Source organism: Ursus americanus, chromosome 18 (genome assembly GCF_024610735.1).
Source record: "Ursus americanus isolate L20-20 chromosome 18, mUrsAme1.1.p, whole genome shotgun sequence".
NCBI classification, from domain to species: domain Eukaryota; kingdom Metazoa; phylum Chordata; class Mammalia; order Carnivora; family Ursidae; genus Ursus; species Ursus americanus.
The window spans coordinates 6,337,835-6,444,395 of NC_142144.1; the positions used below are offsets into that span (position 1 = coordinate 6,337,835).

Sequence of the window (106,561 nt, forward strand, 5' to 3'; positions counted from 1 at the left end):
AAGCCGGACGCCGGAAATGCCCACGGGAAAGCAGCATCCGGGGGCGGCGTGCAAAAGCGTGTGCTGGGCTGCATGCACGGGCAGTTCTCGGCGCTCCCCGACCCCCGAGCCTCTGCCTGGAGCCACACTCGGAGGACTGCAGCTTCTCGGGAAATGTCTTGGCAGGCATTTGTGCTGAGACAAACATTTCTCCGCTCCCTCGTCCCCCATGCGCCTCTCCTGTCAGCTGCGTGCTGTCCCCAAATAGCATCCAGGAAATGCTCCTGCCGACCGCAGCCCCGTGCATCAGGAACGGGATCCGAGGCTCCGGGTCAGGCTGCAGCAGCTGGGCTCCGTCAAGGGCCGCGCTGGGCCAGAGCGTGGAAGAGCCATACGTGTGTTTCTCTCTGCTGAGACAGGGGAAGAGGATGGCCCAGGAATTCACCGCATTTCGGGCACACAGTCAGGTGGCCCATCTTCCAACAAATATTTACTAAGCGCGGCTCTATGCAGACACCCCACCGGGAGCTGTACACACAGCCGTGAGGAAGCCGGCGGCCCGGGTTTTCTTTACTCTTTTTCTTTTCCACGAAAAAGACCGCATTTCTAAGTGTCCAGGTTCAATGGCACTACGTCCATGTACATCGTTGTGCAACCATCAGTCTCATCTCTAGAACTTTCTCGTCTGGTCTTCCCGAAAGAAAGCCCCAGCCCCATGCGCCTGACATCGTCACTCGAATTCCCCCTCCGCTTACAGCCTGGCAACCACTGACCCCCTTCCTGCCTCTATGGATTTGCCCATTCTGGACATTTCTTACAAACAGAATCATAGGCTATGTGGCCTTTTGGGTCTGGCTTCTTAGCATGATGTCTCCCGAGTCATCCGTGATGTAGCGTGTGTTGGTACATCAGTCCTTCTGATGGCCGAACGAGGTTCTACTGGCTGGCTCCAGGCTTTCCTCACCGCTGGGCTTTAGAGCTGAGCAGCCTCGGTACTCCTCACTCCCCGGAGGAGCTCCCGGGGAGTTTTCTGCCTCGGGGAGGCGTACTGCGAGCAGAAGAACCTTACGTTACCCACTAAAGATTGCTGCCTCTTTTTTTTTTTTTTAAGATTTTATTTATGTGACAGAGAGACAGCCAGCGAGAGAGGGAACACAGCAGGGGGAGTGGGAGAGGAAGAAGCAGGCTCCCAGCGGAGGAGTCCGATGTGGGACTCGATCCCGGAACGCCAGGATCACGCCCTGAGCCGAAGGCAGACTGCTTTAACGACTGCGCCACCCAGGCGCCCCAAGATTGCTGCCTCTTAAGAGCTTGCTACATACAGCCCCGCAGCCAGAACCCACCAGCTGTGGGACCCGGGGCGAGTACAACCATCCACCCGGGCCTCAGGCCTCTTATCTCTAAAATGGGTCTAAGAGTCTTACCTCCTTCTGGAGGATTAACTACGGTGACATCTGTGATCAGGCCTGCGTTGGGTGTGAGAACATTGCCCAGCGATCCTGTGGCCAAATCACCCCGTCCGACTGCTGTCCTTAAGTGGGATGACACCATCCCTGAAGGCCATCTTGGCCGTCGCAGGAATGGGCTTTGGGGCCAGGCCGGGCTCGAGAGCCCCGGGAAGCGGCCTGGCACATAGCCCCAAATCAGCCCAGTTCTCTGATGGGCAGCTTCTAGTGTTCACCATGTATCCTTGTCAGTAACCGTGAGCGGCTGTGTTTCTGCACTGCGGGATGGGTGTTTTTGTGCTGTCAGTGCGTAACCTAACTAAATTTAAAATCGCATCGTCTTTGCAGTCCTAACCGACTAGGCACCGGAGGCGGGTTCTGTTGTTCTGGTCCCAGCCTGCCCGGCAGCCAGTCCCACTCAGAGACACACAGGCCTCTTCCCAGGCGGGCTCTGTGCCTGTCAGGAGAGGCAGCCAGGCTCCCCCCGGGATTCTAGGAGGTAGGCAGGCAGGAGTCAGGACCCAGAACTGAACTCAGGAGCTTTTTACTTATCTTGGTCTAGATTCTTTGGGTTATAATGAAAGGAATCCTAAGCAAAGGAGCTTAATTCAATTCAATAAATTACAGTTAGGTCTCTATGTCAGGCATGGGACCAGGACTTGTGCTTTATTGGCAAACAAAACCGAGACCCCTGCCCTAAGAAGCCAGGTGTTAAGACAGTAAGGATAATAAATAAATTATATGGTGTGTCATTGAGTGAAATGAGCTGTGGAAAGAAAAGAGAAAGCAGAGGCAAGGAAGTGACATCAGAAGGGCCATGGGTGGGGATAGGCTGTGGAACCACAGGAAGGTGGTTGAGGGGGCTGGAGGGGCTGACATCTGAGCAAGGACTGGAAGGTGAGTGTCACGCAGCAAATGCGGGGGGTGGGGGGTGGGAATTCCAGGCAGAGGCCCCAGCCAGAGCGAAGGCCCAGAGAAAGGATAGTGTGGCTAGGCTGACCGAGTGAGTAGAGAAGGAATCCAGAGAGAACCAGATGGAGACCAGATGGGATGAGGCCACGGGCCATTGGCCAAACTTCGGCTTTCACTCTGAGCGAGATGGGAGCCACTGCAATTTGGAGCCAAGGACAAGCGTGATTTGACTGATGTTTTGTTTAAGCAAAGAAGGAAACTCCTAAACTCCCAGGCCCTGGGTGAGTCAACGGGTCGGGACCTTGGTGCTTCCAGAACAACCCCCCCCCACACACACACACACACGAAGCAGGGAGCAGTTGCGCGCAGCTTCAGGCCATTACAGTCGCAGGGCTCCGTCCTACAGCCAAGAGTGGTCTTTCCAGTGGGGTCACAATATAAACTCCTGGGGAAGGTCTCTGATTGGCTCTGCTTGGACCAATCACAGTGGCCTGATGCCAGGGACATTGTGATTGGCTTCCCTGGATCACATGGCCACCCCATCCCAAGAAGAGGTGTTTTCGGATTGGCCGAGCCACCGGCATTACAGGCAATAGGGGTCCAGCTCCTAAAGGGAAAGTTGCGATTTCCCAGAAGAAGGTAGGAGGGAGAGGGGAGCTGGCCGCCGCCGACAAAAACAACAGCCCTTCCTCGAGTTGCTCATCCTGGATTCCTCAGGGGGTCCGGCCTGTGGGACACCCACCCCCCCACCGCCTGCCGCAGCAGGGGCTGCGGAGCCACCGGAAACGCGCACTAATCTGTGTTTGCACCGCACCCCTTCCGCAGAGCACACGCCACATTTCACAAACACCGCTTCTCCAGAATGAGGAGAAGCGGTTGATGCCGCTCTGATGACTGAAGCACGGATCTGACTTCAAAGGTCACTCGAGCCGCAGTAACTTTCTTTTATCGCTGCATTTCCCCATCCCTGGCTGGAGAAAGCCCCAGCAGTGCTCACCGAGGTCAGGACCCAGCGGCCGAGGTGGGGCCGCTTCCTCCTCGCTCTGAAGGTCCTCTGAAGTCACAGACAATGAACCAGCCCCCAGAGCCGGGGCTCTGATCCTCAGGAAATGCCGAGGAGCCTGAGCTGGAAGAAGCCACTTGGCGGCTCACACGAAGCGGCTCCTCTTTGCTCGGAGTTGTACACAGTGACCAGAGACCTCTTATGGGGTTTGTTTTCGTTGTTTTGTTTTTTGTTCTTTTAACACAGTAAAGTCACAACTTCTGAAGATCCATTGCAGCAAATTCTTACGTCTATATTCACCTGCGTGGCCACCACCCAGGGGTGATATGAACACATTTCTGATTCCTGGGAGGCCTCCTCCTGGGCGGCCCCGGGGCTTCTCGTGCCTTCGCTGTTGTATTTCCCGTGAACCTCGGGGCCAGGCCCAGGTGAGCACCCCCATCCCCACCCAGTGCTTTGCACACACGGTCTCCCATCGGCCCACCCCCTGCAAGGCAGGAGCCCTGCTCTTACGGGCAACGAACGTCACGGTCACCGGAGCTCAGAGAGAAGCATCATCACCACCACCAAAAACAACAGCGGCCGCTTCCACGGGCTGCGGGAGGCTTTAGGGAAATTCTTGGCCAGAGATCAGAGAAGGGCTTGAACTCCCTGCCAGGTCCTGGCTTAGCTGGTTCGTTTCAGCAGACGATGAGGAAAAGATTCCTACCATGAAGTCATGCAGGTCAGTCAGCAGCGCTTCCCCACGAAGTCCCTCTTATTTTTGGCTCCAGGTAAGGGTGGATAAGAATCCACTCTTTGCCCACGCTGGTTTTCCTAGCCTCTGCCAGTGAGTTTTCTGTCGTGTTTCGGAAGACCAAGCAGGGCAGAGCCTGCTGCCTAGTCCAGGGAAGGGCGGACGCCCAGGGTCGCCTCTTAGGCTGTGTCTGGTCCACGATTCTAGGGCTGGTGCAGCCACCAGACCCCAACCCCCACGACTGAACTTGTCGTCAGGGCGGGCAGCCGCTCCAGCGGTTTCCCCAATCCAGGGGCAGGACCGACAGGCACCCTCTGTTCTCAGAAACATCAGCAAGGAGCAAGCTTGCACGATTCCTTCAAACATACAGGCAGAGATAAAACCTAATTCAGGACATCCCATACTTTCTATGTCCCATCCCTGATCATGACCTCTCATTTATCTTGTGGGGCTGGGACAACCCGGGCTGGCGGCCCCATGTTCCAGAAACATGGGTGTAGGTTTACAAGCACATCTTTTGTCCAGATAATGGAAGGCTTGGCGCAGAGCAAATGGACAAGCAATCCTCCCCCCACCCCACTCCCCCCAACCCCAGCAGCAAGGACAGGGGTTTCCAAGAGCCTCCGTCTTGGCAACCCAAGCATTATCCCATTTTGAGGAGGTGGAAACTGAGGCTCAGAGGCTCATACAGATGAGGGCTGACTGTGTGCCAGGTGCTTAATAATTAGACACGACTCCCTTCGGTTCTCTCACCTGCTGTGCCGAGCGACAACAGCTGTGCATCACAGCTGATGAAAAGTGTTCAGAGAAGGAACCTGCTTGCCCAAGGCCATGAAGCTGCCGTCACCAAGGGCTGGCTCTGGATTCAACATCAGCTGAGTCTGCTCCCGCGCACGTGGCCAGTGTCTCTGCCCCCTGGCCAGTCCTTCCCTTGGCCTCCGCTGCTTTGAGACAGGCCCAGACTGATACTGCTGTCCCTCTGGCCAGACCCAAGGGTGAAGAAGACACGGAAAACTGATTGTTTCCTCCTGCGCACCGCCCCAGGGCACCTCCTGGCAAAGCAAGCAGTGCTGGCAAAACAAGCAAGGGACAAGATTTCCTGCCTTTGCGGAGGTCCTGCCCCCAACCTGGGAAAGGGGGTGAAGGAGGGGGAGCACATTAAGGTGAGGGTCTTGAAGCAAGAGATTCAAAGAATGTGACGGCGCAAAATGTTGATGTTTTTGTTGAAGAGCTGATGGGTCTTTCGGGAAGTTCCTGTAAATAATAAAACCATTTGCCTGGGAGTCTCCCAGAAAAGCGCAGGCATTCTTCATTTCATTGTGCTTTGCTTTATTGCACTTCACAGATACTGTGGGTTTGGGCTTGTTTCTTGTTTTTTTTCTGAACAAATTGAAGGTTTGTGGCAACCCTTTGTTGAGCAAGTCCGTCGGCCCCACTTTTCCAACAGTGTTTGCTCACTTTGCCTCTCTGTATCACATTTTCGTAATCCTCACAATCTTTCAAAGCTTTTCATTATTACCGTATTTGTTAGAGCGATCTGTGATCAGGGAGGATGACTCAGGGAAAGCTAGGATGATGGTTCCCATTTTGTAGCAATAAAGTATTTTGGGGGCGCCTGGGTGGCTCAGTCAGTTATGTGTCTGCCTTCAGCTCAGGTCATGATCCCGGTGTCCTGGGATTGAGCCCCATGTCAGGCTCCCTGGGAGCCTGCTTCTCCCTGTCCCTGCAGCTCCCCCTGCTTGTGTGCTCGCTCTGTCAAATAAATAAAATCCTTTAAATAATAATAATAAAGTATTTTTTGCTGAAGGTACGTACCCTCTTTTTTAGACATAATGCTCTTGCACACTTACCAGACTACAGTGTAGTGTAAGCATACCTTTGACGTGCACGGGGAAACCAATAAAATTCCTTTTGAGCTGCTTTATGGCGGGACTCGCTTTATTGCAGTGGTTGGAAACCGAACCCGCAACATCTCCAAGGTACGCCTGCCCAGAGATGCTACAGAACATAACAGAAGGGTGTTCTCTAGTTTCCTATGGTGGCTATAACCAATCAGCCCAGATTTCATGGCTGAAAACAACACCAATTTACTAGCTTAGCGTTCTGGAGGCTAGCAGTCCAAAGCCAATGTCAGTGGGCGAAAAGTCAAGCTCTCCCAAGGCTGGTTCCTTCGAAAGCTTTAGGGGAGAGTTTGTTTCCTGGGCTTTTCCGGCTTCTAGAGGTCACCTGCATCATTTGGGTGACAGCCCACCTCCCTTTCATCTTCGAAGCCAGCAGCATAGCGTCTCCTCTCCTCTCTGACCTCTGTTCCTGTCTTGATGTCTTTCCTCCCTACTGCCTCTCTCCCAGGAGAACACTTGTGATCGAATTGGATTCACCCAGATAATCTAGGATGATCTCCCCGGCTCAAGATTCTAACTTGAATCCCATCTGCAAAGTTCCCTTTTGTCAGGTATGGCGCCATAACCCCAGGTCCTGGGGATTGGGGAGCGGACATCTTTGGGGGGCCCGTATTCAACCTACTACAAAAAAGCAAAGTCACCTCACGTAGGTATGGCTGTGGTTCAAATGTCCAGGCTGAGAGTGGGGACAGATAGCTCAGTCCTCGTGCCTACCACCTGCCCTGACCCTCTGGGAAATAGGCATAAATCAGCAATGTCTGCCACCCGAGGAGCTCCTGCCAGGCGTCCGGCTTTGACATACCCCCAGAAGGCAGGCACTGCCATATACCCCCATTTTACAAATGAGGAAGCAGATTAGAACGGGTTTGAGGATTTGCCGGGGAGGGGCGTCTGGGGCCGGAGGCTGGATCAGGGACACCTCTCAGCCCTCAGCTTCTCCCAGCATCTGGGGGCAGAAGCTGCCTCTGCGCTGGAGTGGGCGGGTGCTGAGTGCAGACAGGCCTCCTGGCGGCTCTCCCCGCCTCCTCCAGCTCCCGGAGACACGGCCGCACGCCTGCTCCGCCGTCTTCCCGGAGCTCCCGCCTGCCCACCAACATGCCTCCCCCTGTCCTGGCGTTGGTGAGCGGCCAGGCGCTCTCGGCTTTCCTGCTTTGTGGCACACTGCTGGTCATCAAGATGTACGTGGTGGCTGTCATCACGGGCCAAGTGCGGCTTCGGAAGAAGGTAGGCTGCCCAGGACCCCGAGCCCCACATCCCCTCGTGCGCTCTCTTGCTGCCCTGCCGGGAAGCTGTCAGGCTGGGAGGCTTGGCCAAGGTGTTTTCAAGGGCCCGAGTGTGAGGGACCGGGGACCTAGGTGCCTCTCCCAGTCCTGTGGGATGGCAGGGCCTGCACCTTCTTGTCCTCTGTTTTAAGAGCTTTTACTCACTTTCTGGGCCACCAGGTGGGTTCTGGCTGAGTGCTACTGTGGCTGCGGGTGTCTCGGAGAAGCGGGTCCCGGAGGCTGGAGTGAGACAGGCTAAAGCCTCCATTGGACCTGGTGGCTTCCCAGCATGGGAGATCTGATATTTGGGTATTTGGGTGGAGCGGGAACTAGCGACCCAGGAGTCCGAGAAACCCTTCAGTGGAAATTCCCAACTCACTGGCAAGGGCGCTTACAAAGCCACGGCAGCCTCCAGAGGCCAGGTCCCAGACAGGCTCCACTGGAATTTTCTTTCTTTTTTTGAAGGTTTCATCTATTTATCTGAGAGAGAGAGAGAGAGGGAGGGAGGGAGGGTGAGTGGGGGGAGGGGCAGAGGGAGTGGGAGAAGCAGACTCCCCACTGAGCAGGGAGCACCAGAGGGCTCCATTCCCAGGACCCTGAGATCACAACCTGAGCCAAAGTCAGATGCTCAACCGACTGAGCCATCCAGGCGCCCCTCCACTGGAATTTTCAAGGAGGAATTTCCCCCACTAATCCAAGCCCCAGAGCCAAAACAGCAATAAAGAGGCTGAGATTTGAGCCCGGGTGAGCTGGTGGGTGGGCCGACCCATTCAGAACAACTCCGCTCTCGCTTTGGACAGCCAGATCCCGAGAAGTTTCTCGGGCCAAGCTGGCCGGCTGTCCTGTTATTCAGTAGAGGAATCATTTCCAGAAACTGTGCCCCTTTGTCCAGTTCCAAAGCCAGGCAAGGCTCGCTCTGGCCTCGAGTGGGGCAGGGTGGACACCGGGGCGCCGGGATCTTGCTGGGGGTCAGACTCAGCCCCTGACACAGGTGCAGGCAGGGTTGAAGGCGGAGCCGCTCCCTGCGCAGATAACGCCCAGAGGCACAGGCACGTGGGTGGCCCCTGCCTTCCCCCCGCGTTGGTCCATCCTGGATATGGGATACAGGCACCCAGCGGGGACCCAGCAGCAGGCACCCAGCGGGGACAGCTGCGTTCACCCATCAAGTCCCTCCTTGAAGCTGAGTGTTTACTCCCCACCGTGACTCGGGGGGGGGGGGGAGGCGGGAACTACCTTCACCTTGTTTTCCAGGTGAGGACCCTGGGCTGAGAGGAGACATTACCTGTGAAGACCACCTAGCGGGGGTTTGCCCCAGGAATGCGGAGGGGGCTGTCTGGCTCCACAAGCTGCCCGGGGGGCGGGGGAGGGAGTTCTCGACAGAGTTTCCCTTTTAACGCGACTTCAGGGATAGAAAGAGATAAGCCTGAGAGTGCCTTTCTCCCTGGTCGGTGGGGAAGAAAGCAAGCTTCCCTCGGGCTGTCCCCAGAAGCTCCTTAGCATCTGGGATCTTCCCTCTGGTTTCTGTTTCGGTGTTCCGTCAACCAGGAAAGAGCCCAGGAGCCACACCTTGGGAAGGGGATGGACGTGGGCCTCAGGCTCCTCCACCCACCAGCTGTGGACTAAGGGCAAGTCCGGGAGCTCAGTTTCCTCATCTGTAAACAGGGGATGGTCAGGGCAGTGCCGGGAGGGTTCAGTACCTCGCACAGAACTGAAGTTTCCCCTTGCTGGTTCTCATTACTTATTAACAGTCGAGGGCAGCAGCAGAAGCTTGTTTGTGGGGGCGCACCCAGAGGCCTGCCCCCTGTCCCAGCTGGAGGTGACACTCCCGCTTCTGACCCCAGGGGCTCTGACTCCAGTTCTCTTTAGGGGTGAGCGACCCCATGGACCTGACCTCCATGAACAGCTCCTGAACAGCCCTAGGACTCCCTCCAAAGGGCCCACGGACTCTGGGCCAGAGCCATCCGAATTGGTGATGCCACGACTGAAGGGCCAGTGGAGAGGAATTCTGGGTGTGGGGGCTCTGATCCTGACAGCGACTGGCCTCGGGCCTGGGCCGCATTCACTTCTGGGGTGGGGCAGGGGCAGCCCCACCAGGCAGGACAAACCAGCGCTCGGGGGCAGAGGTCAGCAGGGCTCGTGAGTCAGAGGAGGCAGGAGTTGCCGTCAGAGGAGCACGTTAGAAAGCCGCTGCTGACATCCAGGTTTGCCGTGGGGTTGGCGCGGCTGGCTTCCAGAGGCACGTGAGTGCAGGGCGTGGGCGGCCGAGGACCCAAGCGCGACCTTCAGTCTCTGCTGTCCACAGACCATTCATCGCGTGCCCTCGTGGTGCCAGGCATTGTGCGAAGGCCTCTCCAGATCTCCCCTTCTCTCTTCACGTAGGAAATGAGCTCCATTTGATCCAGAGCTCACAGATGAGGGAGCTGAGGCTCAGGGAAGTTAAGAAATGTGCAGCTGGGGGCACCTGGGTGGCTCAGCTCGTTGAGCATCTGACTCCTGATTTGGGCTCAGGTTAGGATCTTGGGGTCGTGAGATCGAGCCCCACCTTGGGCTCCATGCTCAGTGGGGAATCTGCTTGGGATTCTCTCTCTCCCCCCCCCCCGCCCTCCCCCCCAACCCCCATGCACACTTGCACAAGTGCTCTCTCTCTCAAATAAATAAATAAATCTTCAAATGAAATGTGCAGCTAGTCAGTGCAGAACTGGGGTTCTCTGCCCTCAACCATCAAACCCTCTCATTGCTCGTAGCTCAAAGTCCAAATTCTTAGAGTGCCTCCAGAACCCTTCATCTTGGGCCTCTGTCCCTTGTTCTCTGTACTCCAGCCACACTGGTTTTCTGTTCTTCAAACATGCCCATCTTCTGACCCCAGGGCTTTTGCACATGCTGTTCTGTGTATCTTCAATGCTGTTTCTCCAACCCTTCTTCATCTGGTTAATATTGTTGCATCCTTCAAACCTCAGCTTTACTGGCCCTGCCTCAGAGAAGCCTTCTCTGACCCCCAGACTTGGTCAGGTCTCCTGTGACCAGTCTCAAGGCCAACCTTGTCTTCTGTTTTTTAACACTCCCCACCTGGTCTTCCCTGGTTCATAGGCAATTCCCCAATCAGACTGTGAACTTCCCAAGAGCAGGGGCAGGAGGGCCTTAGCCTTAGTCTATTCTGGCTGCTGTAACAACATATCATACTGGGGGGCTTACAAACAACAGATTGATTTCTCACAGTCCTGGAGTCTGGGAAGTCCCAAGACCAAGGTGCCAGCAGATTCGGATTTGCTTTCAGGGTCACATTTGGCTGTCTTCTCACTGTGTCCTCCGGTGGCAGAAGGGGCAAGGGAGCTTTCGGGGAGGGGGGGTAGTGGGCACTAATCCCATTCGCGAGGGCTCCACCCCTATGACCTAATCACCCCTGAAGGCCCCACCTCCTAATGCCATCACCTTGGAGTTTGTCTTTCAACATATGAATCTGCAGGGCACACAAACGTTCAGTCCATAGCAGCCTTGTTTGTGGCGAGTGCCAGCACTTGGCACATAGTAGGAGCTCGAACAGTCATTCTCGGCTGATCTATTCCAGGCTTTTGCCAACCCCGAGGACGCCTTGAGACACGGAGGCCTCCAGTACTGTCGGAGTGACCAGGACGTGGATCGCTGCCTCAGGCAAGTACTATGGGGCCTTGACCTGGCCACGGCCTGCCCTTCCACCTGGCCACGGCCTGCCCTTCCACCTGGCCACGGCCTGCCCCTCCAGGCCCAGCTCTGAGCAGCGGGACCTGGGGGATACCCAGAGGACCGAGGTCTTCTGCCTTCCTGGTCCCCTCGGACCGTTCTCATTTATTCATCAATCCAATTTCTAATTAATTGTGGAAAAGTAATACCAGCTCATGACTCAGGATTCCAGAGTTGGAGAAGGCCACTCAGTGAGAACTCCCGTCTCCCCCCGGCCTCTGACCTCCAGGCCCTACCCAGCTCCGCTCTCGGGGGGCAAAACACGGTGTCTCTGCATCTTCCCAGGGACGCGTCCTGCACTGACAGACGCGTGCTTTTTCCTTTTTGCCCCCAAAGGGTCACCCTTCACCCGCTGATCCATTCACAGGGTTTGTAACCCATCAGCTCACGGCGGGGTGTCACCCGCTGGCTCAGCTCTGCAGGCTTTAGGCCGCTACCCTGCCGAACGGATCGCCCTTAGCTGTCTGACCCGTTCCCCTCCAGTGGGCATTAAGGCTGTTCTCAGTCTTTCCTGGGTATGAACAGAGTGCATCCAAACCTCGCATTGCCTTCGCGGGTATGTGTGAGCAAAACTGCGGGGTGCATTCGAGCGGGGTGAAGAGTATTGCTGAATAGTCACAAATCTACTTTCACCACGGGTGTGGGAGAGGTCTCCCCTGCCCCCTCCGAGCTTCCCCTCTGGAGGGCTACACTGCCAAGGCGATGGGCGAAAATTTACGTCATGTTTTGATTTTCCTTTGCATCTCCCGTATTCGGAGCGAAGTGGAACCTCATTTTGTATGCCTAGCACCCCCCAGTCCATCCAAAACAATTTTCCTCATTATAAAAGTCAGAACGGCTGGCCGTTGCAGACAACTTGGGTCCTGTTGCAAACCCCCAGCGGCAAAAGGGAGACCAGTCCCCATTCTAATCCCCGCTGACATCGAACACTGTTTCCATCCAGCTCCTCTGTGTCAATGTTTTCCATAAAATCAGGTACACATCGTATACCCAGTTTGGGGTTGTGATTTTTTTTTTTTTCAGTTAACATTATTTGGCGAGCATTTTCCATGTCAGCAAACGTTACTCAAAAAAATGGTATTTTAGAGACAGGTGTGTAAAATCCCATCGGAGACTCAGTGTTAATTTCACGTCACCAATCTGAATGGCCCAGTTTTGGGCAGTTTGCTCTAGTTCAGACCAACGGGCTGGAGAGTGGAAGGCAGCATTTCGGGGGGGGGGGGAACCGTCTGCGGAGTTGGGGGGAGAAGTGGGAGGATGGGTAGCTGCACAGGAGGGAGACGGGAGACACACACACGGTTCTCAGTGCATTTCTGTGCATCCCGGGCAGAAATGGGTGGGACGCCGTCGTATGAATAATAGAGATTCTTTTATTGAAAGAGAGTGATTTTTTTTTTCCCTTTTAATTGTCTTGGCTGTTGAACATAATGACATACTTGTGGTTTTTAAAAATTACAGAAATGTGTAAAGTAAATGTAGAAAGTAAAATTCTTTGCTGTCCCACCCTTTTTTTTTAAAGATTTTTTTTCTTATTTGAGAGAGAGAGAGAGAGAGAGAGAGAGAGAGGAGGAGCAGAGGGAGGGGCAGAGGGAGAGGGAGAAGCAGGCTCCCCACCAAGCAGGGAGCCTGACGAGGGGCTCGGTCCTGGGAACGGGATCATGACCTGAGCCGAAGGCAGACGCCCAACCGACTGAGCCACCCAGGCGCCCCTGATGCACCCTTTCTAATCTAACTACAGTGTGTAGTACTTCATCCATGCGACATGTAATGAGCACCTGCTGTGTGCAAGGCGCTGTACATCAGTGGACAAAGCCTTACCCATACACTAGTCCATACTAGTGACCCGTATCCCACCCTCCCCCTGGGGGCTTGACTCTCCAGGGCAGCAGAGAAGGACCTGAGCAGTTGAGACTGTGGGTAGCCGGAGCCGGCTCCCGCAGCCACCGAGGGGGTGTGCCTAGCCTCTCACGGGGTTCGGGGGTTCTGTGTAGCAAAGCTTACTTGTGACATTGGAGTGGTTACATGAGCTGTCGGACACTTGGTTTCTTTTCGGTGGCCGTAACCAAGCCAGGGAGCGACAACAGACCCACGTGGTACAAGGTGTTTCCGCCTACCCAACACAATGTTTCCTTCTGATCAGAGTGACCCACTATCTGTAGTAGTGATGCTCAAATGGCTGGAATTCGGTTCAGCACTTTTCCAGCACCTCTTATCAGACCATGTTTTACATCCTCGGCAAGTGTTTATTCGTGGGGGGACCCTGGCACATAACAGTGTTCACTGGGGACTTACCATGCCAGACCTGGGGGCTCCTGGCCCCCTGGGGCTCCTCCTCCCCTTCCTCCTGACCTCACATAACATCGTGGCACCTTGAAGGTGCAGAGCTCAGAGCAGCACACATCCGTCATCTACTGCCAGAGAACGGGCTGCAACCTGAGGCGGACAGGCTCTGGAAGCAAAAGTTAGTTAAATATTAGACCAGAGTTTATGGTGCAGCCAGGGTCACCCTTCCGCACAAACAGGAAAGCCCTTAGGTCTTGGTTCTTGGAGGATGAATCTGCTTGCAAGTTAGCAACACCCCAGAGCCGAAACATGAGCCCCGCTCCGGGAGGAGTCGGGAACCAGGTTTCGAGGGAAACGATGAAACCCAGCCACGGTCTTCCGTGAAGCCTATCCGAGTCTCCTGTGCATTTGGGCCAAAGCCTGAGTCTACACGTATGAAACTGCAGAGAGGAAGTATCTGAGTGACCCCCAAAGAAAAAAGACACACACGTGACCCACGCTTTGCAGTGTTTCTGTTTGGAGTGTGTGGGCCTAATCCCACTGAACCAGTTTGTCAGGAGATTGGTCCCCAAATCGCAGCCCTAGAAGTCCCTTAGACGTCATCCAGCGCGTTCATTTTGCCTTTTGTGGGGGGTGCCCCGAGGCCCAGGGGCGGGTTAGCAGCACGCAGAACCCCAGGCTCCTGCCCGGGGGTGTCGGGGAGGCTGGCAAAGCCGAGAGGGTGAGATGAGCCTTAACCGTCGTGTCCAGGTCGAGGCTGGTGATGGCAGTGAGGGCGACGAGGAAGATGGCAGGTGAATCAGAGACGCAGCCCCTCGGGGACGGCAGCATTCCAAGCATTTTGTAGATGCCAACGCCCCGGGGCCCCCAGCAGCCCCCCCAGGAGGGTGTTGTGAGGTCCGAAGGCAGAGCCGGCTTGCCCAGGCCCTCTGAGCCCGGGCTCTGCACGAACGCGATTTTACTCCACCTTATACCTGCCTTTGACATTGAGCAACTGTCATTCATCGATGCGGCCCGTGCGGGCGACGGGGAGGTCCAGGAAGCAGGACAGACCGCAGCTGTCCCTGCCAGCTCCCTCAGGGTACCCCCCCCAGGTCTCCCTCTCCCCACCCGTCACCTGCCCTCCAGCAGCCCGTGGCGCAACGTCTGGAGGGGGGAGGGGCGGCCCGGTGCCGCCGGAGGTCCCAGCAAGTCCAGTCTAGCAGCGGGGATTGGCTTTGGGTGACTTTTATGTGAAAAAGTGGTTATTATGGGAATGACACGTTTTGCCCAAGCGTCTCTCCTATACGTGACTCCCTCCATGTCTGTCAGTGCATATCCGGGCCCGAGGGAGGGGAAGGAGTTTTCTTGCCTCACCTTTGATTTCCCCACAGCTCCCTGCCCTTGGCACCACTTGTGGTTTCGTGGGGGCCCCCCCGCTGTGGTTTGAGACCTACCCAAGGGAGGAGGGATGACGGCTGGGCCAGGCCGGGGACTGAGAGTCAGAGCCCAGGGCATTCTTGGCCCCAGCCACCTCTCCCCCCTCACTGGTGACCCTCAGGCCCTCCGTCCCTTCCCCCAGAGCTGGAGCTGGGAGGTGGGCTCAGCCCCTCTGCTCGGGTTTCTGGGGGGACTGCTCAGAGTGGGGGGCCCCACCGGCTGTGCACCTTGCCCATCCTACCCTCCTCTCCACCCTGCTCCCCCTCATCTTTGGGGTTTGGCCGGTGACTCTCTTAACAGCTTTCTAAAATCTGACTCACTCCTCAGTGAATACATGCTTTAAGAAGTGTCTGAATGAATGGGATTCGTCTGTTAGTGAGACTATTCTGGAAACTTCAGAATAAAAGTGTGACAGAAATGCTCGTCCAGGTGGGTCATCTGTGGTTGGCAACCACATTCTGGGACACATGCATTCGTCTCCTCCAAAGTAGGTTTTCCAGGGGTGTCCCTCTAACAGTGTTAGGGGGATTGTGGGGATACCAAGCCCCATTTCCATAGGGTAGAGTGGTTTTAGAGGGACCCCTGCGGTCCCCTCCCTCATTTGTACCTCACGAGTAAGCTGAGGGGCTTGCTTGATCGGGGAGCGGCCCCCCGCCTAGTCTCCCCCTTCTAGTCCTTTCCCTGGCCTCCCGCTCTTGGGCACTGGGGAGCAGCAGCCTTCCCCCCAGCCCAGTGCGACCTGCCCTGCCGCGGACTTGCTTTCCCTGAGGCTGGCAGCTGTGGTGGAAATTCAGCAGGAAAGGAGGGCTCGTGTTGGCTCCAGGATGTGGGGATGGACGCCAGCTGCTGTGTCCTGAGTGTGGCCTAAGGAAGATCCAGGCCCCCTGGGTGAACGGGAGCTTGTATCCACTCTGACTGAATTCCAGGCTCCATACCCCACCTCACAAGACCCCTCTCCTGCTCCCATCCTGCCTCGCTCCCTCTCATGCCACCACACTCCAGACACCTGGGTCACTTTCCTGTGCCTCGAACACCCGATGTTCATCCCCACCTTTGCATTTGCCAATCTCACTCCCTGGAAAGTTCTTCCCCTGTAGGGACGACCTGTGGATGACCCCTTATCAGTCAGGCTTTGGTGCAAGCGTCTCCTCCCTGGTCCCCACCCCCGTCGAGAGGCAGAGACCCCTGCAGCACTGGGCTGCCAATGAAGGCCTCCTCCCGGCCCTGAGCAGCCCACCCGATTCCCTAAGCCCCAGGTCAGCCCTGGCCTCGGGCTCTCCTGGCAAGCGGCAGGGAAGAGGAGGGCTCTGCGGCAGGGCGCACACAGGAGCTGCTGGACTGGGCCTGGCCTCCTGGCACAGCATCGGTGAGACGCCTTCCAGCTGGAAGGGCCTGGAGAAGGAGCTTGGGTTCCATGCCTCAACACATGCGGCCCGGCCTTGGGGGAGGTCACAGCCCCGGTGCTGGGATCTTGTTTATTCTTTGAACATGCCATCAGTCACTGGCTCAGTCTCTAATTTACGGGACTTGACCTTCCCACCTCTCCCCAAGGAAGCTGCCCGGTAGCGGGAGGCATGGAAAATGTGAACCAACTCTTAGCAGAAGTGGGTGAGTTTTCTTTCTTGGTCATTTAGTTATGGCGGGGGTTGTGCACAGCCCTTCCACGCCCCCCCTCCACCGGCACCGCCACACATACTCACACACTTGATCATTTTAAACAAAACACAACAAAGAGGAAGCAGGATAGCACGGATGAAATGAAGAGTTTCCCCGGCGCCCAGCGATGGGTCGGCTCGGAGTGCGTGCAGCTCTGTTACCATGATCCCTGGAAGGGGAAGGAGGGTTGCTGGGTTATGGGGCAGAATAAGACAGGCGAGGGTTTTGGATGCAGGCTCTTGGGCTCTAGCCTGTGTCACTCAGGAAGGCCCAGGCACCTACATTCAGAAGGAGGGTGGCCTCAGAGAAGCCTGCCCTAGTGGTAAAGGGCACAGGTTCGAGGCTGACCTAGGCCCCACCCTGGCTCTCAGACCCTCAGAGCCCCACTTTTCCCACCTGGTGTCCAAGGCCGGATGGGGAGAGGGTGGGGCGTGTGGCCGGACCCCAGTCCTGGAAAGACCTAGGGCTTGGCAAGAGAACCCCAGCCTGCTGTCTGTGGTGGCTACTAGCCCATAAGTGGGGCCGTCTCTCCTGTCTCTGTGGTGTCCGTTTGTCCTGGCGGTGAATGGACTTGAGTCTGGCACCCGGTGACGCGGGGCATTTCCGGGCAGGGGGCCCCAGCCTCCACGATACGCTCACTGCTCACCCCGGCTGACCGCCTGCCCTTGCCTTCCCAGAGCCCACCGGAATGACATGGAGACCATCTACCCCTTCCTGTTCCTGGGCTTCATTTACTCCGTCCTGGGGCCTGACCCCTTCGTCGCCCGGATGCACTTCCTCGTCTTCTTCCTGGGCCGCATGGTGCACACCGTGGCCTACCTGGGCAAGCTGCGGGCGCCCACTCGCTCCCTGGCCTACACCGTGGCCCAGCTCCCCTGCGCCTCCATGGCCTTGCAAATCATCTGGGAAGCAGCCCGCCACCTGTGACCCGCCGTGGACGCCTCCTCAGCCACCAGACCACGGGCCACGAGCCACGGTGACTGTACCTGGGGGACTGGGCATCCCTTCAAGATTGTGATAGGCCCCGGGGACCTGGCTTCTTGGCAACCCGCTGAACATGGGATCCTGGGCGTCGCGGGCCTGTGTGTGTTTGCATAAGCGTGTGCACACACGAGTGCGTGTGTGCCCCTTGGATTTCTGGGGGAAGTGGCTGTTGGACCACGTAGAGAAGTCAAGATTGATAGAAAACCTTCCACTCAAATACCAGAACATTAAAAAGCACATTCCTTCTTCGTCGCGAAGAGCGATGGGAGACTCAGTCCAGGTTCCTAAACCAAATGACCTTCCAGATCCAGGGCTCTAATAAAGGCAAATTTCTTAGACCCACCCCAGAGAGTCCAGTTCAGCTAATTTGGGGGCGGGGGGCCTGGGCATCTGCATTTTTAAAAAGCTCCCCTGTGTCCCATTGATGGCCAGGCCTGGGAGTCCCTGCCAGTTCCCTCTAGAAGCAGGGCCCAGGGTAGGGTAGGGTGTGCTTTTGCAATTTCTTTTATGGTGAGAGTTTGGTGAGGTGTGGGTGGGATTATGTTCCTTTGTGTCCGGTCAACACTCCCTGGGCTCAGTCCCCATTCCTTTACTGGATCGTCGTCTCCGAGGTGCTGGTGCCGGTAGGAGGGGCCCCCAGGACAGTTCACTGCTCTTCCCCAGGAGTTAGTCTCTCCTAAGGGCTGTCAAGCAAGGACAATGGGGCTTGAAGGACCAACCACTGAAGGAACTTTCTGGCCCCCTGCAGTATCTACAAGGTCTGAAAACCACAAATGCGAGTCCCCATGGGGAGTCAGTGTGTGTGTCTCCCAGACTCTTGTTCTGAGATATATGTGGCTTTCGTCATTAAATGGAGAGTCTGTCCCGCTTGGCCCACCACCTTGTGACATCTTGCCTGCCAATTCCTGGGGTGCACCCCCCCAAGTTGATCATTTTCGCTGGACAGTTTGTTGGTGGGGGGGCTGCCAAACTGACAGGACAGGGTCCTGGCAAACACACAAACACACCCTGATCGGGGTATTAAGCCATGCAGCAAACAAGCTGTTCGGACCCCCAGCCACCGCCTCCCTCGGGTGAGTAAGAGGGTCTATCAAGTCCGTGTTCACAGATGAGGACACTGAGGCTCCAGGAGGGGAGCACCGGAAGCGCGGGGCCAGCTCTGCAACTGGCCTTCAGCTTCTGAAACCCTGCTCTAACCACTGTCCCTACTGCCTCAATTCCCCTAACTGCCGCCCCTTCTCCCCAGGATCTGGGGAAGCCCCTGGGCACGTCTCCCTCCCAACAGCCTGCAGCCCCTGAACTTCTGCCCTCGGGGGCTGATGGACCTGCTGGGTGGGGGCCTCAGGGAGGCTCAGGCCACCCCTGGCCTCACTAGAAATCCCGGACTAGCCCCTGCCCCCCCCCCCCCCCCGCGCTCTGTGCGCTGCGCTGGGAGGGGGCAACACTGCCCCCTAGTGGACCGATGGGCGTCAAGTTTCAGGCGGCCGCTGCGCGTCTGGAACCGAAAGGGCACCTGGGCTGGAGAGCCTGCTGTTTGCTAAGCCTTGATTGGGCGCCGTAGTGACCATCTTTTTTCACTTATCCTTAAACCGATCCCAGGGGGGAGGCATTTCTGCTTTTTGAGGAGGGAAGTAAGGCTCAGAGGGGAGGAGTCACTTGCCCAACGTCCCTGAGCTGGGGTATGGTTAAGGCCAGAGGGACAGACCCAGTGTTTTTATATTGTAATATTTTCCTTCCTGGGGCAAAGAGGGGCTGAGGGGGCGCCGTGCCCAGTGCAGAGCTGGGCGACGAGGGCATCTGACACCGACGGGAACCTTGTGAACTCAGGGCCTGCGTGAAGGGGGTGGCCCCATGGAGCCCCTGTGCCTTGTCCCCCATTCATCCACCTCTGTGGAATCCCCTTAGGTGTGGTGCCAAGCAGGGGAGGGGGGCAGCAGGATGACAGATGGTGACAACCCCAAGTGCCAGCACCCTAATGGGGGAGATGGGGCAGTGGGAGCACAGGGGGAACCTTAGAACCCTGCTGGGGAGGAGCTTCCAGGGGGAGGCAGCAACTCACCCGAGAATGGAGGTAAGACAGATTTGTTTTAGGGGGAATATCCAAGCTGAGGAAATTGAGGGGCAATGCTGAGCAGAGCTCAGTCTCCTGGGGTCTTGTGGCTGGGAAGTCGAAGGTGGAGGGTTGTGGGAATGGAGGGAAGATGGGGGGATGGAGGAATGGGGGGAGTTGGAGGGGAAGGGGCTGAGGGAAGGTGGGGTGTGTGGAGGGGAGGGTGGGGTGGAGGAGAGGGTGGGGGTGGAGGGAAGATCTGGGGATGGAGGGGAGATGGGAGGGGGAGGGGTGGTAGGAGGCATAAGGAAGGTGGGAGGCAGAGGGGAGGAGGGGAGAAAGGAGGTGAGGGGTGGGAGGGAGAAGAGCGAGGGGAGGTGGGTGGTGGAGGGAAGATAAAGGAGTTGGGGACATGCAGGGAATGAAGCTAAGCAGGTCAGCAGCAGTGGGGCTCATCTGAGGCTTTGGGGCCATGTTGGGGACATTGGAGGGGATCAGTGTAGCTGGGTCTGTGTCCTAGGAGGCGCTCTGAGAAAGCCAGCAAAGTGGAGCTGACGGCCAGGCAGGGGTCCTTGCTCACTGAGCGCCATGGACAGTACCCCCCTGCCCGCCCGGGATCGGGAGGGCCAGGGGAAAGGCAGGTGTGAGCGGAGAGCAGGGAGGGGCCCATCCAGGGTGCTGTCAAGGGGCAGTTGGCAGGAGCTGCAGGGTTTTGCAGGGGAAGAGGACGCCCAGGGCCCTGTTCTGCTCCTGCCCCCTGGGCGGACACAGTCCAGGAGAGGGGAGGGCTGGGAGCAGCCTCCTGGCAGCAGCTGCCCTGAGGCTGCACACCCAGGCCCCGGGAAGCCAGCGCCTGTTTCATAGCAGGCGAGATGAGCCAGGCAGGGCCCCTGAGACCAGACCACACTGCTGAGCTGGTGCACTCGACCACCCCCAAGGCCGCCTAGGGCGCCAGGTACTGAGTGCGAGCTGTCCTGCCCTGGTCCCCGTGCCTGCCACCACCCGACCTGACTTGGGCCTGCTCTCTGGAGCTACTCCACCCTCCTGACCCAAGCTTGGGATGGGGGGGTGAAGGGTGGGCTGTGGGCGAGGGCTTTGCAGGAAGCCCAGGACAGGTGATGGCTGGTGGTCTCTGTCCCATGAGGTCCCCTGCCAGGAACTCCTGGGGCTCCCTGGTCCAGTGGATTCCTGGTGTGAGAGAGACCTAGAGTCACAGGCAAGTGTTGAGAGGGCAAGGAAGCCTGATTTCACCATCCTGGAGGCAGGGACAGGATCTGGCGACCCCTGCAGAAGCAGAGCCCAATTCCCACGGGACCCACAGAAGCCTCTGTGTGTGTGTGTGTGTCCCTAGGAGGCCACTGCCCTCGGGAATGGGCTTCCAGGCTGGCCAGGGCACATAGACCAACCCCTTCTAGTTCTAAGTGGGCTGGGCCTCGGGCAGTCACAGAAGGGGGGGTGTCTGTCCGGCAGGTGGAATCCAGCCAGGCTTCCCAGGAGAGGTATCCTTTGAATTGGAACCTGAAAAGGGGATGGGTTTTTTGTTTTTTGGGTTTTTTTTTTTAGCTGTTAATTATATGTATGAGGAAGGGTCAATGTCGTAGGTTCAGAAACTCCAGAAAAGCTCAAAGAAGAAAATAAACACCTTCCATACCCCTCATACCCTCAGCATGCAGGGGCCGTCCTGGGTCACGCTCCGAGCGCTCCGGGACACTCACTTATGCCCGAGGCCATGGGGGCCTGGGTCATAGCCGGATCCCGGAGCCTACCCTGGGCCCCCACGGTGCACTCCCCACCCAGAGCCAGAGGCTTCTCCTGCGTGGCTTCCAGCCCCCTCGGAGGGACGCTGTGTTCTCAAGAGGCTGGCCTCTTCCTGATCTTCTTCACTGTTGGTCTCTTCCCCTAGACCGTGCGCCCCTGGGAGTCAGGGGTTTGGGTCCCTGCTGTTTCCTGCTGTGCCCATGTCCCCAGGTCTTGGAAGAGCACCTGGCTCCTAGGATGTCTCTATGAAGTGAATGAATGGCGTGTAAAATGACTATCTCTGTGTGCGTGTGTGTACATATAACACAGAGATCGGGACTCACGAGTGCTTTTCTCCGGGGTGGGATCCTCGACAGAAAGTGCTTGTGAAGGGTTTCTCGGCACTGGGGAGACGGTGTGTCACAGTTGTGGGTGGCATCAGCGGCTCACAGTGACACCTGTGGCTCCCCGGCTTGCAGCCAACGGGTCAGACTGGCTCTTTTGTCATCACTCGAGATTTTCCTTAACGGATCTCTGCGCTTCCTCCCGGGGCTCTCTATGGTCAATAACACGAATTTTAACAGCTCCCTGGTATTCCATCATCCTGGGTAACCTTGTCATTTATTTGATCTGCCCTTACTGTTGGAGAAATTAATTCTCCAGGCTGCGTCAGCATTAGCAGTGCCGTCATGGGCATCTGCGAACAGAAATCTCTGTGCGTGTCCGTTTCTTGAAGGTACGTATCCAGAAATAGAATTACTGAGTGGAAGGCACGTGTTTAAGGTTTGTGGCATATGTTGTCCTCCAAAAACATGGTTCCAATTTGGATGGGATTTTTAAAAGAGTTTTGTCACGTTTTAGTATCCAAGTCGGGAAATTTACAAGTGTATATACAAAGACCAGAGACCACCCACAATCCCACGTCCCTGAGAAAATCACTGTTCACATTATGGTTTATTACTTTCCAGATTTTTTTTACAATGCTTATTACGTATATGCATATTATATGTAATAGGCATAATATATTTATGTATCTATGTATATTAAATACATATAATATGCATCTAAATACATATAATATTTGTATGTATTTAACATGTATAGACACAGATACACCATGTATCAGTGTGTGTGTGTGTGTGTGTGTGTGTGTGTGTGTATAATATCTCCAAAAGAGACTGTGAGGTAGGTCATGTTTCTGTACCTCTGGTCCTTGGAGGGCCTGCCGTGTGGCCACTCACAGGACAAAGGTTGCTCCCCTCGGTATCTGTGTCTGCCAAGAAGACTTGGAGTAGCTTCACTTTTTAAAGTGTGAATTATGAAAATAATAGGGTTTTTCCTCTCATTTCCAAATAAAAAATTATAACATTAAATTATTCTTTTTCAAACTACACAGAACTCCCCCAGACACACGGAGCTATCTTCTGACTGTCTAGAATTTGACTTTGCACAACATTGTAACCCTTGTTGGAATGTATGTTCAAGGCCACAGGGGAACAGCCTGAGGAAGGAGTGTGGCAGGGAAAAGGGACTGTCTGGAGGGATTATCTGGAGAGTCTGGGGCAGGGGGCAAGGTGGGGCGGGGGGGGAGTTGAGGCTGGACAGGGAGAGCAGGGCCAGATGGTCGAGCCCCAAACACCCGGCCTGGGTGATGGAATGTTGCCGAGAGAGACCTCGGGAGCCACAGGAGGCTTTAGACAGGGGAGGGATGAGATCAAGACTGGGTTTTAAGGCAAGAAATCTGCCAGCTTGTGCAGAATGGCCTGGAAGGAGGTAAGACGGGAGGATCTCCCTGTGGCTTGGCAAATAATTTGAGCAAAGGCTTCGTTTCTCCTGCGTAGTGGGTCTGGGGTTGTTGGGTGTGTTATGGGCACAGGAAGGCCAAGCTCAAGGTGGACGGCCAAGCTCCATCTCCACCTGTATTTGTTTTCTATGCCGTGTAACAAGTTGCCACAAATATAACAGCTTAAAGCAACACCCACTGATGATCTTACAGTTTCTATAGGGCAGGACATGATCATAAAGTTTCTATAGGGCAGGAGTCGGGGCACAGCCTGACTGGTCCTCTGCTCAGGGTCTCACCAGGCTGCAAAGAGGCTTTGGGCTGAGGCCCCACCTGGAGCTCAGTGTCCAGTCAAGCTCATTCAGATTTGGGCAGAGCCAAGTTCCATGAAGTTGGTTGTAAGACTGAGGCCCTCCACGGCTGGGGCCCGCCCCTCCACAGGCAGTTCACAACAGGGCTATTGGGCTATAAGGCCGGCAGGCAGGAGAGCATCTCTGTGCTCTGAATCCCTTCTTTCGGGAAGACCTAACTCTCCTTTAGAGGGCTCACCTGCTTAGGTCAGGCCCACCCAGGATAATCAGTCTCCCTTTCGATCAGGTCAAGTCAACTGATTAGGGACCTTAATTAAATCGGCTAACTTCTTTCGTTGTTTTGGTGAGAAGCAAGTCAGAGTTTCCACCCACACTCGCACGAGGAGAGGGGGCTACCCCGGGGTGAGAATCATAGGCCATTTTAGAATGCTGCCTAGCACCCCACCTCTTCTCTGAGAACACCTTCTGATCTCCAAGTGGCCATCCTGACCCCCATCTCTGAAGCTCAGTGCTTCTGCGGTGTGAACTAAGGGTTAAGAAGCTCTCTAACACACTCTTTCCAATACAGAAAAGAGTTACTGATGACCACAGATCTTCAGGACCTGGGGGACTGAGGGTGCAGTCACAGCTCAGGAAGGGGGCCGCTCCCTCACAGGGGACACGGCGGGGAGCAGGCACATTTTCTGTCTTTGAAGAGCTCTTTATGCAGTTGAGACACTGCACTGGCCTGCTCGCTCTGTTTCTCTATAAGGTTATTAGCCACAGGACAGAAAATACGCAGACGAGCGGATTGCAAGCCGCGATAAGCATTTAAATTATAATATTTACATTTGGGTTTGTGTGCTTCCCAGAGTTTTCACATTACATAGATGAATGTCTGCTAAACAGCTCAGCACATACTGGTGTTCCCCCCCAATGTTGGATTCCTTCTCGAAGTGGGGCTTTGAGATGGAATTACTGGTGACAGCATGTGAACGTTTTCACGACCCTTGGGACATTTTCCGGAAGGCTTGTGCCCATGTTGACGCTGTGACCCCTACTGGTGATTTGGGATTTGCTCGTTTCTTTGTCTTTCGAGAGAAGGCTGGGTCAGGCGCGGCAGCGAGCCCGGATGGTCGCCCAGCTCTGCGCCCAGCTGTAATCCCACAGCGCCCTCCAGGGGTGGGTGACAGAAGTGCAGGGGCTGGGCCTGCCATTTTGCTGGGGTGCTCGCAGAGTGTGGGCACCAAAGGGCCCCTGAACTGTGTGTGCTGGGTTCTCGGGGCAGGAGCCGTGCTCTTGCACCCCAGGACGGGAAGTATTCTGACTTCCTCCAGCTCCACTCTGTGCCTCTCCACCGTAAACACCAAGCGCTCGTTTATAGAAGGTGACTCTGTGCCCACAGTCCCGGGAAGTGGCTTCGGTTCTTATTACCCGTTGTTAGCCCCATTTTACAGAGGAGGACACTGAGGCTCACAGAGTGCCTTGCCCCAGGTAAAACTGGTCTCTATCTCTCAGGTTTGGGGTTTTGCGAGAGCCCAGGCTGCCTTTTTTCTCTTTCTTCCAATCAAGTTCTTTTATTTTGCACAAACAAAAAACCAAACAAACAGAAGCAAAGGCAAGCAATGTCCTCTCCCAAGTGGGCGTGGCCAAATGGGCAGAGAGAGTCGGAAGGAGAAAGATTCCAAGTTCTCCCAGCCTGGGACGGGACCTTGGATACCTTATCCTCATAGAAAATTCTATCCCAGGACGGGGTGCCCAGGGGCCTGCCCATGGAGCTCTGCAATCAGGGGGACACTAGCGACAGCCTGTTACAGGGAGGGCTGCTGTGCCCCGGAGCAGCACGTGTAAACGATTAAGCCGGTTTGTTTTCTCTAGCATGCTTGGGAGGAAGTGACGTTGACATCCTTGTGGCCCAATGGCACGGCCAGTGCCTCCGTGGGAAACAGGTCGCCAGCTTTGTCTGAAGCTGGTGTTCTTGGGACCCGCATTCTAGGCCCCAACCAGAGCCTTCTGCCCAGTGTGACCCCGTCTCTGCTGTGGGCCACCCCAACCTGGAGATGCTTCGTGGCACCCTCCTTTTGGATGAGAAATAGAAAGACCGCCATGCCTCCATCTGAGCACTGGAGCTCTGGCCGGTGCCTGGGCTGGCCTGTCGCCTGCTTTCAGCTCAGTGCTTCTAGGGAGGAAAGAGGCCTGCCTGCCTGGCTGCCAGGAGGGCACTGCTCTGGTCCCCCATGGGCCACCGGCCTTCTGCTGGTGCGGATTCCTGGGTTGGGGGGAAATGGTAAGCTCCTCACGAGGGAGGAGGCTGCTCAGGCCAGGACGGCCCCCAGCTCTCGTCTTCATGGAAGAGCAGGCCAGCATCTTCCCGACACCCCTACCAGGCAGTTCCTGGTTCCAGGGTCTTCTTCGTCCCGGGCACTTCCATGTGCCTAAGCCAAATCCTGGCCACCACCTGGCCCCCCTCGTCTCCCTCAGCCCATCATCCGGTCCTTAACCCCTGCCCCTGCTGTGTTTGGGACACTTCCCAGACCTGCCCACTCCATCCCCATCTGGCCCAGGTGCTGCCGCTCCTCCCTGGACATCTGTCCTGGCCTCTGCAGGGGCCTCCCTGCCTCCACTCTTAGCCCTATGGCCACTCCTCCACACAGAACCCCGGGGGGCGGGGGTGTCCCTCCACCGAGCCAATCCCCTCCATGGCTCCCCACCACCAGGATAACATCCAAACTTCTAGATCTGGCCACACCGGCCCCACCTGAGCCAGCTTCTGCTTCTCTCCACCTTCATCCTGCACGGGGAGATCCAGCCCTGGAATTGTCCCCGCTGGCCCAAAGACACAGCTTTTGGCTTGACCCAGGGCCTTTACACAGAAACACTTCTGTGTAACATTCTTCACGGTTCCCTTAGCCAGAAACACTCTTCTCTCCCACTCTCTTTGTCTGGCCAACTCTTCATCCTTCCAGGACACCTCTTCCAGGAAGACTGCCCAGATGCCTTAGACTAGCTTTGGGGCTCCCTGTGTTTGGTGTGGCCTCTGCAGCAAGGGACCCCATATCAGTTCTCTGCTCTCTCATCAGGGCCCTGGAACACAGCAAGTGTGTCCTATTCATTCAGTGAATCAAAGGTAAATGGAGGCCCAGAAATCACTTAGCCAAGGCAGAGGCCAAACTGAGCAAGCCAAACCCCCCCACACACACACACCGTCCAGGGCACAGTTATCTCCCCTGCTCAGGCTCTCGTAGTTAGAGAATGCCCCCTCTCCACGCCTTCAGCCAGAGCCCCTGCCTCCCCCACCGTCACCGGCGCCCCACACTCTCCAATTGGCCAGCCACGAGGAAGTCACACGGTGAGCGTCTGGGGCTCGTGTGCACATGGGAAAAGGGCAAAGCTCAGTGCCCAAGAACCCGGTATTCACGGTGAAATCCCAGACGAAGTATGGGGAAGAAGATCTCGGGGTGAATGGGGGAGAATGGGGAGGGGTCCTCACCTCACCGAGAGGTGTAAGTACTGTACCTTCTAAAACAAAAATGGGGGTTGTCTCTCACGCAAGGGTTGTCACGAGGCTGTGACCTGTTTGAGGTGATCTAGGAGACGAAGCCACGGGGGGAGGGCTGACACTTTGGGGCGCTTTGCTGCAGCATGGGCAGGCAGACTGTGGGAGAAGAGGGCCCCCCGATTGGCTCCATTGGGGTGTGATCGCTGTGTCACAATGAGGGCCATCACCAGGAGGGGCTGGTCATCTTTGTGCCCTCTAGGGGTCGGAGAGTGCTGTCCTACTTGCTGGGGGCTGGTTGAGGTCACTATCCACAGAAATGCCTCTGAACTTCCCAGGAGAGTGTGTCCCACAGAAGGGGCCGTAGGGGGCCAGGCGGAAGGGGCTGGCTTCAGACCACTCCCTTCACCCCGGTTTCCTGCAAACTCCCTATGAGTGATGTCATTAGCTGTCGGTACATGTGTCCTCTGTCACTCCCAGTTATCATTTTCAAAAGGTGGATGGACTTGGATAAGGTCTTCTGGTGCCCTTGCCTGTTAGGACCACTCTTCTGTCTTTCGAAGCCGCGTGTGACCTCCACTCTGCACCCCCACTTCCTGGGCCACTTGCCTAGTAGGCCCCTCTACGATCAAATGCCCAGGAAGGTCCCATACCTTCTGCATGCCCAGAGATAAGGCGTTTAATTCCAGCATCTGCCCCCCCCCCAGTCTGGCCAGCCCAGGAATCCATGGTCACCCACCCTGCCCCTCACTGTAGGGCAGAGGGGACACTCCCTGCCCAGACAGGGAAGGGATCCTGCCCAGGGTCACACAGCAGGGTTTCTCCTAAACACCTAGGTGCTATGGGGTCCAGGACAAGCCTCTGTCCTCCTCCCCGACTCCCCACCCGTGGGGCTCTGCTGGATGATGGACGGCTTCATTCATAAAAAGGCTCAGACATGACGGCATCTGGCCCCGCCACGCCTGCTGGTCTGAGCTGGGCCCAGGGCGGTCCCTGAGCCTGCTGCAGGCCAGAGAGGCCCCCAGAAGGCCATCCACTCAATTGCTTTGCTGCCCTTATCCGCCCTCCCTCGAACTTTTTGGGGCTTAAAATTTTTTTATTTCTTAAAGACGAAAGCTTTTCGGTTTTAAAACACAAAATAAATGCAGTCTTTCATGGCCTCCTGCTCCGCCTCTGGCCCAACCCCCCCCGAAGGTCATGGGCCAAAGTCTCCCACGTTGTAGACAAGGAGCTGCCGGCATCTCAGTTGCCTCTTGGGCCCAGGAGTCCGGACTGGAGAGAGGGGCCAGGAGAGCCCAACCCACCTGTCCTGGAGAGAGCGGACAGGAGAAGGTCACTTTCATGTCTGCCCTCTTTGCCGTTGCTCGACCAGGGAGGCAGTGGGGTCCTGGGGGGCCGGCCGTCAGTTCACCGTGGGCACCTGGCTGTGGTGCAGGCTGAACTCCTTGGCCTTGAGACGGAGGCTGGCAATACTGTTGGCCATGTTGACTCCCGGGGTCGCAGGGCCTGAGCCTCCAGGGCTGTAGGGCGGCACCGTGCTGGGGGCGACAGAAGGCACGAGGACATGTAGCTATGGCTGGCATGCTGCCCCAAGCTGACCACTTCTGGCTGCCAGCCCTGGACCCCAGCCTCCCCTCCTCACCTGACTCGCCTGGGAAGCCCTCCCCCCAGGGGCCGGGCATGACTGGGGCTGCAGGATTCGGGGAGGAGTCAGAAACACCCACAGCCGGCACCAGGACACAGAGCAGCCTCTGTGCGCTTGTGGGCATCCCTCCCTGGATCAGGGGCTCCTGAGAGCAGAGCCTGGGTCCTGCCCACCCCCAGTGCCTGTGCTGGGCCTGGCACACAGCGGGATGCAGGTGGCGGGAACACACACCTGTACAGAAGGGTGCCTGTTCGTTCTCCTGCTCCAGGTAAGGACAGGGGGGAGAGCTGGCCACCACAGGCATCAGGAGGACTCTGACCCCACAAGCCGGCCTGCTGGGTCTCGCCTCCCCCAAGACCGGGGCTCCAGCAGAGCGCCTCACACAGACTAAGGGGCAGGTGGCGCCCCCTGGAGTTGTGGGTACAGAAACATATCTCCCTGGCACATCTTCCCTCTTCCCTCCTGCCCTGCCTCCTTTTTCCAGCTTTGACCAGGGCAACACTGCCCAGAACTTGGCACTGGACCCCGGCCAGGACCCCTGGGCTAGGGAGGCCATTCCCTCAGCCCTCCCAGCTAGGGAGGTCGACCCAGGGCCCTGGGGCTCTCCTGCCAGCCCAGAAATCTTCCTCCTGGTTTCCAGCGTCCTCAGGGTGACAAGGGTTCTTCCTGCCCCCTCCGGACGGGCTTCATCTTCTTGCCTCTACACATTCATGCACACAGGCGTGCACGCACAACCGTGCACACGCGTATCCCTACACACCCACACCCACGCAGGCACACTCATGAGCATGTGCACCTACTGATGTGGAAACACTCGTGTGCACACGTGCTCACACTCATGCAACACTCACACGCACACGCACACTGACTCACACACTGAGGCCAACCCGGGCTTCAGGGTGCCTGCGCACCGTTCGCAGCTCCCCGCAGATCCTCAGAGGCATCTGGGCCCCAAGAGGCCCCGCCCCCTCCCGACCGGAAGGGGCTCCTGCTCTCACCTGTAGGGGGACGAGGCTGTCCAGGAAAGATAATCCGGACTCAGCGCGGTGGGCCGGGGAGCCACGGGCTGCTCGATGGCGGCCTCCTGGCTGTAGGACTTGAGCAGCGAGGCGGAGCGGTTGGCCAGCATGGCCCTCTCGTTTCGGCGGAACTTGGCCCGGCGGTTCTGAAACCAGACCTGGGGGCGGGGGAGGCGTGCTGAACCGGGTGCAGCAGGCGGCAAAGGGGACCCGCATCCTTTGGGAGGCAGTGCGTGCCCGCTCTGCCACCAACTCTGGGCTGGCAGCTTCCCCTCTCCGGGTCTCGCTTTCCTTGTCTGTAAAATGGGGATTTTCTGCTTCGGGGGGCGGGGGGGCGGTAGTGTGCGTCGGAGAAAGGGCGAGGGAACGCGTGCAGGAAGGCGAACACGAGCTCCTCTTCGCTGTTACAAGGTGGTAACCAGAGAGGGGCGAGCTGAGCACTGGGCTCCGAGCCGGCACCGAGCAGCCCTTAGCCCTTGCACACGACTGTTCCGTATCACAGCCTTTCACACCAGGCACTGCTCTCCGTAAGCCCTTGACAAATATGTTACCTCCTTTAATTCTCCTAAGAGCCCTATAAAAGAGACCCACGTGGTCCTCACTTTCCAGGGAGGCACCTTCAACACAGAGAGGTTAAGTAACCTGCTCAAGGCCACACCGCTAAGTGGCAGGGCTTGGATTTGAACCTCAGTCCTGGCCTCAGATGCTCGGGCTCTTCCATGAGTCCCCCCGCAGCTCCGTAGCCCCGAGTGAGAGGTGGCCACGCGCTCTTCATCCCCACCCCCACCCCGCCCCAGGTGCGCCGAGCTCACCTGCACGCGCGCCTCGCTGAGGTTGACGCGCCGGGCCAGCTCCTCCCGCACGAAGGCGTCGGGGTAGTGCGTGCGCTCGAACACGCGCTCCAGCGCCTGCAGCTGGCTGCTGTTGAACGTGGTGCGGTTCCGCCGCTGCTTCTTCTTCCTCTTGGCGCCGCCGCCACGCCCCGGGCTGGGGCACTCACCTGCGGAGGGGCCGAGGGTCAGCAGGTGGGCGGCCGGCCGGCAGGGGCCCGCCCTGCGCCTGGAGGTGACGGTGCCCAGAGGCTCGGGACACAGGCAGTAGCTCGGCAGTTGGCACGAGTGCTTCCTGGTGTGTCCCCCTCGCGGATGGATGGATGGATGGCCCAGCCCCGGGAGCAGCAGCAGATCCCTTGAATCCACACCTCCCTTCATCCCTTCCACTCGTATTAACCGAGCACCTACGATGTGGCAGGTGCAGTGCCCACGGGAAATAGAATAGTGAACAAAAGCAGCCGGACCCCTATCCTGGAGCCAGGGCACAGGCTCCCGCTGCCATAAGGGACAACGGACCTGTCCAGGGAGGCCCAGGAGACCCCTGAGTGTCCTCGGCACCAGGCCCAGGCCCTGGGGCACGGTAAACCCTCCGCGGATATTGGTTGCGGACTTCGAACCCATAACCAAGAGCAGTAAGAGTCACAGTTCCGCGGGCCCACCGCTCACAGGCTCTTTAGCACCTGCGATCTTTGCCGGCAGCAATCCTATAGAGACAATGGCTGCCATCCTCATCACCCCCCAACTTACACGGGACGAGGGAGGGGGGTTCAGGGAGGCCAAGGTCTCTGGCACGAGTTCAAGCACCCAGTCAGTGGTAGAGGAGGGATTTGGACCATCAAGCTGGCACCAGAGTCCTGGTCCTATTCACCAAACCCACCTGGCCGGCTGCTGAGAGCAGCCTTCTAGAAGGCCCCCAGTGCAGAAGGGCATCTTTCTGCACCCTGAGCACCTGCTGTGTGCCAGGGGCTGTGCCGGGTACTGGGGAGAGATGGAGCAGACGGAGGGAGACAGGCCCCAAATAAGACGCCCAGTGCTGGGGGACAAAGGTTACACCAGGATGCAGGAGGGTACTCAGCTCTGGCGGGTGATGGGGAGATGATCAAGGAAGGCTCCTCAGAGGAGGTGATGCTTGAAGTGGGTTTTGAAGGACGTACAAGAATTTTCCAATCAGATCAGAGGGAGGAAGGGAAGGCATCTGAGGCAAGGCACAAGAGGTGGGAATGACGGGGGGGGGGGGGGACAGCCACTATTGCCACATTTCCATTTTATCGGGGGCAGAACTGGACTTGACTGTTTGTCCCTGAGGGCCCAGTTCATTGCCCACTCCTCCAGGGAGCCCTCCTGACCACCTGAGTCCACGTGGGATCCCCTGCAGCACTCATCCCGCACACACGCAACACCGCCAAGCTCAGCACTTCCTTATGTATCTGATTTTATTAAAAATGGATATTTTAATAACCAAGTAATGTCACTGCTTGTCACAGGAATAGATTCAAATACCAGAGAAGGCTGAGACGTAAAACAAAATACTCCCCTCTCCCCAGCTCCACTCCCCACGCTTTACAAGATTACAAATGTACATTTTTAAAAAATTTACAAGCATGAGATCATGCTGAACACCCTGGTGCTTCAACCTGCCTGTTTTGACCTGGTAATAGTCAGATGCCATTCCATCTCGGCACAACAAACATAACCCTCTTTATGGGGATTGTTCCCCACACTCTATTTTCTCTCGCGTTCCCTCCCTCCACCCGGAGGAACATATTTTTTATTTTATTTTTTCAAAAGATTTTATTTATCTGAGAGAAAGAGATATCACGAGCAGGCAGGAGGGGCAGAGGGGGAAGCAGGCTCCCCAGTGAGCAGGGAGCCCGGACGCAGGGCTCGATCCCAGGACCCTGGGATCATGCCTTGAGCCAAAGGCAGACGCTTAACCCACTGAGCCACCCAGGCGCCCGGAACTTATTTTTTAAGGCAGTTTTTGCCTTATCCTTCCGGCATTGCTTTTTGCAAATATAATAAAATGCGTATAATATTTTCTCCCTCTCTTCTAGCAAAAAGCATAGCGAGTACTGCTCCACACCTCACTTTTTCCCACTTAGCAGTAGAACCCGGGGATCCCTCCATCCAGTGCGTGGAAATCATTCACACTCCTTTCCACAGCTCCCAAGCACTTGGCTGGGGGACTCCCCTGTGGTTTATTCTCCTGGAATCCTATCGATTGGCCCCTGGCGCGTTTCCAATCTTTTGCCACTAAAAGAATGCCACGATGAAGAACCACACGCAAACATGATTTTCTATTTTTGCCAGTGCATATTTGGGACAGATTCCTAGAAGCGGGATCACTGGGCCAGTGAGAAAAATGCCAGAAGTGGCCAGACTCCCCCCGCCCCCAAGGCTTCCCACCAGTGGTGTTTGGGAAGGTCTGTTTTGCCCAGTATGGACAACAGACCATACAGTCAACCTTTGGGCGTTGAGTCCATACTTTGTATTTTTGCCTCCCCAGTTACACATTCCCTTAACACATCCAATATTCTTCCAACAATGCTGGGTATGTGCTCTGCTGAGCATCTAGAATATTCCAGACCCAACAACAAATACCACTCAGTCCCTGTTTTCAAACAAGCTCCCACGTTAGCCGGGTTTATTGACTCTTGAGCGACAAGCTGATTCGACTGGAGGCCGAAGCGTTCCATGAGACTGGTAAATAATGATCGTGGGAGCAGATGGGGGTCTTGTCAGGCAGGATGCAGGGCGGGGCCTGGGGAAAGATGACCTTACAGCTGAGTTTGGACGGTAGCTCTCAACGGAGGGCAATTTTGCCTCCAGGGGACACCTGACAGTGCCGGGAGACATTTTTGATGGTCAGGACTGGGGGTGGGAGGTGCCACGGGGGTTGAACGGGTAGAGGCCGGGGCTCCTTCAAGACAAGGACAGGCCCCCACACCAAAGAATCGTCTCATTCACAGTGCTTACAGCGCTGGTCTAGCGGGACGTTCAGGGCTGTTGCAAACATAGGAGTCACATGTGGGGGCAGGGGGGTGGGAGCGGTGGCAGGGAACCCGAGTGGCCCCAAGGGAGCCGCCTCGTCCCCTGGCCGGGCTCCAGCCTTCTCTCCTCACCCCTCTCCTCCAAGAAAAGGCGAAGATGGATGAGAATGTCTGGTGCCTGAGAATGTCTCTCTGCCCCGCATCCCTGCCCCCCTGGAGCGGGAAGAAATCTAAACCAAAACAACAAACTGAAAACCGGGTGGTGATCAATAGCCCGAAAGCAGGATGGAAGCTTCTAGAACACCAGCCATCCCAGAGACGATTTCCGTCCCCCTCCAGGCAACACTGTTTGGGCACACGCCCAATGCAGAAAGCATTTCAGCCAAAAAAGGAGACTTTTTCGAGAAGTTTCTGAGCAATTCAAAACGGAGGGTGTTTAAATGAAAACCATTTTGCAGCTTTCGCCCCGCCAAGCGGGCGCCGGAAGAAACAACTCGGCTCTTTCACCAGTTAAACTGTGTGGTGACTTGGAGCCTAAACCCTCACGCAGAGGCATTCAGCGCCGGGCCCCCCACAACCCCAGACCTCCCACACCAACACCAGCTGCTCTCCTCGCGGGTCTGGGGTCTGCTCTCTCCGGGGTCACACCAAGGGCGCTCCGATGGGGCACACTCAGCAAAAGCTGGTTTGGCCCACGAGTGGTGACAAGCGTCGCCCATGCTTCCACCCACTGAGTCTCTGGGCCCGCAGGCATTACCCCACTTCCTGCACAGGGAGACTGAGGCCGAGGTGGTACCTCTAGGTTGGAATTCCTGTTTGTCAGAAGGCTCCGCCGGCCCAGGCTGTGGGGGTCTCCTCCCTCACCCACCTTGCTCCTAGGGAAGGTGACACAGGGGTCTGTCACAATCTCAGTCCTGGCTCTAGGAGGCCTACAGCCTCACGTCACCTCCCTGGTGTGGAAATGCCCCTGGATCTCCATCCCGGCCTGGGGCGGGGGGGGGGATAACAGAAGTAGGTCCCTCGTCCCTCTGCACCTCTTTGTTCCAAAGCAAGACCTCACCTCTGGGAGCTGTGAGGGACAATGGCTTGCCCAAAGTCACACAAAGTTCCCATGAGGAGCAGAGTTTAACTGGGTGCCAAGAGCAGAGGAATTGCTCGATACATGGTCACTGCCCTTAGCCTTGTTGCTTCTGTGCAAACGGCTTTGTGCCCAAGGTCAAGGGTCTTTCTCCCCGGCCCTTTGGTCCCCTCGCCCTAGTCCGTGGTCCCCGCTGCGCGCAGAGGCTGAGAGGCCGCCAAGGACACCTCAAGCAGCGTCCTGAAGGTGACCCAGGACTCGAACCCACGGGCTGGCCTCTGCTTCCCAGCGAATGTGCTGGACATTGGTGACCCGACGTTCCTGAGCCACCTCCGGAGAAGCGGATTGTGGTGGGCGTGTGTGGCCCTCGGGGGTGGGGGAGGCCCGAGTGAGGCCTTTCCAGCATTTGGAAAAGAAATACTCACTAAGCCTCCGGCCAGCGATTCCTGGGGCCCTGCTCTTTCCAAGTCGGGCTGTGCCCCAAATCTCCTTTTGTTCAGTAAAAGTCCTGCTTTTTTCCGGGGTTCAAAATTGAAGCCCGAACCCGCCCGCGGTTACAAGGGCTGCTTAGGTGCCATCGCAAGGGGCCGGATCGGGCGGGAGAGAAATGTATTCGGATGGGGGGAGGCCTGCCGCACTCTCTCTCCCTTAAAACCAAATTACTTCGTCCCCGATTACATTAGGATACAAAAAAATGACCTGTGCACAGTTTTCTGCCATTAAATTATTTCACACATACCATTTATTTGGCTGACTGCGGGCCAAAGACTTTTAAAAACTCTGCTTTCAGCCAAATGATCGAGTGTTCCTGGCTCCTCTCCCCTGCACCCATGGTTTTTCTTATTCCGTGTAATTTAAGGGTCTAAATAGTCTGGAGGGAATTAACTGCAAATTCTTCCTAAGACAAATAAACCCAGGCTCTTCGTTTCTGCCTTTCTCAAGCTGTTGAGAGACACTCTCTGTTTGTTTTTGCTTCAAATAGTCAGTTTGCGCCTGACCCCGGGGCCGCAGCGAGCTCCAACCCAAATAAATAACTTTTATTAATTAGCATTTATTCTGACCAAATAAGCAGCCCCTCTCCCCCCTCCGATGTGATCTCTGCCAACACGTTCACAAAAATAAACAGCGGGTCCCCAGGACCTTGATGTGGATTTAACAAATTAACACCGGGCCTTGGTCAAAGGAGCTCCAAGCTGCAGAAATATTTACAGCCAGGAAAGTCGGAGGAAGGAAGTGGAGGTGGAGGGCCCGGAGGGCCTGCAAAGGCTTCAGCCCCCACTCCCAGGTCTCCTGGAAGAGATGAGGGTTCCTTTGAAGGACCCCTGGTTCTGCCTGGCCGGGCTCAGACGGGAATTCTGGAAACTGCCCTGAGCTGTCACTGAGTGCCACTAGAGGGCGCTGAGGGTAACCGCTCACCTCCTTTGGGGGAGAAGGGAGAGGCCGGACTGCCCAGTGGTTGAGGCTGAGGCCCGGCTCAGCTCCCCAGCCGAGTGGCTGACGGCAAACCTTTGAACAGCTCCCAGCCTCGGGAATCTCACTGAAAAATGGGAATAACAGGAACTACCTCTCTGGGTTTTACAGATAAGGAAACTGAGGCTCCCAGGCTTAAGCAACATGCCAAAGCCATCTGACTAGGAAAGGCTGGAGCTGGGATTTGAACCTACAGGTGGGCACAGAGCCCAGGCTCTTGGCCCCTTTGGCATGGGGCAGCCGGCCCTAAGAGAGCCTGCACCGCCATCCCCCCCCTCCCCGTTCCTCCTGCAGGGGGGTTCTGACGGTCTCTCCACGGGCTTAGGGTGAATGGTACAGCCAGGAGGAGGGAGACTGAAGGCCGCAGAGGTGTTTCTGGAGCTGGGTGGGGTGTGTGCGGAGCTCCCGGGCACACAAGCTGGGGCCTGGAGTAGCACGCCGGAGGGAAAGGCATGCAGGCTGCCCAGCCGGTAAGACCTAACAGGGCAGGGCCAGGGTCAGGCATGGCACTGAGTCAGGCCGGCAACATTGGAAGGAAGAAAGGAAGGAGTGACAGGAGGAAGGAGGAAGGAGAAGAAGCATGGTCCCTGGAGCCCTTCCCGAGGCGGCCAGCCCCACTCCAGCCAGGATCCCAAGCAAGGAACGTAAGAGCTGGTTTCATGTCCAGCCAAGCTGGCCTTGGTCCCGAACACTGAGAGACCAGGCCTAAGACACAAAGGAGGGGCTCAGGTCCTCTGGGGAGATCACACAGGCAGACTTCCTAGCATCACCTCCCTGGGGGCCCCCAACAGCCTCCAGAGGGGCAGGCAGGGCTGTCTCTGTCTTAGAGAGAAGACAGAGGGAAGCCCAGAGAGGGGCCAGGACCTACCCAGGGTCACACAGCAAAGAAAGCCCATTCCCCTGGCCCTTTCTTTTCTGGATACATCCCTGGTAGCCCGTTTCCAGGGAAAATGGAGAGAGGAGGTAGGTCCAGCCTCCAGCCCAGCCCTGGGCATGGTGAACACAACAGACTGATGGAGCCTTTCTCTAGAAGGCCTTTCTGGCTCTATCCACTGGATGGGCCCGGTGCTCAGGAGGGCTCAGGGCTGCTGTCCTGGGTTTGTGGCCTCCTTGAAGTTGGCACTCACATTGGACATACACAACCCTCACTTGCAGACCCTGTGTATACCGTTCCTGGGCTCACAACCCTTCCTCTCTCCCTCCCTGACTCACCTTCATGTCTCAGCAGAATGCCACCTCCTCCGGGAAGGCCTCCCAGAGCCCCTGTCGTAGCTGTGTCACACTGTAGAGTAAATGTGGGGTCATTTGTCCAACAGGGCCTGGAACTTACTATTTTATGTCCCTCTGGAACCCAACACAGGGCCTGGCTTAAGGTAAACATTTCACAAATATTTTTTGAGTGTTGAGTAAATGAATGAATGAACAACCTGGGACTCTGACACCCAGACTCCCCTCCCCGCCCCCAGGCCAGTGACCCGGGTGGTTACCAGGGGACCTAAGCAGGCGTGGGCTGACCCTGGAGTCTGGAGGAGACTGGGGGAGGCTCCCACAGATCCCCTAGAAACCATGTGTTTGGGTCTCTCTGGGGTCTGGAGCCTGTCCCTTCCATCCACAAAGGCCACGATGTGCTGCATACACTTCCACAGGATGACCGGACCCCCTCAGAAGACCCAGTGGAGGGGCCAGAGCACCAATGGGATCTGCCTTACCAGACGGCATGGGCTCCTACCCACCGCAGGGCCTTTGCCCAAGCTCTTCCCTCTGCCTGGGGCACTGCACCAGTTCTGCCTGGCTCAGGCTTACCCAGTCTTTAGTCTGAGCCTAAATTCCCTGCCCTGAGAGGCTTTCCCAGCCCGCAGGGCAGGCCAGATCTCCTCGCTACAGGCTTCTGGGCCCTCTCCCTCTCCCACACATTTTGTAACAAAGTCGGTTTTCTGTTTTGGTTTATCTACCTCGTGCTTGTCTCTTCATTTAACTCAGCTCCAGGAAGGCAGGGACTGGGTTTGCCTTGTCACCTCTAGATCCCCAGGACCGGGCAAGAAGTTTGGTTTCAAACAATATTTCTGAATGCGTGATTCTTTAAATGAAGGAATGCCTCATTCCAGAAAACAACGGGAAATCCCAACATCCAAAGCCCGTTTGCCTTCCCCTCCGAAAGGCCGGACAACGGCTACTTAGATGTGACGCCCAAAGCACATGCAATTAAAGAAGGAAAGATGAATTGGACTTCATCCAAATTCAAACTTCAGTCAACACCAGCAAGAAACTGAAAAGACAACCCACAGAATGGGGAGAAGGTTCCCAAATCATATGGTTGGTGAGGGGCTTGTATTCAGATGATGTTAAGAACTCTAAGACTCAACAATAAAAAGACAAGTCACCCAATTAAAAATGAGCAAAGGATCGGGGCACCTGGGTGGCTCAGTCTCTTGATTTCGGCTCAGGTCATGGTCTCAGGGTCGTGGGATCGAGCCCCTTATTGGGCTCTGCTCAAGGTTCTCTCCCTCTCCCTCTGCCCCTCCCCTAGCTCGTGCGCGCTCTCGCTCTCTCTCAAATAAGTAAAATAAATCTTCCAAAAAAGCGAGCAAAGGATCTGAATAGACATTTTTTCCAAAAAAGATAAATAAATGGCCAACGAGCATGTGGAAAGACGCTCAGCGTTAGTCACCAGGGAAATGCAAATCGAAACCACAATGAGACATCCCTTCACACCCAGTGGGTGGCTAGCATCGAAAGACAGATAATAACAAGTGTGGGCAAGAATTCGGAGAAATTGGAACCCTCGAGCACCGCTGGTGGGAACATAAGATGGTGAGGCCACTTTGGAAAAGAGTCGCGCAGGTCTTCAAAACGGTAAATAGAGAGTTAGCATCTGACCCAGAAATCCGGCTCGTGGGTATATACCCAAGAGAAGCGAGACACATATCCCCACGAAAACTTGAGTACGAATGAATGTCCCTCATAATAGCCCAAACCTGGAAATGACCCAAATGTCCATCAGCTGATGAATGGGTAAACAAACCATAGTCTGTCCACACAAGGGAATGTTTCTCGACTGTGAAAAGGACTTAAGTGCTGATTCATGCTATGACATGGATGAACCCTTAAAAACATGACTTATGTTTAAAAATATGATACCAGGTGAAAGAAGTCAGTGCCGTGCATGAAAGACTGCATCATGTATGATCCCAATCTTAAGAAATGTCCAGGGGCGCCTGCGTGGCTCAGTGGGGGAAGCGTCTGCCTTTGGCTCAGGTCATGATCCCAGGGTCCTGGGATCGAGCCCCGCTTCGGGCTCTCTGGCTCAGCAGGGAGCCTGCTTCTGCTTCTCCCTCTGCCTGCTGCTCTCCCTGCTTGTGCTCTCTCTCTCTCTCTCTCTCTGTCAAATAAATAGATAAAATCTCAAAAAAAGAAAAGAAAAGAAATGTCCAGAAAAACTAAATCTGTGGAGACAGAAAGTAGGTCAGTGGCTGCTAAGGCCTGGGGGCGGGGAGGGTTGGGGTGGGGAGGGAAGGAGGATGACTAAGGGGTGCAGGGGTTTTTTAGGGGCTGATGGAATCGCTCTAGTGATGGTTGCACAATTGAATATATTAAAATTCCCTGAAGGGCCCACTTTAAATGGTATGTGAATTATATCTCAATAAATTTTCTTTAAAAAGAAGTACACAGGAAAAGGCGGAGGGGCAGAGAGAGCCACTGGGATTAGCAGAGAGTGGCAAGGAAAGGAGCCCATCCCTGGACGTGTGAGGGGGCTCTGGGAGGGGCGTGAGAGTGGGGGACGGGGCTGGGTAAGGCCCAGACGATGGCTCCCCCATCTTTGCGGAAACCCTCAGTGGAAAGCTGCACAAAGCAGATTCCTGGGACAAAGCGTCTCCACAGGGGGGCTGCCACGAGCCAGGGGGCAGGTACAGGTGAGGCCAAAGCTTCTTTGGCCCAGGAGCCTTTGAAAAATGGGCTCATTGAGCCCAACAGGGGGAGCAGAGACAAAGGTACAGGATAAAGAGTACCCGTGTCCCATTCTCAGGCACAGAAGAGGGCCAGGAGGTCAAGGCCAGCTACAGCTGACCATCTCAAAGGCTCTGGGTTTCCCGAGCCTCCCCTCGTGCCCCCCAGGCATCTGGGTTCCACCTCTGGCTTCAGCAGCCCAAGAGCCCAAGAATCCAAACTTCCAGGCTCCTCTGGCCACATCTGTGGTCGGCCCAGGCTTCTTCACTCCCCAGACCCCAAAACCACCTCCAGAAAGTGGGGGCACCTGGCTGAAGTGGGGCCCCAGGGGGGTTGGGAGTCAGGAGGGAGAGGAGCAGCCCTCGGCTCAAAATTAGGTCTGAGAAGGAGGTTAGCGTCTGTCCGTCTGGTTTTAATCTAAGGTTGGTGGCCAAATGCCAAATTTATTGTAAGACCTACATTTTAATAAGGGGTTGGTATTTGGAGGAAAGCTGCCCCCGTTAACCATTTCCAGACCAGGGTGAAGTTGTTGTTCAGGGGCCAGCGTGGGGCTTTTGCCTCCCAGTTATGAGCCCGGTTCAGACGGCCTCTCGAGACCTGGGACCAGCACGTGCTGGGAGTCAGGGTGAGCGCTGGTGGCCGGGAAGCGAGATGTGCTGACTTCCCATAGCTTGGTTCTAAAACCCGCCAACAGCTCTTGGTGCTCAAGCCTGTGACTCTTGTCTTCTCAAGGACCCAGACCTGAAGGGACCTCACAGATCATGTGCCAAAACCCCTTATTTTTGCAGATGGGGAAACAGAGGCAAGGAGGAGGGGGCACTCCCAGCAAGGCAGTGGGATCCCAAGTTCTGCCCACTGCAGTCCCACAACTGAGGATACACATTTGTCTCCTTCCTGCTCCCTCTGTCCTGGGTTGGGGTGGCTGTGGGGGTTGGGGGGGACTTAGGAGCTGACCCTTGACCCAGCAATCGGGCATGCTTGGGGGCAGTGGGGGACAGGCAACCAGCAGCCCACCCAGAGAGCAAATGACTGCCTCCCCCTGCCCCCGCATCTCGGAATGAGGAAACCCCCCTCCCTTTGGGGCCTCAGTTTTGCCACCTGTGCAGTGGGGTGACAACAGTGACTACTCCTCCCAGTCAGGGCGGCACAGACAGGACGGAACAGTCTAGGGCTTTCCTGAGAACGTGCTAGACGTGGTGGGGCTTTACACAGACAACCGTTCTCCCACTAGGATTCTTCCCAAACGAAACCCAGGTCCTGGCTCGCTGGTTCTTCCCCTCTTTCACTGCTGAACCCCTTGAGGAATCTGAGGAATTCTATGGGCCCGTCCCCCAGAAAAACACAGGTGCACACACCATTTCGCATGGAACGTTCGGTGATTCATAGACTCTGAATCCTGTCGGCAGACCCTGCCCTGTAAAGTCAGGTTTCTTTGGCCCCAGAAGAACCTGTCCCTCTGTCCCTGTTCCATCTGGGGGTCCCCAGCAGCTCCCCCCCAGCAAGCAGCCAAGACTGAGGCCAGGGCCATGGGCCCCTCCTCGGGGCTGGCGGGAGCTGGCGGAACCCTGGCTCTGGGACCACGCTGTGCTCCCCGAGAGGTTGACCTTTAAAGCATAGGTGGAGGGTTTTTATGACCCGTTTGTGAGTTCCAGGCGCACTGGAAAATGTGTTTGAGGCTCGGCTCCGAGGAGCTCCAAGGGCCGTCTGGACCGTTCCTGCCTCTCTCCTCACCACAGCCGGGCCTGCGGGTGAGACAGAGGACTCCTTCCCCACCCTTTTTTTTTTTTTTTCTGGCTTGGCCTCCATTTACTTGACTTTATTACGTGCCTGGCACTGGGTTAGAAAGTCCTGCCTTCTGAAATGGGGAAGGCACCGTCATTAAGCCTCGTTCTCAGCTCAGCGGGGGACAGTGAGGTTCAGAGAGGTGAGGCAAATGACCCCAGGGTCACAGTCATGCAGCCAGGCGGTCAGCAGCTCTCTGGGGGAACGCAGCTCTGGTTAACCATTTCGAGACCAGGGTGAAGGGCGACGCAGGGCCCAGTGTGGTTCTTCTCTGCCGTGGTAGAGCCCGAGGGCCTGGCAAGGCCTGGAGCCAGCACCTGCTGGGGGTCAAGGTGAGCTCCACTGGCCAGGCGCGAGGCTCTGAGGTGCTCCAGATTCCTGAAGCTCCGTGGGCCTCTCTGCTACGGGAACAAATCTGATCCCTCTGCCCACACCCGCTCACCTCAGGGGCCCTGGTGCCCGCAAGGCTGCCGATGCCCTGCCGTGTGTCAGCGGGGTGCTGCCGGTCTGCACCCCAGCATCCGCAGGCCTCACCAGCAGCAGGCACACTCAGCACCTGGGTGCAGAGCCACCTGCGACACCCCTAGCGTGTTCCTGGTCCCACCCCCGGACAGCCAAGCCTGACTCTAGAAAGTTCTCTGCTATGGTGCGCCGTAATCCGTCTCCCTGTGGGTCCTCCCAGTTGTCCGGGGTTTATGCACGTGGGGGCTCTTCTCCAGAAGGCTGCTAACCCTGGAAGGCAGTTTTTCCAGTGCCTTCACACATGACTCTGGGAACCTGCGGGCCCCTCCCTGCCGGGGTGCCCCGGGGAGGGGCGGCAGACGCCAGATCTTCCTAATTTCTCACAGGGGTGCCCGTTGACAGTTTGTTTCAGAACTTTCGGGAAGCTTGTTAAAAATGGACATTCCCAGGGGCACCTGGGTGGCTCCGTTGGTTAAACATCTGCCTTCGGCTCAGGTCATGATCTCAGGGTCCTGGGATCGAGCCCCACATCAGGCTCCCTGCTCAGCGGAGGGTCTGCTTGTGCCTTTCCCTCTGCCCCTCCCCCGCTCATGCTCGCGCGCGCGCGCGCTCTCTCTCTCTCTCTCTCCCTTTCTCTCTCTCTTCAATAAATAAATAAAATCTTAAAAAAAAAAAAAAAAAGGACATTCCCATCCCATCCCACGAGATTCCAATCCAGCAGGTCCCAGTCCAGCTGGGAAACTGCAGCAGACTTTCTCTCACCCATGAGTTTAGCAACTGGGGACTTCAGGACCGCAAACGGGGAATGACACGGCCCGACATGAAAGCTACGGATTCAAGCTTTAGCTCTGCACTGTCCCATGCGGTAGCTGCTCCCTGCAGCTGTCTAAATTTACATTGATCGCATGATGACCGCATAAATCCCGTTCCTCAGTCTGCCTAGCCCCATTTCAAGGGTTCAATAGCCACAAGTGGCTAACGGCTCCTGCACCGGGCAGCGCAGATAGGGAATATTTTCACCAGTACAGAAAGTCCTATCGGATGGAACTGCTCTAGAATTCCAATTTTCCTTCTTCTTTTTTTAACGGAGAGGAAACAACCACAACAAAGACCAGCATTGGAAGACATTTGAGAGGAGAAAAATCATCCCTAAATCCGAAAATGTTGACACATCTGCTTAATTTTTTGTGGACTTTTCGGTCCATGTCCACATGTATCCAGCTTGCACATGAGTCTACGAACAGTGTGCATGAATATCATTTCCTTTTTTGGATGGGACATTGGTGAAAAGGCCAGCATTAAGATCAGACATACCCAGGGACAACATGTATGGTTGCACAGGCTGTGCACTGCACAACTCCAAGGGCACCATCTGCACAGATGATACTGTAGCTGGTGCCCCCTCTAGTTATGCAGTGGACAACCCTTTAGACCATACCTGCTTTCTGGAAATACCTGCATTCAAGTTCTGGCCTCATGTCCCTCCAGCTACGTGAGCTCTGCGGACAAGTGGCTTCACCTCTCTAAGTCTGGTTTCCTCACTGTAAATGGGGACGGCAGTACCTGCAGTGCTTAGACAACACCCGGCGCCTAGGAAGCACTCGAGTCTCTTCACTCTCATGTTGGTGACTATTACTACCTCACGATTTTTTTTAAGATTTTATTTATTTTATTTGATACGGAAAGTGAGAACACAAGCAGGGGGCAGAGGGAGAAGCAGGCTCCCCACTGAGCAGGGAGGTGATGTGGGCCTTGATCCCAGGACCCCAGGATCGTGACCCAAGCCAAAGGCAGACGCTTAACTGACCGAGCCACCCAGGTGCCCCTCTACCTCACGGATGTTATGGACCAGACCAGCGAGATAAGGCAGGTGCAATGCCCTTGGCGGGGAGTGGCACGGACCAGGGCTGAGCCCATGTTGCCTGATGTTCACTTAACCTCCACCGTCTTCAAGCCTCATCTCACCTGGGGGTACCAAAACTGCTTAACCGTCATTCCCCTCCTGTGGCCGTCTACGTTCTCTACAACTTTTCTCTATTGCAAACGATGTGGAAATGGCTGTTTCTTTGTCCTTCCATTGGCTTCCCAAACCCCACCTACTTTAAGAAGTTCTCACGGCCACATCCTCCTCTCTGCCAACACCTTCTGGCTCTTTCTTGCCACCGAGTCAGCCAGAACAGGCTCCCCACACAAGTATAAAGGCTGATTCATCCAGCACAATGGTTAAGAGCCGGACTCTGGAATCAGCCTGCCTGGGTTCAAATCCCCGCCTCACTGCTGTGTGACCCTGGGTAAGTTACAACCTTTCTGTGCTTCAGTTTTCTCATCAAGCAAATGGAGAAAATAACATAACCCTCATAGAGCTGGGATGAGGATTAAGTGAGTTAACGCACAAAGAATTCTTAAAACAATGCCTGGGACCTGGTAAAGGGCTAAATCACATTAGTGTGTTTATTTGGAGTCAGATGGGTCTAGGTTGGAGTCCCAGACTTGCCATATATTGGCTGTGCAACTTCCGGCAGGTTGCTTAACCTCTCATGTTTGTGTCTGTGAAGCGGAGTCTTTGGCTAATGACAGGGTCACAGGCAACCGTGTGCCTGGCACACTGAAGTCTCACTCCGTAACAACAGCGGTAGGACACCTTTTCCCCAGAGCCAGTGCACACACACGCACACACACACACAGAACAGAGGCTGCCCTGAAGCTACCCCAGGAGTCTGTCCTTCGTGGATGCTTCCAGAGAAGCTGGGCTGGATCCAGCAGGAAGCCCTGCCAGTCACAGACTGAACTGGCACATAGTAGGTGCTCAATAAACACTGAAAGAAAAAATATATGAATGGCTGACTGCATGCATGCATGCTTGAATGAATGAATGGAATTTGGGTCCCAGGGGAGGTAATCCCAATTCTGCCCCCCCCAATACACGAAGATTTTTATGCACTATAGATTGGGATTACGTATTATAAGATTTCCCACTTTCTTGACCCTTCTATCTGTAGAAACTAATTTACTGAGTTTTTCTAAATGTAGGAGCCAGAGCATGATCCAGAGAACCCCACCCCCCACCCCGCCAAGGGAAAGGCTTCAGCCTGGCTTTGCTGGCACTCAAGGTCAAGGGAACAGGGGCATCATTCTTCTCATAGGGGAGGTGCGTAGTGGGGGGCTGCAGCCATATCTGCTTGCCCTGAAAGGCAGAGACAGCGGGACTGGACTGGAGGGGCAGGCAGCTGGCTATCCCGATGCCCTCTCCAACTGGGTCCAGCATCCTCCTTTCCTAAAATTTGGAGACCACCTTGTTCCTTGAGCCTCCAAACACAAAGGAGATTTGATCCCGAGCCCCAAGTTTGACCTCCAGAGTCCAACAGGCTGGGCTGGAATCCCACCTCCACGTCGCAGCTCTGTGGCCTTGAGCTCATCACTGCTCCTCTCTGGGCCTTGTTTTCTTCATGAGTGACGTGATGCGTTCCAACAGGACGGCAATATTGCACAAGGGAACGTCCACTGCAGCACTGGCCAACAGCCGGAGCTTTGGCCCTCTAGGTCTCACCCCCTCCACACCATCCTGAGCCCCTGGAGAGGGTGCAGGAGTCCCCACCCCACGGGCACATACAGGGGATTCGCCTTCCAGCATTGATGGGCAGGGGCCTGACACTCCCTTCCCCCACTCAGCATCCCAGCTCCCCACTTCCAGAACAAGGAAGGCTGCAAGGCCTGGAACATCCACTCTTTCCACGTATCTTCAAAGGTTTTCTATGAAACACTCTTCCCACAAGTCCGGGAAGGACTGCAAACCAAGGGGACCACCCCAAACCCCAAGGCCCTGGGTGAGGCTGTCTCTTCTGCCAGACTGGGCTGGCTCAGACAGACAGCACCACCCTGTCCTGCGCGACCTCTCTGCTCTCAATGCGGCCTCCATCTAGGGGGACTAAAGTGCCCCCTTCCCATCCCCCCCTCCATCGTTCTACACCCCCCCCCCCCCCCCGCTGCTGGAAGGGGTCCTCTCCTGCTGGGAGGGGTCGCTGCCAAGGCCCTCCTGGGAGCCCGCGGGGTGAGACTTGAGAGCTCTGAGCCCAGCTCCCTTGCTCACCACAGGACCCCAGAGGAGGCCCAGGGAGGGAAAGTGGTGGTCCGGAAGAGCAGGGCACCCCAAGCCGCCCCGAGAGGGGTGGGGCAGGGCCTGACCCGCAGCCGGGGCTGAAGACCGTCGTGTATTTGACGCAGATTTGGTGCCAAGCTGGGACAGGCCTCGGTGAAATCCTTGTATTTACCCCGGTGGGTGAAAAAGCCCCCTTGCGAATCCATGCGTTTAAAAGCCGCCAACCCCTACATTTTCTTTGCCCCATTTCCTGCTCCCCTCCCCCTACTCTGGCATTTCTCAGTATGGCCCCAACTCCTCATCTTAAGGGAAGCTCTGACTCAGAACTTTAAAAATCTTACACACAAACTTAAGAAAACAAACTTGGGGGTGGGGGCGGGAAGAGTCCCCGGTCCTCGGGGGTGGGGTGGGGTGAGGGGGTTGGGCTGGGCTTTCCAAGAGGCCATCCTTTTCCTCCCGGGGATAAGGCCAGCGGGCTGGGCGGACCCCACCCGGGGAAGCCCAGCGTCCAGGGGGTCCGCCGGGGCGCGTCGGCACGCTCGGCGGGCGGGTGGGGCCCAGGGGGTCGCTTGTACGCACACGCGGGTCGCGGGTCGCCCCGAAAGCCAGGGGGTGCCCGGCCCAGCGCGCCAGCCGCCACCCGCCCCGCCCGGCCATGTGCGCGCCAGCCCGTGCGTGCGAGCGCGCCGCGCCGGTGGCGGCCAGAGCGGCGCCGCGGCACATCTGGTTCCAGGCGAGCCCCTGGCGCCTGCCTCGCCGCAGACCCGCGGCCCAGACACACAGACGTTAATAGATCGGCGCGCCCAGCCCCGCGCGGCCCGCGCCCGCCGCCGCCAAGCTGCTCAGTGGGAGTGCGAGGCGGCCGCCCGCGCTGGAGGGTGGGCGCGGGGCGCTGCGTCCGCCCTCCCTCCTCCTCCCTTCCCAGCCGCGGGTCTGCCCTCCAGCTCCGACACCTCCCTCTCACCTCCGCCCTCCAGCCTCCGCTAGGTCCCGACTTGGAACCGGGGCTGCCCTTTCCCATCCCGGGAACCCGAGTTCGCGGAAATCCACGCCCCGTTAGCGACAGGCATTGCCCGCTGGCCCCGCGCGCAAGGCGGGCCGAGCGCCGGGCCGGGCGCGGCGAGGGCGCATTTGCGCCCTCGATGGCCCTAGGACACAAGCTGCTGCCGCCATCGTCCACCCGTCTCACAGTCGGGAAGACTGAGGCTGGAGCGGCCACTCGCCCCGGGTCACCCAGCAAGAAGGCAACAGAGCTGGCCTTCAACGGGGCGGTTGGACTCCAGCCCCCCAGGCAGATCCGCTCCGGGTTTTGCCCTCTCCTCAACTCCTAACGCACACACCTGGAACTCAAGGTCACTCAAAGTCGGTGGCAACTGCAGGCCCTTACCTGGGGCTCCCCCCCACCCCTCCCCAGAAAACCTCTCGTCAGCTGCATCCCAGATCCTTTAGCTGAGGTCCCCCGACCCGAGCACCTGGAGGCGGTGAGACTGCCGGGGGACTCCCCCAGCAATTTAGGTGGATTCTTTAGGTGGATTCTTTCTCTTGGCAAGATTCCAAGACGGTACGCATTCAGAATTGCTCCCGGGGCATCAAACCCTGCTCCGGAAGGGTGCACTCCAGGCCTACCTTGCCCTGGGGAACCGCTCTGCTTTGGAACCTCCTTTTTTATTACTCAAGGGTGTATGACACGACATGTTTTGCTTTTAAAGGAAATTCTGATCTTTAGAAACTGTCCGGGTACTAGATTAAAGGATCTCCATCTGAGTGGGCTGAAGGGGCTCAGTGAGTGGGTTTCTCTCCGTCTTTATACGAACGGACATACTACGCCTTTAGCCCCTAGGGGTGAGCACATGTGCTTGCAAATGGCAAGTAATTTGTTGGCTCCAGGTTAAATTTTAGCATTTCCCACCCCTCGGAGGGGACTTTATAAGAAAATGGACCCACATCAAAGGACCACACTCACCCTTAAAAGAGGAGAATAGCTTTTTTTTTCTGAGCTCCTTACACCATGGAGGAGTTCTGTTCAGAACTTTCCCATTAATACCTTCTGAATTCACTTGGGGGGCTTGTTAACTTGGGTCATCAGAAATTCTAGGATTTAGAAGAAAACCACGCTTTTGAAAAAGTTCCCAGCCGGAAGGTAATGGGCTCTATGGCCTTGGCGAATGTGTCCAGGCGTCGGAAGCCCGTCTGTTTTTACTTTCCAGCCAATTCCCATGTTAAAGTTCTGGGCTGGTGGGGCTCCCGCCCCCCACCCTCACCACCCAGAATGCGGGGCCAGGAGAAGAACAGCGTGGTGCAGGAAGGGGAGGTTCCAGCCAACTGGGGGCTCCTGACCCAGCTCCCAGGCCTTACTTCCCCCTCCGGTGGTGAGACACCCCCCCACCCCACCCCCCAGCCCCTGGTAAGACATGCTGAGTGGGCCTGGGAGCCGGCGAAGGCCAGGCCACTGGCCAGGACGAACCAACACTGCTTCCAGGTGTAAAACCCAAATCAAACAAGCAAACTGGCAAAGTAGGGCCTGGAAAGTGACAGCGGATTTGGGGGGAAGCTGGTTCTACCAAGCGTCTGCCCCCTCAGCGCCCTGTCCCTCCACAAACGCAGTTTCTCCTGCTCCTAGAGCTGGTGGCGTGCTCTGGTCACAGAACTCTGTCCCTTTGCCTTTCCTTCCATCTGGTCGCCTCCCCTTCCTCCTCCTCCGCCCGAAACCTGTGAAGGGGATGCCCCTTGCAGGGGCTCGGTCCATACTCCAGGGTCAGGGGTGGAGGTGGGAGTTCCAGAACTTTCAGGCCCTGGGACTTGGTGAGGCCCTGGCCCCAAGCAAGCCCAGCCAGCGGTCTGTGAGGTGTTGCGTTCCCCCCGGACTGCCGGGTGACCCCAAAAGATTTACTGTGGGACCCGCGGCCCTGCGCCTTGATTTGTGTGGCCTGTAGCATACCCCATGTCTTCTGTATGCTGAGCCCCTTCCATCTGGAAGCTGCAGGCACACAGAGGGTGCGGGGGTGCTGGTGGGAGAAGGAGGGTGTTGCTGGCAGTGGGGGAGGGGCACTGAACCTCCCCAGCCAGAGGCTTGGCCCAGCCATGAGGCCTTTGCCTGACTACCAGAGGCTTCCCCAGACACGATACTAGTTATCACGATTCTGGAAGGGGCTCCCCAGCTGCCCTCCACGGAGACCCCGATGTTGCAGCTACTTTATGCACATGACATGGCAGAGTCCTCACACCCGCAACCCCAGGAGACAGATCCTTATCACCGACCCATCCTGCAGATGAAGAAACAGGGTCTGAGAGGACTAATAACTTCACTAAAGTCACACAGCCTATTAGTGGGGGACTAATCAGGCACTCACACCCCCCTGATACACCAGCCATCAGCACCCCAACTCCTAACCCCTGAACCACACTGCCTCCTGGTGGGACACGGTCCGTGTTCCTGCGGAGCACGGGTGAGTGTGCCCACACGTCCTCCCCAGGCAGCAGCCCGCACAGAGTCAGGGTTGCAAGGGGCTTCGGAGAGCACTCAGACCAGGGCTGACTCATGGTGGTGTCATCCCCACTCCCCACCCCCGGTTCTGATCACCTGCTAGTAACCGCTTGGAACACTGTGTTAAGGAGATTCGGAGGAGCCCTGGTGGGTCTGCCTGGTTTGCCACGGGCTCGGGAAGGGGGTGTTCCAACAAGAAGGTGAGTATTTGTCAATCCTGAGCCTGGTTCCAGTGTCCTGGCTTTATAGACGCAGAAGATGGAGCCCAGAAAGGAGGCACGACTTGCTCAAGGGGGCTGGGAGAGTTCCGAACAAAGGGGGGCATGGGTCTTGCTCCCCTCTCGGGGCTCTTTCCACCTCAAGAACAGTGTTACAAAGTGCCACCATCTCGCTGCCCCTTGGCCCCTGACACATTCTTTTGGGAAGTTCCACGTAAGTTGCAGAAGTACATTCGAAGAGAGAGATGTTCAGTTCTGCCTCTTTAAGGAAATAAACGAGCAGCAATCTGGCATCTCCAGGAAGCAAACTCTTGTCCGGGGCCTCCGTGGCGGCAAGAGAAATCATCCTACCTCCTTTGACATATTTATATGAGGGACAATATTCTGCCTCTCGTACAGAAATATCACACTGCTAGGTCACGTTGGCAAGGCAAGTTTTGCCCGGAGAGAACAATTATTTTTAAGATGCTACCATGAGAGGGGCGTCTGGGTGGCACAGCGGTTAAGCGTCTGCCTTCAGCTCTGGGCGTGATCCCCGCGTTATGGGATCGAGCCCCACATCAGACTCCTCTGCTATGAGCCTGCTTCTCCCTCTCCCTTTCCCCCTGCTTGTGTTCCCTCCCTCGCTGGCTGTCTCTATCTCTGTCGAATAAATAAATAAAATCTTAAAAAAAAAAAAAAGATGCTACCATGAGAAAATCTTTTTACAAAACTAAATTAGAAAAAACCCGATTTTTTTTTTTTAATGGGCCAACGACCTTAACAGACACCTCACCACAGAAGGGATACAGATAGCAAATATGCGTAGGAAAAGATGCAGAACATTACGTGCCATTAGAAATCACAAGTTAAAACACCACCACCACCACCACCACACACTTACTAGAATGGTCAAAACCCAGGACACTGACGACATCAAATGCTGGCAAAGACGTGGAGCAACAGGAACTCTCGTTCATGGCTGGTGAGCTTGTAGAACATACAGCTGCTTTGGAAGGCGGTTTGTCAGTTTCCCTATGAAACTAACCCTACTCTCGCCAGCAGTCATGCTTCATCGGTATTTACCCAAAGGAGTTGACAATGTACGTCCATACCAAAAGCTTCACGTGGATGTTTATAGCAGCTTTATTCATAATTGCCCAAACTGGGAGACAACCAAGACGTCCTCAGGATGCGAGCAGATAAACCGTGGTCCAGCCAGATAATAGAATAGTATTCAGTGTTAAAAGAAACGAGCAACTGGGGGCCCGGGTGCCTCAGTCGGTGAGCATCTGACTCTTGATTTTGGCTCAGGTCATGGTCTCAGGGTCCTGAGATCGGAGCCCCTTGTCGGGCTCTGTGCTCATCAGGAAGCGTACTTGAGATTTTCTCTCTCTCTCTCCCTTCCCCACCCCCGTTTGTGCTCTTTCTCTCTCTCTCTAAAAAAAAAGAAAAAGAAGAAGAAGAAAAGAAATGAGCTATCAAGCTATGAAAAGACATGAAGGAACTTTAAGTGCATGCTATTATGTAAAAGAGGCCAATCTGAAAAGGCCACGTGCCGTTTGATTCCAACTATATGACGTTCTGGAAAAAGGAAAACTCGGTAAACAGTAAAAAGGGGTTGGCAGCAGGGGAAGGATGAACAGGTGGGGCACAGGATTTTTTAAGGCAACGAAACTATTCTGTACGATACTATAATGGGGGATGTCTGTCATTATCCATTGGTCCAAACGCTACGGCCTGGGTGACAATGATGCCCCAATTTAGGTTCATGAATTGTTAACAAACGTGCCAGTCCCCCGCAGGGTGTTGATAGTGGGGCAGACTGTGGGCGTGAGGGGAGGGGTTATGGGAACGCTCTATACTTCCTGCTCGATTTTGCTGTGAACCTGAAACTTCTCTAAAAAAAATAATGAAGTCTATTTAAAAGGGAAAACAAAAAGGGGAAAAAAATTAACCATAGCCTGTGGTGTGCTGCTAAATGTTTAGCAACAGGTTCTCTATGAGGAGGGACCCTGGATTTATGTTTGCCAATTCCTGGGTTAGAAATACTTCCACCACAGCCAATTTCTAGCTACAGCGTGACACCAGTGAAGGCTAAATCGGGAGGACATGCGCAGAAGCACCCCAGGATTTAGTATTTGCACCGTCCAGATACCATAAATGCAAATAACCCCAAGCCTATAAATCATAGCAAATGTAGTAAAATGGTTAAGAGGTGAGTTTCGAGTATATATCGCCTTTGTTTCAAAGCTTGTGTCATGTAAATTTATATAATTTAACTTTTGATGACATCTGTATTTGACAACCAGCTTCCAAAATCCCACACGCTTCCTAGCGGGCACGCCACTGCAATTTTTTTTTTTAAGATTTTATTTATTTATTTATTTGACAGAGAGAGAGACAGCCAGCGAGAGAGGGAACACGAGCAGGGGGAGTGGGAGAGGAAGAAGCAGGCTCATAGCGGAGGAGCCTGATCTGGGGCTCGATCCCATAACGCCGGGATCACGCCCTGAGCCAAAGGCAGACGCTTAACCGCTGTGCCACCCAGGCGCCCCGCCACTGCAATTTCTGAGCACCCAAGGGAGGTGGTCTCAGTTTGGCCGGTTTCCGCGAATCCTCGTCCATGCGCAGGCGTGTTTTGTCGGAGATGGCATCAGGGTGTGCAGCCCATTTCGGATTTGGAAACCAGGTATCGTATGGGTGGTGATAGCCGTGTCTGTCCCCCCAGAACTGCTGCCTTGGGCGGGGGGCTGTGATGCCCCCACCTCCTGCTTATAAGCTCGCCAGGGTTTAGAACCTTCCCACTGACCCGACGCCACCTGTGTGCCTAACGTCGCCTGCTCTGAACACCGAGGTCTTTTTAAAGTGACTCATTACCCTCAAGCGTGTGCCCAGAGGGCTGAAAAGTTCTTTCAGAGAAAACTCAGGTTTCATGCCAATTATCAGGGAAAGAGGATGCACCCCCCCAAAACAGGGAAGGGGAGGATGTGCTGGGTAAGGCGGCAGGAGGGACGGAGACAGCAGGGGGGACCTGGGGTCCTCGTGATAGGTGCTCAGTGCAATCCCTGGGTGGGGATTCAAAAATAATATGCCAAGCCCCGCCCAGCCCTCCACCCTCAAGAATCTGACTCAGGGCTGCAGTCTGGCCATGAGCATTCATCCAGCATTCTCCAGGTAAAGTTATCGTGCAGCCGGGGGGGGTTGAGAACCACTCACTGACAATGCCAAGTGCATGGTCTTGGGGCATCAGACTAGCCTAGTCGAGCCCCAGCACTATGGCCACAGGCCAATTGGCCAAAATGAGCCTATTTCTCCATCCGCAAAGTGGATTGTCACAGGCAGTAACTCAGGTTACCGAGCACCACGGGGCCGGGTATAAGGCGGGGAACGAGCAGTGATGGAATCTGTACGCATGTGAGGAGCAATTCCCATGTGCAGGGCGCGGAGCCAAAGGCACCTGGGAGATCGCCACTATCATTGATGCCCCTTTTACGGACGGGGAAGCCAAGGCTCAGGGACAGTGAGGACCTGCCTGAGGTCATCCAGCTCGCCAGTTGGCAGAGTCAGGATTCAGACCAGAGCGGGCAAGCTGATTGCTCTAGACGTGAGTGTCTTGGGAGCTCCGAGAAGACGGGGAAGCTGCAAGAGGAGAGATCTAGAGAGGCGTGGGTGTGTGGTGAGGTGTGCCACGGACCGAGCACCCCTAAGCCGTGGGCCTCTCAGAAAAACAACAAGGTGGAACATTCCTGCCCTGTGCACACTTCACCTCCTTCCTGGGAGACCCTCACTGTCCATCACTTCCGGGGAGTCTCGGCAGAGCGGACACTTTCTGTTCCGTTCTACGCATGAGAAGGGGGGGAGATGGTCTAGATCCAAAGCCACGGCGGCGGAGAGTGGTGTGGACCATCTACTCATCTTGTAAGAGTCCACATGAAAAGCGCCCCCCCCCCGATGCCCAGAACCCCTTATGCATATGTCGGCTTCAGCCTCTTCATGACTCGTTTCTAGGCTTGCGCCCCTGTCCCAAGTCCTACGAGGCTGTGAGCTCCCAGCTGCCTCTGTGGGTCCAGTGTGATTGAACGGAGCTAGGCGGAGCAGCTGAAATGTGGACCCAGGGAGCCCTCCCGGCCTTTCTCCTTCAGGGTCAGTTAGACCTCGTCCTGACGTCGATGGTGCTCCTTAGAGAAGACATGAGGTTGATGTCTGGGGAGGGGGCAGGAAGGCACAGAGGGAGGGGCAGAGCCGGGGGTGGGGGCAGCTCACCGTCTGGGCCCACGGCCTGGGTGGAGGCTCTTCAAACAACCCCCCTTCACATCAGGGGGCCCTTGAGCCCTCGAAACCCTCTCTCATCCACCCTTAGAGACGGTGCAAGGGGGATACAGTCATGAGCTTGCTTTTCCAGAGGGGAAACAGGTCCAGAGAGTCCCTGGGGCCTGCCCAAGCTTGCCCAGCTGGGATCTGTGCTAGAGTCTCCCTGCCCTTAGCTCCTGGGCCACACTACCTGGCTGCTTCCAAATCTTGAGTGGGGATAATACGAGGATACCCTCCCCACGGGGTTGCTATGAGGATTCCATGGACTCGGGTACAGTGGCCAAAAGGGGCTGCAAATCAGGCTGCTGGGTCTGTAACCTTGGCAAATCATTTCACAGCTTTGTGCCTCAGTTTCCCTGTCTGCGTAACACATGATTCATGGATTGTTGTGAGGATTCCGTGGGATGACGTCTGGAAAGCGGTCAAGATACAGGACCCACAAGTGTCACTATAGCTGACAAGCATGAGGTGGGCCCTCTGTACACCTCACCTATCCGGAGGGGGTGGGCTCTATAGGCCAAGCTCCCTGCCAAGCCACGAGGCCCATCTTTGCCCTTCCCTGCCACGAAGCAACCCTGAATGCCCGATATAAGCCACATCTGGCAGGCTCCCAGGAGTGAGGAAGCAACCTGCTCCCCCACCCTCAGTCATATGTCCCCATCCCCCCCTGCAGGGGGCTGCATTGCAGGGGGGCGGGCTGTCCCCCAGCCAGTACCAATCAAATATGGAAAAGAGTGCCACGGGCTGGACACATTTGCTTAATTCTACCCTAGCCAGGGCCTGGCCCCCACCTGGGCAGCTCTGATTTCATTAGCATTCTGCTGAGACCCTCCCCCCCCACCAGACCCACCAAGGCCCCACACTCACAAAATCAGGACACTGGAGTGTTCTCAAAGAGGAGGGGAGGGGAGGGGGCTGGGGAAGGGAGCAGGGGCTGCTGATTGTGAAGACAGTTTGAGGCTCCTGAGCCGGGGTGGGGAGCCCGCTCAGACATCCGCCCTGCCCTGGCTCAGCCCTGGCAGTGAGCGCCTCCTGATATCTTGCGCCCTGAGTGCCTCGCTCTCCTCACCCTGGTCCTGAGCGGGACCCAGGGAAGAGCCAAAACGCCAGACCAGTCCGGATCCCGGTCTCAGGACCTGCGCCCCCCCTTCCTGAGGCTCATCTGGTTCCTTGCCCGCCCCCCAGAAAACTCCCACCAGCCACACTCTGTCACTTCCTGTCTTTGCTCATGCTGTTCCCTCTGGCTAGAACACTTTTCCACCTTGCCTTGAAGCCCAGCCCAGTCTTCACCTCTCACCTTAGGCACCACTTCCGGTAGGAACCCTCCCCTCCCCACTGCACAAAGGCTTGGGGGTCTGTCTGCCTCCCCCAGACACGTCTCTATCACTGATTAAACTCCCCCGGACCGCACCAGCCTGTTTCCCTCCATCCCTCTCCAGGGCTGTGTTGACAGTGGTGCCTGACACAAGGCAGGTGCTCAGCAAACACTGGACTGAATACGGGGGTGACTCACAGCCCAGCTCTGTTTAGCCTTTAGACCCACAATGCCTAAAGCCCAGGAAAATGGAAGACCGGAAATACAGTTTTTTTATGGGTTCCAGAATACAGTGTGGGAGGGTAATGAACAAACGGGTAATGACATACCGATCACACATGAGGGCATGTCAGCTGCACGACCCAAATCCACCAGTACTCCTGGCTGTGGAGAAAAATGTATTTGCCACGGAGAGTTTGATGTAATGGGAGGGGGATGCTGCGACTGGAAGGGGGGCCCATGCCCAGCAAGACCCTAAGGTGCCCAGCTCCCAGGCAAGGGCAGTGATCAGCCCCTTCTGAAGCTACCTCCATGGCTTCCTGCCACCAGCCTTCAGCCCAGGACACAGACTGCTCTGACTCTGAGGGAGCTGGACAGACCCACGGGGCCACACCGACACACTCTGCCATGCGGGGCCTCAGTGACATAGCTGCCTGCCCTTGCGGCAGGGGACAAGATGGCAGAAGGGTGGTCCCAGGGCCAGCTGCCCAGGTCACCTGGATGGGCGTTGGTTGCTTTGGAGGTCATGGTTGAGTTACGGCTCCTCCACCCACAAGCCAAGTGACCTTGGGAAAGTTACTTGACCTCTCTGAGCCTCGGCTGCCTCATCTATAAAGAGGGCATATAAAGGTCCGTCTGTGTTTGGTGAGATAATACATGTAAAGCACGTAAAGCAGTCCCCGGTGCTATTTGGGGGAACCCTTCCTTATAAACGTAAGCTCTGTGACGCCAGGCAGCAACCACTTGGAGAGCAGCCTCTCTCTGTCCTGTGGGTCCGAGGGGTTCCGCTGAAGCCCAACCCACACAGCGCTGCCCTCGGCCAATCAGCACTCAGCTCCTCTGTGATTGGCTAGGGGATGGGCAGGGACCCAATCCCGGCAGAGCAAGAGATGCCAGCTGCCCCAATGTTCAACCCTGGATCGAGTAGCTCCTGAAGTCCCGCCCTGGATTTTTTAGGGATGCGCATCATTATTTTACTTTTGCTTAAGCCACTTGGGGCCGGTTTTCTCTCCTTTGTAGGTGACAGCACTGACTAGCACACAGCTGGAGCCTCACCCGCACCTGGACCCTCGTCCTCACCCTGGCAGAACTAGAGCCCTGCGCCCCCCACTAGGGGAACCCCTCCCCCAAGTACAGCACCTGAGGGACTTGTGGACCCGCCTTTGGGATGCTGTCTCCTCTGCTCCCAGCCCTGACCCTGCCACATGTGCTGTCGTGGACCCCTCTCTCAACTAATCTAAGATGTGGATCTTTGCAGCTTGCTGGGAGGGGCTCTCATCAGCCACAGCGTGGCACCCCACCGTGGGGAGAGCAGGGATGGGAGGGCTCCGGGGTCTGATTTCACCTCTGCCACGTGCTGGCTGTGCAGCCTTGGGATGGCAACTCCTGTCTCGGAGCCCCAGGGGTCCCTGTGCTCCTCAGCTTGGTGGAATTTACTGGCACTGCAATTCATTACCCGTCTGTGTCATTATCAGCTAATCACCTGTCGCCTGTAACCTGGGAGCACCTAACGGCTGATGGGTGGGTGTCTGCCCGGTGTCTGCATTGAGTATGGGGCTCAAGAAATATATGTTGAGAAGAGGAACCTCTACTTCTCACCTGTGAAATGGGGATGTTGATGGCCTTCTATAAAGATCGGGGGGGGGGGGGAGATGTGTGCCCTGGTCTTAAGCCCAAGTGGGAGCTTCCTCGGGAGATGATCTGTTACTGTTATGAAAGGAGTCCCCACAGGGGCTCTCTTCCAACAGTGACTTCACCCAAAGAAGTGGCCTTAATGGGGAGCAGCGGGTGCTGGCACAGGCAGGGGAAGAGGGGGAAATGCAGGTAATGGGTCTCCAGAGGGGGCTAGAAGCTGTTACCCACCCCCACCTCCCTCCCCTGGCGCTGCTCCTGACCCCGCTGTGGTGGCCCGGGCTTCTGGTGGTCTGCTGTGTCCACAGCCGGGTAGCGCTGGTCCCCTGGGATGGACACAGACCCTGCTGAGAAAGGCGTGGAGAGGCTGCCCACACCCCCTCCCCTCCACCTCACCCCGAGGTGCCAGCAGACAGTGGGAATAAACAAGCCCCCTCGCGCCCTGCCCTGCCCACGGTGGGGCTCAGGGTGGAGGGGGCGTTGTTGCCTTAATATGGAACTAGTTTGGGCTGGGACAGTTTCTGCCCCTTTCGGGGGAGATGAGGGCCCCTGGGGACCAGCAGCTGCCAGGGGTGAGGCTGGGTCCTCGGCCCATGCTCTCAGGGACCCCCACGGGAGTCGCTGGCTATAGCCACGGCAGTAACAGTCCCGGGCCAAGGGCCTCCTACTTCTGCGTCCTCACAACCCACGTGTCACTATCCTTCCTTTGCGGATGAGGAAACTGAGGCCCAGGGGCGCCTGGGTGGCACAGCGGTTAAGCGTCTGCCTTCGGCTCAGGGCGTGTTCCCGGCGTTATGGGATCGAGCCCCACATCAGGCTTTTCTGCTGTGAGCCTGCTTCTTCCTCTCCCACTCCCCCTGCTTGTGTTCCCTCTCTCGCTGGCTGTCTCTATCTCTGTCGAATAAATAAATAAAATCTTAAAAAAAAAAAGAAAAGAAAAGAAAAGAAACTGAGGCCCAAAAGGGGAAGCCCTTTGCCCCAGGGAGCCATGTGAGCTGGGTCTGACTCAACCGGCCCCACTCTGGACCTCCTCTCCGTGGGGCCCTTTGGACACACAAGGCCACCAGGCCCCAGCCCTTGGCTATGAACTCCTCAGAACTGCTGCCTTCCTAACGGGGGCCGTGCCCCCTCCTCAGAGGCCTGCCTGTAGCAGGGGAAGGTAGAGACAGAAATCTGCTGTGCAGAGGACACCGGTTTGAAGAGAGCAGGGAACACTCGCCACCATCTGCAAAGTCCAAGAAACTGCTACGGAGCTCTCCAGAACCCTGAGGTTCTCCTCTGAGGATTCCAGGCCGGCCCCTGGGGACCAAAGGACACACACCCCACCTCTGGCCTCTTTGGAACGGGGCTTCCTCGGCTTTTCTCCCCCCTCCCTGCCTGGGGCCCCCTCCCACGCCATCTACCCTGTCCACGGACCCACCATTCACTTAGATTTCCATCTGGTTCTGGTTTTGCAGAGGCGGAGGGAGGAGAGGGTTTAGGGAGAAGCTGAGAGCTGGCACCCAGTGGAGGTAAACCTGATACCTTCACTTCTTTTCTTGGCGCCCCAAGCTCTGTGCATTTCCCCCTGCCATCTGCCTACAAACCCAGATCCACACGGAACCGGCTTCTGATGGCCGCTTGGACACTGGGGTCCTGGGCAGAGAAAGGAGCCAGCATCAAGATCAGCTTCCCCGTGAGCGCAAACACCATGTCGACACCAGCTCTGCCGGAGCCCGGGATCAGTTGAGTGTGTGTGTGTGTGTGTGTGTGTGTGTGTGTGTGTGCGCACACTCATGCACACGGAAGTGTTCCAGCTATGTGGCAAGAACCCATCTGCAACCCCTGAGGGAGCATATCTGAATATCTCAGCCCTTCTCCCTGAGCCATCTTATGCACAGAACTTCTAGAAGTTGCATTTAATCGCTAATTTGAATTTTTAACCTCAAATGCCACGTTATAAAAATAGTTGTGTTGTGTTTTATAGGCGGTATTTGTCATGAAATTATACATGGTGACAGTTCGTGCCACAGAACATAAAGCAAGATGCTCGTTCCGCATGTGAGAAGCGGTCAGTACCAGCCAGGCTGGGGCTGCAGCAAACCCACGCTGTCCTTCCAGAGAGCGGACCCCAGGTCACCAGGCGGGGTCCTGCGGGGGTGGGGGAGGATGCCCAGGGCATCTGTCCCTAATCTGTCCCCTCTTTGGAAAGCAGAGTTAGGTACCAGCAGAGGCTGCTAGAGCTAGCTCGTGGGACCCGGAACTCTGTTCCTAACCTCAGCTCCTTTTCCTGTGGAGCCTTGGGAAGCTTCGCTCTCCTTGGTTTTTCCATCTGGGGGAGGGCCTGGCGGTCCGAAGCTGGGCATCTGGCCCCTCCTCCCAAGCGTCAGAGAGAGCAAAAGAGAAAACAAATTGGCCATGTGGGCGTAGCACTGAGCCCTTGCCTGCCTGATTTCATCAGCTCCTCTGAACAACCCAAGCTCCGGGTGTTATCATTACACCCATTTTGCAGATGCAGAGAGTTGAGGCTCAAGGAAATAAGGTGCTTTCCCAAGATCATCAGAAATCAGAGATGAGGTTGGGGCCAGAATCCCACGGCCAAGCCAGGCCCTAAGAGCAGCATGCCCTGCCCCCGAGAAGGTGAGGGACCCACTGGAACTCTCTGGGGCCAGCTCCGTTTCTATACCAGTGCCAGCACTGAGCTACACAGGGGACCAGGGAGACTGTCCCTATTCCAGGATCCCAGCCCCCCTGCCCGGGTCGAGCTGGAGCATCGGCTCCAGCATCATGGTGCCCCTCGTCCATCCCTTCCTAAGCAAGCCTGGAGAGTCCGGGTGAGGTTGGAGTGGGCGCAGCCCCGGAGGCTCTGGGCCAGCCAGGCTGAGGAGCGTGCCGAGGACAAGGGCCTCAGACCTGGCACCCCCATGTCCTCTCTACAGAGCCTGTCTTTCTGAGCCTCAGCCTCCTCGACTGGAAAATAGGGCCAGAGGACTACCGAGCTCCTGGAGTACCTGGGAGGAATCAATGAGATGAACCGTGGGCAGTTTAGCACGTATTAGCTGCACAATAAAAGGTCCTGATTGTTGGGATCTCGGTGATGATGACGATGAAGGTGAACAGACCTGTAAGTCAGCCAGCTCCACTGCCCCGACTCAGCCCCGAGCACCCCACATTCCCTCCATCCCTCCAGGGATGCGGGATTCGCAGCCAGGGGCCTGGGCCAACCTTCCTCGCCTACTTAACAGGTCTGCTAATGAAGCTTCCATCTCGGGGTCATCGTGCCCTGTGGCATGAAGCTCCAGTGGTGGGTCCATCCGGCAGATGGCAGGTTGTTGAGCCTGATGCTGGGAATAGGACCCGCCCCGAGTCTGGTTCTGAACGGCTCCTGGAGCCGCTCCTCCCCACCTTGGGATTTTTAGATCTCAGAGCTGCTAGCCCAGGGCAGCCAGTGAGGGCTTGTGATCAGCTTCTTTGGAGACAGGGGCACCCTGGAGGCTCTGGGCAGCTAGGACACATGCTGTTGCAAAGTTAGCCACCCATTTCCCACACGACAGGGAATACTGGCTCAGCGAGAAGCTACTGGGGAGGGTCCGGCTGCTCTGGACACTCCAGACACCCACAGACGAGCAGAAAGCACTCCCACTACTCTTAATACAACAGTGACAAGTCTTGGACCAGGCCTTGCTCATTGGCTCACTTCCACGGTGCTCCCTCCCACCCCTCTGCTCCTGGAACAGCCAATCTCTTTCTCACCTCCAAGCCTCTGCATCTGCTCTTCCCGACACCTGAAGCACCCTTCCCAACCTCTTCTTCTTTTTTTTTTTTTTTTAAAGATTTTATTTATCTATTTGACAGAGAGAGACAGCCAGCAAGAGAGGGAGCACAAGCAGGGGGAATGGGAGAGGAAGAAGCAGGCTCCCAGCGGGGAGCCCGATGCAGGGCTCAATCCCAGGACCCTGGGATCACATCCTGAGCCGAAGGTAGACGCTTAACAACTGATCCACCCAGGTGTCCCCCCAACCTCTTCTTTTGCCTCACTCATCCTTCAGGTCCCATCTGAAATTCCACTTCCTCCAGGAAGCCTTCCCTGAACCTCCAGACCAAGTAGGGGGCACCATTGTCTGTTCTCATAGCAGCCAGGACATCTCCTTCATGGCAGGGACCACACCTCCCTGATCCCCGCTGGGACCGCAATCTCCAGCCCACACCCGACACGGAGTAGGTGCTCAATGAAGCTCTGTGGAAGGAAGGAAGGAGGGCAGCGTTCATGGTGTGCTCCCCCATTCTTTCCCCCGAGACGGAAATCAGCCCCTTGAAAAGGCCGCTGTCTTGGGAGCTCTGCTCAGCCCAGACCTGAGTTCACGGCAACAGCAACAGTTGCCTGAAACAATGACCTTGCTTTCGGCCACGTTAGATCTTCGCCTTTCCTTTATTCCTTCCCAGTGAAACCAGAGCAGTCCGTTTTTCCTTCTTGTCTCCAGCAATTTCCCGCTTCGAGCCCTGACACTCTCCCCGCCCGGGGTTGTCGTGGCTGGGCAGCCGGGGGAGAGGCTGGCCTTCCAATTAAAACACGATGTCTCTGGAAACACGAGCTTCCCAAAGGCTGGGGTCCCTCCCCAGCCCCCAGCCCCAGCCCCTCCGTCACCGCACAGCCCCGGGGTCCTCCTGCCTGACTGCTACGGGGCAGGCTCTGAAAGACGGTGTCCCTGGAAAAGCAGTGCCTTCCTCGGGGCACCGCAGAAGTTTCTGGGTGAGAATAGGGAAGACGGGAGGCACAGTCCCTCCCTGGAAGGGCCTGGGATGCTTCCAGCAAGAGGTCACTGCGGCTCCTTGGCCATCTGGGGTCCTGGCATGGGGTGGCCAGCTTTGTCTCTAGACTCTGGGGATCACTGCATATTTTCTCAGTGGCTTTGGGCAAGTCACTTTGCCTTTCTGAGCCTCAGTTTCCCTATCTGTAAGGGGGAGGCAGGCAGAGAGGAAAGGCTGGACAGGACGGCGGCAGCAACACAGTCTTCTTGGTCCACTCCCTGGTAAGGGGCCAGCTCTCGCCTGTCCCCTGGTGTTTTCCCAGAACGATGTCTCAAAACAACACACGTGTGCACCGAATGAATGAGCAAATGAATGGATCCCATCCAGTGTTCTTGGAACCCCAAGGCAAGGTGTCTCTTGGAGGGGGAGGGGGACAGGGAGGCATGGGGTTGAGCAGTCTCTCAGGGAAGGCAAAAGGCCTGTTTTCTGTAGCTTCACCATGAGGAAAAACAGGGGACCGAGTGCCAAGCGGTCTTCTCTCCCACTCTTGGGATGTTTTTCTGGATGGCCGGCTCCTAGGGTGGGAGGCAGCCCTTCCTTCTCCAGGTCTGAGGCCAGAGGATGGCGCTCCAGGTCCCGGAGAGGCGGCCAGGTCTCCAGGCCCCCATCTGGGAAGACGTGGCGTCTGGAGGCCCCTTGGGCTTCCAAGCCCATGGGGTGAGTGGTGGGGGCTTTGAGGGGATGTGGGGCCTCAGTGAGGGCAGGGTCAGCCCGTGCTCTCAAGAGAAGCTCGTCCTCCACCATCAGCTGTAGGGAGGGGGTCGCCTTTCATCTGTGCGTCTCAGCATCGTGAAAAGACGGTGGACTCGGAGGCTCTAAGCCTCGCTTCTCCACCTACCATGTAACTCAGGCCAGTCCCTTACCCTCCCCGAGCCTCTGTTCCCCCCACTGGAATCCTAACCACAGATACCCTCGCTGAGCACAACTCCCGTGCCCACCTGCGCTCAGCCTCAGCAACCCCCTAAATCTCTAAATCCGCCCTGCAAGGAGGCATGGGCCTTCCCCCTCGGGGATGCCCAAGGCGCTCAGAGAGGGGAAGAAGCCCGCCCAGGTCACACAGCTGGTGCGGCACGGTCCCCACGCCAATAGACCCTCGGATGACTCACTGTCATCAGCAAGAAGAGAGTCGAGTCAGAGCGGAGAAGGAGGCCCCTGGGTGCCGGCGGGGGTGGGGGCAGGAGGCCCAGGGGAGATGGGGGAGGGTGCCGGGTGCTCCCGAGGGCCCCGCACCCACCCTGGGGAGGGGGCGGCCAGAAGCTGGGCCCTGCGTGGCCCGGCTGCCCGCTGCCTGGACCGGCCGCCCGCAGCACCATCTTGAGAGCATTAGGGGCTGCTGTTAACAGATGTTTTCTGTTACGTATTATTTGTTAGTCTAATGAAAGGAGGTGCACTGGCTTTCAAGACCTCGGCGTTCTGCGGGGGGTTTTATACGGGAGGCCCGCGCGGAGCTCTGGTGGAGGAGAGGCCCGGGCCCCTGCCAGGCGCGCCCGGCGGCTCCCGCTTTGATTCCGCGGGTTGCAGCCATCGGCGTGGTAATTCCAGCTCTGGTTAAATGTCACTTTTAATAACGCCATCCCGGGCGTGGAAATGTCTCCGCCCACGGCAAGAGGGGAGGACTGACAGGGAGGTGGGATGGGGGGGGCCGGTGGGCCGTCCCTGGGGCCGGTGGACAGCCCGCCCCTGGGGACCCCCGCGAGAGAGCAGCAGACCGGCAGGATGCTGGCAGGGGGCTTTTGCAGTGACAGGAGAGGCACAGAGCCCAGCTCCACAGTGAGGCTTCTGAACCTCCCCCCCACGCCCCACCGCTGGGACGCTTCCAGCAAGAGGTCACTGACGCTCCTTGGCCATCTGGGGTCACGGCATGGGGTGGCCAGCCTTGTCCCTAGACTCCGGGGATCATTGCATACTTCCTCAGTGGCTTTGGGCAGCTGGAGGGAGTCAGGATGCCTGAGAAGGAGAGAGGAATCTTCCCCGGTGGCCACACCCCCTCGTTCCAATCCCTCAGGCTGCCTTGGGCTGGTATTCAGCAGGTGCTCAATGAATGCTATGGACTGTCCGCAGCAATTGCTCCCTCCCGGACTCAAGACTCAAGTCGGGTCTCTGGAGATGCCCCGGCAGCTCCCTCCCCTCCTGGACACTGGGCCCTTCCAGGTGCTTCCTCCGGGCTTCCCACGGCGGCTCCACCTGGCCTCTCGTCCTCCGCGAGGACCATTTTCCACTCCGGCAAGCCAAGGAGAGTGGTAGAGGTGCAGGGGCCGTACTGGAAAGGACCTGTGAGAGTCCAGTGCTGCCCACCCTTCAGCGCACACTAAGATGACTGGGGAACCTGTTCAATGCAGATGCCCAGGCCCCGCGGAGCATCATTCCATGGGTGGGGGTGGAGCCCAAGAACACGTATGTCAACCCGCTGCCTGGGTGATTCTCATGCCGTGATTTCTGGGACCACGGGTTGACCAACAGATGGCCCAAACCCCCTCGGACCAGGCCGTGTCTGGGGTCCCACCTACGGCCTCCTGGACAGCAGTGTCACAGAGGAGACACCCCCTCACCCGGTCAGTTCTCAGGCAGCAAGGTGCTTGCTCAGCTCTGGGTGGAAGGGCCCTGTGTAGAAGCTTCCAGTCTCCCTGCCCTGGCCTCCTGCCCTTTCACTGCCACCCACCAAGGACCTTCCCCCAAAGACCACAGTCTGCCCAGCGGCTCCTGTCCACCTCTTGGCCGCCAGGTCCGAGCTTCTCTAGAACTCCTTGGCCCCTCTGCCCGCCAAACCGGAAGGTCCCAGCTGCCCCTCCCATGCACAGAAAAGCAGAATGGATCACGAGAGGGACCAAAAATAATGTCTTCCAGAGCCTGCTTCGTCTTTTAGGATGCCATAAAAAGATATCACCGGTTGTAAAGGACCCCATGTGGACGGCGCCTGTCATCACGGTGGCCCCTTGGAGCCAGGCTGGGGACGGGCAGCTTCCCAGATGTGGAAGGGACACAGAGCAACGGGCCAGACGCGTAGGGGCCGGGAGAGCATCTGGGTTGATCCGCGACCTTGAGATTCCACGACTCCTGGGCGCTGCTCCCTGCCCGCCCACCCCCCCCCCCGTGCCCTCGCCGAGCCCCTGGAGCACCCCGACTGCTCAGCCTGGGAGCTGGCCAGATAACTCCCCCCTCTTTGTCTAAACAGGAAGCCCCCCTCCCCCGGTGCTCTCCTACTCACCACCTCACAAAAGCCACTTAACCCTTGGCCCATTCCAGAACCTTGCGGCCACTCGGCCACTCGCTGGCTGCCTGCGGCCGCCCTGCCCACCCAAAGCCTGGGCTTGATCATCTGGGCCAGGCTGGAGCCCCGACGAAGGGGGGTGAGGGTGTGGGTGTGGGTTCGAGTGGTGAGGGTGTGCAGGGGCGTGTCCGCGTGTGTTGAGGAAGGTGTGTGCGCACAAGTGACTGGCCTTGTGTATGAATGTGTGAGTGGGGTTGTGTGTGTGCGTGGGTGGGTGTGTGTGTGCGTGGGTGTGAGTGTGGGGGGTTGTGTGTGTGAGTGTGTCAGTAGGGTTGTGAGTGGGTGGGTGTGTGCATGTGGGGGGGTGTTGTGTGTGGGTGAGAGGGTGTGTGTGTGCGTGTGTGTGAGTGTGAGTGTGGGTGTGGGGGCATTGTGTGTGGGTGAGAGGGTGTGTGTGAGTGGGGGGGGGGGTGTTGCCTCTCTGTGTGTGTGTCTGGGAAAACCAGTCCACCATGTGGTTCCCAAACGCCAGCCCATGACAAGGTCTTCACTGACCTACCACAAAATGAGAAAAATAGAGGCAATTTGTGACTTTTTTAGCGAGATGAAGTCGGTTCTGAGGACCAGTGTTGACCCTGAGATGCTGCAGGTTTCTCGGATAAACGGCTGGAGGCAGCAGGACGGCAGTCGTTGGGAGTAAGCGACTTTTCTGGGCAGCTCTTACAACCGGCCCCTCCGAGCTCGTCCCTCGCAGCCCCTGGCAACCTCACGGGGCCTGAAATCTGAAAGTCTGAGCAGGCGGCAGCAGCTCGAGGCCTGCCGCATAGTCGGCACTCAGAAAAGGATCGTGGAGGGGGCGCCTGGGGGGCTCGGTCAGTGAGGCGTGTGCCTTGGGCTCAGGTCATGATCCCGGGGTCCTGGGATCCAGCCCCACATCGGGCTCTGTTTCTCCTTCTCCCTTGCCTGCCACTCCCCCTGCTTGGGCACGCTCTCTCTCTCTCTCTCTCTGTCAAATACATACATAAATAATCCTAGAAAGAAGGAAAGAAAGGAAGGAAGAAAGAAAGAGAAGGATCGTGGAGTGAGTAAGTAAGCACGGGAGCTGGGCTAGACTGGGACAGGAGGCAGTCCTGTCAATGTTCCTCAGAGACAGGGACCCTCCACTGCTCTCTTGGGTCCAGGAGGCTGCAGACAGGCCTGTGGAGGGTGAGGGAGGCCATTCTAGATGTTTCTGGGCAGCAGGGGTAGAAGACCCCCCGCTCACTTGACACCTTCTCAAACCCAAGCTGGGCAGCCCCCGACACTGCCAGGCCTGCCCATCTGCCCGAGCCGTCGAGGAGACCCCTTGGCTGGCCGCCTCACGGCTCCCTGAGTGCAGCCCACACCTGCCTGGGAGTGGCCATCCCTGGCCAGACCACCGAGCATTCCAGGGGCTCCAGGCATCGCTTCAGGGAGAGGCAGAGAACAGGGGCTTCAGAACAAGACAGAACAGGACAGAACTGGGCTGGGACCCTAAATCCGCAGGAAGATGGGACCTTGGCCAGTGGCTCATGTCCCTCCGCATAGAACGGGGATGATGAAAGGACCCACTTCCATCGTGGGTGACAATGGGGCTGAGGCAGGTGGAGCCCTGGGGGGCACAGAGGGAGCACCTGGTTAATGTGCCTGTGAGGGCCGCTGGCCACTCTCCCCCTGTCCCCTGTCCCCTCCCAGAGCCTCCAAGCCCAGGCCAGCCCCTGGCCAGGGTCCAACCCTGATGTGCCACTTGGAGGATGCATTCAGGGGACCCACTGGCTCCCCCTTAAGTCACCCCCAAGATGCACTTCCACCTAGGGTCAGCCACTGTCCTTTGGGTCTTGGACACCATGAAGCCCCTCAAGTTTCACCTCCTCCCATCTGACCTCACATTTCTGCCTAGGACAAGCCACCAAACCCTCTCCTTGTCTTCGCCCATTTAGAAACCCTGAACACGGCACAGGGCCTATCCAATAGCCCCACTCTGTGCGGCCCGCAAGGCCTAACCCCTCCTGCCTCTCTCCCCCCTTTAGTTCCCCAACAAATCCCACCCCTCCTTTCCCAGCTGGGAGACCTTGGGCAGGTCGCTTTGCCTCTCTGGGCCTCCAAAAATGAGGGATGGCAGATCACTAGCCCTCTTGTAAGCATCTCAACGAGCTACAGCGGAGCCCCTTGATTGAGCACCCACTGTGTGCCGTCTCCCACACCCACTCAGCGCTCACCATACATATAGGGACATCCCTGTCCATGGTGCCCATTTCGTAGATGGCAACACTGGGCCTCAGGATGCTTTCAGGGCCTCGAGTGCGGTGTGCAGACAGGCATTATCACTACTGCTCCAAAGCTACTTTTCCAGAGTCTTCTGGGAGGGAACAGTGACAGCTCCAGCCCTGTTGAGCTTCTGCCCGTGGGGAAGGGCCCTTGTGGGGTGCTAGCTGACCCAAGGTTCCTGTGCCACACCCCCAAGCTCCACGCAGATGGTCTGCTAGAGAAACAAGACCAGCCTGAAGCCGAGAACAATGAACTAAAGCGAGGGCCCGGCCTGCTGACAAGAAGCCAGGGAGGCACCCCTCCCACCAGCCATCCTGGGGGACCCAGCAGTCCTCTCCAACCGAATTCCCCTGGGCTCTCTGCTTCTAGGCCTGGCTCCTCGGCCTCTCACGCATCTTCCTCTCGTCCTGCTCAGGGCGTGTGCCAAGGGCTGCCCTCGCCAGGCCCCGCCGGGACCCAGACCTGGAGACTCCCCGTCCCTGGGGCATTTTCTCAGCCTGGACCAGACCATGATGAAGGACAGGAGGGGCCTCCCAAACATCTGGGTCCTGCCTCCCATTGTGCAGGTGGGAACTGAGCCCAGAGAAGGGATGTGACATGCTCAAGGTCACGCACACAGGGGGCAGCCAAGGCCAGGGCTCTGCGCCCACAGCAGATGGCTTTGCCCCCCTCCTGCCTTGCCCCCCGGAAATGGAGGCAGGGAAAGCAAAGGAAGAGGGAAGAAAAGCAGGCTCGATCTGAAAAAGGCCGGGCTCTGAAGGAACCCTTCTGTCTTTCCCCCCAGCACCTGCCCAGCTCCCGTCCCCGCCGCCCGCTTCCCGGGCTCCTGCCACCACAGCCCCAGGAGTGCGTGGCCACCTGTCACAGCGAGCTGGGGGTGGGAGGTGGCGGAACACTGCGGTCGGCTGCGGAGAACAGTGTGACGATTCCTCCAAAAATGAAACCTAGAACTGCCACGTGACCCAGCAGTTTCACTTCTGGGCGTAAACCCCAAGGAAGAGAAAGCAGGGCTTTGAAGAGGTCTTCACACACCACGCTCCCAGCGGCATTAGTCACAACAGCCGGAAGGTGAAACACACATGTCCAGCGACAGATGAATGGAGAGTGAAAACGTGGCACGCGCGCGCACGCAAACACACGCGCGCACGCAAACACACGCACGCGCGCGCACTGGAATATTACTCAGCCTTCAAAAGCAAGGACATCCTCACACCTGCTGCCCCGTGGAGGAACCCAGAAGACGTCATGCCAAGTGACATAAGCCAGACACCAAAGAACGAATGTTGTAAGCTTCCCCTTCCATGAGGTCCCTAGAGTCATCAGATTCACAGCGACGGAGAGGAGAGGCGTGGGTGCCAAGTGCAGGGAGGGGGGGGTGCAGAGTCAGTATTTCATGGCTGCAGAATTTTACTCTGGGAAGATGAGAAAGTCCTGGAGACGGAGAGTAGTGATGGTTGCACAACAGCGGAAGTGGGCTTCATGCCCCTGAACTGTGAGCTTAAAAATGGTGCAAGTGGCCAGCCTTGTGTTGGGTATATTTCACCACAATAACTGTTTTAGGACTTGAAGGCAAGTTCTCTAGAACTCGATGGTCCCTTCAGGTCCTCCACTTAGACACTCGGCCCTTCCCGCCCATCACTGACAAGGGGAAGGGGCAGGTCCCCACCCCAAACCAGGCTCACCCTTGGCTTCCTGGCCCTCCCTTAGCAGATGTGGCTGAGGGAGCAGCTCCGTGAAGGGAGCCCAAACCTCCCCCTGGGGCTCGAGCCACCCTGGCTCAGCCTGTGCCCCCAGCTTCCAAGCCCCGGGCTGCCCCGACTCCCTGGGAAGTAGACCGCTTGGTCCTGAGGTCTCCAAACAGGTACCGGCCCTGCAAAGGCTGGGGAGGCCTCCCGGGCTGGGGGCCTCTCCCGCCCGGCTCCAGGGGCTTGTTTATTTTCCCAGTGTGTCCGCATCCCTGTTTCCGCCCTGCCCACAGGAGGGAATGCTTTAAAGAAAATCTCAGTTATTAATGTGGTTTCTTTTGTTGTAAGTCATTGCGAAGGCAGCAAACGAGGGTTTATTTTCCTAACGTGCTTGGCATAGCTCAGCGCCCGGCGCAGATTTCAGCGTTTGATTTGGGAGGAACGCGAGACCCCGGTTTGCTCTGAGTCACCAGTGAAGCCACAGCCTTCCCGGCCAGTTCCGGGGGCGCCTGCTCTGGGAAAATCATTGGCAAGAAGAGGCTACATCTACTGGTGGCTTTGTGAAAACAAAAGAGAAAAAAAATATTAAAAAAAAAAAAAAAGTGAGCCTTGCTCCCCTGGCAGATTGGAAAATATCGATTTTCGAACTCATGAGTTTCCCCATTAGCCCTTCCTTTTTAATAGGGGGCTCCCCGTCTCTCTTCCGTGTCAGTTACTTTCTTTGAGCCCAGAAACAGCTCCAGAAGCCACAGGAAAACCCACTTCTGGGCATGTCGGAATCTTCAGCGAGGCGCCAGTGTTCCCAGCAGGCCCAGGACTGGCGGCGGAAGTCCCGGCACCCTGAGGCTTAGCTGCCCACTTAGGAAAGGGGTCCAGTGATGCAGGCCGGGCTCACTGAGATGCCTGGAGGAAAGGTTCCTTGTCCCCCAGTTTGGAGACCTCAAGACTCGGGAATCCACGGTGAGTGTTAGTGGGAGGGGGCACCTGCCTGAGAAGGAAGGCTATGGAAGGAGAGGAAGGAGAGCAGGCAGTTGGCCTCTGCCCTCTCTCTACAGGCCCAGACCCAGACAGCAGGCCAAGGGGTTCTCACAGGCCAGGGGCAGCCACACACAGCCCCCGCCTCTGCTGCCCCGCCTGCCTCTCCGGGGGAACTCTGCCTGGCGGCGGGCACCCCTGGAATGCGCCCAGTTGGCCTTGGGGAGATGCTTGACTCTATAAAACATTTGGATTTCATGGACTAGTGATTTGCTTCCAATCTAAGGAATGAGTGTAGGGTTACCTCCTTTTAATTTTGCCAAGTAAGGACATTAACATAAAACAATCTCCAGTCATTATCCCTAAGGTCATAAAAGAAAGGATGTTCTAACACCAAAAGTGAGGAAGAAAGATATAATAACCCCAACACAGAGAATCCTTTACACCGAAATACATAGCTTCCTGAACTCTCCACATTGTCCTGTTTGCTTCAGTTTCCAGAGGCCTGGAGAAAATTTCCCTGTGGGCCAGAAGCACTGAGGGGGACCGCCCTTTCCCAGGCACTGCTGGGGTGGGGAGGGTTCCAAGGTAGGAGGCAGCCCTGAGCCCCTCATTGAGCCTGGCCCCGACTCTGCCTGCAGCCCTTTGTCCCTCACAGATGAGGGAGGGGAAGGAAATGCCCACCTCTGGGGGCAGACTGCTGCTGCTCTCGCCCTGTCCCATCTGACCCCACACCCAGTGCCTTCTCTGTCTCCAGTGCCTGCGTACCCCCGGGGTTCGGAAGCGCCACCTGGGGAAAGGCCCCGCAGGCCTCCAGGGCTCTCGTTGAGAGTGGTAGGGCCCTAAGGGGCTGCTGGGGAGGCCCCCTACCCACTGAGCTGCCTGGGGAGCTGCCAGTGGCTCCCTGTCCAGGCACTTATGTCTCCAGTTGACACGAGTTGTTCTGGAACTCCCCAGAAAAACCCTGAGTTTGGAAACCTTCTACGCTGTGCCCAAGAGAAGCAATGCGTTCCACTGTCTTTCCCCACGGCTGGGGGCCAGGGTGGAGACAGGCGCCCAGCCCCTGGCCAGGGCTAGAGTACAGAAAGCCTGTGCTTCCTCCCTCCTCCCCCCATCACTCCTGCACCCCTCTCTTCTCTCCTTTCCTTTTCTCCCTTCGTTCTTGGCTTCACCTTCAGTTTGCTCCTCCTTCTCTCCCCACTCCCAAGGGGGTCCCCATTCATCAGGGTAAAATCAGAGCCCTCTCCTCTCCCCTTAGGGGAAGCCGGCTCCGAGCGAGCTGCGCCTCCCAGGAGAGCAGAGGTCCTGGAACAAACTCAGGCAGACAGAGCCCCTCTCCTCTTGCACCAGAAGGCACCCCTCTTTACCCCTGGTCCAAGCCAGACACCTTCCTTCCACTTTTCCATCAGGGAAACCCCAGTTCCCAGGGGTAGGTCTGCCTGCTTCATGCCCGCCCCCCCCCCCCCGGGAGGGTGCAGAGAGACGCCGGTTCGCTGTGGCTGGGGGGCAGTGAACGCCACTGGGAGGGAGCCGGTAACCACCGGACACAGCTGGTACCAGCTGGGTGCTGTCTGAGGCGCAGCTGTGTGTCAGGCATGCCTCACGTCCGCACGTGCTCCTGCACGAGGTGTCAGACGAGGCTGAAGTCACCTCGGTTTTCCCTGCACCTCCTCTCATCTGAAAAGCAGGGCGTGCAGCCAGCCTGGGCTCTTGTCTGAGACCTGGAGGCTGGTGCAGGCAGTGGGGGTCTCCAGGAGCTGGCGGGAAGGCTGCTGGAGTCAACGGGGTGAGCCTTTAGGGGCCAAGAGCCTCCAGCAGGCCAGGCTGCTCTCCAGAGCTAGGGGATAGGGCTGTGGTCTCAGCCATCCTACCTCCTCCGCAGGGTGTAGGGGAGCCGAGCTGCAGGGACTCGGGTCCTCCCTCTCCCCCCACGAAACCATCCAGGACCCGGGACCTCAACTTTATCTTGGTCTTCTCCTGCTCTAGCTTCCCCTTCCCCCTTCTCACCAAGGCTCAGGCCCCTATGATCCAGTGTGACTTTCTGAAAAAAAAAAAAAAAAAGCCACTTGGGTGGGTTGTTTGTTTTTAAAGCTCTTTCCTGATGACCTTTAACCTCAGCAGAGGAGAGAGGCCTAGCCGGCTCCTTGGGCTTGGGCCATTCCACCGAGGAAGCTGCTAGTGGGGCAAACGGGAGGTGGGGGGCCGGCATCCGTCTCCGAGCCAAGGAACCCCTCTTAAGACCTAGCAGTAGCTGGGGTGGGATCGGAGGCAGGGGGCACAGTTCGGAACCCAGTTTGGTGACTCGGAGGCTCTGCCCCCCGGAAGCCTCGGTTTCCCTAGCTGGGCCATGGCGATAATCACACCCACTTCCCAGGCGATGCGGCAGCGCGGCCGCGAGGGCTGCCCCCGGGCCGGGCACAAAGGCGACCCACCTCCCCGCCCTTCCCACGACTGGCGGCGGCGGCTCCGGCCAAAGGCGGCCGGGCCCCTCCCCGGGTCCAGAGCCCTGGTGCCCGCAGCCCACGCGACCACAGACAGACGCCCTCCACCATCCGCTGCGGCGGCGGGGCCGGCCCGGCAGCCTCACCCTCAGCGGGTCCGGCGCCGCGTCCGCGCCAGCGCCCCGATTCCGTGCCCCCACCCCCCACCCCCCGCCGGGGCCCGGACCCCCGCCGGCCGCGCTCCCCGCGGACCCCGTGCTTCCGTTCCCACGCCCCCGGGCCCCGGCCCCCCGGCGCGGCCCTGCCCGGCGCCCGCACTCACCGTCCTGCGGCGCCGCCTCGCTGCCGCTGCTGCCCCCGGACGGCTCCCGCGCCGCGCCCTCCCGCGCCTCGGCCCTGGCCGCGGGACGCGCCGCCAGCCGCCCGGCCGCCGCCACCTCCTCCAGGTCCAGGAGGTGGCTCACCGTGAAGTTCTTGCGCGCCTGGGCGCAGTCGCCGGGCCCCAGCGCGGGCGGCGGCGGCGGCGGCCCCGGGCCCAGCGGCGGCTTGTCCAGGGCGAAGGCGGCGGCGGCCGTGCTGTCCATGCCCGCGAGGGCCCCGGGGTCGCCGGCGCGGGTGGCAGGCGCGGGTCGGAGCGAGCGCGCCCCGGCCGCCCCGCGCTCGGCCCCGCTGCCCGCCGCCTCCTCGCCCCCCGGCCGCCGCGGCCCGCCCGGCGCTGACGTCGGGGCGGCAAACTTTCTCCCTCCCCTCGGCCGCCGCGCTCGCTCCAAGTTGCTAAAACGCGAGCTCCTCGGGCCACACGCCCCTTCTTGAAGCAGACCTCGCCCCTGCCTCTCCTCCTCCCTCCGCAGCGCCTCGCCCGCCCCCACCCTGCGGCTGCGGGGAGGGAGGGGGGTCCCGCGCCGTGTCCGGCGGGAAGCTGGGGGCGGGGAGAGGGGGAAGGACGGGTGTCCTCCCTTCACCCTCCCCACCCACAACGTAAGGAGTGGGAAAGTGCAGTGTTTGGGGATTTGTTAAATCCCCCAACAAGTGTCGGGGGAAGGCGACAGTGGAGGGGTCAGCACCCCCCCCCCCTCCGCCGCAGCTTCCATTCACAAATTCCTCTTCAGGGCTGAAGGGGGGCGACTCTGAGATGGTCGACAGGGAAGAGCCGAACTCCCAAGGCCACCCTCATCCCTCCACGCACCCCAACGCCTTCCTAATCTGCCGGAAAGAAGCCGAGGTCCACCCTGTTCACTCTACCTGGCCCCCGGTCCAGAAAGCAGCTCATTCTCAAGCTTCTGGGGTGTAGGCATCCCATGGCCCCCCAACACACACCCCTGGTAGCCCACCTCCAGGATGCTCCAGGTCCTCCCCAAGGAAAATCAAGGCGGTAGGAACGAGTTTTCCTCCAGAAGTCCTAGTTTACACACAGAGAGGATAGACAGCCAGACGACAGCCAGACTGACAGATGGGGGACAAAGTAAGAGAGAGAGGCAGGCTTGGGTCTCTGCTCTTGTTTTTGTTTTTCAAGGAAAGCTCAGAAAAGATGCCCCTGGTGGTGCAGCTGGGACTGAAAGTCCTCCGGATGCCATGGGCCTTTTCCCAGACAGCTGCTGGGGGACCTGGCCCTGTCCTCCTGCCGTCCCTGCACGGCCATCATGTCCGAGTCAGAGAAACAAGCCCTCCAGGAGAAGGCCTTCGGAGTGTCTTTCTGGGCTCCTACACAGAAAACTGGCCCGCTGTGCACCCCTGGGAGCCTGCAGCCTAGAAGATTTCGTTCTGCATGAGTCACTATTTTTTCCCCCTGAGACAATGGACAAACCCCTAAAATGAGGCCAAGTGTCCCGCAAGTGGTGTTGACCGGGGCAGTCCATGGAGGTGCACACATGGGTAGCTTGAGCGTTCGGAGCTGATAGGGTTTTTCTTCCTTGGAAAGCTGTCCCCAAGGAGTGCCCAGTGTGAAAAGCTGGCCAGAGAGGGGGCAGTGCACACAGTGCATGTGGCTGAATGATTTTCTGAGGGACCGAGCAGAGTGGGGCTGCTACTTGGCTCTGGGAACTCTCTGTACAGGCCCCGCCCTGCCAGAGCGCCCAGCAAGCCCAGTGGGGCTCATCCCAGGAAAAGGGCAGCTCAGTGTTCCAAACAGCTTTGGTGTCGGAGACCAGGTTCCAGGCCCAGCTAGGCCGTGCACCCCTGGGTGACCTCCAACAAGTCACCTTCCCTTTCTGAGCCCCAGCTTCTCCCCTGTCAGATGGGCCACATGAAGTGCCAGTCTCTTGGGCACTACGGGGATTCCGCAGGTGAAACCTTGGGTCCATGGCTTAGAATACAGGGAGGGTACTGTCAGTATGGGCCTGTGGAGCTGGGAAGGGCCTGAGGGACCATATATGTCCCATTCCCTTGGATGGGGAAACTGAGGCAGCAAAGGCAGAGGCTCTTTCCAGAGCTGGGAGAACCACGGAAATTGTTTGGTCCAAGCCCTTCCATTGAACAGGTGGGTAAAGTGAGGCCCAAGGCCGAGAAGTACAGTGGTTGGGTCTCAGTCTTCCTCCATCAGCTCATTCATTCATTCATTCATGCTACACGTACAGAGAGGTCATGTCCTGTATCTCTGTACGATGATGGTGTTGTGGCCCCACACTTCTGGGTTCAAATCGAGACCTTGTACTTCCTAGCTGTGGGCCTTAGAAGTCTCCTTAGACTGTTTCTCTCAGTGATCTCATCTGTAAAATGGGCTGTTAGAAGTAAGTAAGTTGATATAGGTATAGATCAATGGATCGATAGATCGATAGTTCTATCTATATATCGTGGAGCACCTTGCACGGACTGAACACTCAGTGTCAACAATTACTATTTTTGAAACATTTATTCCAAGAGGCGCCTGGGTGACTCAGTCGACTAAGCGTCTGCCTTTGGCTCAGGTCATGATCTCAGGGTCCTGGGATCGAGCCCAGCATTAGGCTCTCGGTTCAGCAGGGGGCCTGCTTCTCCCTCTACCCACCTCTCCCCCTGCTTGTGCTCTCTCTCTCTCTCCTTCTGACAAATAAATAAATAAAATCTTAAAAAACAAAACAAAACAAAAACTCCACATTTATTCCAAGAAGCGGTACAGGGCAGTGATAATAGGAAAGTCAGACTCTGGAGCTGGGGGGACATGGTTGAATCTTTTCCCTGCCACTTACGAGCTGTGTGGCCTTGGGAGGTCACTTACTAGTTCCCTCTGAGGCTGATCCATCATCTGTACGTAGGGATAATAAAGGGACCGACCCAAAGGAATTCCCGTGAATTTGACATCGTCATCATTATTATTATTGTTGCTGCTGCTGTTGTTGTTGCTGTTGTTGTTGCTGCTGCTGTTGTTGTTACTACCTTTGCCAATCCGGGGGCCGGGGTGGTACCGGGATGGCAGAGTGGGGCAGGAGCCATAGCCTGCTATGACAAAGCTGAGCCCTTGAGCCGGAGCTCCCAGCCTGTTGCAGCCTGGAAATGCACTCAAGGAAACTCTAGTTAACCCCAAGAGGACAGAACTCCTTACCCCAAAGGGAAACAGCTAGAAAAGAAATAATTTCCATGGTGATTTCGATCGATGATCTGATGTTAACGCAGAGCAGGGAACGAGGGCAAACAGGATCCCAGTTGGGAACCTCAGTTCAACAAGGGCTTACAGAACCAGGCGCTGCTCCAGGCAGTGGGGATGGGGAGGAACAGAGGGGAGCAGAGACGGTCCCTGCTTGCCAGAGAAGATTCCATGGAGAAGGAGCTGATCCTTAATTGGTGGCTCTGTTGGAGGCTGGATCCGAGGTCTGACCATGAGCAGGAGTCCGTATTTACCCACGTCTCAAAAAAGCTCCTGTGCTAAAAAAAAAAAAAAAAAAGTTAATTTTCTTATCACAGAAATAAGATGTTTAGTGTGGAGATTTTAGAAGATGTAAATAAAATTAAGAAAATAAACTCACAGGGCGCCCGGGTAGCTCAGATGGTTGGGAGCCTGCCTTTGGCTCGGGTCATGATCTCCAGGTCCTGGGATCGAGCCCCACATTGAGCCCCACATCGGGCACCCTGCTCAGCAGGGAGTCTGCTTCTCCCTCTCCCTCTGCCCCTCCCCCGGCCTGTGCTCTCTCTGTCTCTCTCTCTGAAATGAATAAATAAAATTAAAAAAGAAAAGAAAAGAAAAATCACATACATCCCACTGTAAGAGCTCTCTGACACACAATAAGTATTCAATCCATTTTTTAAAAGCTGGTTTGGGGGCGCCTGGGTGGCACAGCGGTTAAGCGTCTGCCTTCGGCTCAGGGCGTGACCCCGGCATTATGGGATCGAGCCCCACATCAGGCTCCTCCGCTAGGAGCCTGCTTCTTCCTCTCCCACTCCCCCTGCTTGTGTTCCCTCTCTCGCTGGCTGTCTCTATCTCTGTTGAATAAATAAATAAAATCTTTAAAAATAAATAAATAAATAAATAAATAAATAAATAAAAGCTGGTTTAATGAAAGAGATTGAAGATAACCGCTATATTTATTCAATATGGAAGGCCGAGGAAAGCGATAAGACAAGGAAAAGGAATGAGCTAAAAATAATTTTAGAATCTATCTTTCTAGCTTACGCCTGTATTCTAGACAGACAGAGATCATCAGACACGCCATAAAAGTCAAGCTACGATGTAACAACGTTTTATAAGTCGTTGTACTGTGTCTTGTCCGCCACTGTTTTTAACGAAAGCCCGGTGATACACCATTCCCTACGGCTGCACATCCACACTTCTTTTCTTGATAATAAATACCTGGGGTATCCGGGGTGGTAGGCAGATAACAGCCTCTGAAAGACATCCGGGTCGTAATCCCCGGAATCTGTGGATTTGGTAGCAAATGCAATTAAGGCAGCAGATGGAATGAAGCTTGCCTATCAGGTGACCTTAAGATAAGGAGACCCTTTTAGATTACGGGGTAATCACATGAGTCCTTTAAAGCGAAACCTTGTGAGGACCCCCGTACAGTAAGATCCGTTGCACGCCAGCATCACTGTTACTTCCGGCTCCTTGATGTTGTGGACCAGAAACTTCTGGAAGCCACTGGATGGCAGACACTTCTTTTTCTTGTCACTCTTAGAACCACCGTTGGGCATCAAGAACTGCCCCCGAATCTTCTCTGCATCCTGTGGCCAATGCCAGTGACATTTCACGTTGACCGATCAGTCTCATTGGTTCCAGATGAACTTCTTGGTTCACTTTGTGATGATCCTGGACTTCACCAGGGGTCCGAGGGCAGCGTGATGCCGGGGAGTCGATGGCTGCCCCCTCTGTAGGCAGTGCTGAGCCAGAGTGGTAATAATAATTTATTTTAAATTTTGAAAGGCATTCCCTGTTTCAACCTGTATACATTGAATTATCACTGAAGGTAAATATTTTTGGTATTTAATGACCTTTTGCATCTCTCATTTGTAAGATGTCTGTGTATGGTCACTACCCATTTTTCTCCTGCAATGCATAGCAATGTTATTCTTTGGTCATGACAACCTCGGCAAGACACTGGGCTCTCAATCACTCAAGGATCAGGCCCATTTCACAGATGGGTAAGCAGAGACCAAGGATGACATGGAATCCTGAGGTTCTTCGGGGTCACCTGATCAGCCCCAGTGGCCACATACCCAGGAGCCTCTTCCAAAGGAGACGGTTTCGCGGGGACGGCACACAGAGACACACAGGCTCAACTGTGTTCACTCTTGCGCGTCTGGGGAATCGTAAACACCGCGGGCTGATGTGACTCAGACGTGACCAGGCATGACCGTGACAGATTGCAGGGTTCTGTAAATATTGTGTCAGGCTGCAATCACAGGGGGGCTCCCTGTGCATCCTGGACCCCAGTCCACCCTGTGGGAAGTGGAGCCAAGCCCAACGGGAGGGACATCTGGCTCTCCCCCTCAGCTCACTGCCCAGACTTTTCCCAAGCCTCAGTTTCCTCCCTGGGGATCTCCCAGCCGGGATATCCTGCTGAAGTGACTGGTTCTCAGCTCTTGGCAGGGGTTGAAATATTACACCCCTTTGAAAAATGTTTCTGCCTCACCTACAAATCCAAAGATAGAGACACGCTCCAGAAGAGAGGGGTTCACATTTTACCAGCGTGACCGTGAGCCAGAGATGGACCGACCAGACTGTCTTACAGCATCCTCAAAACTACCATGCCAGGAGGGGAAACCGAGGCTCAGAAAGCATACGCTCTGTGTCCCGCTAAGTTTGTGAGGCTCCTAACCATCGCGCCATGTTGTTCCACGAGAATTTAGGACTAGGAAGTTCTGCGTTTCTCTTGAAGAATTATGGTCTCTTCTTAAAAAAGAACACAGCAAAAAAACAAAACAAAAAAAACACAACAACAAGAAAACCGAAATAATGCGACCTGGCCAATCATTGCATTTCCCTTTTTGCCTTGCCAACCAGGAACCCCAGAGCTAATGTGAAGACGTAATCCCGGTAACTTTATCTGTCCCGATGGCAAGCTGGGGTGTGAGCTTCTCTTTTCTTCTCCTTCCACGTGGCACTTTTTTTGTTGTTTTTAAGCCAAATGCAGTCATGAGAAGAGGGGAAACAGTAGGACAAGGAGCTCCATCCCAAATTGACTGCAAATGAGATAACCTGCTTCCTCCAGACCAGAGTCCACACGGCCTTTTTGTTTTTCCATTCTGGTTTTAGATTTTTGGGATGCAGTGGTCTTGTGTTGGACACTTTCGGGCCGGGGGGGGGGGAGATGGGTCCCTTCAGGTCCCTTCACCTCTCTGGACTTCAGTGCCCTGGCGTGTCAGCGGGAGGTAAGGACAGGGCCTACCTCACAGATGGAGAGGGCCTGGCACGTGGGAAACTGTTGACAAACATCACCTACGGGGATGAAGAAAAGGCTCTGAACGGTGGGGCTCTGAGGACCTGCTGTCCGGCTGAGAGCCCAAGGGCCCCAGACTAGACTTGGATGGGCCGGCCACTCTGTTACAACAAACACTGCTTCCAAGCCGTGGGCTTTGGGCTGCGGGGACCCACGGAACAACCAGGAGGAGCCCTGTTGGAGAACTCCCTCTTGTTACAAGTGGAGAAACTGAGGCTCAAAGAGGAAAGGACCCATCCCAAACCGGGGGACCCACCTCACGCTGCAGCTGTCTTCTGGAAGACTGTCCCTGGCACTCCAGCCTTGCCTGCTCTGGGAGTCAGGGGAAGGATGCCCGGGGCCAGGGGCACAGGCTGAGACCCAGGGAGCCCTAAGCCTCCTTCACAAAGGTTTCCGGAGCCCTCAGGCCCTGCCCTGGCTCCCTCCCCGGGCCCTGCACCATCTTGCTGTGATTACTTTGCGGTGAGTGGGGTGGGGCGTGTGGGGCTCCTCATTGCACACAGCGTGGGGGGGCATGTGCCACGAAGCCCCGGGGGAGGGGGCGCGGGGGGGTGCTGAGGACAAGGCAGGGATGGAAGGGGGGACGAGGCTTTCAGCTCACCAGCTTAATTGGGGATATAATGGTTATTATTATTTATAACTTGTTCTTGAATCCACGCCAGGAGAGTGTGTTCACAGCCTCCGCAATCCAGGCAGGCGTTAAATAATTAAACCAAGGGCCTAATCGGCGGCGAAACTCCCCACGGGCTTCTGCTTCCTTCGTTCGCTGATTGCTGATATTTTGGGGCTGAAATATGACCATTTTTACCATCAAAGAGATCAGAGTTCCAAAACCGAGAAACGGAAAAAAGGGTGGGGGGGGGGGTTCTGCCAGTTTTCTTTTCCTCTGACTTAGTGGTCTGGTAAAGTTTCTTTAGACATGCAAAGATTTACACACCTTTCTGCAGGGAGCCTTAAATTACTCCCCGAACCCTCACACGTTTCCCCGAGCGCGGGAACAGTAAGTCATTGAAGAATGAACAGGCTTCCCCATAACGGCTCCGGCGGCCTTTGAGAAGGAGAATGTCTAATGACTTTTTTTGAAGTGGAGGTCAAGGTTTTTTAAATAAAACAATCTGTATTAATGCAATTTCCTTTTTGCTGTAGCATTGGATTCTCCCCCCCTCCTTTTTTGGGGGGGAGGGGGGAGGGGAGGCGGGGGGGGGAAGGGCATCATTTTTCTCCTGCCAGACAATATGTCCCTAATGAGATACATTTATTTAAAACTCTGTATATCATCACCCTGTCAGGCCTGCAAGAGGGACCTCGCGTCTCCCTCTGTGTTTGTTCCAGATTCGTGGGGCCACGGAGGGCCCGAGGCCACTGGTCTCCTGCTCCTTCCCTTCGTGGAGCCTTGACCATTGCATTTTGTGCCCCTGCCCTGCCACCCCACCCCCATCGAATCACCCCGATCTTAGTACAGCCCTTCGGCCTCAGGTCCTTTCCCTTCCCCAACGCCCACCTGCCTCTCCAGGCTCAGAGCTGCTCCCCGCAACTCCTGGAGGCCTTCCTCCCGGCACCAGGTGGAAATGTGGGTCCGCCCCAGACAGAGCTGAGTGCCAGTCCCAGCTGAGCCCTTCAACCCCGAGACTGGGGGCTAGCAACCCAGTTTCCCCAAACCTTCACTTCTTTATCTGCCAAATGGGGCTAACAAGAGCGACCCACTCTCCCTCCCCGGGGTGACCGGGAGGCTGTAAGAAGTTTCTGCCAGGTGTCCCTAGCATCCGCCTGGTCCCCAGCTCACAGTACAAGTCACTTACATGTCATGGTCACCACCACTGTTACTGCTTCCCTAGACCTAGAAGCAGGACCTGTGTCCCCCCGCCACCCCCCACCCCAAGCCAGCTGCGCCTGAAGGGAGGGCTCAGTATCTCTAGGACACGTTTTCATCGAGTGCCTTCCAGTGCTGGGGCCGGGCTGGGGCACGGGCTGGGGCTACAGGGGTGACCCAGACAGCCCAGAGAGAGAAGATAGAGAAGCGGCAAGAAGATCTGGGGGTCGTGGGGTCATGGGGGGAGGGTGTGGGGAGGGCTTCCCTGAGGAAGGGCATTGAGTGGACTCCTGAGCCGCGAGCAGGATTCAGCACGAGAAAGAGGGCTGGGATCTAGGATGGCCAGGCAGGGGACCCACAGAGCCTCCCACCTGACCTCTTCCAAGGAACCTGGGCCCTGCAACAGCATCCTTCTTGGTCTCCCTGTGACTCACTTTCCTCTCCCTGCCAAGCTCTTGAGCTGGATTCACATGATTACATGCCCCCTGCTCGGAGGGCACCAAGGTCATGAAACCCCTGTTCCACAAAAGTGTGCCTCCCTCCTTCCTATGCCCAATGGGTCTTGGGGCTACACTGGGGACACGCCGGTTCCCACCCTCAGGGCTCGCAGCCTGAGAGGGAGAGGGAAGTGGTTGTTGGATCTGAGTAGGACTTCAGCACCCTGGGGTGGGGTGGGGTCAAGGGAGTCCCCCACCCCCACCCCTCCACCTCCGGGCTATGTGGGTTACAAGGAAGGAACTGGATTTGGGGGAAGGAAGGGAATTACCCCAGAGTCTGCCTGCCCAGAGCGGAGGACCATGTGCTCCCCCTACAGCCCTGGCTGGCAGGAGCCTCTGGGAGCCTTGTGTGGGCCTGAGGGCTCTGGGACCTGGGGGGTGGGGGGAGGCTTGGAGACCAGGGGCAGGATTGTTAATGAGCTAAGGTGGCTGAAAGAGGGGACTAGGACTTTGCGGATGGCTCAACCATGGGGTCGAGGCTGGGAAGCTGTCCACTCATCCCCACACCTAGGAGTACCCACTCTGGCCCAGCTCAGGGCAGGGGCCTGGGGCCTGGAGGGTTCTGCTCCACAGGGGCAACAGAGAGACCCCAATGCCTGTGTTCCCACCTCCCCTCTCTCGGCTGACTCATTGCCCAGGCATGGGACCCATGGTAACCGCTGCTGACTGCCCAGGCGAGGTCCACTTGTCCCGGCCCCTGCCAGCACCCGGCACCTCCCAGACCCACTGAGCTTCCCCCCTGCCTTCCATACGGCTGCTCCCCAGGGCCCAGCCCAGTGCCTGGTACCGCAAGCATGAAATAAATAGCCACCAAATGAACTAATAACAGAGTGACCCACACAGCATGTCTAGACAGCATCCAGATAGGCCTGAGATCAACCCCCCCACCCCCCTCCCCCGCCTCCACACTGCCATCCACGTGCTCTGTGACCTTAGGCCAGTCACTTCCCTCGCATCTGTAAATGGGGGATCTACGCCTCAGGGCGTGGGGACAATTCACCCCACAATGGGTGTTTCAAGCAGGACAGGGGCTTCGTCAATGCTGGCCACCGGAGGGACTCTTGGCCCGGTGGGTTGATTTCCGGAATCCTCTGGAATTACACTCTTGGTCCGTAAAGCTGGCCTTTACCTCTTATCACTGCTGACACTTCCACAGCCAAATCTCGAGGCACAGCCTGGCCCCACACCCCTTCTTCCCGGCTCTCCCACCCCATCTCCATCTCAGACATCATCTCTGTTCTCTCCCCTCTGTCTGTGTCCCCGCCTGTGGTTTCTCTCCGCCTCTGCCAGGAATCCTATCCCAGAGGAACCAGTACTCCAGGGCTCAACTGTGTTCCTTTTAGGCAGTGAGATGGGAAGAGGGAAGGAGGGAAGGAGAGGGAGAGAGAGGCAGAGAGAGAGAGGAGGAAAAAAATCAAAGCCCACATATTGGTTCCAGATGTGGTCTTCTCTCATAGCTTTCTCCAGCAATTTAATTAAATTCCCCCAGACAGCCAGGAGGGTTTCTTAATGATCAAATTTCCCGGCTCCCCTCCTCGAACGGGCCCACTCTGTCTCCCTGACGGATGGCCGACCGGATTCTTCCTGCGTCCGTTCTGCCAAACGGGGCCAGTGGGGGTGGAGTGGAGGGCTTTCTGGGGAGCACAAAGGACCCTGTGCCCGCCTCGGCCCTCCCCCCTTCCCCAAGGGATCCGAGCCCTCCCTTGGCAGAGCCTGACCGCGCCTGGCTACAGCAGCTGGAGGGGGCCCAGGGGTCCCTGCCTTTGAGCTCTCTGTCTCTGGGCTGGCCTGCCAGGAACTGATGCCAACCAGGCACCAGCAGGCCTCAGATGGGAGAGTCTCTGGGATCGGGGCTCTGGGCTCAAGGACCAGCCAGAGATGGGGCAGGCTCAGACCTCCTGGGGACCCTCCCCACACCCATTTGGCTCAGAGAGGGCAAGGCCTGGGCCAAGACCACACAGACCTGCTTGTGAGGGAAGGAGAGGCAGAGGCGGGCTGACCAGCGTTTATGAGGTGAGGATATGTCAGGGTGAGGCATGGGTGCTATTTCTTGGGACGGTTCCCCCAGGTGGAGCTAAAGGTCACTCTCAGGAGGCCCCCTGATTTCTGGAGCAGGAAGACATGGAGGCAAGCCCTGAAACCACCATCCTTTTGTGGTGATGGAGACAGTGAGGCTGAGAAAGGGCCAGGCCAGAGCCCGGGCCCCAGAAGCCCTCCTGTCTTGGGGCGAGGGGCCTGAGGGGCTCCGTATGGACTGAATGTCCGGGTCGCCCAAGCTCATATGTTGAAGCCCTAACCTCCAAGATGATGGTGTTAGGAAGTGGGGCCATTGGAAGGTTATTAGGTCAGATGAGGTCACGAGGGCAGAGCCCCCAGAAGGGGATCTGTGCCCTGGCAAGAAGAGGAAGAACATTCTTTGCACGCGCCCACAAGGAAGAGGGGAGCATGTAGCAAGACAGTGGCCACCTACCAACCAACAGGAGAGGCCTCGGGAGGAAACCTGCCTTGCTGGACTTGATCTGGGACTCCCCAGCCTCCAGAACTCTGAGGAATAAATGGCGGTTGTGTGAGCCCCTCAGGCTATGCTGTTTCGTGATGGCAGCTCGAGCAGCTAAGACAGGCTCCGAGCACCTTCTCGGCCTCTCTACCTGGGTTTCTGAGGCCCTGAGGACTCACCCCATCTGGAAGAGCCAGGCACCAGGACCGCCTGGCAGGGTCTGTGTGGAGCAGGGACCATGTCAGGGAGGAGGCTGCCCTTGGAGCAGGGGCTCTGGCCAGCAGGGGCAGGGTTCCTGGGTGCCAGGGTCCCCAAAATGCTCCTTGATGGAAGAGAGCTGATGGAAGGAAGGAGGGAACAAGAGAGTCTTCCCCGGCCCAGCCAAAATCCTACCACCCACTCCTCCTCCCGGCTTCCTGGTCGCTCAGTTTCCCCCCTGAGCCCACAGAGAGTTGGGCCTCTGGGAGCAGAGAATCGGGGCCTTGTCCGAGCAGGCTCAGGTCATGAGGGTCAGGGATCAGGGTGGGGTCAGGGTGTGGGGGAGGGAGAAGGAGAGGAAGGGGGGGGCCAGGGGAGAAGTGCAGACAGGAGGAAGCCTGGGGGCGCCGGTCCCGGGACTGCAGTCCCATTCCCTTCACAAATGGGCCCAGCCCTCCATCTCCGTGCCTCGGTGCCCCTGGGACATGCCAGGGGCTGAAGCTGGAGGCTGTCCACCAAGCAGAGAAAGCAATATTCGTTGTGGCGGATTGCCACGTTGTCCAAATATCTCACTTGATGGAAACTCAGCCAAATCAGAAGAGGAGAAATAAAAGGGGGGCCTTTCACCCTACTTCCCCCTCAAGGGCCTTATAAGGGACAGACCTGGCTGCTGACAAGGGTCTGGGGTGGGTGAAGGTCCTGGGAATGGAGTGGGACCAACCCCCCGCCCAGGGCTGCCCCCCCCCGCATGTGAGCATGTGCGTGAGAGAGACAGAGAGGGTGTGAGTGTGTACGATGGTGTGTCTGCGAAAGTATGTGTTCGTGTGAGAGAAGGTGTGTGTGTGAGACTCTGTTGGCGAGAGTGTGACAGGGTGTGAGAATGTCTTGTGAGTGTGACCAAAGTACATGTGTGAGCATGTGTGAGTGTGTGAGCATGTGTCCGTGTGCGAGGGCCGGGGCTGGGCCGGTGGCAGGCGTCCTGAGCAGGGGCTCTGAGGAGAGGTTAAGAGCCAGGCTCTGGGTGTGAATCCCGACTGGGCCCCTTGGGAGTTCACTGGCCGCCAGTTGGCCAGTTGTCTCTTGGAGCCTCAGACTGTGACGTGGGAATCCTGCTACTGCTTCCTTCCTGGGTGTTATGACTAGTCAATGAGATCACGCCCGTTGAGCTTCTAATCTAATTCCTGGGATACAGGACGCCCTCAACCAAAGGCCGCCATTGTTCTCAGTGTATCACTCCCCATCAGGCTGGGCCCTGCGATGCCCCAGAGGACCGGGGAAGAAAATGAATGAAGTGCTAATCCAGGCTGGGAGGGCCCAGAAGAAGGGGATGGAGGGGCCCTCCAGGGCAGATGACCTGTGTGCTGGGAAGGACGTCACCTGACGGCGTTGGGAGGAGAAAGATTCTGTGGACAGAGAGGGGCCTGGCCCCAGTGCTCACGGCCTTCCCTCCAACCCTAGGTACAGGAGGCGTGTGCAGGGCCTGATTCCCCGCCTGTGGCTGATTTAGTGTCTTCAGTCTCAGGAAAGACCCTCACCGGTAAAAAGGTAGAAAATACATAGAAACACAAAGATCAAAGTGGCCCGGATCCCAGCACCCAGAAACAGCCGCCACTACTACGTTAGTATGGGGCCATCAATGGTGAGCCCTGCTCAGGACCTGTACACACATGGGTACACACCCACACACCACTTTTCTTCCTACGTGGGAACCATTCAGTACATACTATTCTCCGACTCGCTTTCTTGAACTGTTACCGAGCAGAGTCTCACGTGAGTCAGTGGTATGCCATTACCACTGTCGGTGTGGACAGCTAGAGAATCCGAATTCTCTCCCCGTGCTTGTGAACAGGTTTTCATCCTTTGGGACTCACCTGTGCATGTCCTTCACCCATGTTTCGATTAATGTTTTTGCCTTCTTCTTGTTGATTTTTAACAGTTCTTTATATATTAAGGTTATCCCTCTCTGTACGGCGGACAATCAGAGGGACTCCCAAACTCCCTGGGGCAGGGGCAGACCCAGCCAGAGTCTGAGCACTGGGTGCTTGGCTCCAGCACCCCCAGCCCGTCTAGGAATCCTGGAATTCGGCGGCAGGAAGTGGCTAGGCCGGTAGGGCAGTGAGAAGCAGTGGCAAGGAAAGAAGAGAGAAGGTTCAGAACTTAAATCAGAGGCTCTGAGTGACAGAGCCTTAATGGGAGACAGATGGAGGAAACAAGGTTGCCCTTGCTGCCAGGAGGGAGGTCAGGGGTCAAGGAGTTTTCTAAAGACAGGAGCCCGGGCGACAGGCAGGCGGCAGGGCCTGGCTCCACAGTGTGGTGCCCAGGGGCTGTGACAGAGCAGGGGTCAAGTCCTCACTGCTGCTTGTGCAGACCCTCTCCGGCCCACACCCGGAGGAGCTGCAGGACACGCCACCCCTGGCCAGATGTAAGGAAGAGCACCCCCACCTCCAGACCTGGGTTGGAGTCTCAACCTAGCTGTGCCACATTAGGCAAGCCTCCCAACCTCTCTGAGCCTGTTTCCTTGTTTGAAAAATAGTATAATACCATCATTTACTTAATGGGATGGATTGAGATTAGCACAGTGCTTGACACATCAGAAAGGTTCAGTATATAAATGTTAACTCATTACTGTTCCTTTATTGGTCACAAGACTATTAGAGTTTTCTTGTGGGCAGAGCCCACCAGCAACATCAAGGACCTCTTCACTGGCTCTAAGACTGTCGGAGCTGAAGGGCCTTTGGGTTACAGGTGAGGAAACTGAGACCCAGAGACCAGAAGGGCCACGCCTAGGGTCATCCATCAGAGCGGTCTTAACTGTGTCCTCCAAAGAGACATGTTCAAGTCCCAGCCTCTGGTACTTCTGACTGTGATCTTATTTGGAAATAGGGTTTTTTGGTTGGTTGGTTGGTTGGTTTGGGATTTTTTGCAAATATAATCAAGTTAAAATGAATTCCTACCAGATTAGGGTGGGTCCTAAATCCAACGACTGGTGTCAGTTAGAAAGGACAAGGAGATTTGGACAGAGCACAGACACAGGGAGGAAGGCCACGTGAACACAGGAGTGTGCAGAAATGGGAGTGCAGGGGCGCCTGGGGGGCGCAGTCGCTGGGCGTCTGCCTTCGGCTCAGGGCGAGATCCCAGCGTTCCGGGATCGAGCCCCACATCGGGCTCCTCTGCTGGGAGCCTGCTTCTTCCTCTCCCACTCCCCCTGCTTGTGTTCCCTCTCTCGCTGGCTGTCTCTCTCTGTCAAATAAATAAATAAATAATCTAAAAAAAAAAAAAAAAAGAAAGAAAGAAATGGGAGTGGAGCCTCCACAAGCCAAGGAAAGCCCGGGGCCACCGGAAGCTGGCAGAGGCAAGAAAGGAACTTTCCCTAGAGTCTTTGGACCGAGCGCCGTCCCTGCCTGTTGACGCTGATTTCAGGCTTCCGGCTCCCAGAACTGGGAGAGAATATGTTTCTGCTGTTTCCAGCCACCCAGTCTGTGATGCTTTGTTTTGACAGCCTTAGGAAATGAGTGGAGCCAGGCAGAAGCAGGCCTCAGCCCAGGCGATCCCCTCAGGTCTATCCTGGACCCCACTCTAAACAGGCCTCCTCACCACATACCTAGGGGCGCCCCAGCCCCCTGACCTGTGCCACGGAGCAAGTGACCATGAAACAAGTGGGAAGGGCTGAGAAGCCTCTGGGTGGCCTGTCGGCTGCTACACCACTCAGGACCTTGGGATCGAGAAGCAGGGTGTGGACCCTTAAAATAGGGGTAGACATTCCCAACCCCCCCCACCCAGGGTAACACCTGGGGAGACTGAGGCACACCGGAACAATTGCCCCATTTAGATGCTCATTGTTGCCAGATGGGAGTTTGGGTCCAGGTTCGCAATCATCTGATTGTAATACAAGATAAGATGGAAAGGTCCATTATCAGCGGGAGCAGAATTTCCCAATGTCACTCAAGAAGACACTTCTTGGGGTGTCTGGGTGGGTCAGCCAGTTAAGCGTCTGCCTTCGGCTCAGGTCACGATCTCAGGGTCCTGGGATCAAGCCCCGCATCCGGCTCTCCACTCAGTGGGGAGTCCGCTTCTCCCTCTCCCTCTGCTGCTCCCCTGGCTCATGCTCTCTCTCTCAAATAAATAAATGAAATATTTTCAAAAAGGAGGGGGGGAGGGAGGGAGAGGAGGAGGAAGAAAATACTTATTTCCTGGAGGGAGAACCCAGGCAGGCACTACCGGGAGCCATGGACCGGGTGGTCTGCAGCCCCTTGTGCCAAGCCCAAGCTGCCCACCCCCACCCCTCCTTCTGGCCCTTCTACGCAATAGAAGCAGAGGCAACAAGGTGTTTTGAGTGCCCAGTGGGGACTTTGATAGTTCGTCATTTGATCTGCACAACAACCTTGTAAAGGTAACAACAATAATAGCCAGCTTAATTATGCAGTCCCTGCTGCATACTGGCCCCTGCTGGGTCCCCATAGCCAGACCTGAGGGAAGTGCTTTGGCTTGGGTTTCCTTGGTAAATCTGGTCTGCTCTTGGCGGGGCGGGGAGGGGGGGGGGGGCAGAAGGGACACATCGGATTGTCTTCAAATGCCTTTCTAGACCTTTTCTCCTTACTCAACAACTCTCACCTCTGGCAGGTGTCAGATGGGAGAGACTTCCAAAGGGCGCATTGGCGGGGTGGGCCAAGGAGCGAGGTGAACGTTGGGATCTGCACGCCTGTTCAGAAAGGACTTCTCAGAATCATGAGGACATCAGGGCTCCCATGTGGGACTCGAGGTGGTCGAGGTTCGAAGTGGGTGGCCTAAGGGAAGATAGATGCCTAAACCCCAGAAAGTGGCCCAGGCTTGGGTTCCTTCCGGCTAGACTCCACGTCCCTGACACTAACAGAGCTCTTGATCCAAGATCTTGGGTGGGTGCGATTACTCCGTTTTACGGATGAGTATATTAAAGTTCATGAGTCCATCAAGGCAGAGAAGTGGAAGGAGCTGGCAGCCTGCAGGGCCAGGAGCTCCGGGGGAAAGAGAGTAGGGAATTGTCCCCGCCGCCCAGCGGGGTGGGTGGGCGTCCACTCAGCGTGCGGGGAGGCGAGAGCCAGGCCACGCCGGAAGGAGCCCCGGTCCGATCCGAGTCCGGGGCGGCTCGGAGGTCCCCGGGATCCGAGTCACCTCCACCGCCCAGGGAACTTGCGCAGCGGCCCGTCGGGGCGCGCAAAGGGCGGAGCTCGGACGGCGCCCAGCGGCCGCGGGCGGGATCGCAGGGCGGAGCAGGGCCGAGCAGGGCCAGGGCTGGCAGAGGCGGGCCTGACTTGAGCCGAGATCAGGTTTACCCCCGGGGTCCACACCCTCCACTCCCCCATGGCCGGCCGGGAGGATAACCCCGGCTCACATTCCGGGTCGCGCTGCGGTCCTCCCAGCCCACAGGGGGCGCTGTCGCCAGAGGTTCCTTTCCTGGCCGGCGCGGGCCGGAAGTGTGAGGGTCACTTCCGGCGCGGAGAGCGGGGTGGGCGGTGGGGCGCGGGGGCTGGACCAGCAGAAGCCAGGTCAAGCCCGCGGCCGCACGGTCGCGCTCTGTCGGCTTCTCGGCCTCGCCCGAAGGTGCGGCTGTCCTGCCGCGCCCCAGGCCGCCGCGATGCCGTTCCTGCACGGCTTCCGGAGGATCATCTTCGAGTACCAGCCGCTGGTGGATGCGATTCTGGGCTCCCTGGGGATCCAGGACCCCGAGCGGCAGGAGCCCCTGGACGGGTAACTAGCTTCCTTGGCGCCGGTGGGCCGACCCGGCGCTGCTTCCCTTTAATTGTCACCACCAGCGCGGTGGGGGTGGCTGTGTCCCCACTGTACAGATGAAGTGGCCGGCGGAGGCCCGAGCTGGGTTGCTTCGAGCGTGAGCCCCTGCACCCGGCCCAAATCTTGCCCTTTGCAGGGCGGGGGGCGCTCCAGGCCCGCGCAGGGAGGCCCGGGGGGGTGGAGTGCTGACAGGGCCTCCGCCTCGGTGCCCCACCCAGTGCCCAGCCTGCCTGGTGCCAGTTGCAAGGGAGCAGGGTGGAGTCTGTAAGGGCCTCAGTTTTTACCCCAGAGCAGGGCGAAGACGAATTCTGTAGCTGAGTTTGCATTTTACGTAGGCAAGAGCAGGTGTGCCCGCGAGCCTGCGGGAAAGGTGTTCAGGGATACCGCGGTGAGCTAAACAAACCCCCAGCGTCGGTGATGCTTATGCTTCAGAGCAGAGAGGCACGAGCATGAGTCAGGTGCATGGACTTTCGGTGTAATGGAGACAAGAGCAGAGGAAAGCAGAAGGAAGCAGGTGTGTGTTGGAATTTCAAAACACAGCGGGTATATGCGTCTTTCTAGGGACTTCGGTGGCAACAGGCTTGCTTCATCTCTGCTCTGTCCACTTTGAGGCTTGTTCTGAAAACACAGTGTAAGGCGTTTCCTTAACGCTGAGGCTGTTCTGGGGGTGAGGGCGGGACAGCAGAGGGGGTGCTGCATGGCATCTGGTAGTCCCAGATTTTTTGCTTTGTATCCGTGGTGCAGTGGGCACCCTCCCGGGCTGGGAAAGAGAGCCCTGCCCCAGCAGTAAGGATGGCACCTGGATCCCGATAATGGAAGGGTTGCAGACGGATGAGGCTAAGGGGCGTGGGGAGCACTGGTGAGGAAGGGAAGACTCGCCCAGACGAGGGGGGTGGCGGCCTGTGAAGGAGCTGCGTACAGGTTCACGGAGCTGTCCGTGGGCCTGACCTTTTGGGGAAAGGCACAGCGGTTTTGGACGTCACTGCTGGGGGGCAGGTAGGGTGGGGGCTGGGGTGTGAAGGGCCATGTGTGTGCTCAGCCTTCTGGGGACGTGGAGCTTAACTGTCTCTGAGTGTGAGCGGGGAAGCAGGGCCTGGGCTGCCCCGGCTGTGGGGGTTGCCTGGTCTGGTCTGGCCTCCTGGGCAGCTCAGGGGTGGTCAGTGTCAGGGGAGGGGGTGTCACTGTCTGCTTCTTGCTCCTGGCTTCAAGGGCTCCCTTCAGGCCCAGAGCCCAGCTGTGTGAGGCTTTGTACCCGAGTCAGGGACCAGATTGTCTGGGCAACTGGGGAGGAGGCTGGAGACAGCCCCAGTTCTTTCTCAGCAAACCCGAGGAGTCAGCAGGAGCTAAAAGATCCAGCCTGCTCTCTCGCTACCACAGGCCTTTTCCAGAGACTCTCAGCCCCACAGAACGAGGGCCCTATTTTGGACGGAAGGGGGGTGATGACAGCAGGAGACCACCCACCCACAGGGTGCCCAAGCTCGCTGGTCCCACAGCTGTCCCCCCCACCTCAACTGGTCCACCCCTCTCCCGCCCCAGGCCCAGTTATGTCACCAGCGAGGAGAGCCGAATCCTTGTTCTCACTGAGCTGCTGGAGAGGAAGGCCCACTCTCCATTCTACCAGGAAGGCGTGAGCAATGCCCTGCTGAAGATGGCCGAGCTGGGCCTGACCCGCGCGGCCGACGTTCTCCTGCGCAGTGGGGCCAACCTCAACTTCGAAGGTCAGCTGGAGCCCAGAGCGGCTGGGGGTGGACGGGTGGCTTAAGTGTGGCTCTGCCTTTCCTGTTCTCTTGGGAGCCACTTCCCTTAGTTCTGCCGTGGGTGGCGACTGAGGAACCCCACCCCCCGTGGGCTTCCAGGTGGCTCTGAGCCCCTCTGGTCCAAGAGCGAGTCTGTTGCTGCTTCTGCCATGTGACTGATCAGCAAACTTACCCAGCCAAATCCCCGCTTCCATTAACGGGAAAATGCGGGTGCTGGCGCTGTGCCCAGAGCCCAGGGGGGGCACTCTTCTGCCACTTACTCTGAGCCGTCTCGCATTTTTGCTCACGCCACAGGGAGGGGGGGAAAACACAGAAGTGACGCTGGGTGTAAGTCACGGCAGGGCCCAGTTAGCTTCTAGCCTGGAGGTGCCAGGGGACGGAGATGGACCCAGTTTCCTTTCCTCTCTGGCTTTCTCACCGGGGACGGCAGGGTCAGCCAGGAGACAGGCAGGGCTGGCTTGTGACCGGTGCGGGTCTTTGAGCCGACACAGGATGTGGCCAGGCTCAGAGGGCGCTAGGCTCCTGGCGGGGCTGTTAGGAAGTCAGTCACCTGGGGACTTGGACAACATGGCCATTACCGCCAGGCTTCAGGAGCCGTCACTCCAGGCGCCTCTCCCAGCAGCCTGGGAAGAGGCGCCCTGTTTTTCCGGCTCCGTTTTACAGGAGAAACTAAAGCGCTGCCCTCTAGCCTGCCCCCCGCTCCCCCGGACCTGCCCGAGGCCCCACTCCAGCGCCTGCGCTCTGGCCTCTGATGGGGACGGCTGTCCTGACCCCTCATGCTGCCAGAAGCCTGGGTCCCTTCGGGTGGGAGGGCCGGGGCTGAGCTGCAGGCCTGGTGCGGCCGGGCAGGACTGACACGGGCCGTGTCTGTGCCTTCAGACCCTGTCACTTACTACACGGCCCTGCACATCGCCGTCCTGCGGAACCAGCCGGACATGGTGGAGCTGCTGGTGCGCCATGGGGCCGACATCAACCGGAGGGACCGGGTAGGAGCCGGGTCCAGCCTGCTCGGAAGCAGGGGTATAGTCGGGGCGGGGGGCACGAGCAGGCTCCCAGACCCCCTGGGCCCACTCGGCTGTGCTTCTTGGCTCAGATCCACGAGAGCAGCCCCCTGGACCTGGCCAGTGAGGAGCCCGAGCGCCTGCCCTGCCTGCAGCGCCTCCTGGACCTCGGAGCAGACGTCAACGCGGCTGACAAGCACGGTGGGTGCCTCCCGCGGGAAAGCAGGGTGCCGTGTGAGGGAAACCAGAGCACCCAGGACAGCGGCTAGGCGTACCAGCTGGACGCAGCCTGTCTGATGACACAGCGCAGCCAGGCTCGCAGGTGCATTTTGCTGACCCGCAGAGGCTTTCGGGAAGTGGTGCAGCCATCGGTCCCATGCCAGCCCTTGGAGGTCTGCCTGTAGGAGGAAGTAGGGGCTGCATGCAGTCAGATTTGGGGAGGTGGGGGGCATGACTTCTTGGCAAAGCCTCAGCCCGAGTCTCAGGTAGCATCTGAGTGTCCTGAAAAACCCCACCTCTTCTGTCCATTCTGCTCCTGGTTTTGTGTGGGTGCAAAGTTCCCTTTGTGGGGGCACCTGGCTGGCTTTGGTTGGTAGAGCCAGCGACTCTTGATCTCAGAGTTACGAGTTCAAGCCCCACGCTGGGTGTAGAGATTACTCAAAAATAAAATCCTTGAAAACAACAAAAAAATAAAGTTCACTGTCTCATCCTGAGCGGTTTCCCCTGCACCTCAGGGGTTGCCCCGACCTCAGCTTCCTGGTCCCCACGCCTCCTCATCATTCTCTTCCTTCTGCAGGAAAGACGGCCCTGCTCCACGCCTTGGCCAGCAGCGACGGGGTGCAGATCTATAACACGGAGAACATCCGGCTGCTCCTGGAAGGAGGTGAGGCTCATCCCCAGGCTGTTCGCAGGCCTTGCCCTGCCCTCCCACCAGGACGCAGGGAGCAGTACTTCGCAGGGGTTTAAGACCTCCTCTCGTCTTCTCTTTTCCTGACCGGCTCTCGCAGGGGCAGATGTCAAGGCCACCACCAAAGACGGGGACACCGTGTTCACCTGCATCATCTTCCTGCTTGGCGAGACCGTGGGAGGGGACAAAGAGGAGGCCCGGATGATCAGCCGCTTCTGCTTCCAAGTCACGCAGCTGCTGCTGGCCCACGGGGCCGACCCCAGCGAGTGCCCGGCGCACGAGTCCCTCACGCACATCTGCCTCAAGAGCTTCAGACTGCACTTCCCTCTCCTGCGCTTCTTGCTGGAGTCCGGCGCGGCCTACAACTGTTCCCTGCACGGCGCGGCCTGCTGGTCTGGCTTCCACATCATCTTTGAGAGGCTCTGCTCCCACCCGGGCTGCGCTGAGGACGAGAGCCACGTGGACCTCCTGCGTAAAGCCGAGACCGTCCTGGATCTCATGGTGACTAATTCCCAGAAACTTCAGCTGCCGGAAAACTTCGATATCCATCCTGTGGGCAGCCTTGCGGAAAAGATCCAGGCCCTTCATTTCTCCTTGAGGCAGCTGGAGAGCTACCCTCCGTCCCTCAAGCACCTGTGTCGCGTCCGCATCCGGCTCTATCTTCAGCCCTGGCCTGTGGATGTGAAGGTCAGAGCCCTACCTCTGCCCGACAGGCTGAAGTGGTACCTCCTTAGTGAGCACAGCGGCACCGTCGAAGAGGACATCTGACCGCTCCCGCACCGAAGGGAGCGGGGTCTGGGCAGCCCCGCCTGCTGGTGGATTTTGGTACCTGCGGCAGCCTTAGGGGAGAACCTTCTGGCTTTCGGTCAGAAGGCAGAGGTTGGGAGACGAGACTTGATCCTTACTGCGTCCCAAGAAAACCAGGTGGAGCCCAAGCAGCTGCAGTCATTCCAGTGGGAAAAGGCTCGGTCTTCCAGGGGAACTGCCCCCCTTCTGTTTGGCAGAACCCCCAAGTCTCAGCCACATTGGGAAAAGGGACCGGGTTTAGATTTGGGACGGGTGTGCACCCTGTTTGTCTGCGGGGAGCATCGGGCAGGGTAGCTCGGAGTCTCGGTCCTCTGAGAGCTGCAGGAGGCTGGTCTGTCTGGCACGGGGCCCAGCTGAAGCCAGGAGGAAGTGGGGTGGGCCTGTGGGGGCACAACCCTGCGGAGGCCCTTCACGCCACTTCTCTCCACGCTAGATGAGGTCACTTACAGAAATGCTCTCCGTGGGCTAGGGAGAAAGCTGAGCTGACCCCTGGTGCCTCTGGCCACTCTCGGGCCAGGTCACCTAGAGCCCAGCCCACCCAGGCACGGGACTGGATTCCGGTGGCAGCTCTGTGCCAAACCTGGGATCTTGGGGGACCGTGCCTTCTGCTAAAAAGCAATCCTGCGTGACCAGGGACAGTCCTTTCCAAAATGTCTGTTTCGTGAGGGGTTCATCTGATGACGAAAGCTACCAATACTGCACGCTGACCGTACTGCCTACGCGGAGCCCTCACGAAGCCAGCTCTGTCACGTGGGTCCTTGTGAATTGTGTGAATGCCGGGAGAGCAAGCTGAGGTAACTACAGGATACATTATAAAGTAAAGTATTTCTCTTGGGCTTCAAGGTCCTCGTATGGCATTTTGGCCCCTCCCGCACCCTTCCCCAGCCTAGGACAAAGGCTCCCAGCGCAGCCATTAAGAGGTGAGAGGCACGAGAGGACGGCAGCATCTAGTGGGGACAGTTTCCAAGGAGCACTGTACTGCTGTCCCAGTAAAGAAGAGCACCACTCCAGACCAGCTAGGGCCTTCCCAGTATAGGATTTTCCCTCTTCTTTTATTTATTTTATTTTATAGGATATTCCCTTTTATCTTAAATGCTCACCAAGGAGGAGCCGCAAGGTACAGCCGAGAGTGAGGCTGTAGGGTCCCTTGCCGTAGACCATTGTGATGGTCCCGTTAGGGACACCAGGGTGCCGTCACCAAATAGGCCTCAGAACGTGAGCATCCCCGGCAGCTGCAGGCCCCACAGCCCGGCTCCTCTCCTCCCCACAAGGGAAAAAGTCCTCAACAACCAAGAGTTCTCTTCCTCTTAAGGCACCCAGGGCAATGGCTGCAAGGCCAGGTGGTGGGAAGGGAGATCAGAGAATCTCCGCTTCTGATGGGGTCGCTGTATTCCCACGTGGGGAGCACCAGGGGCCCTGGAGTCCCACAGTCTGCACCGCCCGGTCCCTGCCTCTCCAGGCCGCAGAGCCAGGCTCCAGCCTCACTGCTCCATTCAGTGGCGCCCTCCCCGCTGGGTCCCGTTATGCCTTTTGAAAAAGAGTCTTGTGACGGACGGCAGACAGGTATATTTAGCAGCCTCGCTCCACACTCCCGAACCGCCATCATGGAGCCTCGGGGTGTTGTCCGGCTGCCAGCCCCCCACCCCACACTGGTCCCTTTCTCCTGCCAGCCCCTGCTCATCTCAGGGCTAAGCTATAGACGTGGTAGATCTCATCGGGGAGGTTCTCCTGGCGCTCCTGGGCTAGGAGGCTGAGGCCTGCGCTGCGGACGATCCTGTGGACCACGTCGAGGTCCCGGCACACGCTGCTGTCCACGTCGTCCAGGATCACGCCCTCCTGGGCCATGTTGTCTTTGATGACAATGATGCCATTGGGGCGCAGGCCCTGCTTGCAGCGCCGCAGGAACCCGGCCAGGTGCTGATCAGTGAGGTGGCCTGGGGACAGCAGAGACTGGGGTCACGAGGGAGGAAGCGGCGCCAAGCACGTATGTGCCACTGGCCGTGTCTCAGCCTCCGCTCAGACTTGCTGAGCTCTGTAAACACACGGGGCCTCCCTCGCGCTCGGCAGTCCGGAGAGGCTTACCAAATCCCAGTCCGTGTACGAGGAAGCCGGCTCAGAAACCACTCACCCAAGGGCTGTCACAAAGTACGCAGCTGGGATTGCGCTCTGACCAGGCAACTTCTGGGCCCTGCTCGACATCTACGCTCCAGGCCATCCCCCTCTCTGATGCCGGGATTAGGGGGTGCATACCAAACCGTTCCTTCCCTAATTAGAACTCCAGGCAGGCTCTTAGGGACCACAAAATACAGGGCCAGACCCAGCGTATCCCCAGCAGGGCTATGGTGTCTGTTGTTGAGTGGGTGGCCAACTGCAGGTACAGTGGCCCGCCTGCCAGGTCAGCAGCCCAGGAAGAGCACCCTGGGCGTGCTGCTGGGCTAAGTGGGTGCAAGATGGGACGGCAAAGCATGGCTCACTCGCTGTGAACAGCAGGGGCAGCCAAGGCTTCACTTTTTCCTCTTATTAAAAAACACTTACTTACAACAACTCATTTCCAAGTTATTTGAATGCAGTTATTGGTCATTTACATTTTTTCAACAAAAAACTGCACCCAAGTGGGTCACAACAGGTACTGACAAAGCATGGAAGGCGAGCCGAGGGAGGACCGGAGAAACCCCCGTGGTCCTGCCCGCTGCCAGGAGCACTGGGGCGGTGGCTCCTAAGGCCCCAGGGGGAACCCGCCTCTGCAGCGGGAGGTGTGTGGAAAGGGTGTGGAAGGTGGAGAGGGCCGCGGAAAGCTCACCTATCACCCACTGGATCCAGATGACATCGTAGGAGTTAGGCTCGGGGCTGAAGTCCTGGAGGCCGCAGCAGAAGTAGTTCCTCACCCTCTTGCCCTCCTCCCCCAGGTACGTCCTGGCTTTGATCAGAAAGTCTTCGGTCACGTCCACCATGTCCACCACTCCGAAGAGCGGCAGCAGCAGCCGCTTGGTGATTCTGCCTATGCCGGCTCCGCAGTCCAGGGCGCAGGAGGTCCCCGTCTTGTTTGGGCCTTCCTGAGAAGCAGGGAAGCAGACTCAGTACGGAAGGCTCAGAAAGCCCAAGGGACCCTGTCCCCGAGAAGGGGCTGTCCCTCCCAAGCTCCCAGAGTTACTCAAATCAGGACTGGGCCCCGGCCGGGGGCTGGCACGTGGGGTCGCCAGTGGGTAGGACCGCGGCACATTCTTGTCCCGGGCCACACGTTCCTGGAGTGCAAGCAGACTTCCACGGAGAGGTGATTACCTAGACTAGGTGCACTCTCTCCTCTCACTCCCGACGCCCCGGTACAACAGGATGAAAACAATTCAAGCAGTGAAAGAACGGAAGGCAGGCGGTGACTCTCTCAGACCGGGGAAGGCGGAACGTGGGCGGGCAGACGCCACGTAGCGTGGGGAGCGAGCACCAGCCTCGGATGCGGGCCGGGGAGGCCGCAGCCAGGGCCACGCCAGCCCGACCCAGAGGAGGGCAGAGCAGGTGAGGAACTAGGAGCCTGCCTTCCGCAGAACAGCGAGCACCCACGGCCCCACCGCCCGCAAACATGGCGAGAGTGAAGGATTCGCCCCTGACAAAACCGAACAGTTAGAGGAAGACTCCGTTCTGGTGGCTGGGAGCCCTGGTACAGCGGCCAGCTCCCACGTGGCAACCTCGAGACAGAGGCCCCGGTCCACACGCCACCCATGCCCCACCCTTTGACGCTGGGGTGGTTGATGCCAACTGACAACCAAAGGCCCCGCGGTGCTTCGTGTAAAAGGTGGCGCCCCGTGCAGACCAGGCCGGGCCACCAGGGCCGCATCCTCTGCTCCTGGACGGCACGCCAGACCTGCCTACCCTCAAAAACCTCTGCAGGAACTTCCGGGAGCTGCTGATGTCGATGCTGGAGATGTGGCCATACCCCCCGAGCATGCCGTCCACTGTGGGCGGGACTTCCTTCCAGTACGTCTTGGCCTTCGAATAGAACTGCTTCTCGTCTTCTATCACCTCGCTTGTCATGCTGTCACCAACCGAGTCAGCTCAGGCACCAAACTCAGCAGCAGTGCCTCCTGAACAACAGAAAGGGGCCAATCAGGCAGGTCAAGGGCCCCGGTCTCACCACGCTCCACAAGGTCACGCAACCCTGCCTGATGCAGAGGATGTCCAGTGTCCCCAAAACCCCTTCGATCCCTTGGATGACAATGCCTTCTGTCTCTCGTATCCAAGTGCAAAGTGACCTTTGTACTAGAGGAGGAGACCCAGAGTCCTGGGCTTCTAGTCAGTCCTCTCCTTATTGGCCATGGCACCTGACCCGAGGGCTTCTGACCCTAGGGTATAGAAACTCCCAACCTACACGTGAGGAAAGTGAAGCAAGGAGCCCCAGCCTTCTACCAGGGATGTTCCAGCTCGTCCTAGGAGAGGCCTGGGGAGTCCGCAAGCCTCCCTCTCACTCGTGAGCCAGAATGAAGCTCGCTGTGGGGTCCGGACCTTGGTTAACATCGTGCCTGTACCGTGTGCCGGGCACTGTGCTGGGAGGCGAGCAGACAGCTCCATGCACACGCCGGCAGCTGTGCGGGGCCACAGACAAGTACGAGATGCGGACACGGCACAGCCCAGAGGAAGCGCTCCTCTGGGGAGTCTCCATCCCTGCGGAGGACGACAACAGCTGAAACGGAGGACGAGGAAGAGCTCACTAAGCCATCGGGGCGAGCCCGCTCCAGAAAGACAGACGTGAAAGGCACACAGAGAGCCCCTGCAACTAGAAACACAGGGTGGGGGAAGGGGACACATTCGTTGATTAGACTTCTCGCTAAAGAGCAGTGAGCTGGAACTACTCTAGGGTAAGCAGGGAGTGACAAAGGATGTGTGTTTCTGGAAGACTGTGCTGGCAGCTGTGTGGGCTCCAGGGTGACAGTGAAAGCAGACACAACAAGAGGGTGTTACGAGAACAGGTGGAGGGGTAATGACAAAGCAGGAGCCAGGGCCCGGGGTGGGGAGGGCTTGGCAGCTGCACACCCAGCCAGCCCGGCCAGTCATGCCGCAGAGGGACAGAAGGGTCACAGCTCTACCCTGAGGCACTGGCCCCCATAACACATTTGCCATGGGCGGGTACTGTTCTAGCCGCTCTGAGGCTTGCTGAGATACCGTCTGACCCTCAGGGAACTTCCAGTCCAGCGGCAGACAGAAACAACCAGAACCAACTAATGCACAAGGCAGAAACAGTGAGGACACTCACTGAGCCCGAAGTACTGCGGAAACTCAAAGAATGGCGGACTCCATTCCGAATGGCAGACAGGGCGGCAGCCGAGAGAAGGCAACCTGAGCTAGGCCCCTGAAAGACAAGGAATGCTGGGGGAGGGGGGGAGGTGCTGGCACGAACAGAGATTGGGGGGGTAGGGCATGTGCGCCACCCAGAAGGCTGTTCTGGTGATGGCCTGGACTGGCTGGAATGCAGACAGAGGAAGAGGGTGTTATAGGAGACAAGCTTAGACAGGCAGACTGGGCCTGGATTACGGGACGCCCCAACAGGCTTCGGGCCATGGGTCTACCCTGCTGGTAGTGAAAAAGCAATCAGCTGAGAGTTTCCGAAGGGCCCAAGGTGTGCCGGGATGGAAGCTGCAGTGGGACCAACAGGCAGATGGGCACAGAGTGGGAACAGCAGGAGTCAGGCTGGCAGTCAGGACAAGGAGCAGCAGTGTCGTGGGCAGACAGCTCTCAGCTCAGCGGTCACATCCTCAGAGGCCCTCCCTGACCGGCCCAGCTAAGGTGGCTTCCTCCAACACCCCGATCCGATCCCCACGTTTTCCTGCCTTCAGAATGTGATTTCTATCTGAAATGACACTGTTTACTTACTGTCCAGCTTCCACTGGGATGGACAATCCAGAGGCGTGACCTTGCCTTTTCACCACTGTGTCCCCAGCACCAAGCCCACAGGAGTCCCTCAGTGCAGGGGTGAAAGCCCCCTAACCTGCCAGGAACACTGTGCATGACTGCACTCCTGGGGTGTCACTCCTTCCACCTTTACACCATTCCCCTGGGCGGTAGTTAAGTCACTGATTCCTGGAACACAGGGCGACACAGAACGCTTCAGCTGCGACCCCGAGACAGCACTAAAAACAAGTGAAAAACCCCTAGGATGGAGGAATGCCTTAAGGGCTTCAAGGTAAGTAACCGGATGGGAAGGAGAAAAGTGCCTTGAGGAGAAGCATACAGCCCTCGATACATAATTTAGAGACTGACTATAAAGAGAGAAGGAAAGGGAACAGAACACGTGAAGAGGTGAAGAATTTTCACTGGCCACGTTTGTTACTAGCCCCCAATGCACAACTGCACTCTGAACTTGTGCTAGAAGACAAGGAACCTTCCAGAAACAGCAGGCCCACCTCAGCCCGCCAACTCAGAATGCTCCCCACTGATGCAATCCTGCTTCCGCCACAGTCAGCCCTTTCCAGGGAACCCAGCTAGCCAGCCGGGGCACCGGGGGAGGGCCCTCCTCCCCAAACCCCTGGCTCCTTCCTGGATTCGGACATTCCTCGCGACAAGGCCACACTGGCCCTCTGAGGAACCAGAAGAGAAGCGACAGCATCCACGTGCCCTAGCAGGTCCAGTTCTTAGATCTGTGACTGTCACTGCTTCCGCCCTCTAGAGCCCTTCTGCTGTGTGGAGAGAGTCCTCCAGTCCCCTTCGGATTCTTGAATTGGCTCTCGGGCTGATGCTCCCGCTTCCCTGATCAGGTACAAGGGTCTGGGACCACAGTGAAGCCAAGTGCCAACTGCTATGTCACTCCATGGGCCCTTTGGGAACCAGGCCGGGGGGGCCTGGTTCTACATACAGCATGCCTTCACCCTGGCTCGCCACCATGTCCCACACCAGTGTCCTAGCATCTGAGGCTATCCCCACCCCGACCCCAGACAGAGAAGTGGCACACTGCTCGACCAGAATGAACATTCACTCCAACCCCCAGTCACACGGTAAAGCGAAAGAACTTGGAGACCTGCCGATACCCAGGAATGCCAGCTGTGGGAGAGTGGACGTCACTGTAGCTCCCTGAGAGCTGACAGGAAAGAGGCCACCAGCCTGAATGTCACCACGGAGCTAAGTCTGGGGGCTGCCCAGCCCCCCGCCAACAGGCCCCACGGCCACCATGTCACAGCCTCTCCACATTACCCTGGAGGAACGGCCTCGAAGCCGGCTCTTCCACTCGGCACTCAGACGGGAGCTCGGCCACACCGACCCTGTCCCCATCACTGCCCACCAGTCTTGGCAAACTATTGGTTCTGTCTTCTTATCTATCTTCCCACGGACCTGGGAGCTCCTTGGAGAACAATGGCAACGCTCTGAGATGTATCATTGTACTTGCATCCCACGTAGCATTCAACGGAAAGTTCACTCTCCACGAAATGAACAGAATAAATGTGGGGACACCTCCCTGGCTGTGCTCTCTCTGCCTGTCTGCCTTCCCTCCCCAGGAGGTCAACTTCCTGGGGACAGGACATGACCTCATTCCCGATTCGCCCAGCACCTGACACAGGGTGGGGGTTTGCCAGTTGATTGTTGAATGGACCAAAGAAATGAGCTTTGTGTGGCTACATTTTCCACTTTTGAGAAAATACAACAAAAATCCAACCATTCAAAACTGGTAACACTGAAGGCCGTTACCGACAATGTAATTTTTTTGCTTTACCAAAAGCCGTGCGACATGATTTCTTTAAATGTCGAGGTCCTCTGAATAATCTAATTTACAAGAACTCCACTTACAGGCAGATTCTAGGAACAAGCCAGGGGCAGAACATCCAGGCCGGGAAATGGCAAATATAATTTTGACATTTGTTCCAACAGCTGATGCATTAGTAAACGTGACTCCTTGGAGCCCTGTCTATACTTTGTTTCCCGGTGTCCAGATTGGAGTGGGCAGGAGGTCCCTAGGAGTCAGAGGGATCAGTGGGGTTGTCAGTCAAATGGCAGTAAGTCCTCCTATACTCGGCCAGGCTGTGCTGAGGAGCTGCATGGCTGCGGGGGGGGGGGGGGGGGGGTTGGGCACAATCTGGCTTTGGGTGCACTCTCAGCTGGCTTGGCCGGGAGGAGAAGCCCTTTGCTCACAGCGGACCCTGCTCTTCAGCAGGCAGAATGTGTCGTGTATCACCCACGGTCACCTGGCCGCCTCCTCTTCCCCCTCCGAGGTGTTTAGGGGGACAGGTGGGCAGCCGCCACAGCTACTACTTCTCCCAGGATCCACGGAAAAGAATGGTGTTTAAACTGTCACTGTCACTGCTCTGGGGAGGCACCACATCCTCCTCATTTAGCAGTCTCTAAGAAAAAGCATGGAAGCAACAGGAGGCCAGAGCCTGCCTGAAGTGACCTCCTCCCTCTTGCAGCCTGCTGGACAGGGCCTGTTCTCCCTGGATCTGTGACAGCGGCTGGACATATGGGAATGGCAAGGTGCTCTATGAAAAAGGAAGGGAAGGAGGAAGTGAAGAAGACTAAAAAAGGCTGGAGGCGGAGGGGAGATGGAGTGTTTAAAAACAAACCAATGAACTACGGCTGAATCCTGGCTTTGCTTTCTCTCTGGCTGTGTAAGCTCAGATAAGATACTTACCCTCAATTAAGTAAGTTTCTTTATCTACAACATGGGAACAGCAATGTTGACTTTACAAGAACGCTGTGATGAGCAACGGTGGGCGTGAAAGCACCAAGGGATCTGTACAATGGCAGGCACATATTATCTCGTTTAGAAATCTGCCAGATGAGATGTTCATCAGTTCTCTGCCACTTGTAGAGGTGAAACGGGAAAAATGCAGTGAAACGCCCTATAAACTGTAGAGGGTTGGACACACCTAAGGGATTATTACTGTGATGCTGGGGGTCAATCCAGCAGAGACAAACAGCGCTGCAAACGTGCAGGAAAGGGGAGTGAGCTTCCCGTCCGTGCAAACACAGAAACACTGCAGTGATTCTGGAGACGCTATCTTTGTGACTCTATGGCTTCTGGTCCCCACCAAAGCATTCCACATGTAACTCCAACCCTCCCCCAGAACCCAGTTGAGGGATAGAAAACTATTCTACTAAAGGAGTGATGTGCCTTAACACACACACAGGAAACCAGGAACAGGGTAAGGAGGGAATCCAGACTTCCTAACACGGTCAAGGCCCTAGTCCCTTAGGGGCTCATCCCCTCTCTCTGGGCAATGATTCTATACATCCAGACCACCTGCAAGACTGCCCCACCCCACCGTCAGGGCCTCTGACACCAGCTGTGTCTATCCCGGAGAAGATCCCGCCGTTGATGGGCAATAGAGCCGGGGCCTTTCGTTCGATATGGCAGCCCCTCCACGAACTGGCTGACCTTGGCTCCAAGGGCTCTCGGCGGCGAGCTGTCTTCTGAGCGGCACAGTGTCGAGCTATAACTGGGGTTGGGTCCAAGGTGAAATATGATAGCAACTCCCATGCAACGGGCACCATTCTGCGCCCGGCTCTGACCTGAGCATTGTACTGCATCCTGACACCTACCCTCTGAGTGCGTGCTCTCCTTAATCCCCGTTTCTCACAGGGGAAACTGAGGCTCAGAGAAGGCAAAGGGGTCTAGCTGCTGCCCCAGGACGGCGCGGTAGAGTGTCCCGTCCGGAGTCCGGGCTCCTCGGCCTTCCTCCTCCACCCGCCGCCACCGGTGGCCCAGGTCCGACCACCCCGGAGCGCGCACGTGGGGCTCGGGCAGATCGCGCTGCGTCACGTGACGAGCCGGGGCCTCAGGGCTCCGAGGCAGTTGGGGGCCGGGGCCTCCCTTCCCCCGGCGGCCACCGCTCCCCGCTCCGCCTCGCACTACTCACCCCGGGCGGGGGCTCCCGGGACCCGGGAGAAGAGGACGGGAAAGAGGAACGGAAGGCGGCGGCGACGGCGAAGAACACACAAGCCCACCGCCAGCTCCGTCAGACCACGGACAAACGCGAAACCTCGCGGCGCGCGCTGCCTTTGTCCACACACGTCACTTCCGGGCGCCCGGGGGCGGGGCCGCGGCTAACTCCGCCCCGCGACCGGTTCGCCCCGCCCATGGGCGGCTGACCTCAGTTGACTTTGGGGTCCCTGGAAGGCCCTCTCGGACTTAAAAGAGCTTCAGCACTGAGCCTCTCCTGCCTCCAGCACATACACCAGTTCGGTTAGAGGCTGAAGGCTGAGCTTTTAAAAACGAGCGTTCTGTGGATTTTCCACTCGGTAAAAAGGGGCGGGGTGGGGGGAAGCCTTATGCTTCAAATCGTACCCATAACAATTCGCATCTTAAAATAATATACAGATCCAAGAAAGAAAGAAAGTAATACCCTTGACAGTGCCAGGGGGTTGTTACCCCAAATAAACAGAACAAGTCCTTGAGGTTTCCATTCCAAAAAGCCTGCCCTCCCATAGGCTCCTTCCATATATAGAAATTTTGGAGGGGTCCCTGAAACAAGCTGGAGGGACTGTGAGTTTGCAGGTGGGTAGGCCTCATGAACCTCTCCAAGCCTGGGTCTGCTCTTCTGCCAGTATTACATGTGCAGGGTATAGCAGGTGGAGCCTTCAGCCCTGTGCCTGCAGGGGGCTCTCAGGAAATAATATTTATCATAAGTTCATTTTTCCTCAACCGATGCCCTGGTCTTAGATTGACAGTGCCTTCCTCTGGGTTTTACACACAGGAGGTTCTTAAAAGTGTGTTTACTGGGGTGCATGGGTACCTCAGTCAGTTAAGCCTCTGCCTTTGGCTCAGGTTGTGGTCCCAGGATCCTGGGATCAAGCCCCGCATTGGGCTCCCTGCTCTGCGGGGAGCCTGCTTCTCCCTCTCCCTCTGCCTGCAGCTCCCCCACTTGTGCACTCTCTCTCTGTCAGGTAAACAAATAAATAAAATCTTTAAAAAAAAAAAAAGTGTGTTTGCTCTAACAAAGTGAAAGCTAGTGGCGGGGGGAGGGGTTGCTGAGTGCTGTTGAGTCCTCCAGATCTGTTTAAGTATATATTATGTGGCATCCTCTCCAGAGTATCCAAGTCAGAATTGGTTCTCCTGGCCTGGGCCCTCCTCCCAAGCTTCATCGTCCATGTCTCTAAGGGAAGGGGAGAAATCCTGAACTATCTTAATTGCTGGGTGTGTCTATAAACTTCCTTTGGGGACAGCTCTGAGCCCAGCTCTTTTAGGGGTGCCCAAAAATCCACCCCTACCTTTTTTTTCCTGTCAGTAGAAGAGAAAGTCCCTTTCCTACACCTGGACTCTGAGGCCTTTCCAGATCTGGACAGCCCTGACCCTGATCAAAGCCTCTTAATTCTCTGAATTCCCAAGCCTTGCACATGGTAGTTGGTCAAGAAATGTTTGCAGCATGCAAGAGCTAGAGGCCTCCTTAGAAATCATCTAGTTAGTCCGGTGTTCCTCATTCATTTCTTAAAAACTCACATCTCATATGCTCTTAGGATAAATATTTTAAAAAAGGTTTACTTTTCCCACTCAATATTCTAAACTTCCCAAGGAGGTATATGCCCTTCCATCCCTCATTGAGGAGGGATTTTGCAGAGAATGGACGGATATACGCAGGCAATGATGCCTCCTCCAGGCAGACTCATAAAACTGTAACATGATACCACGCCAGTGAAATTGCTGGTTGGAACAATCCTTCTCCCCCACTCAAGTGTCACGGGACAAGCTTCTCCCCTGCCTCGTCCCAGCTGAGAGTCACAGATGGAGCCCTGAGAACAGACAAACTTGTCCAGCATTGCATAGCAAACAGAAGTAGAGCCTAGATTTGACATCCGTTCGCTTAGTTTCCAGGCCCACTGCATTCTTACTGCCCTGGCTTCTGGTGGAAATTATACTTCCAGAGCTGCGCAGCCCAAACTTGACCCACCTGGGCCTCCCAGATCCAGAGAGGGCAGTGGAACCCTGGGCCCTCCACCCCTAGCTTGCGCCTGGCTGCCCTCGTCAGAAGTTCCACCATCCCCTTGTGAG

General features: G+C 57.0%; 4 protein-coding genes across 7 annotated transcripts; 2 read left to right on the top strand and 2 right to left on the bottom strand.

The window, feature by feature from the left end:
- The first annotated feature begins 6,790 nt into the window (after positions 1–6,790).
- Positions 6,791–18,176, top strand: PTGES (prostaglandin E synthase). Its single transcript, XM_045771244.2, has 3 exons — positions 6,791–7,200; positions 10,804–10,886; positions 16,991–18,176. Exons 1-3 carry the CDS (start codon positions 7,072–7,074, stop codon positions 17,238–17,240), a joined length of 462 nt encoding a protein of 153 aa, XP_045627200.1. The 5' UTR covers positions 6,791–7,071; the 3' UTR covers positions 17,241–18,176.
- A 5,522-nt stretch (positions 18,177–23,698) lies between these two features.
- PRRX2 (paired related homeobox 2) lies at positions 23,699–73,374 on the bottom strand. Its single transcript, XM_045771260.2, has 4 exons — positions 72,840–73,374; positions 30,130–30,317; positions 29,297–29,475; positions 23,699–28,191 (listed from the first exon to the last, which is right to left on the bottom strand). The coding sequence occupies exons 1-4, from the start codon at positions 73,099–73,101 to the stop codon at positions 28,056–28,058; spliced, it is 765 nt and encodes a 254-aa protein (XP_045627216.1). The 5' UTR covers positions 73,102–73,374; the 3' UTR covers positions 23,699–28,055.
- A 16,450-nt stretch (positions 73,375–89,824) lies between these two features.
- On the top strand, positions 89,825–95,437 carry ASB6 (ankyrin repeat and SOCS box containing 6). Its single transcript, XM_045771086.2, has 6 exons — positions 89,825–90,088; positions 91,667–91,848; positions 92,767–92,873; positions 92,981–93,089; positions 93,685–93,771; positions 93,896–95,437. Exons 1-6 carry the CDS (start codon positions 89,976–89,978, stop codon positions 94,561–94,563), a joined length of 1,266 nt encoding a protein of 421 aa, XP_045627042.2. The 5' UTR covers positions 89,825–89,975; the 3' UTR covers positions 94,564–95,437.
- Positions 95,438–95,635: 198 nt separating this feature from the next.
- On the bottom strand, positions 95,636–104,591 carry NTMT1 (N-terminal Xaa-Pro-Lys N-methyltransferase 1). Of its 4 annotated transcripts, none has more exons than XM_045771090.2 (4): positions 104,433–104,591; positions 98,531–98,678; positions 97,403–97,655; positions 95,636–96,536 (listed from the first exon to the last, which is right to left on the bottom strand). In XM_045771090.2, exons 3-4 carry the CDS (start codon positions 97,551–97,553, stop codon positions 96,280–96,282), a joined length of 408 nt encoding a protein of 135 aa, XP_045627046.1. In that variant the 5' UTR covers positions 97,554–97,655; positions 98,531–98,678; positions 104,433–104,591; the 3' UTR covers positions 95,636–96,279. The 4 variants fall into 4 exon arrangements, with proteins under 4 accessions (XP_045627046.1, XP_045627043.1, XP_045627045.1 ...); XM_045771087.2 differs by having other exon boundaries at positions 98,467–98,678; positions 104,433–104,590; XM_045771089.2 differs by lacking the exon at positions 104,433–104,591 and adding an exon at positions 104,116–104,402 and having other exon boundaries at positions 98,467–98,678.
- Positions 104,592–106,561: the final 1,970 nt, after the last annotated feature.

Bases quoted from the DNA above. Each gene is read 5' to 3' on its own strand.
- PTGES (XM_045771244.2), top strand. From the start codon at position 7,072: ATGCCTCCCCCTGTCCTGGCGTTGGTGAGCGGCCAGGCGCTCTCGGCT. The intron at 7,201-10,803 runs GTAGGCTGCCCA...GATCTATTCCAG, and splicing joins AAGTGCGGCTTCGGAAGAAG to GCTTTTGCCAACCCCGAGGA. The intron at 10,887-16,990 runs GCAAGTACTATG...TTGCCTTCCCAG, and splicing joins GACGTGGATCGCTGCCTCAG to AGCCCACCGGAATGACATGG.
- PRRX2 (XM_045771260.2), bottom strand. From the start codon at position 73,101: ATGGACAGCACGGCCGCCGCCGCCTTCGCCCTGGACAAGCCGCCGCTG. The intron at 29,476-30,129 runs GTGAGCTCGGCG...CCCCGCCCCCAG, and splicing joins TCAGCGAGGCGCGCGTGCAG to GTCTGGTTTCAGAACCGCCG. The intron at 28,192-29,296 runs GTGAGAGCAGGA...TGTCGCCCCCAG, and splicing joins ACAGCCTCGTCCCCCTACAG to CACGGTGCCGCCCTACAGCC.
- ASB6 (XM_045771086.2), top strand. From the start codon at position 89,976: ATGCCGTTCCTGCACGGCTTCCGGAGGATCATCTTCGAGTACCAGCCG. The intron at 90,089-91,666 runs GTAACTAGCTTC...CTCCCGCCCCAG, and splicing joins CGGCAGGAGCCCCTGGACGG to GCCCAGTTATGTCACCAGCG. The intron at 91,849-92,766 runs GTCAGCTGGAGC...CTGTGCCTTCAG, and splicing joins GGCCAACCTCAACTTCGAAG to ACCCTGTCACTTACTACACG.
- NTMT1 (XM_045771087.2), bottom strand. From the start codon at position 98,628: ATGACAAGCGAGGTGATAGAAGACGAGAAGCAGTTCTATTCGAAGGCC. The intron at 97,656-98,466 runs GTAGGCAGGTCT...CCTGCTTCTCAG, and splicing joins TCCTGCAGAGGTTTTTGAGG to GAAGGCCCAAACAAGACGGG. The intron at 96,537-97,402 runs GTGAGCTTTCCG...TGCTGTCCCCAG, and splicing joins CTGGATCCAGTGGGTGATAG to GCCACCTCACTGATCAGCAC.